General features: G+C 44.0%; 1 protein-coding gene across 3 annotated transcripts; it reads right to left on the bottom strand.

The window, feature by feature from the left end:
* Positions 1 to 52,502: 52,502 nt before the first annotated feature.
* kcnc4 (potassium voltage-gated channel, Shaw-related subfamily, member 4) lies at positions 52,503 to 125,464 on the bottom strand. Of its 3 annotated transcripts, XM_072563961.1 has the most exons (5): positions 124,661 to 125,464; positions 63,001 to 63,925; positions 60,767 to 60,922; positions 55,304 to 55,375; positions 52,503 to 53,518 (listed from the first exon to the last, which is right to left on the bottom strand). In XM_072563961.1, exons 1-5 carry the CDS (start codon positions 125,297 to 125,299, stop codon positions 53,457 to 53,459), a joined length of 1,854 nt encoding a protein of 617 aa, XP_072420062.1. In that variant the 5' UTR covers positions 125,300 to 125,464; the 3' UTR covers positions 52,503 to 53,456. The 3 variants fall into 3 exon arrangements, with proteins under 3 accessions (XP_072420062.1, XP_072420063.1, XP_072420064.1); XM_072563962.1 differs by lacking the exon at positions 55,304 to 55,375; XM_072563963.1 differs by lacking the exons at positions 55,304 to 55,375; positions 60,767 to 60,922.
* Between the last annotated feature and the right edge of the window lie 18,715 nt (positions 125,465 to 144,179).

Raw genomic sequence — 144,179 nt, 5'->3', positions numbered from 1 at the left:
TGAAGCCAATTTTCCTTTTCCGGTCAACATTTGCCCTTAGTTCAACAAGCCTTAGTTTTATGAACCAACCTTTTAGGTGGTAGTTCCACAGCTTGTAACATTCATCATCTTCTCCGTTTCACCAAAATCTCAGTTACTCAGTTAGATTATTCAAGCATGATTTGCCTTTTATAAATCAGCACTGACTCTCCTTAATTAACTCTACAATCAAAATGCTTGTATTTTTTTCTCTCAGATTATGATTTTGACCACAAACTGTCTGATTTTTCTTTCAGGGAATGTCCTTACAGCCTGTCTTAAATCAAGTTGTCAGATTTGCACCTTTCCAATCCTCAGGCTCCTCCTTTGTTCTTTGAGATCATTGGAAGATTATGACAAGACATTCCATGGTCTTCACCCAAACTTCCTTTAGAAATATGAGAGGCAATGACCAGGGGATGTCCATTCCAGCTAAAACCAGCCTTTCTACTCGAATCTCATGATTAATTTTCACTCCAGCTATTGTCCAGTCTAGATGGGTGTCTTCTTATTTTGTCAGTATCCTTTTCTTTACCATGTACCATGTACTCAGAATATGTTCACAAGTTACCCCATTCCTTTAAGTATTTATCTTGATCTTTGTTTATAAAGAAACCTACTCCACTTATTCCTGTCCTTGTTTTATTTACAGTTTTTTTGGATTTTCTTTCATATTAACTGCCATTCTTTCCACATATTCTCACTGTTTTTGTCATAGAGTCATAGAGATGTACAGCACGGAAACAGTCCCTTCGGTCCAACCCGTCCATGCCGACGAGATATCTCAAGCCAATCTAGTCCCACCTACTAGCATCCAGCCCATATCCCTCCAAACCCTTCCTATTCAAATACCCATCCAGATACCCTTTAAATGTTGCAATTGTACCAGCCTCCACCACATCCTCTGGCAGCTCATTCCACACACATACCACTCTCTGCATGAAAAGGTTGCTCCTTAGGTCTCTTTTATATCTTTCCCCTCTCACCCTAAACCTATGCCCTCTAGTTCTGGACTCCCCCACCCCAGGGAAAAGACTTTGTCTATTTATCCTATTCATGCCCCTCATGATTTTATAAACCTCTATAAGATCACCCCCTCATTCTCCAACGCTCCAGGGAAAACAGCCCCAGCCAATTCAACCTCTCCCTTTAGGTCAAATCCTTGTAAATCTTTTCTGAACCCTTTCAAGTTTCACAACATCTTTCCGATAGGAAGGAGGTAAGAATTGCACACAATATTCCCACAGTGGCCTAACCACTGTCCTGTACAGCCGTAACATGACCTCCCAACTCCTGTACTCAATACTCTGACCAATAAAGGAAAGCATACCAAACGCCTTCATCACTATCCTATCTACCTGTGACTCCACTTTCAAGGAGCTATGAACCTGAACTCCAAGGTCTCTTTGTTCAGCAACTCTCCCTCAGTCCTTACCATTAAGTGTATAAGTCCTGCTAAGATTTCCTTTCCCAAAATGCAGCACCTCACATTTATCTGAATTAAACTTCATCTGCCACTTCTCAGCCCATTGGCCCATCTGGTCCAGATCCTGTTGTAATCTGAGGTAACCCTCTTCACTGTCCACTACACCTCCAATTTTGGCGTCATCTGCAAACTTACTAACTGTACCTCTTATGCTCATATCCAAATGACGAAAAGTAGTGGACACAGTACCAATCCTTGTGGCACTCCACTGGTCACAGGCCACCAATTGAAAAACAACCCTCGGCAACCACCCTCTGTCTTCTACCTTTGAGCCAGTTCTGTATCCAAATGTCTAGTTCTCCCCCTATTCCATGAGATCCATGAGCAGTTTTCCAACTGCTTAGAATCAGACAGTACAGAAAGGCCCTTGCACCCATCAATTCTGTACTACTTCTGTTCCCAAAATGTGTCTGATTTAGTTCCAGTATCACATTGGGTCACCTCTTTCTCTGGTATTGCCAGCATGACGAGCAAAATGGTAGGATTCAAAAGGAAGCCTTACCAGCTCCATCAAGCAGCTGTCATTAAGGAGAGATGATCAATGATGCTGTAACAAAAACAGAAATTGCTGGGAAAGCTCAGCAGGTCTTGCAGCGTCTGTGGAGAGGAAACAGTTAACATTTCAGATCTAATGACCTATCCTCAGAACTGATTGTAGATAGAAAAAGGATTGGACCATACCTGGATTACACATTCTCACACCCTGCTTCCTGTAAAGACTCTATACCATTCTCCAAATTTCTCTATCTCCATTGTATCTGTTCTGATAATGCTAGCTTCTTTGGAGGTGTCTCTGAAATGTCTACCTTCTTCCTCATCCAAGGATTTCCCACCACCATGGTTGACAGGATCTTCAACTGTTTCTGATCTATCCCCCGCACTTTGGTCCTCACTCCTTCTCTTCCCTCCCACAACAGTGACAGTGTCCCCTGATCTTCACTTCCCATCCAATCAGCATCCACATCTAAAGGATCATTAGCCGCCATTTCCACCACCTCTAGTGGGATGTCACCACCAGGCACATATTCCACTCCCTTCTCTTTTAGCCTTCCGTAGGGACCATTCCCTCTGAGACATCTTGGTCCACTCCTCTTCCACTCCGAATGCCTCCCCACACGCCAAAGCTCCTTCCCCTGCCATCACAGAAGGTTTAACATCTGCCCATTTACTTCCTCCCTTCTCAGTATCCAAGGCCCAAAACATACTTTCTAGGTGAAGCAGCTCTGTAGCTGTACTTGACTCATTCTAGTCTACTGCATTCACTGCTCACAATGTAGTTACTTCTCCAAGCATGGACTAGGTGACCACTTTGCAGAACCTAACCCTAACTCTAACCTGCATTCTGTAAAATTGACCTTGAGCATCTAGTTGCCTGCCACATCAACACACCACCCTGTTCCCTGGCTAACATCTCTCTCAGGCTTACTGCAGTGCTCCAGTGAAGCTCAGCACAAACTGCAAGAACAGCACCTCATTTTTCGTTTGGGGCTGCTGCAACCTTCAAGATTCAAAATCGAGTTCAATAATGTAAGGGCCTGAGCACCTTCCCCCATGTTCTTAAACCAACCCCAAAAAGCAGGTTGTGTCAACAATGAGCTGCTACCACATCCAGCCTATTGTCAGCTACTCATGGTCCCCATTAACTGCTATTGATTCTCCCAAAATGACCTTTGTTTATTCCTTTGTTAGCCCAATTGCTGTTCTCTTTCTCTCTGGGCTCTGTTTCCATGCACTATTTACTCCCCCCACATACCCCCCCCCCCCAAACCCCCCACACCTTCAGCATATATATATATATATATATATATATATATAGAACAATCTCAGTTATCTGAATGTCATTTATCCAAACAAAATACTCCCTTATTTGGATAATTGAGGTTATATATTGTGATTATAATGAGGTCAGCCAAGTGGACCACATAGAATATGTGTTCCCTGATTTTAACATTAACCTGGTCCAATCAGGGAGCCCTGACTGACAGATAAAAAGTGGAAGGGCAGAGATACTGACATTCAGGAACTTGACATGATGCATGTATGGAATGAGCTGCCAGAGGAAGTGGTGGAGGCTAGTACAATAACAGCATTTAAAAGGCATCTGGATGAGTATATGAATAGGAATGGTTTAGAGATATATTGGCAAAATGCTTGTAAATGGGACTAGATTAGGTTAGGATGTCTTGTCAGCATGGATGAGTTGATCTGAAGGGTCTGTTTCTGGTGCTGTACATCTCTATGACTCTATGACTCTGAGTGAGGCAGTACTAAACACAATGGCTGTTCATGTGTAAATAAAAGGTGACTTGGTAACTTGGATACCAACCTCTGTGCAGTTATTTCAATAAATACCAACCTTTACCTAGCCACAGTTAGTTCCAAAGAAGGGTCACTGGACTGAAATGTTAACTCTGCTTTCCCTCCCAGGTGCTACCAAACCTAAAGAGTTTCTCTAGTAATTTCTGTTTTTGTTTCTTATTTTCAGCATGTGCAGTTTTTGTGTTTTTTTGCAGGTGATTTAAGCTGAGGGTCGCCATAGTTCAGCTGAGGGGAAAGATTGAGAAGGAAGGTTATGCTAACCTCAACCAGTGCAGGAATAGGAACAATATTGTTGGCATCACCCTCCTTTGCAAACTAGCTGTACAGCTAACTGAGCTAACAAATTTTCATCCCTCCTCCTTCCCTCTCACAGTCGGGACTCCATCTCCAAAGATGTATCACTCCCCAGTTCATTAAAATGAAGCCCAGTTTAGGGCATTTCAAGGCTCCATGCTCGTTCTGTGCCTGAAACTAGTCCCAAACTAATCTCTTCTCAAAATATTTGTGTCAATTGTATCTGTTGCTTTATCTCTTCTGTAACTTCTTTTTCAATTTCCCTTAGATTTTCTTGCATGTGTAACACACAGACTGGAATTGAAATTTGTTTAATGGGCTGTTTATCATGAATGGATAAATCCTGACCTGAAATTCCTATCAGCCTGACCCCAGGCTTTCATCATGCTGAACTTGAGCACAGTTAAAGCAAAGCTCTCTATAGCTAAACCCACTGGCTGCAGGGAGATAATGAGCTGCTTAATGGCCTTTACCTCCTGTACTCACTTGTTATTTCTCCATGTCTCGGGGCTGTGTGCTTGCCTGAGATGAAATTCAATCGCAAATGTAGACATTTGGCAATGAGAGAAGATTGGCAACTTAATCCATTCAGTATAACGCAGAACAGAGAATGGTGAGACAATTAAAAGCTAGTATGTTGCAATTCAGGTTATAATTCCTCAGCCAGATTGACATCTTGATTATAAGGCTGTTTCTGGAAACATTGTGCTAATATTAATTTCTGCATCTACTCACCTGAAGAATTAAGAAGAGTACAATCATTAACCCAAAAGCATTCACGAAAAGAATCTGTTGCCACTAATCTGTGTTCACACACAGATACTGGAAGTTATAAAGGCTCCATAGGCCTGGACTCACATTAAAGAGAGAGAGACAACTGGTGGTGCTTTAATCTGAGGGCCACCATACCTCAGGCAAGGGAGAGATTGAGAAAGAATCTTTCATGGTCACCTCAGTGGGTGTGGGAACTGAGTCCATGCTGTTAGCATCTCTCTATATTGCAGACCAACTATACAGCACACGCAATTAATGTTTTCTTTGTGATCCTGAACAAAACTAACACTAGGAATGATAAATAACCACATAAAAGACAAAACACACTGGCAATAATCAAATCTGACAGCTGCATTTAGTATAAGCTGTGCCCTTGCCCAGGAAACTGCAGAATGTCCTGGACAGGGAGTTTAGAGTAAATATGGCTTTTTCAATACTACCCTGCCCAGGCTGTGGGGACCATCCCTAAAAATTATTAAAAATTATAATAGAGGAGGAAAGAACTTGTATCTATAGAAAACAAAAATAGAAAGTGCTGGAGAAACTCAACAACTTTGACAGCTTCTGTGGAGAAAGAAACAGAGTTAATGTTTTGAGTCTGCTGACCCTTCTTCAGAACTAGCTTTGTCTTCACATGATCTAGAGATGCTGAAATAGGACTGGGGTGGACAAGGTCAAAAATCAAATGGCATCAGGTTATTGTCCAACAGGTTTATTTGAGATTGCAAGCTATGAGAGCTCAGCTCCTTCCTCAGGCATGGTATGATATGAGAGGTATAAGACAGTATTTATAAGCAGTAAGTTAACAACTTTAAAACTAGCTGCTCTTGTTGAATCCTTCACTCAGTTTGGAGGTCAACTACTGATTAAAATGCAAAATCCAGATTCTTTTCAAGTCTTTGTCCCTCAATAGTTTGTCTCCACAAATGCTGCTAGACCTGCTGACCTTCTTCAGCATTTTCTTTTGTTTCAGATTTCCAGCATTCTCAATTCTTTGTTTTATTTTTGCATTTATATAGCTTTCATAACTTTGAGCAGTTCCAAAAAACCTGGCAACAAATGAAGTAAATTTGATTTGTAATCACACCTTGAATACGGGAAACATGTGACTTCCCAAATCACTGGCTGTTCAAAATATTGAAGATTTGCAGGAAAATATGGTGATCATTTAAGACACAGCTGTCCTCTTAAGTGAATGTATTTCTTGTGGTGGCTGAGAGATATATGATGGTAAAACTTCTTTCTTATCGGCATCTAGTCCTTTGGACAGTTCCCATCCACATGAAGTTGCCCCAGTTTACCTGCCACTTGGTGATACACCAATGTCCTTGTCAGCCTTTGTATTGAGCTCTTGGAGCCAGACATTGAACTTTCTTAAGCAGTTGGAAGACTAACTGAATGAATTGAACTGATACTTGGTCACCTGTCTTACATTTGATGTCTACAGTAGTCCAATAAGTTTGCACAGTCTGAACTCAATTGCCTATAGATTCACCATGAGGTGGTACCAACAGTAAACAGAATAGTGACAACAGCAGTGTGCATGTTTCATTGATGAAAGCAGTCTGACTTTAGGGTTAAAGGTCATTTTTGAGCTGATAAACACCAACCTTAGCTAGTCATTACAATTTCAACATGTTTTTCATTTTAACGCTAATTTTAACGCTAAGTGGGATTATTTTTGGATAATTAAAACAAATAGACAGCACAGCTTGGATTGGTTGAATAGCCATTTTCTACACTGTCTGGATGAACACTTACTGTTCTCCAACCTGCTCCACAGCATGTCAGGACATGTCATTTATACTCTCTTCCAACCTACATCTCCCACAGTTAACAACAGATATTGGGTCCAAAATCAAAACAGCAACATTTGTTTATCCGTGTTATTGCAGCACTCACTGTTATTGTAATTCAACAACAGTTCTGTATTAGCATTGAGAAGTTAATATAGCAATACCAGACTGTAATTGTTAACTCGGCAACAACAAATGTTGAGAACCATGATACAGTAACGACTAACTTTAAGAGAATTAATATAGCAACACAGGCAGCACTGACAGGGACTAACAGAATAAAAATCAGCAGTGAGAGGGTTAATATGATAGCCCTCGCTCAGTGAGGTGCTGCAGCTGTCTGTGCAGCATCTGGAGTGTGTGGTAAATGAGATCCCTCTGGGAACAGGTGCTGTGTACATTATGAGTTGATCATAATCTCCCCATTGAGGATTGCTTGATGGTGTACAGTGCCCAGGGAGGAGTTACAATGAAGATTTTTTTCCACAGCTTGGTCTGGCAGCCAACAATTCATTCCACTAAGTCCCATAGCCTGACAAAATGGTATTGCGTATGCTACTTGTTTCCTTGACAACAGACAAGATAATTCTATCATTTTTACGCATGCTCAGACAGCAACTCCATTTCAATTTGAAATAATCCAATATACGCTGATTTCGTTTCTCACTTGTTTATCTTCAGGGCTGTGGAAGCTTTAATGATGTCAGAATCAGGTTTACTCTCTGCAGGCAAAATAAGATTAACTTAATCTCCTCCTAAATTCAAAAATCACAAATGTAAGGTTGGAATAAAGATCAAATTAACTTCAGTATTTTGTAGGTTAAGAAACTGGCATTGCATCATTGAATCAAACAGGTTCGTGTGTCAATGATGGCTCTTTGATAGTGCTGTCCAACCTTAATAGAACATGGGAACATAACAGTGCAGTTACAGGCCCTTCGGCCCTCAATGTTGCACCAACCTGTGGAACCACTCTGAAGCCTATCTATCTATTCCATTCTCGTCCATATGTTTATACAATAAACATATGGATGAATTTAAACGCCCTTAAAATTGGCAAGTTTACTACATTTGCAGACAGGCATTCCACTCCTCTAATACTCTCTGAATAAAGAAACTACCTCTGACATCTGTCCTATACCTATCACCTCTCACTTTAAAGATATGTCCCCTCGTGATAGCCATCACCATCTGAGGAAAAAGGCTCTCATTGTCCACCCTATCTAACCCTCTGATTATCTTATATGTCTCAACTAAGTCATCTCTCAACCTTCTTCTGTCTAATGAAACACCCTCAAGTCCGTCAGCCTTTCCTCAAAAGACCTTCCCTCCATACCAGGCAACAACCGAGTAAATCTCCTCAGAACCCTTTTCAAAGCTTCCACATCCTTCCTATAATGCGGTAACTAGAACTGTATCCAGAACTCCAAGTACGGCTGCACCAGAATTTTGTACTGCTGCAAGAAGACCTCGTGGCTTCGAAACTCAATCTTTCTACCAAAAAAAGCTAACACACCGTATGCCTTCTTAACAACTCTATCAACCTGGTGGCAACTTTCAGGGATCTATGTACATGAACACTGAGATCTCTCTGCTCATCCACACTACCAAAAATCTTACCATTAGTACTCTGCATTCTTGTTGCCCCTTCCAGAGTGATTCACCTCACACTTTTCCACATTAAACTGCATTTGCCTCCTCTCAGCCCAGCTCTGCAGCTTATCTATGTCCCTCTGTAACCTGCAACATCATTCTGCACTATCCACAACTCTCCATCATTTCCTGATGAAGGGCTTTTCCTCGAAATGTCGATTTTCCTGCTCCTCGGATGCTGCTGTCCTGCTGTGCTTTTCCAGCACCACCCTAATCTTGACTCTAATCTCCAGCATCTGCAGTACTCAATTCTGCCTACTATCCACAACTCTGCCTACTTTAGTGTCATTTGTAAATTTGCAAACCCATTCTTTTACACCCTTGTCCAGGTCATTTATAAAAATGCCAAACGTCAGTGGCCCCAAAACAGATTATTGCAGTACACCACTAGCAACTGAACTCCAGGATAAACATTTCCCATCAACGACCACCCTCTGTCTTCTTTCAGCTAGCCAATTTCTGATCCAAACCACTAAATCACTCTCAATCCCATGCTACAGTATTTTGTGCAATAACCTACTGTGGGGAACATTATCAAACACTTTACTGAAATCCATATATACACCACATCAACCGCTTTACCCTCAATCACCTGTTTGGTCACCATCTCAAAGAACTCAATAAGGTTTGTGAGGCACGACCTCCTCTTCACAAAATCGTGTTGACTATCCCTAATCATCTTATTCCTTTCTAGATGATTATAAATTCTATCTCTGATAACCCTTTCCAACATTTTACACACAACCGAAGTAAGGCTCACTGGTCTATAATTACCAGGATCATCCCTACTTCCCTTCTTGAACAAGGGGACAACATTTGCTATCCTCCATCATCTGGCACTATTCCTGTAGACAACGACGACATAAAGATCAAAGCCAAAGGCTCGGCAATCTCCTTCCTGGCTTCCCAGAGAATCCTCGGATAAATCTCATCCAGCCCAGGGGTCTTATCTATTTTTTACACTTTCCAGAATTGCTAACACCTTGTGGACCTAAATCCCATCTGGTCTCGTAGCCTATATCTCAGTATTCTCCTCCACAACATTGTCTTTTTCCAGTGTGAGTACTGATGAAAAGTATTTATTTAGCTTTTCCCCATCTCCTCGGACTCCATGCAGACCTTCCCACTACTCTCCTTGATTGGCCCTAATCTCACTTGAGTCATTCTTTTATTCCTGATATACCTATAGAAAAATTTCAGGTTTTCCTTAATCCTATTTGCCAATGAATTCTCATGTCCCCTCCTGGCTCTTCTTAGCCCTTTCTTTAGGTCTTTCCTGGCTAACTTCTAACTCTCAACCCCCCTAACTGAACCTTCACATCTCATCCTAACATAAGCCTCCTTCTTCCTCTTGACAAGAGATTCAACTTCCTTCGTAAATCACGGTTCCCTCACTTGACCACTTCCTCCCTGCCTTGTGGGTATATACTTATCAAGGACCTGCAGTAGCTGTTTGTTGAATAAGCTCCACATTTCAATTGTGCCCATCCCCTGCAGTTTCCTTCCCCATTCTATGCATCCTAAATTTTGCAAGTCAGGTGAATTGGTCATGCTAAATTGCCCATAGTGTCAGGTGCATTAGTCAGGGCTAAATATAGGGTAGGAGAATGGATCTGGGTGGGTTACTCATTGGAACATTGGTGTGGACATGTTGGGCTGAAGGTCCTGTTTCCATACTGTAAGGAATCGAAAAAAGAGGAAACAGTCCCTCCCTACTTGAAGGGGGGTTCAGGATTAGGACTAATCCCCCCCTTCATGATTGATTGAAACCTCACAAAATTTTGACCACCTTTACTAAATCTCCTGTTAACCTCCTGTACCTAAAGGAGAACGGTGTCTCTATATGACTAAGGCCCTCATTACTTCTAGCACTCTTATAAATGTCCTCTCCCACCTTTCCAAAATAATCCTTCATCTAAGGACTCATCAATCCTTGTCTTTTGTATCAAATGTTCCCAGTGGCAATGCAATGTAAGCTCCATACTATCTTATCAGCTTACACTGTTATCTACAAACATTTGTGAATATGCATACATTGGAACTTTCTCTTCCTGTTACTTCTTCCAAAGTCCATCACTTCACAATTATCCACATTAAACTGCATCATCTATGTATCTGCCCATTTCTATTGCTGGTTTCTGTAGTTCCTGCTGTCTGTAGTTTCCACTGCCTGTAGTGCCAACTTCCTGTTGCTCCCACTGCCTGTAGCTCCCATACCCTGTAGCTCCTGCTGCTGCCTGTATCTCCCACTGCCTGCCGTCCCTGTTGCCTGTAGCTCCCACTGCCTGTAGCTCCTGCTGCCTGTAGCTCCCGCTCCCTGTAGCTCCCACTGCTTGTAGATCCTGCTGCCTTTATCTCCTACTGTCTGAAGCTCCTGCTACCTGTAGGTCCCACTACACATGGCTCCCACTGCCTGCAGCTCCTGCTGACTGTATCTCCCACTGCCTGTAGGTCCTATTGCCTTTATCTCCCATTGCCTGTCACTCCCACTGCCTGTAGCTCCTGTGCCCTGTAGCTCCTGCTGCCTGTCACTCCCACTGCCTGTAGCTCCTGCTGCCTCTAGCTCCCACTGCCTGTCACTCCCACTACATATTGCTCCTGCTCTCAGTTGCTCCCTCTGCCTGTAGCTCCTGCTGCCTGTCACTCCCACTCCATGTAGCTCCCACTGCCTGTAACACCTGCTGCCTGTTGCTTCTGCTGCCTGTGGCTCCCACTGCCTGCTGCCACCACTGCCTGTCGCTCCCACTACTTGTCACTCCCACTGCCTATTGCTCCTGCTCCCAGTTGCTCCCTCTGCCCATAGCTCCCACTGCCTGTAGCTCCTGTTATCTGAAGCTCATGCTGCCGGTAGCTCCGGATGCCTGTCACACATGGTCCATGTCGCTCCCACTGTCAGTGGGCCCAGTTGCCTGTAGCTCCCACTGCCTGTAGCACCTGCTGCCTGTAACTCCTGCTTCTTGCAACTCCCACTGCCTGTAGCTCACGCTGCCTGTCCCTCCCACTGGTTATCACTCCTGCTACCTGTCACTCCTGTTGTCTGTAGTCCCTGCTGCCTATAGCTGTTGCTGACGGTAACTCCAGCTGCCTGTAACTCTTGTTGCCTGTCGCTCTCCCTGTCTGTAGCTCTAGCTGCCTATAGTTCCCACTGCCTGTAACTCCTGCTATTTGTCACTCCTGCTACCTGTAGCTTCCATTGCCTGTAACTCCTGCTACCTGTCTCTCCCACTGTCTGTAGCTCCTGCTGCCTATAGCACCTGCTGCCTGTAGCTCATGCTCCCTGTCATTCCTACTGCCCGTAGCGCCTGTTGCCTCTAGCTCCCGCTGCCTGTAGCTTCTTCTGTATGCAGCTCCCACTGCCTCTAGCTCCTGCTGTGTGGAGCTCCCACTGTCTGTCACTCCCACTGCCTGTAGTACCTTCTCCCTGTAGTTTCTGCTGCCTGTAGTTCCCACTGCCTGTAGCTCCAGGTGCATGTCCCTCCTGCTGCGTGTAGCGTCCACTGCCTGTTGGCCTTGCTGCCTGTAGCTCTCACTGCCTGTAGCTCTTGCTGTCTGTAGCTCCTGCTGTGTGGAGCTCCCACTGTCTGTCACTCCCAATGTCTTTAGTTCCTTCTCCCTGTAGCTCCTGCTGCCTGTAGCTCCAGCTGCATGTACCTCCTGCTGCCTGTAGCTTCCACTGCCTGTTGGCCTTGCTGCCTGTTGCTCACACTGCCTGTAGCTCCCACTGCCTCTAGCTCCTGCTCCCTATAGCTCCTTCTGCCTGATGCTCCTGCTGCCAGTAGCTCCTGCTCACTGTTGCTCCCACTGCCTGTCACTCTCACTGCATGTAGCTCCAGCTGCATGTAGCTCCTGTTGCCTGTCGCTCCTGCTGCCTGTAACCCCTGCTACCTGTAGCTCCCACTGCCTGCAGCTCTGGCCTGTAGCTCCTGCTGCTTGTAGTTCCTGCTGCTTGTAGTTCCTGCTGCCTGTAGCCCTGCTGCCGGTAGCTCCTGCTGCCTGTAGCTCACACTGCCTGTAGCTCCTGCTACGTGTCACTCCAGCTGCCTGTATCGCCTGCTGCCATGCTTGTCTGATTTTTATTATTCTCCACATTCAAGTAGTTCATCTGCTTCTGCTTTGTGACATCCACCATTCAACTGTGCGGCACGGTGGCACAGTGGTTAGCACTGCTGCCTCACAGCGCCAGAGACCTGGGTTCAATTCCTGCCTCAGGCGTCTGACTGTGTGGAGTTTGCACATTCTCCCTGTGTCTGCGTGGGTTTCCTCCGGGTGCTCCGGTTTCCTCCCATAGGCCAAAAATGTGCAGGTCAGGTGAATTGGCCATGCTAAATTGCCCGTAGTGTTATGGGTTGGGGAATGGGTCTGGGTTGGTATGGACTTGTTGAGCTGAAGGGCCTGTTTCCACACTGTACAGAATCTAATAGAAAACTACCACCTGGACTGATCCCTCTTACCGCTGTCTCCCTCTTTGTCTTTTAGAAAAGATTAGTGCAGCTTTTCAGGTCAAACAAATAACTGAAATGCTGATCGTTACTAGGTCTTCTTAGTTTTTTAACTGTTATTAAAGTTATTTTTGCTCCTCATTGTCCTATCCTATGTAAACAGAATGGTTAGCAACTGCCTTAGCAGCTACATTTCAAGGGCCTCTCTATTCTTTCACTGATCTTGAATTATTGTCCAGGTTTCTAAAGCAGTGAGGAAAGTGGGTAGAATGTAGCACCTTACTGAATTATCCTCATTAAAGCCTTGAGCTATCTTCTTCATTTCACTAAATTCTGTCCTGAAATCTGTGAGTGACCCATTCAACAGAGTGTACTGTTGGACTGTGCACCTGAGAGGGGAAACAGTATCCCACTTTAATTAGCATTTGGGAATGCCAGCTGTTCCCAAACGCTAGATTACAATTGGAGCTCACTTCCCCTCCTCTAAAACTGTCCTTGCACCAGGGGAGGTGATGACCTCATGGTATTATTGCTCGACCTTTCATCCAGAAGAGCGGGTGAATGCTCTCAGGACCAGGGTTCAATTCCCACCTTTGCAGATGATGGAAATTCAAATCTGGCATTCAGAGTCCAATGGTGACCATGAAGCCATTGTTGATTGTCAGAAAAAAACCATCTGGTTCACTAATATCCTTTAGGGAAGGAAACTGCCATCCTTACCTGGTCTGGCCTACATGTGACTTCAGTTGTACAGCAATGTGGAGTTTGCACATTCTCCCTCTTACTTGGGAAGGATATTAAATGTTGGTCTAGCTGGTGATGCCTCCGTCCTGTGAATGAATAAAAGAAAGCCCTAGATGAGCCTATTTTACTCCACTTTTTCTCTTGGGAATGTTTTGCTTCTTGAATAGTGATCGTTTAATGTTACAGGGAGGTCACTGATTCAGACTCTTGAAGGGGAGGCAGCTGGTTATGGGAGTAAAATTCTCCACAGAAAATTAAATGTTTATTTGACACAGCACATTACAGTCAATGACATCAGGATGGCTTTTAAACCAATTAATCAGTAATGCTGAATGCAAATGGAAGCATTAATAGTATCTCCACCTTCTGGACCAAGGGCCATGAACTACAGCAGCTCTGATGAAGAAATGAGCCGATGGGAACATAAAATAAAAAGATTTTTACAAAGTACTTATAAAACTCAGATTTCCATATGTATAAAAAGTCTATTGATCTAAAATGTGTAAGCTTTACTTCAATGCTGAACTTTACCATCCTGTTTTATTGTTAGTTTAGTTTTGATGGCATCGTGTTAATTCTCTATGTTTATAGTGAGGGTAATTTTGAAAACTGTTTGGGCAACATTGAGCCTAACAGACGATTTTGTTCAAAACCTCAAAACATAGCAAAATATTCAACACATTTCCACCTGCTGCTGTTTACCAACTTGCCATGATAAAAGAATTATGTTAAAACACTTTATTTGTCCTTTCCTTCAATTCTTCCCCCTCAGTTCTTTTGAATGCCATTCACAGAATTAATTAGTAAATTATGGAGAGTTATTAGGAGGTTAAAAGTTGGGCAACACTGCCTGAAAAGTGGGAAAAATAGATTCCATGTTAACTTCCAAAAGTCAAATGAATGAAGAATTGAAGGGAAAATATTTGCAGATCTCTGGCATGGTGGACAAGCTCTTTTATTGAGCAGGTCAGGCCCAAGAGATTGAATAGCCTCACTGACTGTTGTGAGAGTCTCTGATTTTATTTTTGAAGATGGCTTGACTTGCCATTCCTGGAACGTCTGGATTGTCCCATATGCCTCGTGCAATTAGTCCTCTTGCTTCCGTCTGGCAGTGTCTCACACTGTGTTACTCAGGCCCACAGCTGGTCACCATGGGGATACAGAGAATCAGCAGCAGTGAAGCTGAAACACTGACAGAAGAGCAACTCCAGCTGCATTAGAATAAGCTCCACCTGCACATTCTGCGCAGGAAGAAATCTGCAGAGCTACTCTCCCTTTCTGATTAAACCAGGGATGTGCTGGTCACATCTCTGTCACTGTCAATCTGGAATAGGAAGCTTGGCTTCCTCAAAATCACCCTGTTCTCCCTTTCCATCACAAAGTATCCACATCTCTTTATTGGTGCACAGTTTCCATCCACAAGTGATCGTTTAATTTGAACTATTCATGTTAGTCTGTTAGTTCGGGGTAACTGTAATTTTATGCATAACTCTGAACACCCACCCCACAAATCTCTTGATTATTTTCCAGTCTGTAACTCACTCCTGGTTACTTTTTATTCTATATAGAAACCACCAAACCTTCACTTAAATTCCAGTCTGTCACTCAATCTGGGTATCTGTTATTCTATATATAAACTACCGGAACTCCTCAATTAAATTGCATTCTGTAACTAACTCCTAGGAATATTTCATTCTATATATAAACTGCCCTGAATCCCTTGATTAGATTCCAGTCTGTAACTTTCTCCTGGGTATCTGTTATTCTGCGTATAAACCACAGTGAACCCCTTGATTAGGTTCCAGTCTGCAACTCACTCATGGGCATCTGTTACTCTGTATATAATCCACCCTGAAACATTTGATTAGATTCCAGTCTAACTCACTCCTGGGTTTCTATTGTTTGATATATATAAACTATAATAAACTCCTCAATTAGATTCCAGTCAGCAGTTCACCTCTGATTTTGTTATTATATATATAAACCACACAGAACTCCATGATTATGCTCCAAACTATAACTCAGTCTCAGTTATCTGTTACTGCTGAAAATGTGTTGCTGGAAAAGCACAGCAGGTCAGGCAACATCCAAGGAGCAGGAGAATCGACGTTTCAGGCATAAGCCCTTCTTCAGGAATGAGGAAAGTTATCTGTTAATCCATATATAAACCACACTGAAATCCTTGGTTAGATTCCATCTGTAATTTTTTTTAGTCATTTATGAGATGAGGGCATCATTAGTTAAGCCAGTTTTATTGTCCATTTCTAATTGATCAGAGGGCAGTTAAGAGTCAACCACATCACTGTGAATCTGGAGTCACATGTAGACCAGACCAGGCAAGGATGGCAGCTTCCTTCTCTAAAGGCATTATTGAATCAGATGAACTTTTCGAATGGCCATCCTTAGACACTGAATGCCAGATTTCTTTTTAATTTAAATTCCACCATCTGCTATGGATTCAAACCCGGGTCTCCAGAATATTACCTGGGTCTCAGGGTTACCAGAGCAGCAATAATGCTTCTAGGCCGTTACCTCCCCATATTTTGTTACTGATTTAATTCACCTAATTTATATGTAGATTAAAGTCACTCACAGTTACATCTGTATCATTATTTCTTGCATCTCTAATTTCCTGTTTAATGCTTACCTCGGCATTGGCACAACAGTTTTGGGGTGTGCATATAATGATATATTTATCTTTGAACTAGTGACCAGATATCAATGTCATAAGAAGCTGAACAGCTTGAGGTTGTGAACAAGATAGGAGAAGCCTTTAGATTTCTTCCAGCACAGGGAAGCTTTAGCAGGAAAGAACTCAAACAAGAAATTCGGAGGGCTAAAATGGGCCATACATGTCTTTGGCAAACAGGATTGAGGAAAACCTCAAGGTGTTTTATACATAAACAGGAGTTAAGGAGAGGGTAGGTAACTCAACAACAAAGGTGGAAAATTATGCCTGGATCCAGAGGAAGTAAGTGATGCCCTGAACGAATACTATTCAGAAAGGAGAAGGACATAGTGCATGGTGAATCTCAAGAGAGGTCTGTTGATATTGTAGGAAATGTCAATATAGAAAAAGAAGACCTTGGTGTTTTGAAAAGCATTAAGACAAGTCCTCAGCACCTGATGGGATCAATCTCAGAATTCTGAGGATGCACAGTTGAGGAAATTGCTGGGACCTTGTACAAAATTCCTGTATCCTATTAAGTCAAAGCAGAGATGCCAGAGGACTGGAGAACAATCAACATTGTTCCTTTGTTTAAGAAGGGCAACAGGGATAATCCAAGAAGTTACAGGCCGGTGGGCCTTACGCCAGTGGAAGGGAAATTATTGGAGAAGATTCTTAGGGATAGGATTTACACCTATTTGGAAAAATATGGACTTGTTAGTGATAGGCAGCATGGCCTTGTGTGGGGAAGGTCGTGTCTTACAAACTTGACTGAGTTTTCTGAGCAAGTCACAAAGATGATTGATGAGGGCCTGGTGGTAGATGTTGTCTGTATGGATGTTAGCAAGGCCTTTGACAACATCCCCCATGACAGGCTGAGATGGAAGGTGAAGTCACAAGGGTATTTCTGGTGAGCTGGTAAGATGGATGCAGAACTTGCTTAGTCATAGAAGACAGAGAGTAGTGGTGGAAGGATATTTTCTGACTGGAGATCTAAGACCAGCGGTGTTCCACAAGGATCTGTGCTGGACCCTGTTGTTTTTAATATATAAAAATAATTTGGATTAGAATGTAGGTGGCCTGATTAGTAAATGTGCAGATTATACAAAGATTGGGGGAGCTGCAGATAGTGAAGAGGATTGCCAAAGTATACAACAGTTTATGCATCGGCTAAAGACTAGTTCAGAGAAATGGTAGATGGCATTTAATCTGGACAAATGTGAGTTTATGAGGTTTGGGAGATTTAGTGCAGGAGGAAAGTTTACATTAAAGGCCAGGACCCTTAGTAGCATCAATATACAGGGGGATTCATGCATACAAGTCTAAGTTTCTTGAAGTGGCAACACAAGGTGGATAAGGTGGTCAAGAAGGCATATGGCATGTTTACCTTCATCAGTTGAGTGTAGAGTATAAATGTGCAATCCCAGACATCTATTTTGCTACATCTAAACCATACCCTGGAGTGAGTTGAATACATTCCAGTCAGTAACTCACTCCAGGGTATGTGTTATTCCATATATAAACCACCCAAAACCCTCCAATCCGTAATTCATTCCTGGGTATCTTTTATTCTATATCTAATCCAAACCTAATGCCTTGATTAAGTTCTAGTATGTAACTTACTCCTGGGTATCTATTATTCTGTATTTAAACCACACTGAACCACTTGAATAGATTCCAGTCAGTAACTCAGTCTTGGTACCTGGTATTCTGTAGATAAAAACAATGACTGCAGATGCTGGAAACCAGATTCTGGATTAGTGGTGCTGCAAGAGCACAGCAGTTCAGGCAGCATCCAAGTAACTTCGAAATCTGTAGATAAACTACACCAAACTTCTCAATTAGTTTCGAGTCTATAACTCATTCCTGGGTATCTGTTATTCTTTAAATAATTCACAGTGAATCACTTGATTAGATTCTAGTCAGTAACTCATTCCTGGGCATCTGTTATTTTGTATATAATCCACACCAAACTGCTCAATTAGATTTCAGTCTGGAACTCACTCCCTGGTTTCTCTTGCTGTATATATAAAACCACTTTGAACTCCTCAATTGGAATCCAGTATGTAATATACTTTCTGTAATCTGTTAATTTATATTTAACCTTTTAAAAATCCCCAATTACTTTTGTGTATATTATGCACTCCTAAATATTTGTTATTATTCCTGTTGTGGAATGTAAGTAAAATCTTGTTGGTTCAGGGGTTAGGAGTTTACTGAACTCAACAGCAACATGAGGAAGGTTGTTTGTACAAAGGGTCTGGAATGCATTGTCTGAGAATGTGGTGCTGGCAGGTTTGACTGGTTTTTTGATAAGAACTGGATAATTCTCTGAAGAGAAATGTTTGCAGGGCTACAGGAGAAAGACAGGGAGTGCAGTGAGGTTCTTCTGGAAGGATCCAACATAGACAAGATGAGAGGAATGGCTTCCTTCTATGATTTAAGCATTCACTGAATTTTATCATTTTTTAAAGTTATTAGCCAAAGATGTAACAAACAGTAGAACGGATCAAAGTACCTCTCTTAAATCTCCTCTTTTCACTTTCTATTCTATACCAGTATTTCACATCCCCATCCATTAACTGAGAATTCCACTCCTGACATTGATCAATGCAGCTTTACCATACACTTTTTATAGATTTAATATTCTCTGTAACAATCTCAAAATGCAGACACACCTTACTGTAGTTTGTGTTTGTTCATTGTGACTGCTCTAATCTGAAGCTTTAATCTCCCTAACTAATGCAACTCAACAAATTTATCGACTTGGCAAACTCTTATTACGTTTATAATATTTGAAAAATGATGCCATTGCAATAAGTATCGGTTAATAATTTATTTGACAAATGAAAATCACAAATGCATGGTGAAGAGTTTTATGATACAGGACAAATAAAGAAGGAATGGTAAAGGAATAGTGCAAAGTACATTTCATTTTGTTGAACTTCAGTGACCTTTGACTTGCTGTCACTTTGGCAATCTGTGAAGTAGCAGCACTGAGAGTTAATGAGACAAAAAATCTGTTTGTTTGCTCCATTGCTGTTGCATGAGGAAAGAATATTGTGGTGAAATCTATAAGATATGATTAATAGAGTTGTTGGATTAAGTTTAACATCTCCTCCTCAACATGTCACCTCTAACAATGTAGAACTGCATCAGAACTGACCCTTTGACAGTGTAGCTCTTCTTCAATATTGACCTTCCAAATGAGCAACTACCCCTCAAGCTGACCCACCAACAGTGAAGTGTTCCCTCAGTACTGACTTTCTGACATTGCGGCACTCCCTCAATACTGAATCTCCGAAAGTGTGGCACTTTCTCAGTGCTGACCCTCTGACAGTGCTCTACTCCCTCAGTACTTAACCTCTGATGCTGTGGCGCTCCCTCAGTACTGAACTACCGACTGTGCGGCACTCCTTCATTACTGACCCTCCAACAGTGCAGTACTTCGTCAGTACTGACTCTCTGACAATGCTGCACTCCCTCAGTACTGACCTTCTGACAGTGTGGTGCTACCTCTGTAGTGACCCTCTGACAGTGTAGCACTCCCTCCAATGCAGCACTCCCTCGATATTGACCTTTTGACAATGCAGCACTCCCTCAGTACTGACCCTCCAACAATGCGGCATTCCATCAGTCCTTCAGTCTAAGGTCCATGTGGTATAAGAGCAAAAGCGGCCCTTCAGCCCATCAAATGTACTTCATTATTCACCATTCAATGAGATCATTGCTGATCTGATAATCTTCAACTCCACTTACTGCATTTTCCCCATAATCCTTTATTCCTTTACTCATTAAAAATCTGTCTAACTCGACAGATACCCAACCTCAACACACCTCTGCAGTAAAGAATTGCACAGATTCACTACCTTCTGACTGAGGAATTTCCTCCTACTCTTTGTCTTGAATGTGAGGTCCCTTAATCTGAAATTATGCTCCTTGATACTGGACTCTCTCACAAGGTGAAACATTTCTGAATCTACGCCTGTCATGTTCCCTATGGGTCTTACCTGTTTCACTCTTCTGAACTCCAATGAGAACAGATACAATCAACTCAACCTCTCTTCATAAGATAGTCCATCTTTATCTGGGGTCACTCTAATGAACCTTTGCTGGACTGCCTCAAATGCCAATATAACTTTCTGTCAATAAGGAGCCAAGAACTGTTGTCGGTATTCCAGTTGTGGCCTGACATGGGCGTTGTTTAATTTTAGTAAAATCTACCTATTTCTTCTCTCCATTCCCTTTGAAGTAAAGACCAACAGTCAATTTGCCTTGAAAATGTGTTGCTGGAAAAGCGCAGCAGGTCAGGCAGCATCCAAGGAACAGGAGAATCGACGTTTCGGGCATAAGCCTTCCCTATCACCCACTGAATTTAGATGCTAGCTGAAATAACTCCACAGAGACTGGTTTCCAGTTACCAAGTCACCCTTTATCTATACATGAATAGTAGTTGACACTAATCCAGCTCCCTCAGAGCCAGTTCTCACAGTGAACAGAATCTCTGATACTCCTGTTTGTATCTGTCGACCAGGGCTCCCTGATTGGACCAGGTTAACAGCCCCAATCAGAGAACTCATATTTTTTGAGGTCCACCTGGCTGACCTCATTATAATCACTACACTCGCTTTTACTGTTTTGTGCACAAGAACCTCCCAATCCCTCTGTTCTATAGCTTTGTGCAATCTTTCTCCAATTAAATAATATGAATTCCTCTATTCCTGTCAAAGTACATAACATCACATTTCCCCACATTGTATTGCATCTGCCATGTTTTTTTCCCACTCACTTAACCTGGCTGTATCCCATTGAAGATGCTTTATGTCATGTTTACCACTTACCTTCCCACCAATTTTTGCATCATCTGCAAGCCTGTCTATAGTACATTCACTTTCCTCATCCAAAGTCATTAATATATGCTGTAAATAATTGAGACCCCATCACTGATCCCTGGGGCCCTCCAATAGCTGCAGATTGCCATCCTGAAAATGCCCCTCTTATCCCACTGTCTTACTTTTATCAGTTAGCCAATCTTCCATCGACGCTAACTCCCTCCTTGTTAAGCATTAAAGTGTGGTACCTTAACAAATGCCATCTGAAAATCCAAGCCGATGACATTCATTGCGTCCCCTTTATTTCTCCTGCTTGTTATCTCCTCAAACAATTCTAATACATTTGTCAGACATGATTTCTCCTTCATGATGCCATGCTGACTCTACTTGAACATATTATACATTTCTATATGTTCTGCTATTACATCCTTTATAATAGGCTCAAACGTTTTCCCAATAACTGATATTAAGTTAACTGGCCTGTAGTTACCTGTTTTTTGACTCCTTTTTACAATTAATGATATTGTATTGGCAGTTTTTCCATTCTCTGGGCCTTTTTCAAAGTCTAAGGATTCCTAGAGAATTATGACTAATTGCATCCACTGCCTCTGCAATTACTTCCTCTCATATTCTTGGATGTATCCTTGAGGTGCAGGAGACTTATTGGTCTTCAGCCCCATTCATTTTCCAAGCACTTCCCCTTCTCCAGAGATAGCTATGTCATTCATTTCCCCTTCTCCATTTGCACCTTGGTTATTTAGTAACTTTGAAATGCTGTTAGCATCTTCCACTGTGAAGACTGATGCAAAGTATTCACTAATCCTCTGTCCCTTCTTGTTTCTATATTTTTATTTCCCCAGCCTCATTTTCTAATCCATTTTAGCCTCCTCTGTCTTTTGCATTTAAAGGAGGTCTTGCTGTCTGCCTTGATACAACTTACAAGTTTACCCTCAAAGTTTATCTTTTCCCTCTTTATTATTTTTTGGTCATCTTTTGTTGATTTTTGTTGGTCAGTCTAAAGTCTAAAACCCTACTTTGTGTTTAATTGAAATTCAGAATTTTCTGAAAGAAAGCTCACCACCACCATCTCAGGGGCAAAGAGGGACGGGCTGTTTATGTTGGTCCAACCAATGACACTCAGATCCAATGCATAAATAAAAATAAAAGAGAAAGAAAACAAGAGAAAGTATTGGGTCAATCAGATATGAAAGAAACCAAACTTCACACTGTTCAGAAAAGGTAAGGTGATGTTTGCATTGTCGAGAGGAGCTCTGTACAACAGCGTGAAATATCCAGTAAATGCTGAACTCTCAGTGAATGTTCACCCAAGTTACGTCTTTCCTGGTAGGAGCTAATGGCTGCACAGAAATATTCCTCTTTCAAAGACATTCTGAGTGATTAACTGTTCATTTAAATTGTCCATTCTCTGTCTACCACTAATCATTGTTGAGTCTTCACTTATTCACTTCTGTCATAAACAATTTCCCTGACATAGTGCTAATGGATGGGAAGCACTTAATGTAGAATCGTTTCCCTTCAGGAATGGGTTTACAAAGTGTGTGGCTCCACTCTGGAGGAGACACTGATACGATTCCCGTCCTCCATCTGGCTGAGTCATTCTCACTTTGAACAACTTCTCCTGTAACTCCTCCCACTTTCAAAGGTGTGGCTGTGGGCCCCAGTTATGCCTGTCTCTTTGTGGGGAATGTGGAACCTTCCTTGTTTGAGTCCTACTCTGGACCCCAACCACAATCCTGTCGTGGTGCATCGATGACATTACCAGCGCTGCTTCCCTCTCTTCTTTGAAATTGGAAAATTTATCAATTCCTCTTTCATTTTTAGTCTCACCTTCATCTAGTTATATCTGACTTTTCCTGTCCCTTCCTCAACATCTCTGTTTGGGCGGACAGGCTGACCATCAATATCCACTACAAACCAACTGAATCCCACAGTTATCTTGGCAATACATCCTCACACCCTGCTTCCTGTAAAGACTCTTTTCCACTCTCCTAGTTGTTCTGTCTCCATTGCATCTGTTCTGATGATGCCATATTCTGCATGGAGGTGGGCAAGGGAGGAGAATGCTAAGAAATGTCCACCTTTTTTGTCAACCGAGGAATCCCCTTACCATGGTTAACAGGGCCCTGAGCTATGTCCTATCCAATTCCTACACTTTGGCTCTCACCCTTTTCTTCTTTCTCACAACAGTGATGGTGTTCTCCTGGTTCTCACTTCCCATCCCACCAGCATCCACATCCAGAAGATCATTAGCTGCCATTTCCACCACCTCCAGACATATATTCCCGTCCCCTCCCTTTCAGCCTACCACAGGGAATGTTTCTTCCTTGGTCCACTCCTGCTCCACTCCTTACACTTCGTCACATTCCCATGTCACCTTCCTATCAAATCACAGAAGGTGTGGGTCCTGCCTGTTTACTTCCTCGCTACTCACTATTCAAGGCCTCAAACATATCTTTCAGGTGAAGCAGCAATTTATCTGCAATTCACTCAATCTAGTCTAATGTATTCGCTGCTCACAATGTGGTGACTTCTACATGAGGGAGATGAAATGCAGTTGGACTACCACTTTGCAGATATTACCTCCATTCTGTCAGTGAAAAAAAAACCCTGGGCTCCCAGTTGCCTGCTACTTCAATACACCACCCTGTTCCTTGGCCAACATCTCTGTATCATGTTTGCTATAGTGCTCCAGTGACGTTCAGCACAAGCTGGAAGAACAGCACCTCATTTTCTACTTGAAGACCATATAGTCTTCAGGACTCAATATTGAGTTCAAAACGTTTAGATCATGAGCACATGTCTCCCTCAGCGACATCATCTGAAAGCTCAATATTAATGTTCAGTTATACACCTACAATACCCATCTCTACCTCAGCAGGAGCCATTGCAAATCCTACATTGTTGCCAAATTATCACATTGAATCCCTGACATCCAGTGCTGGTCTCCTGTTACCCCTCACTGAGGAGCACACTGGAAATCCTGCCCCATTAATGCTGAGTCATCAGTAAATTTAAAGATTTAAAATGTATGCAAAGTTCCCAATTAACCTGACTTTTAGACCCAGGCTGACGGAAAGCAAGGAGCAAGTTTCTATAATTAATAAAAATTATGGTTAATTACAAATAAATAGAATCCAACTATAGATGAACAATTATGAACCTTTGACATATAGCTTTATGAATTAAAACTCTGACTCCCAACCCCTATAAAACTCTCCTTCTATACACTCACATGTAGATAGATACAGCCAGAAACAACAAAAAAGGTGTTATGGGCAGAGGGAAAGCCTGGGAAGGCAGTGTAGTGCTCTTTGTGCACAGGGTTTGCTGAGATGGCCACTTTGCTGATCAGATGCTTCTTCTCTACCTACTTTCTCTAGGTATTTTCACTTGTTTACAGCAAGCACAGGGTGACTGGCTCACACCTATGATCGTCCCTGACTTTTTCACTGAAAGTCACAGCTGAAAGCAATTGGAAAGAGGAAATAAACTGGCTCTCTCATGTTCGAGATGTTTTTTATTGTGGACCGACAAACAGCTCCTTCTCCTCCAGAGGTTCAATGGTTTTTGCCTGGGACATTCACACCCCAGGGTCGAGAGTGTGTAGTTGGAAAAGCACAGCAGGTCAGGCAGCACCCCAGGAGCAGGAAAATTGACATTTTGGGCCAGAGCCCTTCATCAGGAATGAGGCTTGTGAACTGAGGGCATGGAGGGATAAATGGTAGGAGGAAGGCGGGTGGGACTTGTGGGAAGCTAGCTGAGAATGCAATAGGTGGATAGAGGTGGGGGTAATAGGGATTGGTCGGAGAGCAAGGCGGAGCAGATAGGTGGGAAGGAAAATGGACAGGTAGGAGAGATCATGAGGACAGTGCTGAGTTGGAAGGTTAGAACTGGGATAAGGTGGGGTGAGGGGAAATGAGGAAACTGCTGATGTCCACATTGATGCCTTGTGGTTGGAGGGACCCAAGGTGGAAGATGAGGTATTCTTCCTCCAGGCGTCGGGTAGTTAGGGAGTGGTGATGGAGGAAGCCCAGGACCTGCATGTCCTTGGTGGAGCGGAAGAGGGAATTGAGATGTCAGCCATGGGTGGTGGGGTTGGTGTCACGGAGATTTTCTCTGAAGCACTCTGCAAGTAGGCATCCTGTCTCCCCAGTGTAGAGGAGACCACATCGGGAGCAACGGACACAGTGGATGATGTGTGGAAGTGCAGGTAAAACTCTGATGGATGTGGAAGGCTCCTTTGGGGTCTTGGACGGAGGTAAGTGGGGTGGTGTGAGCATAGGTTTTGCAATTCCAATGGTGGGAGGGGAAGGTACCAGGAAGGGAGGGTGGATTGGTGGGGGGTGTGGACCTGACTAGCAAATCGCGGAGGGAATGGTCTTTACGGAAAGTGGAGAGGGGTGGTGAGGGAAATATATCTCTGGTTGAGCGGTCCGTTTGTAGTGGCGGAAATGACGGAGGAAGATGTGATGTATACGGGGGTTGGTGGGGTGGAAGGTGAGGGGGGCTTCTGTCCTTGTTGTGGTTGAGGTGTGGGTCTCGAGGGTGGAGATGTGGGAAGTGGATGAGATACACTGGAGGGTATCATTGACCATGTGGGAGGAGAAATTGCGATCTATGAAGAAGGAGGCCATCTGGTGTGTTCTGTGGTGGTATTGGTCATCCTTGGAGCAAATGTGACGGAAGCAGAGAAATTGAGAATAAGGGATAGTATTTTTATAGAAAGCAGGATGGGAGGTGGTGTAGTCCAGGTGGCTGTGGGAGTTGGTGGGTTTGTTGAAGATGTCAGTGTTGAGTTGGTCATCCTTGATGGAGCTGGAGAGGTCCAGGAAGGGGAGGGAGGTGACAGGTGTCCGGTGACCATGACGTGGTGTTGGAATGTGCTGGTGAAGTTGATGAACTGTTCAACCTCCTCATGGGAGCACAAAGTGGCGCCGATACAGTCATTGATGTAGCGGAGGAAATGGTGGGGAGTGGTGCCGGTGTAACTGCAGAAGATGGACTGTTCCACGTAACTGACTAGACAGGCATAGCTGGGACCCATGCAGATGCATGTGGCTACCGTTTTCATCTAGAGGAAGTGGAAAGATTCAAAGGAGAAATTATTGAGGGTAAGGACCAGTTTAGCCAAATGAATGAGAGTGTCAGTGGGCATTCACACCCCAAGCCATTCAGCTAACCGGGAGCCAATCATATAGTTGTTGGCAGGCAGGAGGTCTTTCCATTGATCAATGAGTTATGTGGTAAAAACAAGGATTGCAGATGCTGGAAATCAGAATCTAGATTAGAGTGGTGCTGGAAAAGCACAGCAAGTCAGGCAGCATCCGAGAAGCAGGAAAATCAAAGTTTCAGGCAAACGCCCTTCATCAGGAATAGAGGCAGGGAGCATCAGGGGTGGAGAGATAAATGAGTTACGTGGTGCCAGCCAAATCTCCATTCATACCCAGACCCTGGCTCCAATTGCTCCATTGAAGGGTGACCTTAAAGAAGTTTATAAAATTATGAAAGACATGGATAAGGTGAATAGCAAGGTCTTTCCCCCAGGGTAGGGGAGCCCAAAACTAGAGGGCATAGGTTTAAGGTGACAGGAGAAAGACTTAAAAGGGACCAAAGGGGCAACATTTTCATACAGAGGATGGAGCGTGCATGGAATGAGCTGCCAGAGGAAATGGTGGAGACTGGTACAATTACAACATTTAAAAGGCATCTGGATGGGTATATGAATAGGAAGGGTTTAGAGGAATATGGGCCAAATACTGGCAAATGTGAGTAGGTCAGATTAGGATATATGGTCAGTAGGGACAAGTTGGACCTAAGGGTCTGTTTCCACACTATATGACTCTATGATTCTGGGCTTTCCCCATTGCTTGAACCAGCAGTTGTGTAAACAGCACTTAGAGTGAGGGCCAGTAGCCTACTTTATCAAACATAAGCAATTCCTTCAATAATCCTTGTCTTTTAAAGCAGTCCTTTTCTCATTTTAGTTCATAATCAAAAATATAAACAAATGTTTACAGAAATTTACAACACCCCCAATTAACTTTTGAGTAGACTGAAATTATTGTTTTCAGTCCCAGTTGCAAAGTCCATTCCCTAGGACCTTATATCATATCTCACAGACTGAAATTAAACCAGTCAGTTCAGAACTTTGGTGTCACCTGGGCAACTTCCAGTCCATATCATTATCTATCCACACGTCCCAAATGTGAGCCCAGATTTTCTGAGTGCCAGATAATCACTTCTGAAGTGCAGATCAGAGGTGTGCATAAGGATCCTGCAGAATCCCGTCAATGGAGGAGATTGTGAGGAAATATCCTGGGATATTGAAGATTCCTCTGAACAATTCTGCTTGTCTTTCCAAAAGTTTCCTAATAAACTGGAGAATTTAGAGAGTTCTGCTGTAGTTAAACAATCAGGAAAATTGAGACAATTAAAAGCCAAGTCAACCTGCCAGATAACTATTTAACTAACTCCAACTCATCATTTGCCCCCACTAAATGTACCCCAAACTGCAAACAACTTTCCAACCCAAATCCTGATCCTGATACACCCCTCTTACCTCTGCACCTGATCGCCTCCACGCCACCCCAGGATCTAATACCTCTCCCACCCCCAGGGCAGTACACAAGCTCTTCCCTCCAGCGCCCAGTTTAGATTAGAGTGGTGCTGGAAAAGCACAGCAGGTCAGGTAGCATCCGAGGAGCAAGAAAATCGACATTTTGGGCAAAAGCCCTTCATCAGGAATAAAGCCTAGTCCTGGTATCCACTTCTCCCTGCCAGACCCAATACCCATCTTCCTCTCTGACTTAACCTCAATTTTCAATCACTGGGCCACTCTCCATATTTTGCCCTGAGACCTTACTTCTCTGATATCCTGGCAACCTTGGCACCCGGCACAGTATTAACCTTGTACCCTTCCTAACTGGAATTCTACCTCTGTATTTTGAACTTACACACTAAAGTCTTCACAGGAGCTGTCAAAGTGGCTGCCCATGCTGCTGAACATTTCAATCAGAGAATAAAGCAATAATAGCTGTGAAAATAGGAATTATCTCCAGACTGGGCTGCACTACGAGGGCAAATTTGCATTGAGATCATGCTCCAAATTTCTGCAGGATACATGATCAGAATCTCCTCCCAGAAATATGGTGCTCTTTCCATGGAGTACTCTGCCGCTCTGACTACAATTGCCATTCTTTGGAGAACCCAGCCCTACATAACTTCATTCCTGATGAAGAGCTAATGCCGAAACATTGATTTTCTTGCTCCTCGGATGCTGCCTGACCTGCTGTGCTTTTCCAGCACTACATGCTTGACCCTGATCTCCAGCATCTGCAGTCCTCACTTTCTCCAATCTAACTTCATCTCTGACTCGACATATCTGCTGCTCATCTCTGCTTTGACCTCTATATTTAACTATTTCAATGCACTCCCAGTTGATCTCCCACATTCCATCCTCCACAAAATTGAAATCATCCAAATCTCTGCTGTCTGTGTTTTAACTCATAGCAAGTCCCATTCCCCTATCACTGCGTCCTCACTGGCTCGCATTTAGTTGGTAGTGAATGGTGAATTGGAGATAGTTTAATAGTTATCTGGCAGGCTGTGCAGTGTTTGACTGAGACAAGGTGGGGGGAGGGGAAATGAGGAAACTGGAGAAATCCGAGTTCATCCCTTGTGGTTAGAGGGTTCCTAGGCGGAAGGTGAGGCGCTCTTCCTCCAACTGTCGTGTTGCTATGGACTGGTGATGGAGGAGTCCAAGGGCCTGCATGTCCTTGGTGGAGTGGGAGGGGGAGTTGAAGTGTTGAGCCATGGGGTGGTTGGGTTGGTTGGTCCACGTGTCCCAGAGGTGTTCTCTGAAACATTCCGCAAGTAGGCGGCCTGTCTCCCCAATATAGAGGAGGCCACATCGGGTGCAGCGGATGCAGTAAATGATGTGTGTGGAGGTGCAGGTGAATTTGTGGTTTGACTGAGACAAGGTGGGGGGAGGGGAAATGAGGAAACTGGAGAAATCTTTGACTGAGACAAGGTGGGAGAGGGGAAATGAGGAAACTGGATGCCCTCCAACGCATCTCCTCCACTTCCCACTCCTCCGCCCTTGAACCCCACCCCTCCAATCGCCACCAGGACAGAACCCCACTGGTCCTCACCTACCGCCCCACCAACCTCCACATACATCATATCATCCATCGTCATTTCCGCCACCTCCAAACAGACCCCACCACCAGGGATATATTTCCCTCCCCTCCCCTATCAGCGTTCCGAAAAGACCACTCCCTCCGTGACTCCCTCGTGAGGTCCACACCCCCCACCAATCCAACCTCCACTCCCGGCACCTTCCCCTGCAACCGCAAGAAATGCAAAACATGCGCCCACACCTCCCCCCTTACTTCCCTCCAAGGCCCCAAGGGATCCTTCCATATCCGCCACAAATTCACCTGCACCTCCACACACATCATTTACTGCATCCACTGCACCCGATGTGGCCTCCTCTATATTGGGGAGACAGGCCGCCTACTTGCGGAACGTTTCAGAGAACATCTCTGGGACACCCAGACCAACCAACCCAACCACCCCGTGGCTCAACACTTCAACTCCCCCTCCCACTCCACCAAGGACATGCAGGTCCTTGGACTCCTCCATCGCCAGACCATAGCAACACAACGGCTGGAGGAAGAGCACCTCAGCTTCCGCCTAGGAATCCTCCAACCACAAGGGATGACCTCTGATTTCTCCAGTTTCCTCATTTCCCCTCCCCCCACCTTGTCTCAGTCAAATCCCTGGAACTCAGCACCACCTTCCTAACCTGCAATCTTCTTCCTGACCTCTCCGCCCCCACCCCACTCCGGCCTATCACCCTCACCTTGACCTCCTTCCACCTATCGCATTTCCAACGCCCCTCCCCCAAGTCCCTCCCCCCTACCTTTTATCTTAGCCTGCTGGACACATTTTCCTCATTCCTGAAGAAGGGCTCATGCCCGAAATGTTGATTCTCCTGTTCCTTGGATGCTGCCTGACCTGCTTCTTTTCCAGCAACACATTTTCAACTCTAGTTATCTGGCAGGTCAACTTGGCTTTTAATTGTCTCTCTCTTCCTGTGTAACTCACTAATTCTCTGATTTAAATGGAGACTTTGGAAGGATTCCAGGAATAGAAGAATGTTCAGAGATTCCATATCCCAGGAAACTCCCTTTGAGTGTGCTATATTGATGATTCTGCAGGGTTCCTATGCACACTTTGGCTCCTAGTCCAGCAATATATTGATTTTAATGTTCTCATCCTTGTTTTTAAAATCTCTCCTTGGCCTCACTCCTCCCTCACTCTGTAATCACTTTCAGTCCTACAACACAATGAGGTTTGCACTCCTCACACAGTCTGACCTCTTGTCCATTGCCAATTTTAATCATACCACCACTCGCGGCCTTCAGTTGTCTCAGCCCTAAGCCCTGGTATTCCCTTTCTGAGTCTCTCTAGCTCAGATCCCTCCTTTAAGACATTCTGTAAAATTCTGATTAGAGTTTTAGTCTCCCAACTGTAGTAATTGTAAAGAGGTCAGCCAGGTGAATCTCACAGAAAATGAGCTCCCTGATTGAGGCTGTTAACCTTGTTTAATGATGGAGCCTGGCTGACAGATAGAAACAGGAGTGTCAGACATTCTGACACACTGAGAGCTGGCTCTGGGAAAGCCATATCAGTGTCAAGTATTACACACGTGTAAATAAAGGGTGACTTGGTGATGGGATACTGGCCTCCGTGCAGCTATTTCAGTAACGACGAGAGGAAAAAATGCGCTTCTGAAGAAATTTTTTCGCAACAGTCACCTTTGAGTTGGGGTAAGCATTTCTGGCATCATGCCATTATTTAGGAAGCGTGACTCATTAAATCCAGCCATCGAAGACTGGGCCCAGTATGTGGAAGGAATGCACCACTTTTTCCAGGCAAATGATATTGGGGCAGATGAAAGGCAACAAGTAATTCTGCTGACAGCTTGTGGACCTGCAACCTTTTCAGTTGTTAGAAGCCTAACTTTCCCTGAGGCACCAGATACAAAAACCTTTCAAGAGCTAATGGATTTGATTAAGGAATATTATGACCCCAAGACTCCTCCAGTTCTGAGACACTGTTGGTTTTATTTGGCAGTTTGACTACCAGAGGCATTTTTGATGAGGTTAAGGCAACTGACAGAGGTATGTAACTTTGGTTTATCTCTCACTGAGATGCTGAGAGACTGTTTGGTATGTGGGATTAACAATGTAAACGCGCAAAGGTGCCTGCTAGCTGAAGCCCTGGACTAAAACAGGCACTACTACTGGCTTTGTCATTAGAAAATCTGACGAGTATAGCATATGAGTTACAGGGTATTCCAGCGGAAGTGGATACCCTCACCGGTCTGACTGAGCTTAGTGAAAATCACTTAAGTGGAGGCAATTGCAGAGCCTCACTCAGGACATAACCTGAACAGAGGGACTCTATGTCAGCTCACAGCAAAACCCAAAACAAAGCCAAGTCTCAATAAAATAGTTAATTTTTTCTTCAGAATCTGCCAGCAAGCCATTATATTTGCTGGCATGTAGACTTGTGACAGCAAAAGAGTCCCACTAGACCTAAATTGAGTGAGAGAACTCATAGGCAGGTAAACAGGAGAGTGCACACCCTGGAAAACCCATCTACATCTGACTTGGAACAGTTAAATTGCCTGATCTGGGGAGACATCCCTAGACCCGAAACATTAACTCTGACGTTTCTCCACAGATGCTGCCAGACCTGCTGAGCTTTTCTAGCAATTTCAATCAAAGTAAACATCCGGATAAATGATCATCTGGTTGTGATGGAGGTTGATACTGGTGCAGCTGTATCAGATTTCAGAATCTATCGTTAATAAATTTCGCTCTGGATTCCAACCCTAAGTTTGCATAAGACCTTGGCTAGGCAGAGAACCTATACTGGGAACCTTTACAGATTAAGGGTACAACCTCTGTTCAGGTCTTGTCTGAGAAGCAGCTGATTCGGTTCCCACCGACTATAGTGAAAGGCTCAGGCCCAAGTCAGATGGGGCAGAATTGATTGAAAAAGATTCACATTTTGCAATTCGAAAATAGCTCCCTGAATGAAGCCCTACTTAAATACCTAGTAGTTTCTTAGGAAGGTCTAGGCCACCCTGCATGTTGACCAGGAGGCAATTGCATGATTCTGCAAGGCCTGCCCAGTGCCATTTACCTTACCTGCAAAAGCAGAGGTAGAAGGGAGGCTGGAAAGTGAAGGAATCATCAAACCAGTCCAGTTTAGGAATGGGCAGCACCAGTCATACAATTGTGAAGCCCGGCGGGTTGGTGCACCTTTGTGGGAATTTTAAACAAATGGCAAACCTCATTTTACAGCTGAATAAATATCCAATCTCTTACATAGAAGATTTATTCATAAAGCCAGGCTGTCCTTCATGAAGCTGGACATGAGCCATGCGTACTTACGGTTGTGGTTAGATGAGGATTCCCGGAAGTATGTTACAACTAATACCAATAAGGGTTTGTACCAATGTATGAGACTGCTTTTTGGGGTATTATCAGCCTGTTCTATTTTTCAGTGGATGATGGAAAACATATTACAAAGTATACCCAGGTTGCTACTTATCTAGATGACGTGCTAATAATGGGGAAGACCAATAAAGAGCACTTAGAGAACTTGGACATAGTCTTTACACGTTTCTCCCAGGCGGGTGTACACCTGAGAAAGGAAAACTATATGTTCCAGGCAACCTAAGTGAACTACTTGTGCTACAGGGTTGACAAGACTAGGTTATACCCGTTGGATGATAAAGTGGGAAAGATTAAAAGTGCCCTGACTCCCACATCTGTACCAGAACTTAGGTCATTCTTGGATTGGTGAATTTTTATGGAAAGTTTAGATGTAACCTGGCTTCCATCCTGGCACCCTTAGATCTGCTATTGAAGAAAGGTCAGCCTTGGAATTGGTTTTGCAACCAAGATGTTGCCTTTAGAGAAGTGACGAATCAACTATCATCGTCTAAGATATTGGCACACAGTGATCCCAAGCGAGATCTGGTACAGACATGTGAATCCTCCCCGTGTGACATCGGGCTGGTAGTTCACAAATGGCCCAATGGAGAGGAACACCCAATAGCCTTTACATCCTGGACTTTGGCTAATGCAGAGCGTAAATACGCCCAGATAGGGAAGGAAAATTTGGAGGTTATCATTGGTGTGAGAAGGTTCCATTAATATCTTTACAAACACAAATTTGTAGTAGTAACACACCACAAACCCCTGTTAATGCTATTCAAATACGACAAGGCCATGCTGTTCATAGCTTCAGGTCAAATTCAGTAGAGGGCTCTCATGTAAATGTGTACAATTACAAGTTGGAACACTGTTCGGGAGGCCAAGGAGCTAATGCGGAAGCCCTGAGCTGCCTTCCCAGGCAAAGCCACCACTGGGGGCACCTGTCCTGGAAAGTCTGTTCTGGTTTTAAACTTTCTGGGCATCCTTCTAGTCACCATTGACAATATCAGACTGTGGAGGCATAAAGATCCCAGTCCCAGCAAAATTAAAACAGCTGATGGTGATGGGGGAGACAAAGGGCCATCACAAACAAGCTTGAAACATTTCTGGACCTGCTGAGACTGGTGATGATGGCATTTTATAATGGGGGGGTCAGAGTGATTGTGCTGAGTAAAGTTTGCCACCAGATGCTGGCTGAACTCTACCAGGATCATCCAGGGTTTTGAAAAATCAAGATATATCTGGTGGCCAGGGTTGGATGCAGACATAGTCATGTTGCTGGGGCAGTGCCCAGAATGCCAGCAAGGACAAGAAAAACTGCCAGCAGCTGCTCTCCTACATTTGTGGGAATGGCCAGTTTCTTAGATATTGTGGACACTCACTCAAAGTTATTGTACGTGCATAGAGTTCATTCATCAAACACAGGACCAATAGAAAAACTGCAAACATCTTTTGCAATCCACACACTCCCGGAAGTGTTGATCCCAGAATATGGGCCATCATTTACCAGCAGGGGATTTGAATATTTCCTAAAGTCAAATGGCATTCAGCATCTAAGGATAGCTCCATACCATCCTTTGCTCAATGGACTGACGAAAAGAGCAATCCAAACTTTGAAGGCAGGCTTAAAAAGACAGCCTACAGCTTCCCTAGATATCAAACTGTCTCATTTCCTATCTGATTATCAGATTACCCCACCCCCATGCAACTACAGGGATAACTCCAGCAGAATTGCTAATGGGGAGAACACTCCACACCAGGTTAAACCCGTTCTTCCTGGATCTGAGGGGGGGGGGGGGGGGGGGGCGGCGTGGAAGGTGAAATGGCATCAAGAACACCAATGTCAGACACAAGATTCCATTAAGCAAGAGAGACAGTTTACTTCAGGGGATGAAGTTTGGTGTTGAAACTATGGAAACAGCCCTGTATGGGTAAGAGGCATGGTCATCGCAAGATCAAGTGCTATGCCCTTGTAAATAAAGAGTGACAGTGACTGTGGAGTTATTTCACTGACCTAATGCCTCTTTAAGGGGCTTGGTGGCTCATGTGTCCTCAGCGTAAGGGCACTTTACCTAAATGTTTGCATTTGAAGCAAGCTAAATGATGGCACAAATCATTGTGAATGGCCATTACAGAGACATGGTTGCAGGATAGTTACGACTAGGAGATAATATGCAGGGATCAGACTATTCAGAAGGACAGACAGGAAGGAAAAGGAAGTTGTATAGAGCTGATATTTAAGGATGACATCAGGGCAATAGTGAGAGATGATATAGATTCTATGGAGAAAAGGGTTAAATCAATGTGGGTGAAAATTAGAAAAAGTAACAGGTAAACGTCACTGATTGGCATAGTCCATAGACCACCAAATAATAACATCATGGTGCAGTGGGCAATGGGGGATCATGGGGAGTTTTAATCTACATATTGATTGGTCAAAGCTGAAAATGTGTTGCTGGAAAAGTGCAGCAGGTCAGGCAGCATCCAAGGAGCAGGAGAATCGACGTTTCGGGCATGAGCCCATTCCTGAAGAAGGGATCATGCCCGAAATATCGATTCTCCTGCTCCTTGGATGCTGCCTGACCTGCTGCGCTTTTCCAGCAACACATTTTCAGCTCTGATCTCCAGCATCTGCAGTCCTCACTTTCTCCTCCATATTGATTGGTCAAACCAGGTTAGTTTAGGCAGCCTTGAAGTCATAGAATGTATCTGCAATAGTTTTCTTGAACCCTACGTAATGGAAACTATGCAGGAGCAAGCTATCCTTGATCTGGTCCTGTGTAATGAGACAGGAATAATTTGTGATCTCATAGCTAGGATCCTCTTCGAAGGAGCGATCACAGCATGGTCGAATTTGAAATACAGATAGGGGGTTAGAAGGTGAAATCCAATACCAGTATCTTGTGCTTAAACATAGGAGACAGAGGAGTTGGTTAAGGTAGATTGGGAGCAAAGGCTATATGGTGGGACAGTTGAGGAACAGCGGAAGACTTTCAAAGTGATTTTTCACAGCATTCATCAAAATCATATACCAGGGAGGACTATAGGAAAAGGGAAAACTAAGGAAAAATGAAGGAGGCTATCAAATTGAAAGCTAATTGATTGTCGTTGAGGGAGCCGTGGTTTAATAAGGAATTGGAATCCCTTGTTAAAGGGAAGAGGGCAGCCTATGTAAAGATGAGGCTTGAAGGTTCAATTGGGGTAATTGAGAGTTATAAGTGGTTGTTATGGGGGCCTTTAACTTTCCTGATATTGACTGGGAAAGCTATAGCTTGAGTTCGTTAGATGGGTAGGTGTTTGTCCAATGTGTGCAGGAGGGTTTCCTGACACAATATGTAGACAGGCCAACAAGAGGTGAGGCCATACTGGATTTGGTTCTTGGTAACGAACCAGGCCAGGTGTTAGAATTGGAGGTAGGTGAGCATTATGGGGACAGTGACCACAATTCGGTGACTTTTACTCTAGTGATGGAGAGGGATAAGTGTGCATTGCAGGGCAAGAGTTATAGCTGGGGGCATGGAAATTATGATGCGGTGAGGCACGTGCCTTGGAAAAGTAGGCTTCAAGGCAAGGGCGCAATTGATATGTGGAGCTTGTTCAAGGAGCAACAATTGAGTGTCCTTGATAAGTATGTACCTGTCAGGCAGGGAGGAAAGGGTCGTGTGAGGGAGCCGTGGTTTAATAAGGAATTGGAATCCCTTGTTAAAGGGAAGAGAGCGGCCTATGTAAAGATGAGGTGTGAAGGTTCAGTTGGGGTGATTGAGAGTTATAAGGTAGCCAGGAAGGATCTGAAGAGAGAGCTAAGAGCAGCAAGGAGGGGACATGGAAAGTCCTTAGTTGGTAGGATTAGGGAAAACCCAAAGGCTTTCTATAGGTATGTCAGGAATAAAAGAATGACTAGGGTAGGAATAGGTCCAGTCAAGGATAGTAGTGGAAAGTTGTGTGTGGAGGCTGAAGAGATTGGGGAGACACTGAATGAATATTTTTCGTCAGTATTCACTCAGGAACAGGACATTGTTGCCGATGTGAATACTGAGTCACAATTAATTAGAATGGACGGCTTTGAGGTATGTAGGGAAGAGGTGTTGGGAATTCTGGCAAGGGTGAAAATAGATAAGTCCCCTGGGCCTGATGGCATTTATCCTAGGATTCTCTGGGAAGCAAGGGAGGAGATTGCAGAGCCATTGGTCTTGATTTTTATGTCCTCGTTGTCTACAGGAATAGTGCCAGAAGACTGGAGGATAGCAAATGTGGTTCCCTTGTTCAAGAAGGGGAGTAGGGATAACCCTCATAACTATAGGCCAGTGAGCCTCACTTCTGTTGTGGGCAAAGTCTTAGAAAGAATTGTAAGGGATAGGATTTATGAACATCTGGATAGGAATAATGTGATCAAGGATAGTCAGCATGGTTTTGTGAAGGGCAGATCGTGTCTCACAAACTTTATTGAATTCTTTGAGAAGGTGACTAAGGAGGTGGACGAGGGTAAATCCATATGTGGTGTATATGGATTTTAGTAAGGCATTTGATAAGGTTCCCCATGGTAGGCTACTGCAAAAAATACGGAGGTATGGCATTGAGGGTGAGTTGGAGGTTTGGATTAGGAATTGGCTGGCTGGAAGAAGACAGAGGGTAGTATTTGATGGTAAAGGTTCATCTTGGAGTGCAGTTACTAGCAGTGTTCTGCAAGGATCTGTTTTGGGACCATTGCTGTTTGTCATTTTTATAAATGACCTGGAGGAGGGGCTAGGAGGTTGGGTGAGCAAGTTTGCGGATGATACGAAAGTCGGTGGAGTTGTTGACAGTGAGGAAGGATGTGGCAGGTTACAGTGGGATATAGATAAGCTGCAGAGCTGGGCAGAAAGGTGGCAAATGGAGTTCAATGTGGGTAAGTGTGAGGTGATTCACTTTGGTATGAGTAACAAAAAGATGGGGTACTGGGCTAATGGTCGGATACTTGGTAGTGTGGATAAGCAGAGGGATCTTGGTGTCCATGTACACAGATCTCTGAAAGTTGCCACCCAGGTAAATAGTGTGGTGAAGAAGGCAAATGGCATACTGGCTTTTATTGGTAGAGGAATTGAGTTCCGGAGTCCTGAGGTCATGTTGCAGTTGCATAAGACTCTGGTGCGGCCGCATCTGGAGTATTGTGTGCAGTTTTGATCGCCATACTATAGGAAGGATGTGGAGGCACTGGAACGGGTGCAGAGGAAGTTTACCAGGATGTTGCCTGGTATGGTAGGAAGATCCTATGAGGAAAGGCTGAGGCACTTGGGGCTGTTTTCATTGGAGGAAAGAAGGTTTGGGGTGACTTGATAGAGGTGTACAAGATGATTAGGGGTTTAGATAGGGTTGACCATGAGAACCTTTTTCCACGTATGGAGTCAGCTATTACGAGGGGACATAGCTTTAAATTAAGGGGTGGTAGGTATAGGACAGATGTTAGGGGTAGATTCTTCACTCAGCAAGTCGTGAGTTCATGGAATGCCCTGCCAGTAGCAGTGGTGGACTCTCCCTCTTTATGGGCATTTAAGCGGGCATTGGATAGGCATATGGAGGATAGTGGGCTAGCGTAGGTTAGGTGGGCTTGGATCGGCACAACATCGAGGGCCAAAGGACCTGTACTGCGCTGTATTGTTCTATGTTCTAATGCATACAAAGATTAGTAGAAAGCTAGAGGACTGGGAAATCTTTAAATGTCAACAGAAAGCCATGAAAAAAAGCTACAAAGTAAAAAAAATGGATTATGAGAGTAAACTAACTCAGAATATAACAACAGGTATGAAATGTTTCTACAAATATATAAAATGAAGAAGAATGGCTAAGATAAACATTGGTCCTTTAGAAGATGAGAAGGGGGATTTAATAAGGCGAAAACAGGAAATGGCTGAGGCATTGAACAGGTATTTTGTGTCAGTCTTCACAGTGGAAGACACAAATAACCTGACCATAATTGATGACAAGGAGGCTATGGCAGGTGAGGACCTAGAAACTATCATTATCACTAAAGAGGCAATGTTAGGCAAGCTAATGAGACTAACGGTAGATAAGGTCATGACGGAATGCATCCCAGGGTACTAAAAGAGGTGGCGGGGAAAATAACAAATCCACTTGTGGTAATTTACCAATACTCGCTGGACTCTGGGGTAGTTCAGGCAGATTGGAAAATAGCAAATGTGATGCAAATGTGATGTTTAAAAAAGGAGAGAGACAAAAGGTCCATTAGCGTAACCTCTATACTGGAGAAAATGCGTGAATCTAACATTAAGAAAGAAATAGTGAGACATCTGGATATAAATGGTCCCATCAGGAGCATGGGTTCATGAAAGAGGTCATGTTTTACCGATTTACTGGAATTCTTTGAGGACATTACAAGCAAAGAGAACAACAGGGAACTGGCAGATATGGTATATATGGATTTCTGGAGGGCATTTGACAAGGTGCCTCACAAAAGGCTGCTGCATAACATAAAGGTGCCCAGCATTACAGGCATTTTAATTGCAAGGGTAGAAGATTGATTAACTAACAAATGGCAAAGAGTTGGCATAAATGGGTGGTTTTCTGGCTGGTGATCAGTGGTTTATGGTGTGCCTCAGGGATCTGTGTTGGGACCACAATTGTTTACAGTTTACATAGATGATATAGTATTGGGGACCAAGTGTAATATATTAAAGTTCGCAGATGACACTAAAAGTGTGCAGAGAGATGTAATTAGGTTAAGTGAGTGGGCAAGGATCGGACAGATGGAGTACAATGTTAGAAAATGCTCAGCCAACTATTTTGGTCGGAATAACGGAAAAATGGGCTATTATTTAAATGATGAGAAATTGTAGCATGCTGCTGTGCAAACAGACATGGGTGTCCTTGTGCATGAATCACAAAGTTGGTTTGCAGGTGCAGCAGGTAATTAAGAAGGCAAATGGAATATTGTCCTTCATTGCTGGAGGAATGGAGTTTAAAACAGAGAGGTTATGCTACTGTTGCTGTATGACGTGCTGGTAAAGGCACACAGGATGTTCTGTGTATAGTTTTGGTCTCTTTAGTTGAGAAGGGGTATACTGGGTCAGGAGAGGTTCACCAGGTTGATTCCAGAGTTGAGAGGGATGGCTTAAAAGGAGTGATTGAGTGCACTGGGACTATACTCATTGGAATTTCGAACAATCAGGGAGGATCTTACAGAAACATATAAAATTATGAAGGGAATAGATAAGATAGAAGTAAGAGAGGACATTTCTACTGGCAGGTGAAACTAGAACTAGGGTACACTGCCTCAAAATAAAGGGGAGCAGATTTCGGACTGAGATGAGGAGGAACTTCTTCACCCAAAGGGTTGTGAATCTGTGGAATTCCCTGCCCAGTGAAGCAAGTTGAGACTATCTCATTGAATGTTTTTAAGGCAAAGATACGTAGATTTATGAATAGTAAAGGAATTAAGGGTTATGGTCAGCAGAGTTCATGAAAAGATTAGCCGTCATTTTATTGAATGGCGGAGGGATGGCCTACTCCTGCTCCGAGTTCTTATGTTCTTATTTGGTTCCACATTGCTGCAGTAAACTGTCTTAGGTATTTTATGTCAAAGGCACTTTATTAATCTAAATAGCTTTTGTTGTTGTTGAACCTGATGTTGAGTGCTTTCTAATGGTTTAGTTAAGTACCTCTGTTAGTGTATTGTCTTATGATCAATTTAAGGAAGTTGATCCATTTCCTGCTTCCCACTAAGAATCTTGAACTAAAAGCTGAGCATTCATCAATTGTTCAGGAAACAGTCTGAGAAATATCTCACTGAAGGCAGCAAGTGATGATCCAAAGAGTTTTCTGTTCTTTCTGCTGAGTCACACTGAGTTCCAGGTTCCAGTTACAATAACCAGGAGATATCAGTTCTGAAATTGTTCAGATTTTCAGTCAGCTTCTGGTATGTCTACAGTCCATGTCAGGTACTGTTGGACCAAAGCAGTTTAGAAGATGAGTCATACACTTGAAATATTAACTCTGTTTCTCTCATCACAGGTGCTGTTGAGTTTCTCCAGCATTGTTTTTTTATTTCAGATATTCAGCATCTGCAATATTTCGGGTTTTACTATAGATCAATGACCAGGCTAAACCAGCAACTTAATGAAACCAGAAGTGTAATGAATGCTTGGTTATGACAAACTCTTCTGTTGATTGTGGGGGTTTCCTAAGTGATGGGGCAGCATTTCTGACAAGCTAAACTTAGGGCAGAATCAAGCAAGAGAACTCTGGAAAAGCAGGCCATTCAGCCCCCATGCCTAATCCACTATTAAATTATGTGACATATAGATGAGCTGGTCTCTGGCCATAAAGTAAATACTTCAATGTGTCATTCTTGGATCCAAAATTGTTGACTTCGCAATTCCACATTTTGAACACTACCCACTCCTTCTTATTTTTTTCTACTGTATCTCTGAACTGTATCTGTCTGTCTATGCATGTGAGTGGTAGTAACGATCAATGAAGATTAGGTTTAAATCATTTAACTTAATTAAATGATTTGCTGTTTAACTTTGTTCGGCTAAAGTTACAGTATTAATTATAAATTGTCAATTTCTGTTTAAATTATAAAGTTGGTGTTTAATATCTGTCATTCATAAAGTCTGGTTAAGAATTGAATAACTTTAAGGGTCATTGAATATTTTAATTTAACTATGTTGCAAACCTTGTGATATTGAGGCTGATTTAGTTTGGCTTGCTGTCCCTGTATTATCACAGTAATCTCCCATTCCACAAAGCTCCAATAATTCTGAGCTGTCTCTGAGTTCTGAAGTGTCCCTAATTTTAATGACTCCACTATTGGTGACTGTACTTTCAGCTGCTGGGATCTAAGCTCAGCAACTCTCTGCCTGAACATTTGGCTTTTACTCTCTCCCTTGCTTTTTTTAACACACTCTTTAACATTGAGTCTTTGACCAAGCTGACCAATTTCTTTGAGTGGCTAAGAGTCACCCCCACCTCCCTCCCCTCACCCCAGTCTCTAATTCATCTCCCCCCACCATCCCCCAACCTCCACACAACCTAACCCCAACCTCCCCAACCATACTTTGCCATGATGTGCTTCCCTCTGGAGTGCTTTAAGGGGACAGTGCAGAGAGAGCCTTACTCTGTATCTAATCCCATGTTGTCCCTGTCCTGGGAGTGTTTGATGGGCTTAAAAATGTGTTGCTGGAAAAGCGCAACAGGTCAGGCAGCATCAAAGGAACAGGAGAATCGACATTTCGGGCGTAAGCCCTTCTTCAGGAATTCCTGAAGATGCTGCCTGACCTGCTGCGCTTTTCCAGCAACACATATTTAAGCTCTGATCTCCAGCATCTGCATTCCTCACTTTTTCCTAGTGTTTGATGGGGACAGTCATAAGCAAGCCTTACCTTTGGCTTAAAAGAGTAGAGGGAGCTTTACTCTGTCGCTAACTCCATGCTGTTCTTGTCCTAGAAGTTTTGATGGGGAAGCTGTAGAGGAAGTTTTTCTCTGTCTCTAACCCTGTGATGTTTCTGTGCTGGGAATGTTTTCTAGGGACTTTGTTGAGGTGTTGCTTTCTAGACCAGTAAAGCAACAGCCTGACATAGTCATGCTTTCAAGGTGAGAGGTGGAAAGTTTAAGGGGAATACACACGGTAAGTACTTCATACAGATGGTGGTGGGCATTTGGAACGCGTTGCCAGCAGAGGTGGTAGAGGCAGGCATGATAGATTTAGTTAAGATCCATCTGGACAGATGCATGAGTAGGTGGGGAGCAGAGGGATACAGATGCTTAGGAATTGACCGACAGATTTAGTTGGTACATTTGGATCGGCTCAGGCTTGGAAGGCTGAAGGGCCTGTTCTTGGGCTGTAAATTTTCTTTGTTCTTTGTTCTTTAATAGAATCATACATTATAGACAATCTCCCAGACACCATTATCACCATCCATGGATATGTCCTACCTCACCAGCAAGATAGACCCAGTGGAGGTGGTATCACAGTTTTATACAGTCAGGACGGAGTTGCCTCTGAATCCCATGAAGTCTCATGGCTTCAGATTGCCTGGTGAGTCAGTACTCCTCCATGCTGACCAACACTTGGAGGAAGCACTGAGAGTGGCAACATGTCCTCTGGGTGGGGATTTCAATGTCCCATCACCAAGAGTGACTCAGCTGTATCACTACTGATTGAGGTGATCGAGTACTAAAGAATATAGTTGCTAGACTAGGTCTGTGGCAGGTGGTGAAGTAACCAACAAGAGGGAAAAATATACTTGACCTCATCGGTACCAACTGCCCGCTGCAGATGCATCTGTTCAAGACAGTATCAGTAAGGGTGACCACTGCACAGTCCTTGTGGAGACAAAATCCCACCTTCACATTGAGAATTACCTCCATTGTGTTGTGTGACACTATCACTGTGCTAAACGAGACAGACTTCAATTAGATCTAGCAACTCAAGACTGAGCATCCATGAGGCACTGTGGGTCATCAACAGCAGCAGAATCGTACTCCAGCACAATCTGTAACCTCATGGCCTGGCATATCCCCCACTCAACCATTACCATCAAACTAGGGGATCAACCCTGGTTCAATGGTTCAAGAAGGCAGTTCACCACCACCTTCTCAATGGCAACTGGGGATGGGCAATAAATGCTGACCCAAACAGAATCATCCACATCCCATGTGTAAATTCAAAAAAATAGAAGAGGGCACAAAACACTTTGCTTAAAGTTTCTATGGCCTGACTATTCCAGTCCAGAGCTTGCTGAACTGACAGAAATGCCATCTCTTCAATTAAAGGAGATCCTTTCTCAAAATCTTCTTTTTTGATTCCCTTTTTTGACATGTCCCCTGCTCCCACCCACTGTACCCTTGGTTTTCCCTCACTGACATGCTGAAGTCACCGTGTGAGATTGAAGTTGTTCTTAACATTCCACTCGGTAAAAGCAATTTACTGACTGGAAATTTTAACATGTTTGTGGCATGGCTCCAAGACAGCAACAACTGAAAGTCAATGGCTCAGAGATGTTTAGTTTAGATTAGATTCCCTACGGTATGGAAACAGGCCCTTCGGCCCAACAAGTCCACACCAACCCTCCAAAGGATAACCCATGCAGACCCATTCCCCTACCCTATATTTCCCCCTGAATAATGCACTTAACACTATGGGCAATTTAGCACGGCCAATTCACCTGACCGGCACATCTTTGGATGGTGGGAGGAAACCAGAGCACACAGAAAAAAACATACAGACATGGGAGAATGTGCAAACTCCACACAGACAGTTGCCCAAGGACAAATGAAGCACATACAATGTGTTTGCTTTGTAAGCTGTTGGTACATGGGGCAATGTGAGGTTGGTGCAGCATGGTGCCGCACAGCAAGATGGGCTCCACCTGGACCAATGACAGTTGACAACAGTGGCAGGTTGCTTGGCTTTGTACCTGCACTAAAGAGCAAGGAGAGACAGAAAAAACACAAACCTTTAAACTCTGGCTGAGGGAACAGAGTACAAAATGGCAAAGCATGGCAAAGCTGGGCAGAGGTGCTGTGAGCATTGATGTAAGTGCACTGTAAGTGAACACTGAGGGAGTAAACAAAGAATCCTTTGCTAAACGTTGGTCCAGTCCATGAGCTAGGAGCCTGTCCCTGCACACAAAATGTCCTGGCAGCAGCATTGCAATGAGAGGTGTTGGTGTGCTCCAAATGCATCAGTGAGCTGCAGAGCCATTTTGAAAGTGAGTCAAAGATATACTGTGAGGCTGGTATGTGTATGATGCCAATGTCATTGGTTGAGGGATGTGGACGAAGATAGGTGGAGTTGTGGACAGTGAGGAGGGCTGTTGTCGGCTGCAGAGGGACTTAGATATGATGCAGAGCTGGGCTGAGGAGTGGCAGATGGAGTTCAACCCTGCCAAGTGTGAGGTTGTCCATTTTGGAAGAACAAATAAGAATGCGGAATACAGGGTTAATGGTAGGGTTCTTGGTCAGGTGGAGGAACAGAGGGATCTTGGGGTCTATGTACATAGATCTTTGAAAGTTGCCACTCAGGTGGATAGAGTTTGTAAGAAGGCCTATGGAGTATTATCGTTCATTAGCAGAGGGATTGAATTCAAGAGTCGTGAAGTGATGTTGCAGCTGTACAGGACTTTGGTTAGGCCACAGTTGGAGTACTGTGTGCAGTTCTGGTCGCCTCACTTTAGGAAAGATGTGGAAGCTTTGGAGAGGGTGCAGAGAAGATTTACCAGGATGTTGCCTGGAATGGAGAGTAGGTCGTACGAGGATAGGTTGAGAGTTCTCGGCCTTTTCTCGTTGGAACGGCGAAGGATGAGGGGTGACTTGATCGAGGTTTATAAGATGATCAGAGGAATAGATAGAGTAGACAGTCAGAAACTTTTTCCCCGGGTACAAGAGAGTGTTACAAGGGGACATAAATTTAAGGTGAAGGGTGGAAGGTTTCGGGGAGATGTCAGGGGTGGGTTCTTCACCCAGAGAGTGGTGGGGGCATGGAATGCGCTGCCCGTGGGAGTGGTAGAGTCAGAATCATTGGCGACCTTTAAGCGGCATTTGGATAGGTACGTGGATGGGTGCTTAATCTAGGTTAGAAGTTCGGCACAACATCGTGGGCCGAAGGGCCTGTTCTGTGCTGTATTGTTCTATGTTCTATGTTCTATGTTCTATGTTCTATGTTCTATATTGCTGACAGTCGCTGCCCATGGCGTGTATCCTGGGATAATGATGACTGTTGTCCAAGATGGAGAGTCAGAGGAGCAAGTGGTGAGGTGAGCTGAAGCCACCAGGTAACTGTGCTGACTTTCGCTTTGGAAATTCTCACCATCTTGATTTGGTCGGGTGCATGGTAAAATGGGAACCTGCATAGTAACAAGGTGCAATTAACTAATAATGAGATGTTAATGTATGCTGATACATACAAACAGACTTCTCAGTGCTCACGAGTGAGCTTCATGTTTTGCCATTTAACACTCGTTTGGAATATGGGACACAGTGCTCTCAGTGTAGAGAAACTCCTTGCTGCTGCTGATCTCACACAATTTTCCCAGCTTTCTCTCCAGTAGCAACATTGTTTAGAGAACTGAAAAGATTCTACTCAGATTAAAATTATCTTTTTTATTTGTGTTGAGGTATTGGATTTCTGGGCTAATACAGAGTTGAATTAGAAAAGTTCTGTAATGCCCCACAACCTCCAAGCACATTTTCCCTCAACCCCATACTGACTGCTTCTACCTCCTTTCCAAAATCCACAAACAGGACTGTCCAGGCAGATTCATCATTTCTGCTTCTGCCCCACAGAACTTATCTCTTCCTACTTCAACTTAATCTTTTCTCTGCTTGCCCAATCCCTTCCAATTTACATTCATGATTCATCTGATGCTAATGTCAGTTTCAGGCCTTTTTTCCAAGGGGCTGTGGAAAGCCCCAAGACCATCCTTTTGGGGGATTGGCGTGGAAAGGGATTGCACATCCATGGTGAAGAGGAGGTAGCTGCAGCCCACAAACTGGAAATTCTGAAGCTAACATAAACTGAAACCCACCGACTCTCACAGTTATCTCAACTATACATCTCACAACCTGCTTCTTGTAAATACTATTCCATTCTCCCAGTTTCTCAGTTTCTATTGCATATGTTCTGATGATGCCAGCTTCTATAAGGGAACCTCCAAAATGTTCACTTCCTTCCTCATCTGAAGATTCCCAACCACTGTGGTTGACAGTGGTCTCAGCCGTGCCAACCCATCTCCTGCACTTTGGCCCTCACCCTTTCTCTTCCTTCCCCCTATAGTGATAGAGTCCTATGGTCCTCACTTATCACCCTCCCAGCATCCACATCCAAAGGATTATTATCCACCATTTCTGCCACCTCAGTAGGATGTCACCAGCAGACACATATTCCCCTCCTCCGCCTTATCAGACTTCTGCAGGGACCATTCCCTCCAGGACACCTTGGTCTACTCGTTCTCCACTGTCAACACCTCCCCATTGTTCAAAGGCATCTTCCCTTGCAAATGCAGAAGCTAGAACATTTGTCCATTTACTTGCTCTCTCCTCACTATCCAAGGCTGTAGACACACGTTCCAGGTGAAGCAGCAATTTTAGCTGCACTTCCCTCAATGTAGTCAATTGCATTTACTGATCATAATGTGTTCCCTTCTACACTGGGAAAATGAAATGCAGACAGCTTTGCAGAACATCTACATTCTGACATTGCAAACTACACTGTAAATGGAAGAGCCCTGCGGAAAATTGATGCACAGAGAGATGCCTGGGTGTTCAGGTCCATTGTACCCTGAAGGTGGCAACACAGGTCGATAGAGTGGTCAAGGCATAAGGTATGCTTTCCTTCGTCGGATGGGGTATTGAGTACAAGAGTTAGCAGGTTAAGTTACAGTTGTATAGGACTTTGGTTTGGCCACATTTGGAATACTGCATATAGTTCTGGTACATTACCAAAAGGGTGTGGATGCTTTGGAGAGGGTGCAGAGGAGGTTCACCAGGATGTCGCCTGGTATAGAGGGCACTAGCTATGAACAGAGCTTGAGTAGATTAGGATTATTAAAAAGATGGACGTTGAGGGGGACATGACTGAGGTCTACAAAATCATGAGAGGTGTAGACAGGGTGGATAGCAAGAAGCTTTTTCCCAGAGTGGGGGACCCAGTTAGCAGGGGTCACGAGGTCAAGGTGAGAGGTGAAAAGCTTAAGGGAGATATGCATGGAAAGTTCTTTACGCAGAGGGTGGTGGGGGCCTGGAACATATTGCCGCTGGAGGTAGTAGAGGCAGGTGTGATAATGTCATCTAAGATGTATCTAGACAGATACATGAATGGGTAGGGAGCAGAGGAATACAGATTCATGGAAAATAAGTGACAGGTTTAGACAGAGGACCAGAATCGGCATAGGCTTGGAGGGCTGAAGGGCCTTTTCCTGTGCTGCAATTCTCCTTGTTCTTTGTTCTTTGAAAAATATGACCCTGAGCTTCTGGTTGCCTGTCACTTCAACACACCCCATTGTTCCCTGGCCACCACCTCTGTCTCAGGCTTACTGCAGTGTTCCAGTGGAACTCAGTGCTCGCTGGAAGAACAACACCTCATTTTCCGCTTTGGCACCCTGCAGCCTTCAGGACTCAAGATTGAGTTGAATAACTTTAAGGCCCCAACACCTTCTTCTGTTTCAATAGCCCAACCCCAAACACCAGGACGTCGCATCACATGGACTACCACCACAACATATTGTCAGCCACGAATGGTTCCAATTAGCAGCTACTGATTCTCCTAGGTTGATCTTTACCAATTCCTTTTATCTGCCTAGTTGCTGTTTTTGCTCTCTCTCTCTCTGGGTTCCACTTCCACCTATTATTTACTCCTCTCCCCTCCCCATCTTCAGCATACATACCAACCTTTTCCTAGCTACAATTAGTTCTGAAGAAGGGTCACTGGATCTGAAGCATTAACTTTGTTTTGTCTGCACAAAAATGCTGCCAGTCCTGATGAAATTTCCAGCAAGAAATTTTATTTTTGTTTCTGATTTCCAGCATCCATGGTTCTTTGGTTTTGCTCTCTTTTTTTTCAAGGACAGACTACACATGTATCTGACCCATGTCAGGTATTCTTCAAATTGCACCTAAAAGTTTTTGAACTAAATATTTTAAATCTTGCCCATCATGGACTTTGCTAAAGCTAACACCTTAGTGTTTACTCTCTCCTGTAGTAAATCCAAATATAAGCAAATTTCCATCGACACTTCTGGGATTCTTGCAGTCACATGCTCTCGGACACATACTGGTTTTAAACTCCTCCACAAATAAAATCCATATTCCGTTAATTTGCAATTCAAACACTTTTAAATAATATATATAAATAACTTACTTTTGATCAGAGTTGCATTAGTTGGTGCTTGATGCTTGATTTATATTGATTTTAGTTTATTTGTACAGTAAAAGCTTTAAAATTTGAAATTTTGTCTTGCTGTGATTTCCACTGGTCATTCAGGAAATGTACTTACTGTTTTTTTCCTAAATGTTGATAGATCAAGAATGAAACTAATATGCCCCTGCCGTGAAGTCCTTGCAAAGGGAGAAGGTGGTGATCAAGTGTACACTTCAGACCCTTCAAGATCGGGTGCTGGGTCCATTGTTAGCCCACACAAATAAAATGTTTAAATTTGACAAGTTTCTTTAGACATTTTGATTTTCATTATATTGCCACTTGGAATCTATTAAAGTAACTTTGATTGATTTGTTCATTTTAGAGAAACAGTCAAACTGAACCAGGGTGTTATGCTTAAACAAGGGAGACTATAATAAGATGAGGAAGGAGTTGGCTAAATTAGACAAGGGATATGGTGGAACAGTTGAGGAACAGTGGAGGACTTCCAAAGAGATTTTCCACAATGCTCAAGGAAAGTATATTCTGTTCAAAAACACAGCTGGCAAGGGTAGGAAGAGCCAGCCTTGGATAACCAAGGAAATAGAGGAAGGCATCCAATTAAAAGCTCAGACCTACAAAGTAGCCAAGAGTAGTGGGAGACAGGAAGATTGTAAAAACCTTAAAAAGCAACAAAGAACCGTGAATCAAGCAATAAAGAAAGGAAAGATAGATTATGAATGCAAACTAGCACAGAATATAAAAACAGGTAGGAGAAGGTTTTATAAATATACAAAACGGAAAAGGGTGGCTAAAGTGGACGTAGGTCCCTTGCAGGATGAGAAAGGGGAATTAATATTGGGTAATGCTGAAACAGCCGAGGACTTGAATAATTATTTTCTGTCAGTCTTCACAATGAAAGGTGTGTTGAACATGCCAAAGAACGATGTTAAGGATACAATGGGAGGTGAAGACCTCAATTCAATTGTTATCGCTAAAGGAATAAATGTTGAGCAAACTCGGGGGTTCTAAAGGCTCCCTGGTCCTGATGGAATGTATCCCAGGTTGCTAACAGAAATGATAGAAGTTATAGTAGATGTGTTAATGGTAATTTACCAAAATTCACCGGACTCCGGGCAGTGACATGCAAGTATCACACCACTGTTTAAAAAAAGGTGTTGGCAAAAGGCAGAGAACTATAGGTCAGTTAGCTTAATATCTGTGGTCAGGAAAATATTGGAGGCTAAAATTAAAGAAAAAATAATAAAATATCTGGATGGAAAGGGTTCCATTAAGCAGATGCAGCAAGTATTCAGGAAGGGAAGGTCGTGTTTGACAAACTTACTGGAGTTCTTTGAGGATGTAACAAGTGTGGTGGATGCAGGGGAATAGGTGAATGTTGTATACTTGGACTTCCAGAAGGTGTTTGATAAGGGGCCGCATAAAAGACTTATCCATAAGATTAGAATGCACAGAGTTGCGGGAAGTGTACTAGCATGGATAGAGGGCTGGTTAACCACTAGAAAACAGAGAGTTGGAATAAATGGGTGTTTCTCTGGTTGGAGATCCGTGGTGAGTAGAGTGCCATGGGGGACGGTGTTGGGCCGCAACTGTTCCTGATATATATAAATGATTTGGAAGAGATCGAGTGTAACGTATCCAAGTTTGCTGATGACACTAAAATTGAATAGAAAGGCAAACTGTGCAGAGGACGTGGAGGGTTTAGGCAAGGGTCTGGCAGATGGAGTACAATGTTGTCCTGTCTGTCCTCAGTGGAATGAATGGGGGAGTTGAAGTGTTCAGCCACAGGGCGGTGGGGTTAGTTCGTGCAGGTGTCTCGGAGAAGTTCTCTGAAGCACTCTGTGAGTAGGCATCCTGTCTCCCCAATGTAGAGGAGACTGTATCAGGAGCAACGGATGCAGCAAATGACATGTGTGGAAGTACAAGTGAAACTTTGATGGATGTGGAAGGCTCCTTTAGGGCCTTGGATAGAAGTGAGGGAGGAGGTGTGTGTGCAGGTTTTGCAATTCCTGTGGTGGCAGGGGAAGGTGCTGGGAGGGGAGGGTGGTTTGTTGGGAGGTGTGGACCTGACGAGGTGGTTGTGGAAAATGGATAGATGTGGGGAGGGAAATATATCTTTGGTGGTGGGGCCCATTTGTAGGTGGTTGAAATTGCGGAAGGCATGCAGGTCGTGTGGCTCCTCCATCGCCACTGCCTTACCATTCAACACCTGGAGGAAGAATGCTTCATCTACGGTCTCAGGACCCTCCAACCCCAGGGCACCAATGTGGATTTCATTATTTTCCTCATTTCCCCTCCCCCACCTCACCTTCCAGCTCGGCACCGCCCTCATGATCTGTCCCACCTGTTCATCTTCCTTCCACCTATCCGCTCCACCATCCTCTCCAACCTATCACCATCATACCCCACCTCCACCCACCTATTATACTCTCAGCTACCTTCACCCCCAGCCCCACCCCCTCTCATTTATTGCTCCACCCCTGAGTCCTCCCAACCTCATCCCTGATGAAGGGGTTTTGCCCAAAACGTCAATTCTCCTGCTCCTCGGATGCTGCCTGACCTGTTTTGCTTTTCCAGCACCACACTCTCAACTCTGATCTCCAGCATCTGCAGTCCTCACATTTGCCTATGGAATTGTCTGCCCAAGGAAAGGTAGCTTCATGAAATATACCCAAAACACAGTTGAATGGGTTTTTGCATGATAGGGGAATTAACAGTTATGAAGATAATACAGGAAGGAGGAGCTTGGACAATGGATAGATCAGCTATGATCTTAATGAATGGTAGAGCAGGCTCAACGGGCCAAATAGCCTACTCCTGCTTCTATTGCTATTAAACAATGAACATGGCCGATCCTCATGTTTATCATCAAACATTCATGCAGGACTTTGCGATGAGGACGTTTACCATTCTAAAAGGGAAGGCATCTGTTCTGGTAGCACCCAGGCACCAGAGGAAGGCAGGAGGCATGAGGTGAGGGTTAATCTGCCACAAACTAAATGGCTGTGAAGTCAATCAGACACTAGAAATTTTGCGATTATACTTTTGAATGTCAGAACTGCAATTTGTGTAAAAGAGTTAAAGGCAATTCATCTTTGTCTAAAGTAATTAAATTTATTGATAAAGTAAAAGAGAGTGTTGATGATGGTAGCATTTTTGAAATTTCAAAAAGTGTTTGATATCAGAGATGTTTTTTTAGCAAAATAGAAATCCTTGTAAATAAAGGAACAGTGGCAGTTTGTGTACAAATGTGGTTAACAGGTACAAAGAAATTATAGTGTTTTCAGACTAGAGGGAGGTGCAGAGGCTGGATTTCTTAGGAGTCAGTAACTGGATCATTCACTTTTAATGGCTACTAATAATCTAGACTTTGACATCAGGCCTGATTTCAAAGTTTGCACATGTCACAAACAATAAGATTTCAGGGGGATACACTGAAATGGGCAATCTTATGACAGATGAAACTTATTCAAAGAAATATGAAGTGACACATTTTATGAGGACAAATGAGGAAAATGACTTGAACTAAAAATATAATTTTAAAGGGGTGCAGCAACAGAAAGACCTGGGCTCTCGATACAAAATTTCTGAAGGAGGAAGGACAAGTAAGAGAATGCTGTCTGATAGGACAGTGGAAACAGATTCAATTACAAATTTCAAAGGGGAATTAGACAAAACATTTGAAAAGCAAGATTTTGCATAACTGTGAAAAGCAGAGTCAGATTGATTACAGAGGTTTTCACAAGCCAAGTGTAGACATGATGGATCAAATACTGGATTAGTGGTGCTGGAAGAGCACAGCAGTTCAGGCAGCATCCAACGAGCAGCGAAATCGACGTTTCGGGCAAAAGCCCTTCATCAGGAATAAAGGCAGTGAGCCTGAAGTGTGGAGAGATAAGCTAGAGGAGGCCATCAGGAATAAAGGCAGTGAGCCTGAAGCATGGAGATCAAATGGTCTCTTTCTGAACTGCATCATTCTCTGATTCTGAATGCTTGAAACAAGATCCATTTTGAGACATAAAACTTGAAACATTAAAGTTAACTGGAAAAGGATAATTTCTTTATTTCCATCCAAGTACAATGGTACAGCTTCATGCTCAACAACATATAAACATGACATTAAGGTGCAATGTTGTTGATTATTGCCAGAGACACAGAACACAGGACATTACAGCATATTAGAAAGGACACAGAAAGGCGACTTATCAAACTTACCAACATCACAATCCCCCTGATGTAATATTAGAACATTAAGACCACTCTAGAAATACCCAGTAGATCAATCAGCTTTCAAAAGATAGGTTATTGTTTTACGTTTGGGTTGTAGTTTTTAGTTATTCTGTACGCTCTGATACACTGACTATCTCCACCATTTTCTGCATTTACCTCAGATTTACTCCATTGGCAACTTTTCACATTCTTACTGGAATCTTAGTTCTACTGTGAATGGGAGCTTGACTTAGTTCATTGCTAATAAACTTGGAACTCACGAGATGTTGTTTACTTCAAGAACTTCCGAAATGTTAATTCTGTTGATTGGTTACACCTAAAACTAAAATACAACAGACTACATAATAAGTTACTTACAGAGGTAAAATTCATACACCTTTTCTTGAATACAATTTTAGACAGTAGTAGACAAATATAAAATGTGCAACAAGTAATGATAAAATAAAGATCATTTATCTATTGCTGGAATTTCAGAGATCTTTGCACATTATGATCTACATGTTAACAAATGTATATAGTACATATCTAGAAACCTATTTTTATATATATAATAACTATACTTACTTTTTTCCATAATACATATTTTACAGAACCACCGTACAGTCATGCTTTTACAGGATTATGTAGATATATATTACAGCCAATTTAATAGTTATGAGTATTCAATGGTTCCTAGCTTATGATCTTCACCCAGATTGGTGCAGCCAGATTGCTGTGGTCTGGAACTTGCCATTGTTTCACTTTAGACAAAACAAGGATGTTCGCCCTTTGCTCTCCGACCTCCACTATTTATCATTAAGACAGGGTGATTACTTCTGCTTGAGTGTAGTTAACTGTGTGGACATCTTTGCAGTTCTCTGTGTCAAACAAAAATCACAAAATATAACAAAATACAAGAGAGAGAAATTCCCAACTGATACTAGCACTGTACATCATCAAACATGACAGGAGATTACAATAAATTTGAAGTGAAACTGTGCGAGTGTGTGCACAATTGAAAGCAAGTGTGTGAGAAATAGTGTGTGTGAAAGCACATGAATGAGAGTATTTGCTAGTGAGAGTCTGTGTGAGTCAGTATGAGACTGAGTGAATGTGTTAAAATGTCTTAGAGTAAATGAATGTATGTATCCAAGTGACAGTGTATGTGAGAGTCAATAGGTGCAAAAGTAAATTTGAGTGTTAGTGTGCACGTCAAACTGTGTGAAATTCTGAGTGTGTGTGTGTGTGTGTTTGTGTGTACATGCAAGTTTGTGTGTGTGTGCACATGAGTGTGTCTCTGTATGAGTATATGTGACTATGATTACTATTTGTTTGTGATAGAACATAGAACATAGAACATTGCAGTGCAGGCTCTTTGGCCCTAGATGTTGCGCCGACCTGTGAAACCGATATGAAACCCATCTAATTTACTCTATTCCATTATCATCCTTATATTTATCCAATGACCATTTAAATGCCCTTAAAGTTGGCGAGTCTACTAGAGTTGCAGGCAAGGCATTCCACACCCTTACTACTCTCGGAGTAAAGAACCTACCTGACATCTGTCCTATATTTAACACCCCTCAATTTAAAGTTATGCCCTCTCATGCTAGCCATCACGAACCGAGGAAAAAGGCTCTCACTGTCCACCCTATCTATTCCTCTGATCATCTTGTATGTCTCTATTAAGTCACCTCTTAATCTTCTTCTCTAATGAAAACAGCCTCAAGTCTCTCAGCCTTTCCTCATAAGACCTTCCCTCCATATCAGGTAACATCCTGGTAAATGTCCTCTTCACCATTTCCAATGCTTCCACGTCCTTTTTATAATGTGGTGATCTGATCTGTACTCCAAGAGTTTGCACAGTTGCAACCTGACCTCATGGCTCCGAAACTCAATCCCTTTACCAATAGAAGCTAACACACTGTACATTTTCTTAACAACCCTATCAACCTGGGTGGTAACTTTCTGAGATCTATGCACATGGACACTGAGATCTCCCTGCTCATCTACACTACCAAGAATCTTACGATTAGCCCAGTACTCTGCATTCCTGCACCTTCCAAAGTGAATCACGTTGCACTTTTCTGCATTAAACTCCATTTGCCACCTCTCAGCCCAGCTCTGCAGCTTATCTAAGTCCGTTTGTAACCTGCAACATTCTTCCACACTGTCCACAACTCCAACGACTTTAGTATCAGCCGCAAATTTACTAATCCATCCTTTTATGCCCTCATCCAGGTCGTTCATAAAAATGACAAACAACAGTGGCCTCAAAACAAATTCTTGCGGCACACCACTAGCAACTGAACTCCAGGATGAACATTTCCCATCAACCACCACCCTCTGTCTTCTTTCAGCTAACCAATTTCTGATCCAAACCACTAAATCCCCCTCAATCCCATGCCTCCTTATTTTCTGCAATAGCCTATTGTGGGGAACCTTATCAAACACTTTACTGAAATCCATATACACTACATCAACCACTTTACCCTCATCAACTTGTTTGATCACCTTCTCAAAGAACTCAATAAGGTTTGTGAGTCATGACCTACCCTTAACACTATCACTAATCAACTTATTCCTTTCCAGATGATTATAAATCCTATCTCTTTCCAACATTTTACCCACAACCGAAGTAAGACTCACTGGTCTATAATTACCAGAGTTGTCTCTACTCCCCTTCTTGAGCAAAGGAACAACATTTGTTATCCTCCAATCTTCTGGCACTATTCCTGTAAACAATGACAACATAAAAATCAAAGCCAAAAGCTCGGCAATTTCCTCCCTGGCTTCCCAGAGAATCCTAGGATAAATCCCATCCAGCCCAGAGGACTTATGTATTTTCAGACTTTCCAGAATTGCTAACACCTCCCCCTTGTGAACTTCAATCCCCTCTAGTCTAAGAGTCTGTATCTCAGTACTCTCCTTGACAACATTGTCTTTTTCCTGTGTGAATACTGACAAAAAATATTCATTTAACACCTCTCCTGTTTCTTCAGACAACTTCTCACTACTGTCCTTGACAGGCCCTAATCCATCTGTCATCATTCTTTTATTCCTGATATACCTATAGAAAGCTTTAAGGTTTTCCTTGATCCTACCTGCCAAAGACTTCTCATGTCCCCTCTTGGCTCTTCTTAGCCCTGTCTTTAAGTCCTCCCTGGCTAACTTGTAACTCTCAAGCAACCTAACTGAGCAAAGGCTGATGTAGGGCTTTTGTCTGAAACGTCAATTTTCCTGCTCTTTGGATGCTGCCTGACCTGCTGTGCTTTTCCAGCACCACTCTAATCTTGACTGTCACCAAAGTGCTCACCTGTCTCCAAATCTAACACTTGGCCCAGTTCATTATCCAATACCAAATCCAATGTGGCCTCGCCTATTGTTGGCCTGTCTACATACTGAGTCAGGAAACCCTCCTGCACACATTGGACAAAAACAGACCCATCTAAGGTACTCAAACTATCGCATTTCCAGTCAACATTAGAAAAGTTAAAGTCCTCCATAACAACTACCCTGTCTCTCTCACTCCTATCTAGAATCATCTTTGCTATACTATCCTTTACATCTCTGGAACTTTTGGAGGCCTATAGAAAACTCCCAACAGGATGGCCTCTCCTTTCCTGTTTCTAACCTCAGCCCATACTACCTCAGTAGACGAGTCCTCATCAAATGTTCTTTCTGCCACTGTAATACTGTTCTTGACTAACAATGCCACACCTCCCCCTCTTATACCACCTTCCCTGTTCTTTTTGAAACATCTAAATCCTGAAACCTGTAACAACCATTCCTATCCCTGCTGTATCCATATCTCTGAACTGGCCACAACATCGAAATCTCAGGTACCATACCAACCCACGCTGCAGGTTCACCCACCTTATTCCAGATGCTCCTGGTGTTGATGTGGACACACTTCAAACCACTTTCCTGCTTGCCGGTATACTCCTGCGACCTTGAAACCTTATTCATGATCTCACCACTCTCAACTTCCTGTACACTGGAGCTACAATTCCAGTTCCCAGCCCCCTGATGAATTAGTTTAAATCCTCTTGAAGGGCATTAGCAAACCTCCCCAGGATATTGATACCCCTCTGGTTCTGGTGTAGACCATCCTGTTTGTAGAGGTCCGACCTACCACAGAATGACCCCCAATTATCCAAGCATCTGAATCACTCCCTCCTGCACCATCCCTGTAGCCATGTGTTCAACCGCTCTCTCTCCCTATTCCTCACCTCACTAGCATGTGGCACGGATAACAAATCAGTGCTAACAACTCTGTTCTAACTCAAAGCTTCCAACCTAGCTCCTTGAATTTCTGCCTTACATCCCCATCCCTTTTCCTACCGAAGTCGTTGGTGCCTATGTGGACCACAGCTTGGGGCTGCTCCCCCTCCCCCTTTAGGATCCCGATCTGATGATCTGAGACATCATAAACCCTGGCACCTGGGAAGTAACACACTAACAGTGAGTCTCTCTCGTTCCCACAGAACCTCCTATCCGTCCCCCTAACTGTGGAGTCCCCAATAACTAATGCTCTACTCCTCTCCCTCTTTCCCTTCTGAACAACAGGACAGACTCTGTGCCAGAAACCTGTACCTTATGGCTTACCCTTAACAGTATCCAAAACAGTATACTTGTTGTTGAGGAGAACGGCCACAGGGGATCCCAGCACTGTCTGCCCGTTCCCTTTTCATCCCCTGAACTGTAACCCAACTACCTTCTTCCTGTACCTGAGGTGTGACTACCTCCCAGTCACTCCTCTCAATTACCCCCTCCGCCTCCCGAATGATCCGAAGGTTATCCAGCTCCAGCACCAGTTCCTTAATGCAATCTCTGAGGAGATGGAGTTGGGTGCACTTCCTGCTGATGAAGTCAGCTGGGACACTAGTGGTGACCATTGCCTCCCACAATCTACAGAAAGAGCATTCAACTGTCCTAACATCCATTCCAACTGTTCTGAATTCCCAAAGAGACTACTGAAAAAAAACTAGTACCCTTACCAGATTGGCACACATAACTTTTTTTTTGGTTAGAGGAGGAGGATGGGTGGGAGACACTACCTGAGTAGTGTTTCGAGTAAAGCAACCGCCCAAACATATAATCTCACTTACTCAGCTATCCCGTGTTGGCTCCTGCTCTGCATGCACTCCGCCTATTCATGAGGTAAGCCTTTTATATGATTTGTTTACCTTCCCGACAGCCCCCTTGGTCCTTGCTCTCACTGCACCCATTACAAAAATGTGACTGTGAGGGCCTGTGACAGTTCGTGAGTGAGTATATGGATTGAGTGTGAGACAATTAAAGAAATTGATGGAAGTCTTAGCAGAGATAATGTTTCTATTCTAAACAGTTCTGATGAAGGGTCATGGGACATAAAATGCTAACTCTGCTTTCTCTCCAAAGATGCTGCCATACTTGCTGAGTTTCTCCAGCAATTTCTGTTTTTGTCTCTGATTTCCAGCATTTTCAGTTCTTTTTTATTGATGGGAGTGCCGCCCACTTGCTGGAGAACTGCTGGGAGTCCTGTGTTGCCTCTGTCAAAGGGGCCTATTGCATTAAATGCCAATCGTGCACTCAGCTGGGCAGCAGCAGGTCTTCCAGTACAGGCAATTCCCACTCCCACTCCCCAGACAATCAGAATCCTGAGGTTGAGCATTGATCAACAGCACCAGTGCGTATGGTGGCAGCTATGGTAATGCACTTACCTGAAGCCCAGGGGCACTGAGGATCCCAGACCACAATTGAGTGAAGGCAGGAGGGACTTGGATCTCAAAGGGCCACCTATGTCTCCATGCTTTCCATTTTGATTGTGCACTGAGTGCATTTTATTTAAGGAACCCCTCAGGATCCCAGAAGCAAGCTCAACAGGGTTTGTGTTTATGGTTATCACACAGTGAGCCCCCTGCCCACCACTGGTGAATACTGACTGCACGTTAGAAACAAAAACAGAAATTGCTGGAGAAGCTAAACAGGTCTGGCAGCATCTGTGGATAAAAAAAGAGTTAACATTACATGTCCTTCTTCAGAACTGTTCAGAACAGAAAATTATGGGTGTAGGTTTGCTCGCTAAGCTGTAAGTTTGATATCCAGACGTTTCATTACCTGGCGAGGTAACATCATCAGTGGCGACCTCTAAATGAAGCGAAGCTGTTGTCTCCTGCTTTCTATTTATGTGTTTGTCCTGGATGGGGTTCCTGGGGTTTGCGGTGATGTCATTTCCTGTTCGTTTTCTGAGAGGTTGATAGATGGTATCTAGATCTATGTGTTTGTTTATGGCATTGTGGTTGGAGTGCCAGGCCTCTAGGAATTCTCTGGCATGTCTTTGCTTAGCCTGTTCCAGGATAGATGTGTTGTCCCAGTCAAAATGGTGGGCTTTTTTCCTCCGTGTGTAGGTCTACGAGGGAGAGAGGGTCGTGTCTTTTTGTGGCTAACTGGTGTTCGTGTATCCTGGTGGCTAACTTTCTTCCTGTTTGTCCTACGTAGTGTTTGTGGCAGTCCTTGCATGGAATTTTGTAGACGACGTTGGTGTTGTCTATGGGATGTGCTGGGTCTTTTAAGTTTGTTAGTTTTTGTTTGAGAGTGTTGGTGGGTTTGTGTGCTACTAGGATTCCGAGGGGTCTTAGTAGTCTGGCTGTCATTTCTGAAACTTCTTTGATGTATGGTAAGGTGGTTAGGGTTTCTGGCTGTGTTTGGTCTGCTTGTCATGGTTTGTTCCTGAGGAATCTGCGGACTGTATTTTTTGAGTATCCGTTCTCCTTGAATACGTTGTATAGGTGGTTCTCCTCTGTTTTCCAAAGTTTGTCTGTGCTGTAGTGTGTGGTGGCTCGTTGGAATAGTGTTCTAATACAGCTTTGTTTGTGTGTGTTGGGATGGTTGCTGGTGTAGTTAAATATTTGGACAGTGTTTATCGGTTTTCTGTATACGCAGGTTTGTAGTTCTCCGTTGTCCTTTCTTTCGACTGTGATGTCCAGCAATGCGAGTTTGTTGTCAGTTTCTTCCTCCTCGGTGAACTTTATGCCTGTGAGGGTGTTGTTGATGATGTTAAATATCTCTTCTATTTTGTTTTGTTTTGTGATGACAAAGGTGTCATCTACGTAGTGGACCCAGATTTTTGGGTTGATGGTTGGTAGGGCCGTTTGTTCTAGTCTTTGCATTACCCCTTCTGCTATGAATCCTGATAGTGGAGATCCCATGGGTGTGCCGTTGGTTTGTTTGTAGATTATGTTGTTGAAGGTGAAGTGGGTGGTGAGGCACAGGTCCACTAGCTTCATGATGTCCTCGTTGGTAATGTGATTGATGGTGGTTGGGGTGTGTGTGATGGTCTCTTCTAAAAGTGTGGTAAGTGTTTTCTTTGCCAGATCGATGTTGATGGAGGTGAACCACCATTTCGACTGGGACAATATATCTATCCTGGGACAGGCTAAGCAAAGACATGCCAGAGAATTCCTAGAGGCCTGGCACTCCAACCACAATGCCATAAACACATAGATCTAGATACCATCTATCAACCCCTCAGAAAATGAACAGGAAATGACATCACCACAAACCCCAGGAACCCCAAGCAGGACAAACATATAAATAGAGAGCAGGAGACAACAGCTTCGCTTCACTTGGAGGTCGTCACTGATGATGTTACCTAGCTAGGTAATGAAACGTCTGGATATCAAACCTACAGCTCAGCGAGCAAACCTACACCCTAAACCTCAATCTGAGCTACAAACCTTCACAAACCTTGCAAAAAACAGTAACATTATCTTTGCTGATACTCCCATCAACTTTGTTAAACACCTCATACTCATACACATTCTGCCTTAGTCACTATAGTACTCTCACAGACACTCACATTCACACACAAACACGCACTCTCATTCATACTTCTGGTCATTAATTGTTCACATTAAGGGCTCAATTGGGAGTGGTTTGTATAGGCTGTCCATAGGCCTCCCAATCACAAACTTAATCAAGCCAAAAGTATGAAGGTACGTAATTGAGTATCCATTCCACCACCATCTAACTAACTTCAGAGAAAGGCATTAAATTCTATCCTGAGAATAGGACCCAAATTTCACATGTGAAAGCCAAGAGGACAATAAACTGTCGCCCTTTCCTTTGGGTTGTTAACTCACCAGCTGTCAATAAGAAACAGGTTGTCCCTTTCTTGTTTTTGTCCCTCATACTGGAGCATCTGAGCACCTGACTCTCATCGGCAGTCAATGATTGGTTCAGTGCAGCATTTTCCTCATCAGATAGGACCACGTTTGCTTCACCATTCTGTTTTGAGTCTTGGAACAGAGAGAATTTCTGCTGAATATCTTGTAAACGTCACTGCAACATCACTTTTTCTTTGTCCCAGACAAAAAAACGTTTACAAGAAAGGAAGTTGTGAAATGAGAAGACAAGAGATGCATGCATGCACTGCCATGTGTGTCATGATACATGTGTTGTTCATGTTCTGACTTCACAAGAACTATTTCGGCAGTTTTCAAACACAACTTCATTACAATGTCGAAAAATGTGTTGCTGGAAAAGTGCAGCAGGTCAGGTAGCATCCTTCTTCAGGAATCGGGCTTATGCCCGAAACGTTGATTCTCCTGCTCCTTTGATGCTGCCTGACCTGCTGTGCTTTTCCAGCAATACATTTTTCAGCTCTGATCTCCAGCATCTGCAGTCCTCACTTTCTCCTTTCATTACAATGTCCTCAGCTTAGAATCTTAGAGGCATAGGATTCTCCAGCACAGCAGGAAACAGCTGAGACCACCATCTTTGTGCCATTATTTGAAAGCATTCTTCAATTATTCCCAATCTCTATTTCCCATTGTCCTAAAAAAAATTTTCCCGTCTCAATATTTATCCAAATTGCCTTGAAACATTATTCTGGAGTCTGCTTCCACTGTCTTTTCAGGCAGCTTATTGCAGATCACAACAACTCTCCTGACAATATAAATGTTTTCCTCATGTTGGTTGTTCTTGTTGCCTATCAGTTTAAAGCTATATCCTAATGGTTACTAACTCTGCTGCCTAGGGTAACAATTTATTCTTGTTTATTCTCATACAACTCTTTGTAAACGTCATACCTCTTTCAGATCTCTCCATGGTTTCTTTTGCTGTGAGGAGCACAATCCAGCTTCTGAAAACTCCCTACGTAACTGAAATTCCTCATCCTGCAAACCATTCTGGCAATTTTTTTTCTGCTGTTCCATTGAATTTATTTCTTATTTTCCCACTTTTACTGATTTCAATGTCTCTGTTAATTCTCTCTGTTTTGAGAAGATTTGTAGCTCAGGTTGAGGTTCTGGATGTAGGTTTGCTCGCTGAGCTGCAAGGTTCATTTTCAGATGTTTTGTCACCATACTAGGTAACAGTATCAGTGAACCTCCAGATGAAGCACTGGTGGCATGGCCCGCTTTCTATTTATGTGTTTAGGTTTAGATTAGATTACTTACAGTGTGGAAACAGGCCCTTCAGCCCAACAAGTCCACACCGACCCTCCGAGGAGCAGCCCACCCATTCCCCTACATTTACCCCTTCACCCAACACTACAGGCAATTTAGCATGGCCAATTCACCTGACCTGCTCATTTTTGGACTGTGGGAGGAAACCGGAGCACCCAGAGGAAACCCACACAGACACGGGGAGAATATGCAAACTCCACACAGACAGTTGCCTGAGGCGGGAATTGAACCCAGGTCTCTGGCGCTGTGAGGCAACAGTGCTAACCACTGTGCCACCGTGCTGCCCAAGTTTCCTTGGGTTCGTGATGTCATTTCATGTGATGATTTCATTTCTGGTTCTTTTTCTCAGGGTTTGGTAAATGGGATCCAAGTCAATGTGTTTGTTGATAGCATTCCAGTTGGAATGCCATGTTTCTAGGAAATCTAACCACATAAATAGAAAGCGGGCTATTCCACCAGTGTTTCATCCGGAGGCTCACTGATGATGTCACCTAGTATGATGATGAAACATCTGAAAACAAACTTTGCAAATCAGCGAGCAAATCTACATCCATTGCTCTTTCTCTCTCTAATTCTGCTGATTTCCTGCTCTGGTGTTCACTATTTCCTTCTGCATGCTTTTCTTTCACTTCCTTCTTTCTTTTATTGATTAAGGGCATCACTTTCAGGCATTTGTTTTTGCTCTGCTGTTAGCAGCTCTCATCTCCAGCATTCTGCAGCATCAAATCAATAGCATGACATCAAAGGACTCCAGCAATTTGTGGGCCAACAGGAGACTGTGCACAGAGTACCAAACCCTCACAACACCTCAAACTGGAAGTGTAAAGCTCCCAATGGAAGGACACAATAATAAGACAGCAATGGTGCTCACACATAATCTCTGAAATACAACAGGTTTAAACTCCTACCTGAGTTCTTTCTCTCTCTTATCTCCTCAGCAGCAATTTGATTGCTGTCACTCTGTGGGCTGTTGCATGAAGAGTTCAAGTCTGAATTGCAAAGGCCTGTAGTCTTGGCATGCGTCCCACAGGGAAAGTGTTTCCTGCGTTTCTTGGGGAGTTTTTGTTTGGCCATTGCCAGTGAGTAATACATTCCAAAGTTATTGACAATGACTGGCACTGGCATCGCAATGGTAAGCACACCAGCCAGGGCGCATAATGCTCCCACCAGCATACCCGACCAAGTCTGGGGATACATGTCACCATAGCCAAGCGTAGTCATGGTGACTACTGCCCACCAGAAGCCAATGGGGATATTCTTGAAATGAGTGGGGCTCACAGTGTTAGGGTTTTCACCAAGTCTCTCTGCATAGTAGATCATTGTGGCAAAGATTAGGATTCCCAGTGCAAGGAAGATGATGAGCAGGAGGAACTCATTGGTGCTGGCTCTCAAGGTGTGTCCCAACACCCTCAATCCCACAAAATGCCGGGTAAGCTTGAAGATCCGTAGAATCCGAACAAACCTGACAACCCGGAGGAAGCCCAGAACATCCCTTGCTGCCTTGGAGGTCAATCCACGAAGTGCCAGCTCCAGATAGAAGGGCAGAATAGCCACAAAGTCAATGACGTTCAGCATATTCTTAACAAATAGCAGCTTATTGGGGCAGAAGGAAATGCGGACCATAAACTCCAAAGTGAACCACATGACACACACGCCTTCCACATACATGAGGGCGGGCTCTGTCTCTATCTCATACACACTTACTATCTGAGTGCTGTTCCCCACCACTGTATATTCTGTCAAGTTAATGATCTTGTTGAAAGCCTCATGTGTCTCGAGGCAAAAGGCGGTGATTGATAAGAGGATGAAAAAGAGGGATACAAATGCGATAAACTGCAAGAGAAAAAGAATGCAGGTCAAAAATCAACAGTGTTAGAATCAGGTCTACAGAACTACAATAATGAATGTAAAACAATAGAAATGCAGGAATCAGTTGCAGACTGCCAACTAGGGTACTTTAATATAATAAAAAAACCTGTAATGGGGTAAGTATCCATGGACTCTGGGAGAAGTGAGTTTAATAACTTCAAATGTTTCTTCAGACCCCTACTTGTAATCGTCTGATGCTGACCATATCAGTTACAAAAACAAATTGTCCATTGGAATATTGACCAGCTAATCAAGCTCTTTCAATTCATATCAGGGATTTTCTCCCATTTGAGTGGTAAATGGGTAAAATCCAATCACTGAGCATCCACTGTCAGTTCAGTCCAGTCACATAATTGGTTTTCTCATCTGCTTTTCTAATATATCAATTACAAACCTTCTTGAGGACTAAAAGATTGTCAGCTGAGATATTTCAAGCAGTACTTGTTTAAATTCCTCTGGGTATTGACTAGAAATTGATCTGGACTTATCACATAAACACAATTGTTTCAAGAGCAGATCAGAGGCTAAGAATACTGTGGTACATGACTCCCCAAAGCCCATCCATTATCTACAAGGTGTGTGACAGAATACTCCCCATTTTCCTGAACAGGGGCAGCTCCAACAACACTCAAGAAGCTTGACACCATCCAGGGCAAAGCAGCCTACTTGATTGGCACCAAATCCACAAGCGTCCACTCCCTCCACCACCAACACTCAGTAGCAGCAGTGTGTACTATCTACAAGATGCACTACGGTAATTCACCAAAGATCCTTAGACAGCACCTTCCAAACCTATCATCACTTCCATCTAGAAGGACAAGGGCAGCAGATAGATTGGGGCAGCACCACCTCCAAGTTCTCCTCCAAGACTCTCAGCATCCTGAATTGGAAATATATAGCTGTTTTCTCACTGTTGCCTCCTAATGGTGTTTTGGGTCCACCTACAACAAATGGACTGCAGCAGTTCAAGAAGGCAGCTCACCACCCCCTTCTCAAGAACAACTGTGCATATACAATAAATGCTTGTCCATTCAGTGACATCCACGTCCAAGGAGAAAATTTTTAAAATTCTCCTGGATATAGGAGAACATGGTATATAAAAAGAACCATCCCCAGAATCCAAGCATCATGCAACTTTGACTAGCAGTGAGGATGAAGTGGGGCAGTGGTATGGTGGTAATGCCACTGGACCGGTCATCCAAGTGCTCAAGCTAACATTTTACAGACATGGGTTCATGGAATGTAATGCATAGCTGGTGGAATTTCATTTCAAATAATAAATCTGGAACTAAAATTTAGCCTAATGGTGAGTATGTAACAAGTGTTGATTATCATAAAAACTTATCTGATTCACTTTTGTCCTTCAGGGAAGGCAATCGCCCATTCTCTCCCTGGCTTATAAGGTTGATTGTGAATATCCAAGCAAATCACTCAATTGTATCTAACTGTGACAAAATCTAAATAAACAAATAAAATCAGATATTATTAACCATAGCTGGAATGCTTGCGTTGTTGGGTTTTTGTGCAATAATGGAATGCAATTTTGTTGTAAACTAGATTAATTTTTAATATTTAAGTCACTGCCGATCTATCATCATATATTTTAATGTGGTTGTCAATCTACAGGCAATTTTCTTTTCATATCTTCATGGGTTCTGTTGTTTCTGATTGATGAGTTTCTGATTGAACTACATCACTTTCAAACAATGTAAAATTCTATCATTTGGTCACTATTTCTGAAATTATTAATTTACTTCCTTATTGCAGAAACTCAGTCTAAAATCATCTTTTCCTTACATGGTTCCTTAACATACTGCTCCAGAAAGCCATCACATACATTTGAGGGATTAGTATTTCAAAGAATAGGATCAACTGGGTTTACCCAGTTTCTACTGAAATCTCCTATGTTTCCTGTATCTTCATCAGGTGGTTGTGGAGCAGAATCATACGACACAGAATCTATAGCAACAGGATGGCAGTGTCATGGTATATTAGACAAATTTAGCTCAAACAAATTTAGCTCACACAAATTCATCTTTTACAGTGATCACGTGAGTTTTAGTTCCTTTGTATATAAATCCCAGAACGTTGTTAAAGTTACATTCTCAAGATAGATTTTAACAATAGGTGCCATCTCAGCTCAGATAATGCACTGAAGGTGTGAAATTAAAGCCTGTGTCCCAATGTTAGGTCAGACTGATTATATTTCTAAAATGGGATTTACAGAATTTTACATGGATTTATGCAGTTTTTGAGCAAAATAAAATGTAATTCTGCAAATACAAATTCACCCCACAAACTTTTACACACATACACACAAACTGCATAAATCCATGTAAAATTCTGTAAATCCCACTTTAGAATTAGAATCAGTCTGACCTAACATTGGGACAAAGACAGACTTTAACTTCACACCTTCAGTGCATTATCTGGGCTGAGATGGCACCTATTGTTAAAATCTATCTTGAGAATGTAACTTTAACAACATTCCTGGATTTACATACAAAGGAATTGAAACTCGCGTGATCACTGTAAAAGATGGAAGACTCAAGCTAAATTTGTTTAATATTACATTACATGACACTGTAATCCTGTTGCTATAGATTCTGTGTCATATGATTCTGCTCCACATCCACTTGATGAAGAAGCAGTGCTTCGAAAGCTAGTGCCTCCAAATAAACCTGTTGGCACCAATATCCTGGGGGGTAGGTTTGCTAGCACTCTTCGGGGGGGTTTAAACTAATTTGGCAGGGGGATGGGATCCGGACTTGTAGTCCAGCAAGTAAGCTAGCTGTGTGTCAGGATGTCCAAGACTGTAGGGAGGCTGTGGAGAAGGTAGCACTGACAGGGACTACTTGCGGACACAGAGATGGGCTCAAGTGCGTATACTTCAATGCAAGGAGTATCAGAAATAAGGTGGGTGAACTTAAGGCGTGGATCGGTACCTGGGACTACGATGTTGTGGCCATCACGGAAACATGGATAGATGAGGGACAGGAATGGCTGTTGGAGGTTCCTGGTTACAGATGTTTCAGTAAGATTAGGGAGGGTGGTAAAAAAGGAGGGGGGGTGGCATTGCTAATTAGAAATGGTATAACGGCTGCAGAAAGGAAGTTTGAGGGGGATCTGCCTCTGGAGGTAGTATGGGCTGAAGTCAGAAATAGGAAAGGTGCAGTCACCTTGTTGGGTGTTTACTATAGGCCCCCCAATAGCAGCAGAGATGTGGAGAAACAGATTGGGAAACAGATTTTGGAAAGGTGCAGAAGCCACAGGGTCGTAGTCATGGGCGACTTCAACTTCCCAAATATTGATTGGAAGCTCTTTAGATCAAGTAGATTGGATGGGGCGGTGTTTGTGCAGTGTGTCCAGGAAGCTTTTCTAACGCAGTATGTAGATTGTCCAACCAGAGGGGAGGCCATATTGGATTTGGTACTCGGTAATGAACCGGGACAAGTGGTGGGCTTGTTAGTGGGTGAACATTTTGGTGATGGCGACCACAATTCTGTGACTTTCACCTTGGTTATGGAGAGAGATAGGTGCGCACAACAAGGAAGTTTTTACAATTGGGGGAAGGGAAATTACGATGCTGTAAGACAGGATTTGAGGAGCATACGTTGGGAGCATAGGCTGTCAGGGAAGGATGTGGTGGAAATGTGGAACTTTTTCAAGGAGCAGATACGACGTGTCCTTGATATGTATGTACCGATCAGGCAGGAAAGAAATGGTCGTGTGAGGGAGCCTTGGTTGACGAGGGAGGTTGAATGTCTAGTAAAGAGGAAGAAGGAGGCTTACATAAGGTTGAGGAAACAAGGTTCAGACAGAGCAGTGGAGGGATACAGGATAGCCAGAAGGGACCTGAAGAAAGGGATTAGGAGAGCTAAGAGAGGGCATGAAAAGTCCCTGGCGGATAGGATCAAGGATAACCCCAAGGCCTTTTATGCGTATGTGAGAAACCTGAGAATGACGAGAACGAGGGTAGATCCGATCAAGGACAGTGGTGGGAGACTGTGTATTGAGTCGGAAGAGATAGGAGAGGTCTTGAACAAGTACTTCTCTTCAGTATTTACGAACGAGAGGGACCGTATTGTTGAAGAGGAGAGTGTGAAACGGACTGATAAGCTAGAAGAGATACCTGTTAGGAAGGAAGATGTGTTGGACATTTTGAACAACTTGAGGATAGACAAGTCCCCCGGGCCTGACGGGATATATCCTAGGATTATGTGGGAAGCAAGAGAGGAAATTGCAGTACCGTTGGCAATGATCTTCTCGTCTTCACTGGCAACTGGGGTGGTACCAGGGGACTGGAGAGTAGCGAATGTTGTGCCCCTGTTCAAAAAAGGGAATAGGGATAACCCCGGGAATTACAGGCCAGTTAGTCTTACTTCGGTGGTAGGCAAAGTAATGGAAAGGGTACTGAGGGATAGGATTTACGAGTATCTGGAAAGACACTGCTTGATTAGGGACAGCCAGCACGGATTTGTGAAGGGTAGGTCTTGGCTTACAAGTCTTATTGAATTCTTCGAGGAGGTGACCAAGCATGTGGATGAGGGTAGAGCAGTGGATGTAGTGTACATGGATTTTAGTAAGGCATTTGATAAGGTTCCCCATGGTAGGCTTATGCGGAAAGTCAGGAGGCATGGGATAGAGGGAAATTTGGCCAATTGGATAGAAAACTGGCTAACCGGTCGAAGTCAGAGAGTGGTGGTAGATGGTAAATATTCAGCATGGAGTCCAGTTACAAGTGGAGTTCCGCAGGGATCAGTTCTGGGTCCTCTGCTGTTTGTAATTTTTATTAATGACTTAGATGAGGGAGTCGAAGGGTGGGTCAGTAAATTTGCAGATGATACAAAGATAGGTGGAGTTGTGGACAGTGAGGAGGGCTGTTGTCGGCTGCAGAAGGACTTAGATATGATGCAGAGCTGGGCTGAGGAGTGGCAGATGGAGTTCAACCCTGCCAAGTGTGAGGTTGTCCATTTTGGAAGAACAAATAAGAATGCGGAATACAGGGTTAATGGTAGGGTTCTTGGTCAGGTGGAGGAACAGAGGGATCTTGGGGTCTATGTACATAGATCTTTGAAGGTTGCCACTCAGGTGGATAGAGTTTGTAAGAAGGCCTATGGAGTATTATCGTTCATTAGCAGAGGGATTGAATTCAAGAGTCGTGAGGTGATGTTGCAGCTGTACAGGACTTTGGTTAGGCCACATTTGGAGTACTGTGTGCAGTTCTGGTCGCCTCACTTTAGGAAAGATGTGGAAGCTTTGGAGAGGGTGCAGAGAAGATTTACCAGGATGTTGCCTGGAATGGAGAGTAGGTCGTATGAGGATAGGTTGAGAGTTCTCGGCCTTTTCTCGTTGGAACGGCGAAGGATGAGGGGTGACTTGATAGAGGTTTATAAGATGATCAGAGGAATAGATAGAGTAGACAGTCAGAAACTTTTCCCCCGGGTACAAGAGAGTGTTACAAGGGGACATAAATTTAAGGTGAAGGGTGGAAGGTATAGGGGAGATGTCAGGGGTGGGTTCTTTACCCAGAGAGTGGTGGGGGCATGGAATGCGCTGCCCGTGGGAGTGGTAGAGTCAGATTCATTGGCGACCTTTAAGCGGCATTTGGATAGGTACATGGATGGGTGCTTAATCTAGGATAGAAGTTCGGCACAACATCGTGGGCCGAAGGGCCTGTTCTGTGCTGTATTGTTCTATGTTCTATGTTCTATGTTCTATAACCTGGTGTTGCGTGATTTTTAACTTTGTCCATCCCAGTCCAACACCGGCACCACCAAATTATGTTTACTGCATTATCCTCACTATATAAACCTCTAATTTCCTGACTTGTATTTGTATTTACATTATCACTACTATTTGGTGGCGTATAGTCAACTCTCACCAATGTTTCCTACCCCTTTCTCTTTCTTAGCTCCATCCAAACTGCCTCTACATCTTGGAAATTAGAACTAAGGTGATTTCTCTTTGTATGCATTTGCAAGGAATTCATTATTCAGTGATTTTCTGTTTCTCTGGCAGTGGTTTAGCTGTGTATTCTATTGTTCACAGGTTTAAAGCTCTTTTCTCTCTTTTTTGCAGCTTTCTGTCTCACCCCTTGCCAGCTGCCCCTCCCATCCTTGCCCTGAATTACTCCCTTTTCCTTCTCACAGCTTGCCGCTCTAATCCTGTCCCCTGTAGCCTTCCCTCTTGGTGCTTTCTCTCTTCCCCACCAACTGTGCAGCCTCCCCTTCTCCATCCATAACCATTTCAGCCTTTTCTTTTTAAACCCACCTTGCAGTCCTTATAGAATTCCTGATGGAATTCAACAAGGAGCCATGTCTAAGGTGACGACACAAAATAAAAGGCCATGCTGTAGGAGTCAGCATTTTATTATGGATAGATGATTGGTAAGTGAACAGTAAACAAAGATTTGGGATAAATGAGGTCTTTTTCAGGTTTGTAAGGTGCAATGAGTGGAGTACTGTGATATAAGGTGCATGCTTAATATATAGTTTCATGTAATTTATTTTAGAGTTTAGATTTTGAACCAGTGGGATGTTGGTTTGGCACCTGTCTATGAAGGGGATTAATGACGAACTTTTAAATATTTCTGTAACCATAGTAATTTCTTTTCAAACGCAGCAGGAGGCACAGACTTATTGGTGAGTACTGGGAATTTTTTTTTGGGTTAAGTTTATCGAGCGAACAGAGTGAGCTGTTGTACATTAGGGGTCTGCTTGAAGGTTCTGAAATGAAACTTTTTTTGCTGAGGAAAATGATGCATAGCTTGGAAAAAAGCCTGCTGGTTTTAGGTTTACAGAGGTCTTAGCTGAAATTACATGCATAAAGTAGTTGCTTCTAAAGAAGGGAGATAGTTTAGAACTGTTAAGAAATAATCACCTCAGTGTAAGGAGTTAATTTCAACGTTCCAGATCAGAAATTTTCAGTTAAAAACTTGTAGGGCTTATTTGAAGCAGAGACATTCTAAGCTCAATTATATAAAATTTCAAGGTAGAGATGGTCAGATTGGGTCAGGTAGGGAGTGTAAAGGAACTCTGTGACATGGACCAGGTGAATACTCAAAGGCTTTTTATTTCTTTTTTGCGTCATCGTTAGATCTAACAGTTATTAGTTAAGCATTCATATTCCAGTCACAATATATCTGAGTGACTTTAAGGCTGTGTTTCTTTAGGTGGCATAATTCAGACATTAATATATTCCTTAAACAAGATCTCACATCTCTAATCAAAATTATAATTTAGAAAATAAAAATAAATATCAATTTTGGGCATTCACTGTGTTTTGTTTTTATTGTTCAAAGAATGAAAGAGGAATATGGAAGGTCGATTTAAAATTAAATAATTTTAGAAATTGACTCTCCTAATATCCTCAATTTTGTTAATCAACCTATTACCTTGTATTTTATCAAATATTTTACATAAATCCATTTCAGCAACTTTCACCGATACTCCCTTCATCAACCTTCACTGTAACTTTAGTAAAACATTCAGCTACTCAATCTCTGACTGTTACTGTAAAATACAATCATATTCATTCCCATCCCAGGCAGAACATTCAGAATAGTGATACATGACACCTTTGGCTTGAATACTGGGGACAGCTAATCCCAGGCCCCTTCAGTTAAAGGGGTGTGAAACTCATTGTATGTGATTCCGTGGTATTAAGCAGTTTGGAAAGTCAATTGCTGATTTATACCAAGATGACTGGTCTAAGGTAAGGTGATAAGATAGGAACACTTGTTCTTCTTGGCCCTGGATATCAGTGAGAAGATCTATCTTGTCCATCATGCCCCTCAGAGTTCAATAGCCTCACTATTTCCACTTTTGATTTAACAAAAGAAATGGCCAATTGGATGATGTATTGTAGAGTCGAAGAGTGTAGTGCTGGAAAAGCACAGCCAGTCATGCAGCATCTGAGGAACAGGTGAATCGATGTTTCATCAGGGATGAGGGGGCAACTCAAAGGGCTAAGAGATAAATGGGAGGGGTTTGGGGCTGGGGGGAAGGTAGCTGGGAATGCGATAGGTGGACGAAGTAGGGGGTGAAGGTGATCGGTCGGAGAGGAGGGTGGAGTAGATAGACGGGAAGGAAGATGGACAGATAGGACAGGTCATGAGAGCGGTGGTGAGTTGGAAGGTTAGATCTGGGATAAGGAGGGGGAGGGGAAATGAGGGGAGACATGAGGGCGCTCCAGACACCCACCACCCTCTGTGTGAAGTACTTGCAGCATGTATCCCCCTTAAACTTTCCAACTCTCACCTTGAAAGCATGACCTCTCGTTATTGAATCCTTCACCCTGGGAAAAAGCTTGTCTCTATCCACCCTGTCTATACCCTTTGTGATTTTGTAAACCTCAATCAAGTCCCCCCTCAAGCTCCTTTTTTCTAGTGAAAATAAACCTAACCTACTCAACCTCTCTTCATAGCTAGCACCTTCCATACCAGACAACATCCTCGTAAACCTTCTCTGCACCATCTCCAAAGCGTCCACATCCTTTTTGGTAATGTGGTGCCCAGAACTGTACACAGTATTCTAAATGTGGCCAAACCAATGTCTTGTACAATGTTAACATGACTTGCCAGCTCTTATACTCAATACCCCGTCCAATGAAGGCAAGCATACTATATGCCTTCTTGACCACTCTATCCACCTGTGCAGCAATCTTCAGGGTACAATGGACATGCACTCCCAGATCTCTCTGCCCATCAACTTTTCCCAAGGCTCTCCCATTCATTGTATAGTTTGCTCTAGAATTACACTTGCCTAAATGCATCACCTCACAGTTATCTGGATTGAAAGCCAGCTGCCACTTTTCTGCCCAACTCTCTAGTCTATCTACATCCTCCTGTGTTCTCTGACAGTCCCTTATGCTTTCTGCTACTCCACCAAAATTTGTGTTATTTGCAAACTTGCTGATCATACCAACAATGCCCTCTTCCAGATCATTTATGTATATTACAAACAACAGTGGCCCTAGCACTGACCCCTGTGGAACACCACTGGTCACCTTTCTTCATTTCGAGAAACTCCCTTCAACTACTACTCTCTGTCTCCTGTTGCTCAACCAGTTCTTTATCCACCTCGCTAGAACACCCTGCACACCATGTGACTTCACTTTCTCTGTTAGTCTACAATGAGGAACCTTATCAAACGCCTTACTGAAGTCCATGTATATGACAACAACAGCTCTTCCTTCATCTAACAACTTGGTCACTTCCTTGAATAACTCTATCAAGTTGGTAAGACACGATCTCCCCGCACAAAACCATGTTGCCCATCACCGATAAGCTCATTCCTTTCCAAATATAAATACATCCTATCTCTCAGTACCCTCTCCAGCAACTTCCCCACCACCGACTTCAGGCTCACTGATCTGTAGTTACCCGGAATATACCTACTACCCTTCTTGTACAGGGGGACATCATGAGCAACCTTCCAGTCCTCCGGCACCTCACCTATATTTAAGGATGCCACAAAGATATCCGTCAGGGCCCCAGCTATTTCCTCTCTCGCCTCCCTCAGCAACCTGGGATAGATCCCATCCGGGCCTGGGGATTTTTCCACCTTAATAACCTCTAACATACCCAACACATCTTCCCTCCTTATGCCAACGCGATCCAGACTAATCAAATTTCTATCTCTAATCTCAAGATTCATCATGTTCCTCTCCTCAGTGAACACTGATGCAAAGTAATCATTCAGAATCTCATCCATTTTCTCAGATTCGGCACACAGACTCCCTTCATTATCTTCAAGTGGACCAATCCTTTCTTTAGTTACCCGCTTGCTTCTTATATAAGAATAAAATGCTTTGGGATTTTCCTTAATTCTGCTTGCTAAAGCTATTTCATGACCCCTTTTAGCCCGCTTGATTCCTTGTTTAAGACTTGTCCTACTCTTCCGATATTCCTCCAGGGCCCGTTCTGTTCTTAGCTGCCCAGACCTTATGTACGCTTTCCTTTTCCTCTTGGCTAGTCATACAATTTCTCCTGTCATCCACGGTTCATGAATCTTGCCCTTCCTATCCTTTGCCTTCAACGGGACATGCCTATCCTGCACTGCCATTAACCTATCTTTGAAAGCCTCCCACATCTCAAATGTGGACTTCTCTTCAAATAGCTGTGTCCAATCTACATTTCCCAGCTCCTGCCTAATTTTGATATAATTGGCCTTGGCCCAGTTTAGCACTCTTCCCTTAGGACCACTCTCTTCTTTATCTACGAGTATTCTAAAACTTACAGAATTGTGGTCACTATTCCCAAAGAAATCCCCTACCGCAATGTTTACCACCTGTCCTGGCTTGTTGCCCAGTACCAGGTCCAATATGGCCCCTTCCCTCGTCGGACTATTGACATACTGCTCTAGAAAACTCTCCTGGACGCTTCGTACAAATTCTACTCCATCCAGACTTCTGACACTAAGTGTATCCCAGTCAATGTTGGGAAAATTAAAATCTCCCATCACCACTACCCTATTGCCTCTACATCATTCCATGATCTGTTTATCTATTTGTTCTTTTACCTCATGCTCACTATTGGGAGGTCTGTAATACAGCCCCAACAATGTAACTACACCCTTCTTATTTCTCAGCTCCACCCGTAATGCCTCACCAGCCAAGACCTCCATACTGTCCTCCTTTAGCACAGCCGTGATATCATCCCAGACCAGCAATGCAACTCCACCCCCTCTTTTACTTGCCTCCCTGTCCTGTCTGAAGCATCTATATTCTGGAACATTTAGTTGCCAATTATCATGCCCTTCCTTCAACCAAGTCTCTGTGATTGCAATAATGTCATACTCCCAGGCACCAATCCAAGCCCGAAGTTCATCAGCCTTACACATTATACTCCTTGCATTAAAGTAGATGAATTTCAGGCCACCAGTTCTTTTGCGCTCACCTGCTCTCTGCCTACTCTTCCCTTTATTAATGCTATCTTCATAATTCTTACTGTCTCCAGTCTCCACCTCGCTGCCTACTTGTTTTCTCTTCTGGTTCCCAGTCCCCTGCTACATTAGTTTAAAACCTCCCCAGCAGCAGTAGCAAAAACTCCCCCAAAGACATTGGTTCCGGTCTGGTTCAGATGTAGACCGTCCCTTTTGCAATAGTCCCACCTTCCCCAGAACCGGTCCCAATGTCCAATAAATCTGAACCCCTCCCTCCTACACCATCTCTCCAGCCACGTGTTCATCCTGCCTATTTTTTCATTTCTACACTGGCTAGCACATGGTACTGGTAATAATCCTGAGATCACTACCTTTGAGGTCCTCCTCATTGACTTCTCTCCTAGCTCCCTGAATTCTTCTTTCAGGACCTCATCTCATCATCTACTTATATCGTTGGTGCCTATATGCATCAAGACAATTGGCTGTTCACCCTCCCCTTTTAGAATGCTCTGCAGCCGATCAGTGACATCCCTGACCCGAACAACATTATCTTTAACACTGAGTCCCCTAATGAGATTCCAGGTCAAATATGTAGTTTGGGGTTTGGGGTGTGATCTAATTGAGTTAGGTTGAGAGTAATTAGGGTCAGATTGGGGCAGTCATATGGTGGGGGTGCAGTCTGGATTGTGTGGTGGGGAATGGATCCAGTTGGGTTGGGCAGGATGTTTTGGTATGATCAGGTCAGAGGTAGTCCAGTCCAGTGGCAGTAGTTAGGTTGAGCCAGAGGCTGTTGTGTCAGGGGGTAATTGAGCTATATTGAAGAGTCATCCAGACATATTGTGGGGGAGACATGTGGTTGGATTGGGGGCAGTTGGTTCTGTTGGATAAATGGATTTGGGATTCATTAGGTTGGAGGAAGATAGGAGTAGCCAGGACAGGTCAACGATAGTGAGGTTGGGTTGGAACCTGTTGGTCAAGGGGCAATCTGGCCAGGTTGAGGGTGTAGATTGATTTGGGAACTGATGGGGGCAATGGGTATTTGGATTAGAGGTGTGGTCAGGTGAGGGGAGTCTGAGTTGGGAAGGGGTGAAGACTGGTGGATGTCAATTGGGTGCTCAGTTTGGTGACACTGATCACTCAGTTAGATGAGGTATTGGCCAGTGTAACACTTCCAGGATAACTACCTGAGTCAGTCCTGCTTATATAATCCAAATCTCTGCTTTTGAACTCAGTATCTGGGACTTTATGGAGGGTTTCAGGAACCAGAAATTAGCCTAAAGGAAGTTTAAACCTCCAATTACAGGGAACGTGCCTATGTGAGGACTGCAGAGTCCCAATGGCTAACATATACCCAAATCTAGCTGTTGACACTCCAGAACTCTGGAAGGTTGAACCAATAGGATATAAAGCATGATAATGAAGTAAGTTTTACGGTATCTAAAAGACAGGGAGCACTGTTATTTGAGAGCTCAGAAGGTGGTCATTCCCACTCTTCATGAATCTCCTCAGACTCAGGGCCAAAAGCAGGATCAGTTAAAAACAAGGATGGGAATTCTGAAATAGGAACACTGCTCAACCAGGAGCTGAAGAAGAACATTGATGACAAACTTATAGGGACACAAAGTCTTAGGTCACCTCAAGGTTATCAGTACCAGAATACAAGAGGCAAGAATGAATAAGAGTTTGAGTAGGAGATGAATTGAGGGAGAGTTGGGTGAGGCAGAGTTATAGGAGATGGAAAAAGGAGGCTTTTAATAGGGAGTCAAGTTTCTGCCCAAATAATTGTTTAACATAAACCCCAAACCTTTCTAATCTCTTCAGTTATTTCACAATTCCATTCAAAGAAAAATTCTGCAGATGCCATTAATCTGAAATAAAAACAGGGATTTTTGGAGAAACTCAGCAAGTTTGGCAGCAACTATTGAAAGAAAAACAGAGTAAATGTTTTGAGTCTAGCATGACTCTTCTGCAGAATTGATGCATTTCCAAAGAAAGGTTATTGGCCTCTTAATAGGGTTAAAGTCAGGATTTTTGGCAGTGTGGAGGAACAGAGGGATCTTGAGCTCCATGTCCATAGATCCCTGAAAGTTGCCACTCAAGTTGATAGGGTTATTAAAAATGCGTATGGTGTACTGGCTTTCATTAGTAGGGGAATTGAGTTCAAGAGGTGTGAGGTTATGCTGCAGCTCTATAGAACCCTGGTTAGACCACACTTAGAATATTGTGTTCAGTTCTGGTTGCCTCATTGTAAGAAAGATGTGGAAGCTTTAATGAGAGTGCAAAGGAGATTTACTAGGATGCTGCCTGGACTGGAGGGCATGTCTTATGAAGAAAGGTTGAAGGAGCTAGGACTTTGTTCATTGGAATGAAGAAGGATGAGAGGTGACTTGATAGAGGTGTACAAGATGATGAGAAGCATAGATAGCGTGGATAGCCAGACTTTTTCCCATGGCGAAAATGTCTATCACAAGGAGACATAATTTTAATGTAATTGATCGAGGATTCAGGGAAGATGTCAGAAGTAAGTTCTTTACGCAGAGAATAGTGGGTGTGTGGAATGCACTGCCAGCAGTGGTAGTTGAGTCAGATACATAAGGGACATTTAAGCAACTCTTGGATAGGCACATGGAAGTTAGTATAATGAAGTATATGTAAGTTAGTCTGATCTTAGAGTAGGATAAAATGCCGGCACAACATCGAGGGCCAAATGGCCTGTACTATGCTGTACTGTTCTATGTCTATGTTAACATTGACATAGATGCTGTTTGACCTGCTGAGTTTCTCCAGAAATTTGTTTGGCTTTCACATGTGCATTTGATGGCCATATGCTATGATATTTCTCTGACCAACTGCAAATACTGGTAATTGGAGTGCCCAGGAACCAATGTAATCCCTTCATACAGAGAAACATGCAGTGGGGCCATTGTTTCTAACAATGCTGTATTATAGGTGCATCTATAAGTAAGGACAAGGTAACCATCCTCAACAACCAACAGATATTGCCCTGCACTGTTGTTGGAGACCTTCTGAAAGTTCAAATAAAACAAATCCACTGGCGCCCCCTCATCAACTTTACCCTCAAAAAATTCCAGTAGATTTGTCAAGCATGACTTCCCTTTGTAAGTTTTATGGAATAGAATAGAATCTCTACAGTGTGGAAACAGGCCCTTCAACCCAACAAGTCCACACCAACCCTCCAAAGAGTAACCCACTCAGACCCATTCCCCCTACCTTATATTTACTCCTGACTAATACACCTAACCTACAGATCCATGAACACTATGGGCAATTTAGCATGGCCAATTCACCTAACCTGCACATCTTTGGATTATGGGAGGAAATTGGAGCAGCCGGAGGAACCCCACGCAGACACTGGGAGAATGTACAAACTCCACACAGTCGCCCTTGGTTGGAATCAAACTTGGGTCCCTGGTGCTGTGAGGAAGCAGTGCTAACCACTTAGCCACCGTGCCACCCCAAGTCTATGCTGACTTTCTGATTCTGCCACTTTTTCCAAGTGTTCTGCTATTTAATCTGTTATAATGGAATCTAGTATTTTCCCATTGACTGATCTCAGGCTAATTTGGTACTATTTGAAGAACAGGCTTTCCTGATCACCATTTATCCCATAACAACAGCATGTCAGAACTGGCAATTAAGGTCAAGGAAGTTATCTGAATGGCTCTGGGCAGCAGACAGTGCATGTTTCATCTTGATCATGAGGATCAGCTCCGGGTCTGAGTCAGGACAACTCCATATGTAACAAAAACCAACCTTTATATAAGACTGGTCCAAATCAATACCATGAATAATGTGATAGCCTGTTTATTCAGTATTGCAATTCTGAGATCAATAAGAGAATAAACTAGTGTTAAGTATTTGCTTGACCACAGATACAAATTTGAAAATAAACAATTCACTCAGTACATTCAATGTTGAAGGGTTGAACAAAATGTTGGGTCTTTTGTGCACCTGATAGGGTTAGCGTTAGAGTTAGGGTGAGGGTTAGGATTAGGGTTCTCTCGTGTTGTTAAATGAATGCAGACAGGTGTCACTGAGAAACAATGGAGCAATGTCATTCTTGGTCACGTTTAGTTTACAGGGAGTCAATAGTTCTCTCTTATCAGGATATGTCAGAGGTCAACCAGCATGGAAACTGGCCCTTTGGGTCAAACTAGTCCACGCCGACCAAAATGACTGTCTAAGCTAACCCCACGTCCCTGCAATTGGCTCATATCCTTCTAAACATTTTCTATCCATGTATTTGTCCAAATGCCTTTTAAATATTGTTAATACACCCATCCCAACAACTTCTGCCAGCAGCTTATTCCATACATGTACCACCCTCTGTGTAAAAAAGTTGCCCCTCTGTTCCCTTTTGTTCTTTCCCCTATAACCTTAAACTGATGCCCTCTAGTCTGCGATTGCCCAACTCTGGGAAAAAGACTGAGTGCATTCACCCCATCCATGCCTCTCATACACTTCTACAAGATCCCCCCTCAGTCTCCTATACTCAAAAGAAAAAGGTTCGAGCATGTCCAACCTCTCCTGATAACTCAGACAGTTGAGTCATGGCAACATTCTTCTAAATTTCTTCTGCAATCTTTCCAGTTTAGTAACATCCTTCCTGTAGCAATGTAATCAAAACTGAACACAATACTCTAGTGCAGCTTCACCAACATCCTGTACTTACCGCAACATAACTTCCCAATTCCAATGCTCAATGCTCTGACTGATGAAAGCCAATCTGGTTTGAAAATATTCCAGGAGATTTTGTCACTTCACATTCAGTGCAATTTCAAATACTCTTCAGAACATCTTAGAACATTACAGAAATGAAATACTTCCAACTTTTTTCATTGTTGTAATATAGGAAATCTGGTTAGAAATCATACAACACCAGGTTATAGTCCAACAGACTTAAGTGAAATCACAGTGTTATGGACCAGGCCAGAACTCCTCAAAACATTTTCAGAAGGTAGCCCAGACTCTAACATTTTCCTTTTTTAAAGGCAGATTTAAAGTGGTTATTCTGGCAGCTGGTCAAATCACTTTAAGCAAAACTGAACTTGTTTTAACACTACTGTTGAAACATGAAATAAAGAAAACAGAATTTAGAATAACAACTAATTGAAAACCCAATCAACTCGATATCACAACTTAACGAAGGAGTTGTTCCAATTCCCACAACATCCCAAAGACACCCTTTGGCAAAAGATAAATTCAAACACAGGTTCTTACAAGCAGGAGAGATTTCAGAGAGAAGAGTCAGCCCAGAAATGTTTATTGAAGCACAGAACCTGGTTTTCACTGTAGCAGTTTCTCTGCTACCAGCAGCTCCTGACAGCCTGCTGAAACGAACCAAACTAGAAAAAAAACCTGAACTGGGAGAACTGGCCACTCCCCTGCCAATGTTTAAAGTAGCCACTTCCAGACATATTGGCACCTCTGTCTTTACTAAGGACAGCATCATCATATCTCTCCCCTTAAAAAAAGAATGAACCATCAATATGCAAAGATGGCTTCATTTTGAAACCCCCTTAATCTTATCCTGTTAGTAACTACAATACATATATATTAATTATAACCATGCAAACATGCACTACTACATTCTATTTCAGTCTGTTTACTCCTGCTACCAAATGCCTCTGTTTTTTATCCAAATCTTGACAATGCGCCCAATCATGTTTGATCGCCCTGCCACACGCACAATGTTCGAACTGAATGACTGCAATAATAAGGTCCATCTAAACAGTCTGGAATTTTTGTCCATAAATATCTCCAAAAACTTTAATGAGTTTGATCAGTATATATGATTGTCTCAGATACATTGCTGGCAACATAAATATTGAAATGTTGTAATGCCAACACCAAATTCTAAGTCTCCTTCTCAACTGTTGAATATTTCTGTTGATGAATGTTCAATTTCCTGGAAAAACATCCAATAGCCCTTTCTACCTTCTCTTCACTTTCTTGGAAGAGTACAACACCGACACCCACATCACTCACATTGATAGCCACCTTCTATTGCTTTGCACAATTAGGTGTGGCTAATAATGTGGCAGTGGTTAACACAGATTTCAGGCTGTCAAGTGCCGTTTGACAGTCTGCCGTCCACTGAAACTTCCCGCTTTTCTTTCGTAATTCAGTCAGTACGAATTTCCGATAGAACTCACTCAATCCTGGAAATCATAGTACTGCACTCTTTGTCGATGGTATGAAACTTTTGTTTTCACGTCCCGTGGGGCCATCTGTCCATGTCCAATAATATGGCCCAGGAGGGAGACTAGCGCTTTGGCAAATTCACTCTCAGCCAGGTTTGTCACCAAGCTTGCCTCCCAAAGTCGATCAAATAATTCTGATAAAAGCTGCAAATGTTCCTTCCATGTGTGACTAAAGATCGCAAGATCGTTGATATATAGCACACAACTGACTAATCCAGAAATGACTTTATTGCTTAGCCTTTAGAAATGCGGCTGGTGCATTTTTCTTACCAAATAGCGTAACTTTAAATTGATATAGTCCATTCGGTATTATGAAAGCTGAAATTATGCTCACTCTTTCAGATAAAGGTACCTACCAGTATCCTTTCAGTTAGTCCAACTTCAAAGTATAAGTTGCCTCTCTCACGTTTTCAATACAGTCTTCCAAATGTGGAATCAGATATGTATCAGTCTTTGTAACTGCTTTGACTTTGCAATAGTCCACACATAAAGGTTGGGTACCATCTGGTTTTGGCATCATTACCGTGGGTGAGCTCCAGTCACTGCAAATCACTTTGATTATGTTGTCTTGGAGCACTCATTCAATCTCTTTTTGAATCTGTGCCAACGCTAGAGGGTTAGAGACAAAAGCTGCTGGAATCCAAAGTAGACAGGCAGGAGGCTGGAAAAACACAGCAGGCCAGGAAGCATCAGGATGTGGAGAAATTGACATTTCAGCATCACCCTTCTTCAGGTTTGGGGGTGTGTGCTGGGGGAGCTGCAGATAAAGGGAGGGGGGGGGTCAGGGTGGTGAAGTAGGAATACGTGAAGATAGGCAGAGGGTACGACCTGGTTGGTGAATGGGAGAAATAAATCCGGTTGGTGGCAGGCAAGAGGGGAAAGGAGGGGGAGGGGCTGAGAAGGGATCTTCCCATGTGGGGCCCTGTGGGCTCGGCTGCGGTGCTCGGCGAACCTTTCCCTAAGTTTAAGTTCAGTCTCCTTGATGTAGAGAAGACCACATCGGGAGCACCTAATGCAGTAAACTTGGTTGGAAGAGAGGCAGGTGCACCTCAATCTCACCTGGAAGGACTGTTTGGGGCCCTGGATGGAAGTGACGGGCAGGTTTTGCATCTTTTCTGGTTACAGGGGAAGGTACCTGGGAATTCATGGGGGGGTGGAAGTTTGTGGGGATAGTGGTGAAAACCAAAGACTATGGAAGGAATGGTCCTTATGGAAGGCAGAGAGGGGTGGGGAGGGGGAAGATGTTCTTGGTGGTGGGCTCTAGTTGGAGTTGGCGGAAGTGGTTAAAGATGATGCGTTGAATACAGTGACTGGTAGGGTGGTGGGTGAGGACAAAGGAAACTCTGTATTTATTCTGTTGTTGGGGGGAAACAGTTAGGGCAGTGGAATGGGGAATGGAGGTGTTGTAGCAGAGGGCTGTCTGTCATCCAGGATGTTGATTTCTGATGAAGGGCTTTTGCCCAAAACATCGACTCTCCTGCTCCTCGGATGCTGCCTGATCTGCTGTGCTCTCCAGTGCCACATTTTTCAACTCTGACTCTCCAGTCCTCTGCAGTCCTCACTTTCTCTCATGCCCATTAATGTTAACAAATACTGATTCCCACATTTTGTTTTTGGTAGGGGTCCTATACATTCAATTAAAACTCTTGTAAAAGGTTCCTCAAATGCAGGAATGGGTATTAAAGGTACGGGTTTTATTACTGCTTGTAGTTTTCCAATTACCTGACAAATATGACATGCCTGGCAAAATTCAACTACATCCTTGTGCAGTCCAGGCCAGTAAAAACATTTTTGTATTTTAGCTTGAGTTTTTCTTACCCCGAGATGACCTCCTGCTGGGATTTCATGCACCACCCACAACACCTCCTTTCTGTAACCCACTGGTAATACGTTTTAGAGTGACAGGCTCCTACAACACGGAGACAGCCCCTTTGGCCCAAATTGGTCCGTGCAACCAAAAAGCCCATCCACGCTAACCCCATTTTCCTGCACATGGGTCATATCCATCTAATCCTTTCCTATTCATTTATTAATTGCTTCAGTTTTTCATCTTTCTATTATAACTCAGTTAATTTCTCTGAGCTAAAGACATCCACGTGGTCCTCCACCTGTTCTTATTTTGTCTCAATCATTTGATCAAATATCAATCTGATAATTCTATTTCAATTTTCTTATCTGTAGTCTTTGATTTCTCCTCCTGTTTCAGTTGGTGACTTTGTGACCCCATTGCCACACAGTGAGGAAAAATCCCAGGATTCACTATCTGCAATATCTCAGTTGCTTGATTTTCCACTGGCTTTTCAACCACAGTAGGCAACACTCCTACCTGTGAACCAGCTTTTTGTTAGCAACGACAAATTGTATTCCTGGAGCTGAGCATTCTTCTAGTACTCCTACCACCACTTCTCTACTTTTCACTGAATATTCTAACCTCATTCTAAATAATTGAGCACTTCTTGCCTCACCATAAGTTCCACATAATGACAAGGCTGGCACGGTGGCACAGTGGTTAGCACTGCTGCCTCAGAGTGCCAGAGACCTGGGTTCAATTCCTGCCTCAGGCGACTGACTGTGTGGAGTTTGCACATTCTCCCCGTGTCTGCGTGGGTTTCCTCCGGGTGCTCCGGTTTCCTCCCACAGTCCAAAAATGTGTAGGTCAGGTGAATTGACCACGCTAAATTGCCCGTAGTGTTAGTTGCAGGTGTAAATATAGGGGAATGGGTCTGGGTGGGTGCGCTTCGGCGGGTCGGTGTGGACTTGTTGGGCCGAAGGGCCTGTTTCCACACTGGAAGTAATCTAATCTACTTGGACATGTTTTCTGGCAATAGTCCTTCTGAGTTATATATCTCCTCACCTCTCAACATCAAAGATTGACATGATGTGGTATCTCTTAATATGGTAAGTCCTTTACCTGATCTTCCTGGTCTATGCGAGTAAACCTTACCTTTGTAAGTAAATGGTTTAAGAAGATCTCCCACCATGTTGCACATTCTGATGCAGCTTTTTAGCCTCCACTTGTGCTTTCCTTTACCATTCTAACAAAATCCATTGGCTTATCCTGTTTTCCTACATCTGTCCTCCCAGTGCTTTTTCTAATCCACCACCACTGTGATTTCATGTGGCCTACTTTATTGCAGTGAAAACACTGGAGCTTTTTAACTTCTCTTTCCCCTTCATGAGTTTCCTTTTTAAGACCATAAAACATAGAGATGGAAGCAAGCCAATTCGTCCCATCAAGTCCACTCTGCCATTTAATCATGGCTGATGGGTGTTTCAATTTCACTTACCCGCACTCTCCCCGTAGCCCTTAATTCCTTGCGAGATCAAGAATTTATCAACCTCTGCCTTGAAGTCACCCAAAGTCCTGGCTTCCACTGCACTCCGTTGCAATGAATTCAACAGGCCCACCACTCTCTGGCTGAAGAAATGCCTCTTCATTTCCAGACTAAATTGACTCCCTCTAATTTTAAGGCTGTGCCCACGGGTCCTAGTCTCCCTGCCTAATGGAAACAGCTTTCTAAGCCTTTCATTATCTTGTAAGTTTCTATTAGATCTCCCCTGAACCTTCTAAACTCTAATAAATACTATCCCAGGATCCTCAGCCAATCATCATATGTTAGGCCTACCATTCCAGGGATCATCCGTGTGAATCTCCGCTGGACATGCTCCAGTGCCAGTCTGTCCTTCCTGAGGTGTGTGGCCCAAAATTGGACACAGTATTCTAAATGGGGCCTAACTAGAGCTTTATAAAGTCTTAGAAGCACGTCTCTGCTTTTATATTCCAACCCTCTCGAGATAAATGACAACACTACATTTGCTTTCTTAATCATGGACTCAACCTGCAAATCAACCGTTAGAGAATCCTGGACTAGCACTCCCAGGTCCCTTTGTACTTTAGCTTTATGAATTTTCTCACCGTTTTAAAAATAGTCTACGCCTGTATTCTTTTTTCCAAAGTGCACAACCTCGCATTTGCTCAAATTTCATCAGCCATTTCTTGGACCACTCTCCAAAACTGTCTAAATCTTTCTGCAGCCTCCCTACCTCCTCAGTACTACCTGCCTGTCCGCCTAACTTTGTATCATTGGCAAACTCCGCCAGAATGCCCCCCATCCCTTCACCCAGATCATTAATATATAAAGTGAACAGCTGAGGCCCCAACACTGAACCCTGAGGGACCCCATGTATCACCAGCTGCCGTTCCAAAAAAGAGCCTTTTATCCCAACTATGTGCCTTCTGTCAGACAGTCAATCCCCAATCCATGTCAGTAGCTCACCTTGAACCATGGACCCTCACCTTACTCAGCAGCCTCCCATGAGGCATATTATCAAAGATCTTTTGGAAGTCTAGATAGATAACATCCACTGGGTTTCCCTGGTCTAACTTACTTGTTACCTCTTCAAAGAATTCTAACAGGTTTGTCAGGCACGACTTTCCCTTACAAACTCTCTGTACGTTTGACCAGGGTTGCTCCTTAGATTCCTGAAATGCTGTCTGTTGGCTTCTGGCACAAGCTCATATATGAGTTTGCTTCACCACCTCATACTCCTCAGATATTTCCTATGATAGTGATACAAATACCTCACTGTCTCTACCTACTAACTTTGTTTGGATCAACAAAACTCACTTGGTTACCGGCCACTTCACTTGTTTAGCATATCTTCTACATCTTATGTAGATAAGCCAACAAGAGGTGAGGCCATACTGGATTTGGTTCTGGGTAACGAACCAGGCCAGGTATTAGAACTAGAGGTAGGTGAGCACTTTGGGGACAGTGACCACAATTCGGTGATTTTTAGTCTAGTGATGGAGAGGGATAAGTGTGTACTACAGGGCAAGAGTTATAGCTGGGGGCAGGGAAATTATGATGCGTTGAGGCATGACTTAGGATGTGTGGATTGGAAAAGTAGATTCCAAGGCAAAAGCGTAATTGATATGTGGAACTTGTTCAAGGAGCAACTATTGAGTGTCCTTGATAAGTACGTACCTATCAGGCAGGGAGGAAAGGGTCGTGTGAGGGAGCCGTGGTTTAATAAGGAGTTGGAATCCCTTGTTAAATGGAAGAGGGCGGCCTTTTGTAAAGATGAGGCGTGAAGGTTCAATAGGGGCGATTGAGAGTTATAAGGTAGCCCGGAAGGACCTGAAGAGAGAGCTAAGAGCAGCAAGGAGGGGACATGAAAGGTCCTTAGTTGGTAGGATTAGGGAAAACCCTAAGGCTTTCTATAGGTATGTTAGGAATAAAAGAATGACTAGGGAAGGAATAGGTCCAATCAAGGATAGTAATGGGAAATTGCGTGTGGAGGCTGAAGAGATTGGGGAGGCGCTGAATGAATACTTTTCGTCAGTATTCACTCAGGAACAGGACATTGTTGTCGATATGAATACTGAGGCACGAATAAGTAGAATGGATGGCTTTGAGATATGTAGAGAAGAGGTGTTGGAAATTCTGGCAAGGGTGAAAATAGATAAGTCCCCTGGGCCTGATGGCATTTATCCTAGGATTCTCTGGGAAGCAAGGGAGGAGATTGCAGAGCCATTGGCCTTGATTTTTGTGTCCTCTTTGTCGACAGGAGTAGTGCCAGAGGACTGGAGGCTAGCAAATGTGGTTCCCTTGTTCAAGAAGGGGAGTAGGGATAATCCTAGTAACTATAGGCCAGTGAGTCTCACTTCTGTTGTGGGCAAAGTCTTAGAGAGAATTGTAAGGGATAGGATTTATGCACATCTGGATAAGAATGATGTGATTAAGGATAGTCAGCATGGTTTTGTGAAGGGCAGGTCATGCCTCACAAACCTTATTGAATTCTTTGAGAAGGTGACGAAGGAGGTAGATGAGGGGAAAGCGGTAGATGTGGTATATATGGATTTTAGTAAGGCGTTTGATAAGGTCCCCCATGGTAGGCTACTGCAGAAAATACAGAGATATGGCATTGAGGGTGAGTTGGAGGTTTGGATTAGGAATTGGCTCTCTGGAAGAAGACAGAGGGTAGTAGTTGATGGCAAAGGTTCATCTTGGAGTGCCGTCACTAGCGGTGTTCCGCAAGGATCTGTTTTGGGACCATTGCTGTTTGTCATTTTTATAAATGACCTGGAGGAAGGGTTAGAAGGTTGGGTGAGCAAGTTTGCGGATGATACGAAAGTCAGAGGAGTTGTAGACAGTGAGGAAGGATATGGCAGGTTACAGCGGGATATAGAGAAGCTGCAGAGCTGGGCAGAAAGGTGGCAAATGGAGTTCAATGTAGCTAAGTGTGAAGTGATTCACTTTGGTAAGAGTAATAAAAAGATGGATTACTGGGCTAATGGTAGACTACTTGGTAGTGTGGAAGAGCAGAGGGATCTTGGTGTCCATGTACACAGATCTCTGAAAGTTGCCACCCAGGTAAATAGTGCAGTGAAGAAGGCATATGGCGTACTGGCTTTTATTGGTAGAGGAATTGAGTTCCGGAGTCCTGAGGTCATGTTGCAGTTGTATAAGACTCTGGTGCGGCCGCATCTGGAATATTGTGTGCAGTTTTGGTCGCCATACTATAGGAAGGATGTGGAGGCACTGGAACGGGTGCAGAGGAAGTTTACCAGGATGTTGCCTGGTATGGTAGGAAGATCCTATGAGGAAAGGCTGAGGCACTTGGGGTTGTTTTCTTTGGAGAAAAGAAGGTTTAGGGGTGATTTGATAGAGGTGTACAAGGTGATTAGAGGGTTAGATAGGGTTGACAGTGAGAACCTTTTTCCACATATGGAGTCAGCTATTACAAGGGGGCATACCTTTAAATTAAGGGGCGGTAGATATAGGACTGATGTTAGGGGTAGGTTCTTCACTCAGCAAGTCGTAAGTTCATGGAATGCCCTGCCAGTAGCAGTGGTGGACTCTCCCTCTTTATGGGTATTTAAGCGGGCATTGGATAGGTATATGGAGGATAGTGGGTTAGTGTAGGTTAGGTGGGCTTTGATCGGCGCAACATCGAGGGCCGAAGGGCCTGTACTGCGCTGTATTCTTCTATGTTCTATGTTCTATCTTTCTCATCAAATTTAGGCAATGCTTGGATATATTTAAACATATCCCCACCAGGCTTTTGGTTATGATTGGTTTGCTCATCCTCACTTCTTCCGCCGCCTCCGCTTCCGAGCTTACTTTCACAATCAGGACTCCCGCCCACCTTCCGAGGACCCCTTCGCCCACCTCCAACACACTGCATCCACCTGGACACCCCGCGCTGGCCTATTACCCACCCTCGACCTCTTCATTTCCAACTGCTGCAGGGACATTAACCGCCTCAACCTGTCTACCCCCTTCCCGCACTCCACCCTCACAACGCGCAGCCCTCCAATCCCTCTGCTCCAATCTCGACCTCACCATCAAGCCAGCAGATAAAGGGGGCACAGTGGTAGTCTGGCACAATAACCTCTACACCACTGAAGCCAAACGCCAACTCGAGGACACCTCTTCCTACTGCCCCTTTGACCATGACCCCACCCCCCCATCACCAAACCATCAGCTCCCTGACCATACAGAACCTCATCACTTCAGGAGATCTCCCACCCACAGCTTCCAACCTCATAGTCCGGGAACCCCGCACTACCCGGTTCTACCTCCTTCCCAAGATCCACAAGACTGACCACCCTGGCCGACCCATTGTCTCAGCATGCTCCTGCCCCACTGAACTCATCTCCACCTACCTCGACACTGTCCAATCCCCCCTAGTCCAGGAACTCCCCACATACGTTCGAGACATCACCCACGCCCTCCGCCTCCTCCAAGACTTCCGTTTCCCCGGCCCCCAATGCCTCATCTTCACCATGGATATCCAGACCCTCTACACCTCCATCTGCCATGACGAGGACATTCAAACCCTTCATTTCTTCCTTCTTTGTTGGCTACGTAGAACAGTCCATCTTCCGTAATTACACCGGCACCACTCCCCACCTCTTCCTCTGCTACATTGATGACTGCATTGGCGCCACCTCGTGCTCCTGCGAGGATGTTGAGCAATTCATCAACTTCACCAACACATTCTATGCTGACCTTAAATTTACCTGGACCATCTCTGACACCTCCCTCCCCTTCCTGGACCTCTCCATCTCCATTAATGATGACCGACTTGACATCAACATTTTTTTACAAACCCGCCGACTCCCGCAGCTACCTGGATTACACCTCTTCCCACCCTACCTCTTGCAAAAATGCCATCCCGTATTCCCAATTCCTCCGCCTCTGCCGTATCTGCTCCCAGGAGGACCAATTCCACCACAGAACACACCAGATGGCCTCCTTCTTTAGAGACCGCAATTTCCCTTCCCACAGGGTTAAAGATGCCCTCCAACGCATCTCATCCACATCCCGCACCTCTGCCCTCAGACCCCACCCCTCCAACTGTAACAAGGACAGAACGCCCCTGGTGCTCACCTTCCACCCTACCAACCTTTGCATAAACCAAATCATGCGCCGACATTTCCGCCACCTCCAAGCGGACCCCACCACCAGGGATATATTTCCCTCCCCACCCCTTTCCACCTTCCGCAAAGACCATTCCCTCCATGACTACCTGGTCAGGTCCACGCCCCCAAACAACCCACCCTCCAATCCTGGCACTTTCCCCTGCCACCGCAGGAACTGTAAAACCTGCGCCCACACCTCCTCCCTCACCTCTACCCAAGGCCCTAAAAGAGCCTTCCACATCCATCAAAGTTTTACTTGCACATCCACTAATATCATTTATTGTATCCGTTGCTCCCAATGCGGTCTCCTCTACATTGGGAAGACTGGACGCCTCCTAGCAGAGAGCTTTAGGGAACATCTCTGGGACACCCGCACCAATCAACCACACTGCCCTGTGCATTTCAACTCCCCCTCCCACTCAGCCGAGGACATGGAGGTCCTGGGCCTCCTTCACCGCCTGATGCCCGGAGGAAGAATGCCTCATCTTCCACCTCGGAACACTTCAACCGCAGGGCATCAATGTGGACTTCACCAGTTTCCTCATTTCCCCTTCCCCCACGTCACCCCAGTTCCAAACTTCCAGCTCAGCATTGTCCCCATGACCTGTCCTACCTGCCTATCTTATTTTCCACCCTCCTCCCTGACCTATCACTTTCATCCCCTCCCCCATTCACCTATTGTACTCTATGCTACTTTCTCCCCACCCCCACCCTCCTCTCATTTATCTCTCCACCCTTCAGGCACTCTGCCTGTATTCCTGATGAAGGGCTTTTGCCCGAAACATCGATTTTACTGCTCCTCGGATGCAAACTGAACTGCTGTGCTTTTCCAGCACCACTCTAATCCAGACTCTGGTTTCCAGCATCTGCAGTCATTGTTTTTACCTGTCTTTACCTATTCCCACTTCACCACCCTGCTCCCGCCACCCCCTTTATCTGCAGCTTCCCCCGCACCCACCCCCAGTCCTGAAGAAGGGTTACACCCAAAACATTGACTTCTGCTCCTCCTGATACTGCCTGGCTGGCTGTGTTCTTCCAGCCTCCTGCCTGTCTACTTTGGATTCCAGCATCTGCCATTTCCAGCAGTTTTGCCTTGTTCGCATTTTGTGAAACCCCCAAGGTCACTTCTTCCATCCCCAGAAAACTCTTAATGACTGAAAGAACCATTATTACACCAAACATTGCTTAAATCAACCAAATTCAACACCCAAAACAAAAGTCACTAACATCTACCATTTGAGTCCAAAAAACCTCATCTCAAATTGGAACTATTTTAAAGGCAGATGTGAAGTGGCTATTCCAGGAGTGATAGAGCTGGGCAAGTCACTTTAAGCTATAAGCAAACCTGAATTTATTTAAACACTATGAACAAAAGAAAACAGAATTCAGAATAACTTAAATAATTGAAAACCTAATCAACTAGATATTGCAATTTAATGAAGGAGTTGTTCCAATTCCCGCAACATCTCATAAACACCCCTTGGTAAAAGGTAAATTCAAACACAGGTTCTTACAAGCAGGAGAGATTTCAGAGAGAAGAGTCAGCCCAGAAGTGTTTATTGAAGCACAGAACCTGGTTTTCACTGTAGCAGTTTCTCTGCTACCAGCAGCTCCTGACAGCCTGCTGAAACGAACCAAACTAGAAAAAAAACCTGAACTGGGAGAACTGGCCACTCCCCTGCCAATGTTTTTAGGACCCCTCTTGAAAAGTAACCTTGTTAAAAGAGCAGTATTGTCACACAAGCTTTTGGAACGCTATCTGTTTGTCAGGTGAAGTGAAGAAAATGAGGGGACTGTGCTCCAAAAGCTTATGATTTCAAATAAATCTGTTGGACTATAACCTACTGTTGTGTCACTTCTGAATTTGTCCACCCCAGTCCAAACCAACATCTCCACATGTAGAAAACCTGACAGGTAAATTGTGCAAAACAAGATCCCATAGTAGCTCGTGACCAGTGACGTTCATTGAGGAATAAATAGCAGTCAGGTCATTGGGGAGATCTCCCTGTTTTCCTTTGAAAATGACTGGAGAATTGAAGGTGGGGTTTGAGAGAAAGGGGTACAAGGGTTGAGCAATGAGCAAAATAGTGGCAAGAAAGTAAAGGGAGAGAGTGTGGGAACTTGTGAATTAACAGGTGATAGGACAAGGAAGAGGCATTGAATTCCATGCAAAATCCTCCATTGACTTCCAAGTTTGTGAGAAGATTTGTAGCTCGGGTGCTCGTTGTTGTGGTTCTGTTCACCGAGCTGGGAATTTGTGTTGCGGACGTTTTGTCCCCTGTCTAGGTGACATCCTCAGTGCTTGGGAGCCTCCTGTAAAGCACTTCTATGATGTTTCCTCTGGCTTTTATAGTATTTATAGTATAGTACTCCATTGAGTAGCTGTCACAAACTGTTTGCCACTGATTGAGATGACGGTCTCATTTCCCCTCAGATCATGCATCTAACATTGTAGTGATTCTGATCAGTGGGACCATCATTTATTCTAGTGTCTGACTATTGGACAAAGCTCCACAATTATCCAAATAACATTAATGATGAGAGGGTGCAGATCATCTTCCAGTTAAAACTTCACATGATTCAAATCTGCTTAGAATGGCAGTAGTTTGTGTTCCCAGACAAGGCCAAAGACTGTCTCTAGTTTCTGCCCTTTGTCAATCCCTTTCACTCATAGGATTATATTAGGGTTGAAAATTGATGCTTCCAGAAGTTATGCATTAGGCAGGAGACACTGACTGTTTAATTGCTTTTGTAATGTCTTTCATCAACAATTAGCTGCACATTTCCTTCCCTTTTCATTCATAATGAACCAAGAGTTGCTTACTGATAGAAAAATATAGTGGATGCTGGAAATCTGAAATAAAAACAGAAACTGAGCAGCTGAGACAGCAATGAACAGTCAGTCCCCAGGGAAGATCTGTGCACATCACCTGTCTAGGCACGTTTTCATACACTGATAATCTCACCTCCATCCTTCCACACTCATCTTCTTTCAAAGATTTTAAACAGATTTGGTGTTGCTGCAGACAACTGGAAAATGCAAAAGCACGTAAATACTCTGCTAGGGCAGTAGAGCTTTCTGTCACTCTTCCAAATGTTAGTGCGCCACATGAACTAATTAATGTTGGAGCTTATAAGGCCTCAAGACATAGGAGCATAAGCAGGCCATTCAGGCCAACGTCTCTGCTTTACTATTTACTGAGGTCATGGCTAATCTGACAATTTTCAATTCCATTTTCCTGCCTTTTCTCCATGATCCTTAATTCCCGGACTGATCAAAAATCTGTTTCTCTTAGCGTTGAGTACACTTACCAATACAGCCTTAGCAGGCGTTTGTGGTAAAGAATTCCACAGATTCACAAGCAACAAATTCCTCTTTCTCTCTATCTTAAATAGACACCTCCTCATGCCGATTGATCCTAGGCTGCCCCACAAGGGGAAACAACCTCTATGTATCTGCCCTGTCAAACCCCCTAAGGATCATGTATTTTTCAGTAAGGTCACATCTTATTCTATATATTCTAATGAGTAAAGAGACAAACCAAGTGTTTGTAGGGGCTAGTAATAGTGAATCAATGAGTTCATAACAGATTCACATGTCAGATAGACAGATGGAGACTGGTATATTTGTTGCTATGTAACGGGGCTGGTCTGTTTAATTCCTGTCTATATTGCCCGAATATGCTCACTTGGCCTTGTTTTCACCCTCCAGCTAGAGGTCCTTAAACCCTCATCACTGAGGCAAAACTGAATGTTTTAACTTTCTTGGAGTAACTATATTTTGCAATCCCATGCTTCAAAAGCAAAACCTCAGCAGCTAGCCCCCTCCCCACCACCAATAGTGAGCGAGTGGTGAGCGAGTGGTGAAACCTTGCTAAAGACCATTCACAGTGCATCAGGTTTCACCCACAAATCTCAGTTTCTCAAACAAACCCTAGGAAATCAAAAATCTATCTACTGTGATACAAACTATCCTTTTAAAGTGAACTATTGTGCACTATTTTTAGGCATATTTAGATATTCCCATGAAGTAAAATATAAGGGCAAACAAGACAGCAAAAGTAGAAGCAGGAGTAGGCTACTCAGCCCACTTTGTCTGCTCCACTATTCAATAAGATCATGTCTGGTCTATAGTTTTAGTCCTGCTTCTGTGACAGATAGCACAATCCCTGACTCCCTCATATGGAATCTGCCCAACTGTTTAGTATGTTGGATTGAGAGGGCATCAACAGATGGGAATCACAAAATGATACGATACCATTAGTATGCCATCAGTGCTGCGCTGGTGATATCCTCACATTAAGGTCTCAGAGAAGCTGCACAAGATTCAGCCCTCAAATACTGAAGTAGTTCATGTCCAAATGCAACAAGACCTGAACAATATCCAGGTTTAAGCTACCATGTGAAAATTAACAACTGTGCCACACATATGCCAGGCAATGACCATCTCCAATAAGACACAACCTGACCATTACCTTCAGACATTCAATGCCATTACCACTGCTGAGTCTTCCACTATCAACACTTTGAGGGTTACCATTAATTAGAAATTGAATTGGACATTTGATTGGCACCACAATCACTAATGTTCTCTCCCTTCATCACCAAGACTTTGTAGCAGCACCTATAAAAATCAGAAACTCACCAAATATCCTTAGACAGAACCTTTCAAACCCATGACCACCACCATCTAGAAGGACAAGAGCAGCAGATACATGGAAACACCATCAGCTGCAAATTCCCCTCCAAGTCATTCATATCCTGTATTGGAAATATATCACTATTTTCTCAGTGTCGCTTGTTGTTGGGGAAAAGTTAACATTATTTGCCTGGAAGCCATTTTCCTGATTCGGCTGAGAGTTCCATTTTGTGTCTCCAGCCAGAACTTTGCTGGCTATGCATTGCTTATTATGAAGTAATGTGAAAAGTTGTCCTTATCTTCCTTCTCAAGATAGTATCTCCTCCCTTTGCTGAATGATCAACGCAGGCTGTAGAACCAGTCAAGGTGACATAGGCTCTCCAATTAGTCCCCCTTCCTTCTCTAGTTATTGCCTCTTCACGGTCATTCAGCCAATTTGGGATATCTCTGCTTAGTGCTAGCAATCTGTGTAACTAGGGCAGGTGGTGATACCACTTGATCTGTCCACTTGTAGAATGCATAATCGTGCTTTAGTTTTGAACTTAATGACTAACCTCTAATTTTGTACCAACTTGTAAACCTGCCAAACTGTGTAATTAATGATCAGCTCCTATCTGTTTTCTCTATATAATCCTGTAGTATCCTGATGTACTTCTGAATAACACCGAGCCACAGTTAGGATGGTGAATTCCCCATGATATATTGTGTAATAAACTAATCAGTTCGCAAGGTCCAAGTCTGAGAGTTTCTTCAACACTTGTTATGAACCAGGCCAGAACTTCCTCAAAATATTTTAAGAAGGTAGCCCAGACTCTAACTTCGATCTTCTTTTAGGCAGATGTAAAGTGGATATTCCAGGGGTGATGCAGCTGTCAAACCATTCAGCTTTAAAAAAAACAGAATTTATTTAAACATTATGGATGAAACACGAACAAAAGAAAACAGATTTTAGGATAACAACTTTTAATCTAACTGACATGATCCAGTAACTTAACAAAACTGTTCCAATCCTTGCAACATCCCATAAACACATCCCTTGACAAAAAGTAAATTCAAACATGGTCTTACAGGCAAGAGAGGATTCAGAGTGAAAGTTCAGGCAAGAACTCTGTTGAAACATGGAACCTCTCTTCACTGTAGCTGCTTCCCTACTTCCTCAGCAGTTTTTTGACTCCCTGCAAAAAACTGAACTTGGAGAACTAGCCACGCCCCTGCCATTGTTTTCAGGTAAATATTTCTAGACATTTCAGAATCTCTGCCTTTACAACCCCTCTTGAGAAAAACACAAGGAGAGTATAACCTTGTTAAAGGTATTTTCCTATGATGAGAGATTGATTAAAGTGGACATCTACTGCCTGGAGTTTAGAAGAATATGCAAAGATGTCATTTAATCAAAAAAGCTCTATAGGAGTTTGAGAAGGTAGAAACTGAAAAATTGCTGTTCCTGGGTTGGGGAATCTACAACATGGTGCTATGGTCTCAGGATAAGGTCTTAATCATTTCAGGCTGAAATAAAAGGAAATTTCCTGACTAAAGAACTGTGACTGTTTGGAATTCTTGACCCCAGAGGATTGTGAACATGCCAACATTGGATATATTTAAGGTTGGAAGAGGTAGATTTTTAGTCTCTCAGGGAATCAAGGGAAGTGGGAAATGAATGGGAACGTGGAGTTGAAGCTGGAGATCATCCCTGATTGTACTGAATAGTGAAGCAGGCTCAATGGGCCAAATGGTCCATTCCTGCTCTTGTTTCTGATATTCTTATGTCACATTTAAATCTGCTGAGGTATGAAGCATTTCAGCTGACTACTCTATTTGGATGCTGGAGATTGAAGCAGGTACAATAGGGCCAATAACATGTAAACATCCCTGTTTCTCTCTCCAAGAAGCTCACAAGCCCCAAACTGCCATCTTTATTTCCTCTATCAGTTTTAGATATTTTGGTCAACCTGTTCAGAGATGTTATAACACACCTCTGGAGAAGGTGAGACTTGAACTCAAGACCTCTGGCTCAGAAAGAGGGTCATTATCACTCTGCAAAAAGAGGACCCCTGCATCACTTGTAGTTACAGTGAATGACAGCATCACCTGAAACCAGCGCTTAATTTTAATACTGTCTTTCTGTAAATGGTGAGCATTAGGTTAGATTGTTTTGGGCATTAATGTAAAAAACAATAGTGACAGTCAGCTGCCCTTGAGACTCCAGTGCCTGAATTCTTGTCCTTTGCCTCTGAACCACCAGAAATCAATAATTTCACCCTGAGCAAGGAGAGAGAGATCTTCATTACAACAAATCGGCTCATTTATTGACTCAACTCTAAAGTGAAAAGGATAACGAGGAAAAGTACAGCAATCTCAATTGTAGTTCTTAAGGCTAAAGTTTGAAAAAAATCACTTGGTTGTTTATATAAGAAAAGTGAGTGTACTTGATAAGTAAATAACCAACCATTTCTAAGGTAGTTGAGAAGTGCTGAAGTTTTGAAGAAATGTCTTATTGAATACCATGTCATCTTTGGATCTGCTGAGTAGAACTGAAGAAGAAAGCTGGATGTGATCATTGTGGATGCTATGACTGATAGGATTGTCATCTCTACTGCAGTGTTTCTGTGCTGGGAGATGCTGCTATGCTTGTTTACAGATGAAGTGCAGCAACAGACCATTGAAATCACAGCATGGGCTCAACTGGTATGACCTGCTTAGTCAGTGACTTGCTGGTTAATTACTGCAGACATCTAACTGAACATGAGCAGGTGATGGCTTAGTGGCATTACTGGATTGTAGACCCAGATGTGTTCAAATCCTGCCATAGCAGTTGGTAGAATTTGAATTGGGGCCGAACAATGACCATGAATCAATTGTCACGAAAACACACTTGGTTTGCTAACGTCCTTTCAGGAAGGAAACTGCCATCCTTACCTGGTCGGGCCTACATCTGACTCCAGACCCGCAGCAATATGGTTGACTGTTATTTGCCCTATGTGCAAATTAAGGATGGGCAATAAATGCTACCCATGCCCACAGCCTATGAATGAATAAAGTTCACTGCTTAAAAAGTTCTTTTCAACTTTTGTTAGAAAGTCACCTTCACAGAACTGAAAACAAAATCTATTTTTTCTCCAATTTCAAATCCAGGTTTTTCAAATACTAACATTATAGTAAAAATCTACATCCCAATGCCAAAGCAAAACAATAAATGTGGGAGAATGGTTAATATGAATTACATCAAAAATGGGGTACAGTCATGCCTGCTCTTACACATTTATAACTAGGTCTGAGTCTGTATGGTTCTAGTCTGCCTGTCTTCCACACCTGTACAGTGTGCACAGAGCATCCTTAGTTACTGAAGTAAAGACTGACTCTCATCTTTCAACATGGTCTCACTACGCTGTTACAACAAAATACTTTGTGGTTATAATTCACATTAGCCAAAGTTTCTCTGATACTTTATAGTGATGATAAACAGCAGTGATTGTTTGGGGAGAAAGTGAGGATGGTGTGATCACCAGCAGAGTTGATTGCAATGGGCATGGAGCTGGATGACTGTATTGATATTGAACGATGTCATGGAAGGCTATTAGATTAGATTACTTACAGTGTGGAAACAGGCCCTTCAGTCCAACAAGTCCACACCAACCCTCCGAACAGCAATTCACCTCGACCCATTCCACTACATTTACCCCTTCACCTAATACTACGGGAAATTTGGCATGGCTAATTCACCTAATCTGCACATCTTTGGACTGTGGGAGGAAACCAGAGCACACAGAGGAAACCCATGCAGACACGGGGAGAATGTGCAAAGTCTACACAGACAGTTGCCTGAGCCGGGAATTGAACCAGGGTCTCTGGCGCTGTGAGGCAGCAGTGCTAGCCACCGTACCGCCCATTATATCTCCCTTGAAGGTCAGGGTCGGTAATCACAGGGATCCAATCACAGTTCAGTGGTCAGTAATTGTGGAAAGAATACAGATTAACTCAAAGGGATAAGGCAAGAGGATAGCAGAACAAAGGAAGGGGAATCTGGTCAGCAAGACTCAACCACAGACACAGCTTCAGAGAGTCATAGAGATGTACAGCATGGAAACAGACCCTTCGGTCCAACCTGTCCATGCCGACCAGATATCCCAACCCAATCTCGTCCCACCTGCCAGCACCCGGCCCATATCCCTCCAAACCCTTCCTATTCATACACCCATGCCTCTTAAATGTTGCAATTGTACTAGCCTCCACCACTTCCTCTGGCAGCTCATTCCATACATGTACCACCCTCTACGTGAAAAAGTTCCCCCTAGGTCGTTTTTATATCTTTCCTCTCTCACCCTAAACCTATGCCCTCTAGTTCTGGACTCCCTGACCCCAGGGAAAAGGCTTTGCCTATTTATCCTATCCATGCCCCTCATGATTTTATAAACCTCTATAAGGTCATCCCTCAGCCTCTAATACTCCAGGGAAAACAGCCCCAGCCTGTTCAGCTTCTCCCTATAGCTCAAATCCTCCAACCTTGGCAACATCCTTGTAAATCTTTTCTGAACCCTTTCCAGTTTCACAACATCTTTCCGATTGGAAGGAGACCAGAATTGCACGCAATATTCCAACAGTGGCATAACCAATGTCCTGTACAGCCGCAATATGACCTCCCAACTCCTGTACTCAATACTCTGACCAATAAAGGAAAGCATACCAAATGCCTTCTTCACTATCCTATCTACCTGCGACTCCACTTTCAAGGAGCTATGAACCTGCACTCCAAGGTCTCTTTGTTCAGCAACACTCCCTAGGACCTTTCCGTTAAGTGTATGAGTCCTGCTAAGATTTGCTTTCCCAAAATGCATCACCTCGCATTTATCTGAATTAAACTCCATCTGCCACTTCTCAGCCCATTGGCCCATCTGGTCCAGATCCTGTTGTAATCTGAGGTAACCCTTTTCGCTGTCCACAACACCTCCAATTTTGGTGTCATCTGCAAACTTACTAACTGTACCTCTTATGCTCAATTCCAAATCATTTATGTAAATGAGAAAAAGTAGAGGACCCAGCACCGATCCTTGTGGCACTCCACTGGTCACAGGCCTCCAATCTGAAAAACAACCCTCCACCACCAGCCTCTGTCTTCTACCTTTGAGTCAGTTCTGTATCCAAATGGCTAGTTCTCCCTGTATTCTGTGAGATCTAACCTTGCTAATCAGTCTCCCATGGGGAACCTTGTTGAACGCCGTACTGAAGTCCACATAGATCACATCTACTGCTCTGCCCTCATCAATCCTCTTTGTTACTTCTTAAAAAAACTCAATCAAGTTTGTGAGACATGATTTCCCACACACAAAGCCATGTTGACTATCCCTAATCAGTCCTTGCCTTTCCAAATGCATGTACATCTTGTCCCTCAGGATTCCCTCCAACAACTTGCCCTCCACCGAGGTCAGGCTCACCGGTCTATAGTTCCCTGGCTTGTCTTTACCGCTCTTCTTAAACAGTGGCACCACGTTTGCCAACCTCCAGTCTTCCGACACCTCACCTGTGACTATCGATAATACAAATATCTCAGCAAGAGGCCCAGCAATCACTTCTCTAGCTTCCCACAGAGTTCTTGGGTGCACCTGATCAGGTCCTGGGGATTTATCCACCTTTACCCATTTTAAGACATCCAACACTTCCTCCTCTGTAATCTGGACATTTTGCAAGATGTCACCATCTATTTCCCTACAGTCTATATCTTCCATATCACTTTCCACAGTAAATACTGATGCAAAATATTCATTAAGTATCTTCCCCATTTTCTGTAGCTCCACACAAAGGCCGCCTTGCTGACCTTTTAGGGGCCCTACTCTCTCCCTAGTTACCCTTTTGTCCTTAATATATTTGTAAAAACCCTTTGGATTCTCTTTAATTCTATTTGCCAAAGCTATCTCATGTCCCCGTTTTGCCCTCCTGATTTCCCTCTTAAGAATATTCCTACTTCCTTTATACTCTTCTAAGGGTTCACTCGATCTATCCTGTCTATACCTGACATATGCTTCCTTCTTTTTCTTAACCAAACCCTCAATTTCTTTAGTCATACAGCATTCCCTATACCTACCAGTCTTTCCTTTCACCCTGATAGGAATATACTTTCTCTGGATTCTCATTATCTCATTTCTGAAGGCTTCCCATTTTCCAGCCGTCCCTTTACCTGCAAACATCTGCCTCAAATCAGCTTTCGAAAGTTCTTGCCTAATACCGTCAAAATTGGCCTTTCTTCAATTTAGAACTTCAACTTTTAGATCTGGTCTATCCTTTTCCGTCACTATTTTAAAACAAATAGAATTATGGTCGCTGGCCCCAAAGTGCTCCCCCACTGACACCTCAGTCACTTGCCCTGCCTTATTTCCCAAGAGTAGGTCAAGTTTTGCACCTTCTCTCATAGGTACATGCACATACTGTATCAGAAATTCCTCTCCATCTAAACCTTTAACACTGTGGCAGTCCCAGTCAATGTTTGGAAAGTTAAAATCCCCTACCATAACTATCCTATTATTCTTACAGATAGCTGGGATCTCCTTAGAAGTTTGTTTCTCAATTTTCCTCTGACTATTAGGGAGTCTATAATACATTCCCAATAAGGTGATCATCCTTTCTCATTTCTCAGTTCCACCCAAATAACTTCCCTAGACTTATTTCTGGGAATATCTTCCTTCAGCACAGATGCAATGCTATCCATTATCAAAAATGCCACTCCCCCTCCTCTCTTGCCTCCCTTTCTATCCTTCCTGTAGCATTTGTAACCTGGAACATTAAACTGCCAGTCCTGCCCAACCCTGAGCCATGTTTCTGTAATTGCTATGATATCCCAATCCCATGTTCCTAACCATGCCCTGAGTTCATCTGCCTTCCCTGTTAGGCCCCTTGCATTGAAATAAATGCAGTTTAATTTATTTGTCCTACCTTGTCCCTGCCTGCCCTGACTGTTTGGCTCACTTTTGTTCTCAACTGTACCAGTCTCAGATCGATCTCTTTCCTCACTATCTCCCTGGGTCCCACCCCCCCCCTAACCTTACTGATTTAAATCCTCCCAAGCAGTTCTAGCAAATTTCCCTGCCAGTATATTAGTCCCCTTCCAATTTAGGTGCAATCCGTCCATCTTGTACAGGTCACTTCTACCCCAAAAGAGATTCCAATGATCCAAAAATGTGAATCCTTCTGCCATAAACCAGCTCCTCAGCCATGCATTCATCTGCTCAATCCTCCTATTCCTGCCCTCACTAGCTCGTAGCACTGGGAGTAATTCAGATATTACTATCCTTGAGGGCCTCCTTTTTAAGTTTCTGCCTAACTCTCTGTAATCTCCCTTCAGAATCTCAACCTTTTCCCTTCCTATGTCATTGGTTCCAATGTGGACAATGGCCCCTCTCCCCCGTGAGAACATTCTGCACCCTCTCTGAGACATCCTTGATCCTGGCACCAGGGAAACAACACACCATCCTGCTTTTTCTCTGCTGGCCACAGAAACGTCTGTCTGTTCCTTGGCCTACAGAATCCCCTAACACAATTGACCTCTTGGACGCTGACGTACCCCTTGCATTAGAGTCAGTCTCAATACCAGAAACATGGGTGTTTGTGCTACGTTCCCCTGAGAATCCATCACCCCTACATTTTCCAAAACAGCATACCTGTTTGAAATGTGTATATCCACAAAAGACTCCTGCCCTAGGTGCCTACCTCTCTTACCCTTCCTGGAGTTAACCCACATTAAAATAGTTGCTGCATCTTGGAAGTACATTGGCCAGCCAATCTTCAGCTTTCCAAACCCACAACTACTTCCATCTAGAAGGACAAGGGTAGCTGATACATGAGAACACCACCCCCTGCAAACTCCCCCACAAGCCTCTCACCATCCTGATTGAAAATATAATGCCGTACTTTCAGTGTCGCTGGTTCAAAATCCTGGAAATACCTCCCTACGGATACTGTGGGTCTACCTAAAGCACATAGACTGAAGTGGCTCAAGAAGGCAACTCATCACCACGCGCCCGCTCCCCCCCCCTTCTCAAACGCAACTAGAGATAGACAATAAGTGCTGGCCCAGCCAGTGATGCTCACTTAGTCATACAGCATGAAACAGACCCTTCGGTGCAACTTGTCCACAATGACCAGGCATCCCAATCTGACCGGGTCCCATTTGGCAGCATTTCTCTTGGAAAATAAGGCAGGGCAAGAGACTGGAGTGTTAGTGGGTGAGCACTTTGGCACCAGTGATCATAATTCTATTAGTTTTAAGATAGTGAGATGGAAAAGGATCGACTTGTTTATAAGTTAAAGTTCTTAATTGAAGTAAGGCCAATTTTGACGGTATGAGACAGGGACTTTCAAAAGGTGATTGGAGTTGACTGTTCTCAGGGAAAGGGATGTCTGGCAAGGGGGAGGCTTTAAAAAGTGAGGGAACGAGAGTTCAGAGGCATTATGTTCCTGTTAGAGTGAAGGGTAAGGCTGGTAGAAGTAGGGAACAATGGATAAATAAAGATATTGAGGCTCTGATCAAGAATAAGAAGGAGGCATATGTTAGGTTAGATGACTGGTATCAAATGAATCGCTTGAAGAGTATAAGGGGTGTAGGGCATTCTTAAGAGGGAAATCAGGAGGGAAAAATGGAGATAGGAGATATCCTTCATGGGTAAGTTTAAGGATAATCCAAGTACATCAAGAGCAAATGAGCAACTAGAGAGAATAGGGCCTCTTAAAGATCAACGAGATTGTTTATATGTGAAACCACAGGAGATGAGAGAGATCTAGTGGCATTCATTTGTCTCACGGGATCATGGATCTGCGCCTGGGAAGTCTTGCTTCAATCTTTGTTGGTAGAGCAGCTTCTGTTGTGGCTGTAGAAGCTCTCCTCTAGTGTTGTCTTGGTGCTTTGTTTAGGCAGGTGAGCTTTTCTCCAGCAGCAGGCCTCAGCTTTCCTTCTCCCCTTTTTAGACCTCTGCATAATTCCAGCCTTCAGCGAAAGTGATCACTTGCAATGTCCTCCCACCTCTGAACATTCATGTTCAGTGACTTCATGTCTCTCTTGCAGACATCTTTAAAATGAAGATGGGGCCTCCTTTGTGCCCTCTTGCCGGAAGCCAGTTCCCCGTACAGCAGGTCTTTTGGGATCCTCCCATCTGACATGCGGTGTACATGGCCCAATCAGCGGAGACGGTGTTGTTGGAGCAGGGTGAAGAGGCTGGGTATCTGGGTGTGGGCCAGGACTTCATTGTTGGTGACTCGGTCAGTTCACTTGATGTCTAGGACATGTCTCAGGCTGCGAAGGTGGAAGGAGTTGAGATGTCATCTTGTCTGGAGTAGAGTCTCCAGATCTCGCTGCTGGAAAGCAGTGTGCTGAGAGTGCAAGCCCTGTAGACTGCAACCTTGGTGTGTGTCGCTAGCTTTCTGTTGTCCCACACTCTCTTTGTCAGCCTGACAAATGTTGAAGCTGTGTTTCCAATCTTTCTGTTGATCTCAGAGTCTAGAGACAGACTGTCCATGATGGTTGGAACCAAGGTATGTAAACTCGTGGACTACCTCCAGCTCGTTGTTCTTGATGGCAATGGCAGAGGGGTGCTCAACGTCTTGACCCAACATGTTAGTCTCCTTCAGGCTGATGGTCAAGCTGGAGTCCTGGCAGGCTCTTGAGGAGCTGTTCATATGGCGTTAAAGTTGCTCCTCTGAGTGTGTTGCCAGTGCTGTGTCATCTGCAAACAACACTTCACAAACCTTGGTTTTTGCCCTCAGCCGGGACAGACTGAACAACCTCCCGTCCAATCTGGTATGGAGGTAGACACCATCAGTTGATGTTCCAAAGGTGTGCTTCAGCAAGACTGTGAAAAAGAAGCCAAACAGGGTGGGGGCTAGCACACAACCCTGCTTCACACCACTGCGAATGTTGAAGGCCTCTGAAGAGGAGCTGTCAAACTGAACAACATCCTTCATGTCTGTGTGGAATGACTGAACTGTCAGGGGACAACCAATCCTGGCGAGGATTTTGAACAGGCTGCCTCTGCTCACAAGGTCAAAGGACTTTGTGAGGGCAATGAAGGTGACATATGGTGGTTGTCTTTGCTCTATGCATTTCTCTTATAGTTGTCGAAGGGAGAAGATCATCTCGATTGTGGAGTGTTCTGACCTGAAACCACACTGAATCTCGGGATATACCCTTTAGGCGATTTCCTGCAGTCTGTTCAGGGCCACGTGGGTGAAGACCTTCCCAACGATGCTCAGCAAAGAGATTTCCCTATGGTTGTTTCAGCTACTTCTGTCCTCTTTGTTCTTATACAGGGTGACAATGTTGCAGTCTTTCATATTTTGCGGCACTGCTCCTTCTTTCCAGCACCGGCACAGCAGCTTGTGCAGACAGTAGAGCAGGACACCCTTTGCGTACTTGATGGCCTCTGGTGGAATGCCATCCAATCCTGGCATCTTCCCAGTAGGCAGGCTGTTGATTGCTTTACCCAACTCTTCAGCAGTTGGGAGAAAGTGAGGACTGCAGATGCTGGAGATCAGAGCTGAAAAATGTGTTGCTGGAAAAGCGCAGCAGGTCAGGCAGCATCCAAGGAGCAGGAGAATCGACGTTTCAACATAAGCCCTTCTTCAGGAATGAGGAGAGTGTGCCAAGCAGGCTGAGATAAAAGGTAGGGAGGAGGGACTTGGGGAAGGGGCGTTGGGAATGCGATAGGTGGAAGGAGGTTAAGGCGAGAGTGATAGGCCGGAGAGGGGGTGGGGACGAGAGGTTGGGAAGAAGTTTTGCAGGTCAAGAAGGCGGTGCTGAGTCCGAGGGTTGGGACTGAGATAAGGTGGGGGGAGGGGAAATGAGGAAGCTGGAGAAATCTGCATTCATCCCTTGTGGTTGGAGGGTTCCTAGGCGGAAGATGAGGCGCTCTTCCTCCAGGCGTTGTGTTGCTATGGTCTGGCGATGGAGGAGGCCAAGGACCTACATGTCCTTGGCGGAGTGGGAGGGGGAGTTAAAGTGTTCAGCCACGGGGCGGTTGGGTTTGGTGCGGGTGTCCCAGAGGTGTTCTCTGAAACGTTCCGCAAGTAGGCGGCCTGTTTCCCCAATGTAGAGGAGACCACATCGGGTGCAGCGGATGCAGTAAATGATGTGTGTGGAGGTGCAGGTGAATTTGTGACGGACATGGAAGGATCCCTTGGGGCCTTGCAGGGAAGTGAGGGGGGAGGTGTGGGCACAAGTTTTGCATTTCTTGCGATTGCAGGGGAAGGTGCCGGGAGTGGAGGTTGGGTTGGTGGGGGGTGTAGACCTGACGAGGTAGTCGCGGAGGGAGTGATCTTTCTGGAATGCTGATAGCGGGGGGAGGGAAATATATCCCTGGTGGTGGGGTCTGTTTGGAGGTGGCAGAAATGACGAAGGATGATACGATGTATCTGGAGGTTGGTGGGGTGGTAGGTGAGGACCAGTGGAGTTCTGTCCTGGTGGTGATTGGAGGGGCGGGGTTCAAGGGCGGAGCGGGAAGTGGAGGAGATGCGGTGGAGAGCATCGTCAACCACGTCTGAGGGGAAATTGCGGTCTTTGAAGAAGGAGGCCATCTGGGTTGTTCGGTATTGGAATTGGTCCTCCTGGGAGCAGATGCGGAGGAGGCAAAGGAATTGGGAATATGGGATGGCGTTTTTACAGGGGGCAGGAGGGGAGGAGGTAGAAACGGGCGGTGTGGGGTTGCAGGACTATGAGGTTGGAGGTGGTGGATGGGAGATTCCCTGAGGTGATGAGGTTATAGATGGTCTGGGAGATGATGGTTTGGTGGTGGGAAGTGGGGTCATGGTCAAGGGGGCAGTCGGAAGAGGTGTCCACGAGCTGGCATTTAGCCTCAGCAATGTAAAGATCGGTGCGCTAAACTACCACCGCGCCTCCCTTGTCTGCCGGTTTGATTGTGAGGTTGGGCAGTTGGCAATGCATCCAGCTCCTCCATGATAGGCAGGCATTCCACGGTTGTTTATATGTGGAACCACAAGAGATGGGAAAGATACTATATGAATATTTTGCATCAGTATTTATCGTGGAGAAAGACAACGAAGCCAGAGAATTTGGAGAAATAAATATTGATATCTTGATAACTATCCACCTTACAGAAAAGGATTTGCTGAAGGTCTTAAAAAATGATAAAGGTGGATAAATCTCCAGGACCTGAACAAATGCATCCCAGAGATGAGAGAACATGGAACACAGAACAGTACAGCACAGTACAGACCCTTCAGTCCTCGATGTTGTGCCGGCCTTTTATCCTACTCTAAGATCAAACTAACCTAAATACCCTTCATTGTACTATCTTCCATGTGCCTATCCAAGAGTTGCTTAAATGTTCCTAATGTATCTGATTCCATGCACCCACCACTCTCTGCATAAAGAACCAACCTCTGATATCCCCCCTGCACCTTCCTCCAAACACCTTAAAATTATGGGTCCTCGTGGTAGACATTTCTGCCATGGGAAAAAGTTTCTGGCTATCCACTCCATTCATGCCTCTCGACATTTTCTACACCCCTATCAAGTCACCCTTTATCCTTTGTTGATCCAATAAGAAGAGCCCTAGCTTCCTCAATGCGACATGGTGGCATTGCTGCTTCGCAGCGCCAGAGAACTGCTTTGCAGCAGGTTCAATTCCCACCTCAGGCAACTGTCTGTGTGGAGTTTGCATGTTCTCCCCATGTCTGTGTGGGTTTCCTCTGGGTGCTCCGGCTTCTTCCAACAGTCCAAAAATGTGCAGGTTAGGTGAATTGGCTATGCTAAATTGTCCGTAGTATTAGGGAACAGGTCTGGGTGGGTTGCTCTTCGGAGGGTTGGTGTGGACTTTCCTTAGATTAGATTACTTACAGTGTGGAAACAGACCCTTCGGCCCAACAAGTCCACACCGACCCACCGAAACGCAACCCACCCAGACCTATTCCCCTATATTTACCTCTTCACCTAACACTACGGGCAATTTAGCATGGCCAATTCACCTAGCCTGCACATTTTTGGACTGTGTGAGGAAACTCACGCAGACACGGGGAGAATGTGCAAACTCCACACAGTCAGTCGCCTGAGGCGGGACTTGTTGGGCCGAAGGGCCTGTTTCCACACTGTAAGTAATTTAATCTAATAAGACATACCCTCGTGTCCAGGTGATATCCTGGTAAGTCTCCTCTGCAGCTTCTTTCCTATAATGAGGCAACCAGAACTGAACACAATATTCCAAGTGTGGTCTAACCAGGGCTCTATAGAGTTGCAGCATAAACTCGTAGCTCTTAAACACAGTCCCCTGCTAATGAAAGCCAACACACCATATGTCTCCTTAACAACCCTATCAACTTGGGTGGCAACTTTGAGGGATCTATGGACAATGGACCCCAAGAACTCTCTGTTCCTCCACACTGCCAAGAATCCTGCCTTTAACCCTGTATTCTGCATTCAAATTCCACCTTCCAAAGTGAATCACTTCATATTTTCCCAGGTTGAACTCCATCTGCCAGTTATCAACCCATCTCTGCATCCTGTCAATGTCCCGTTGCAAACTACAACAGCTCTCCACACTATCCACTAACCTTTGTGTCATTGGCAAACTTACTAACCCACCCTTCCATTTCCTCATCCAAGTCATTTATAAAAATCTTAAAGAGCAGAGTCCAGAACTGATCCTTGTGGAACTCTGCCGGTGACTAAGCTCCAGGCTGCATACCTTCCATCTACCACCACCCTCTGTCTTCTATGGCCCAGCCAATTCTGTATCCAGACAGTCAAAGTTCCCTGTATACCATGCCTCCTTACTTTCTGAATGAGCCTACCACATCACATCCACCGCTCTACCTTAATCAACATGTTTTGTCACATTCTCAAAGAATTGAATAAGGTTTGGGAGGCATGACCTGACTATCTCTAAACAAACTATGGTTTTCCAAGTAATCATAAATTCTGTCTCCCTGAATCCTCTCCAATACTTTGCCCATCACTGACATAAGGCTGACAGGTCTGTAATTCCCTGAATTATTTCCTATTCTCTTTCTTGAAAAAGGGAATAACATTTGCCACTCTCCAATCATCTGGCATTACTCCAGTGAACAGTGAGGATGCAAAGATCATCGACTAAGGTGCAGCAATCTCTTTCCTTGTTTCCTGTAGTAACCTCAGGTATATCCTGTCAGGCCCTGGGCGCTTATCTATCCTCATGTTTTTCAAACTTTCCAGCACATCCTCCTTCCTAACATCAACATGTTTGAGCATATTAGCCTGTTTTACACGGCCCTCAGAAACATTAAGTTCCCTCTCAGTAGTGAATACCGAAGCAAAGTATTCATTAAGGACCTCCCCTACTTCCTCGGAATCCAGGCACAAGTTCCCGCCACTATCCCTGATTGGCCCTACCTTCACTCTGGCCATCCTCTTGTTTCTCACATATGTATAGAATGCTTTAGGGTTTTCCTTAATCGTACCAGCTAAAACTTTCTCATGCCCCCTTCTAGCTCTCTTAAGTCCATTCTTCAGTTCCTTCCTGGCTACCTTATAACCCTCTAGAGTCCTGTCTGATCTTTGCTTCCTTAACCTTATGAAAGCTTCCTTCTTCCACTTGACTAGATGTTCCACATCCCTTGTCACCAAAGGAAAGTCAGGGAAGAAATTACAGGGCCCTGAGCAAAGGTAGGGGTGAGGTCATAGAGTCATAGAGATGTACAGCATGGAAACAGACCCTTCAGTCCAACCGGCGATGCACTTTGGGAAGAATAACAGGAAGGTAGAGTACTGGGTCGGTGGAAAGATTCTTGGTAGTGTGGACGTGCAGAGGGATCTTGGAGTCCATGTACATAGATCCCTGAAAGTTGCCTCCCAGGTGGATAGTGCTGTTAAGAAGGCATTTGGTGTATTAGGTTTCATTTATAGAGGGATTGAGTTCCGGAGCTGCAATATCATGCTGCAACTATACAAAACATTGGTGCGGCCAGACTTGGAATATTGTGTACAGTTCTGGTCCCCATATTTCGGGAAGGATGTGGAAGCATTGGAAAAGGTGCAGAGGAGATTTGCCAGGATGTTATCAGGATGTTTACCAGATCTGGAGGGAAGGTCTTGTGAGGAAAGGCTGAGGGACTTGGGTCTGTTCTCATTGGCAAGAAGAAGGCTAAAAGGGGATTTGATAGAGACATACAAGATGATCAGAGGATTAAATAGGGTAGACAGTGAAAGTCTTTTTCCTAGGATGATGACATCAGTGTGTACGAGGGGCATAACTACAAATTGAGGGGTGGTAGATTTGAGACAAATGTCAGAGGCAGGTTCTTTCGGCAGAGAATGGTAAGGGCATGGGATGTCCTACCTACTAATGTAGTCAACTCAGCCACATTAGGGAGATTTAAACAATCCTTAGATAAGCACATGGATGATTTTGCGATAGTGTAGGGGGACGAGCTGAGAATAGTTCACAGGTCGGCGCAACGTTGAGGGCCAAAGGGCCTGTTCTGCACTGTAATGTTCTATGTAGATGAGAGTAAACTGGTTGATGTGGTGTATATGGATTTCAGCAAGGCGTTTGATAAGGTTCCCCACAGTAGGCTATTGTACAAAGTGCGGAGGAATGGGATTGTGGGACTTATAGCAGTTTGGATGAGTAATTGGCTTGCTGAAAGAAGATAGAGGGTGGTGGTTGATGGGAAATGTTCATCCTGGAGTCCAGTTACTAGTGGTGTACCGCAAGGGTCGTTGTTGGGTCCGCTGCTGTTCATCATCTTTATAAACGACCTGGATGAGGGCGTAAAAGGGTGGGTTAGTAAATTTTCAGACGACACTAAGGTCGGTGGATAGTGACGAAGGATGCTGTAGGTTATAGAGAAACATAGATATGCTGCAGAGCTGGACTGAGAGGTGGCAAATGGAGTTTAATGCAGACAAGTGTGAGGTGATTCACTTTGGTCAGAGTAACCGGAATGCAAAGTACTGGGCTAATGGTAAGATTCTTGGTAGTGTAGATGAGCAGAGAGATCTCGGTGTCCAGGTACACAGATCCTTGAAAGTTGCCACCCAGGTTGACACGGTTGTTAAGAAGGCATACAGTGTTTTAGCTTTTATTAATAGAGGGATCGAGTTCTGGAACCATGAGGTTATGCTACAGCTGTACAAAACTCTGGTGCAGCCGCACTTGGAGTATTGTGTACAGTTCTGGTCACTGCATTATAAGAAGGATGTGGAAGCTTTGGAAAGGGTGCAGAGGAGATTTACGAGGATGTTGCCTGGTATGGAGGGAAGGTCTTATGTGGAAAGGCTGACGGACTTGAGGCTGTTTTCGTTGGAGAGAAGAAGGTTGAGAGGTGACTTAATAGAGATATATAAGATAATCAGAGGGTTAGATAGGGTGGACAGGACTAACCTTTTTCCAAGTATGGTGACAGCGAGCACGAGGGGGCATAGCTTTAAATTGAGGGGTGATAGATATAGGACAGATGTCAGAGGGAGTTTCTTTACTCAGAGAGTAGTAAGGGTATGGAATGCTTTGCCTGCAAAGGTGGTAGATTTGCCAACTTTAAGTACATTTAAGTCGTCAATGGACAAGCATATGGACGTACATGGAATAGTGTAGGTTAGATGGACTTCAGATTGGTATGACAGGTCGGCGCAACATCGAGGGCTGAAGGGCCTATACTGCGCTGTCATGTTCTTTGTTCTATATCCTATGTTCTATGTATTTGTATCATCTACAGCAACAGGTGAGGTGCCAGAGGACTGGAGGGTGGCTAATGTTGTGCCTTTATTAAAGAAAGACTGTAAGGAGAAGCCTGGGGATGATAGACCTGTGTGTCTATTCTGAGGGATGGGATTTACATGCATTCAGAGAGGTAAGAACTGATTAGGGATAGTCACCGTGGCTTTGTTTGTGGAGAATTGTGTCTCAGAAACTTGATTGAGATTTTTGAGGCTGTGATCAAAAAGGTAGATGAGGGCAGAATGGTAGATGTTCAGTAAAGCTTTTCAAACAGTTCCACATGATAAACTGATTAGCAAAGTTAGATCATGCGGGATTTAGGGAGAGCTAGCCAATTGGATACAAAATTGGCTTGATGGTAGGAGACAGAGGATGGTGGTGGAGGGTTGATTTTCAGACTGGAGGCCTGTGACTGAGATGTTCGGCAGGGTCTAGATCCACTGTCGTTTGTCATTTATATAAACAATATGGATGAGAATTTAGGAGGCACGGTTCATAAGTTTGTGGATGACACCAAAATTGATGGTATAGTGGACCATGAGAACTTTATCTAATATTACAAAGGGATGTTGATCAATTGAGTCAATGGGCTGAGGAATGGCAGATGGAGTTTAATTTCAATAAATATGAAGTATTGCATTTGGTAAGATAAACAAGGATAGGACAATTACAATTCATGGTAGGGCCCTAGGTAGTGTTATAGAATAGAGAAGCCTAGAGACTCTGGTACACAATTCCTCAATGGTTGCATCACAGATAGACAGGGTGGTTAAAATGGCATTTAGCATGCTTGCTGTCACTCAACCCACTCCAAAGATTTCTCTCCACAGATGCTGTCAGACCTGCTGAGCCCTTCTAGCAATTTCTATTTTTGTTTCTGATTTACAGCATCTGCAGTTCTTTTGATTTTCATTGAGGTTGTAAAGGATGTTGGTGAGGCCACTTTTGGGAAATATGTTCAGTTCTGGTCGCCCTGCTATAAGAATGATATTATTAAACTGGAGAGGGTTCAGAAACGAGTTACCAGAATGTTGCCAGGACTGGAGGGTTTGAGTTATTGGGAGAGGCTGGGTAGGCTGGGACTTTTTCACTGGCTCCTAGGAGGTTGAGGGGTGACCTTACAGGGGTTTGTAAAATCTTGAGGAGGAGAGATAAGGTGAATAATCAAGGCCTTTACCTAGGGCAGGGGAGTTCAAAGCTGAAAGGGGCATATTTTGAAGGGGAGTGGAGGAAGGTTTAAAAGGGATCTGAGGGGCAACTTTTTCATACAGAGGGTGGTTCGCATGTGAAATGAACTGCCAGAGGAATGGTAGGTGCATGTACAGTTGCAACATTTAAAAGACATTTGGACAGGTACATGAATAGCATATGGGTCAAATGCAGGCAGTGGGGCTAGTTTGGTTTGGGAAACTTGATCAGCATGGACAAGTTGGACTGAAGAGTCTGTTTCCATGCTGAATGACTCTATGACTCTTTGACACAATAATGCAAATACATGTGCACATATACACACACATACACAAAGCATGCCTGCAAACACACGTGCAAACACAGGCACATTTATGCACGCAATGAGGCAAAAGTGAATGTCCTTGACATCAAGGCTGCATTTCAACTGAGTATGGGATCAAAAGCTCTAGCAACACTGGAATCAATTGGAATCTGGCAGCTGGTTGGAGTCATACCTGGCACATAGGAAGATGGTTGTGATTGTTGGAGTCGTCTCAGCTCCAGAATATCTCTGCAGGAGCTCCTCAGGATAGAGAGCTAGACCCAACCATCTTCAGCTGCTTCAGCAATGACCTTCCCTCTATCATAAGGTCAGCTTGTTCGCCAATGATTGCACAATACTAAGCACTACTTACAACTCCTCAGATACTGAACAGTCTGTGTCCAAATGCACTGAGACATGGACAATATCCAGGCCTGGTCTGACAGGTAGCGAGTTGCACTCATGTCATACAAATGCCAGGTAATGACCATCTCCAACTTGAAAGTCTCTATCACCCTTTGACAATCAATGGCATTATTATCATTGAATCTCCCACTAGCAACAACCTGGAGGTTACCACTGACCATGGACTTTAGCAAGGATCTTGAAAAGGTCCACAGTGGCACATTGGTTCAAAAGATAAGCATCCATGGGATCCTAGGCAAAGTGGCTTATTGGATCAAAAACTGGCTGGGGGGGCAGAAAGCAGAGGTTGATGGTAGAGGAATGATTCTATGACGGGAAGGCTGTGTCTAGTGGGATTCCTTAGAGCTCTGTGCTGGGGCCCTTGCAATACAATGTGTACAATAAAGTTTTGGAGTTAAATGTAGGGAATATGATTGAGAAGTTCATGGATAATACAAAAATTGGTCAGGAATTGAATAGTGGAGGAAGCCATAAACTGCAGCAGGATAGCAACGGACTGCTCAGGTGTGCAAAGCAGTGGCAAATGGAATTAAAATTGGAAAATTGTGTGTCAATGCTCTTGGGAAGGGCTAACAAAGCAAGGAATTGTGCAATGAATGGCAGGACACTGAAAGTTACTGAAGATCAGAAAGACCTTGTTGTGCACAGATCCCTGAAGGTAGCAGGGCAGGTGGATAACATGGTTAAGAAGTCACGTGAAATACTTGCCTTTATTAGTAGAAACGTAGAATATAAGCAGAAGATGGTTATGCTGGAACTGACATTATGCTGCAATTATACAAAACCCTGGTTAGACCCCACTTGGAGTACAATCAGGAGATCTGGGCACCACACCTTAGGGAAGATACTTTGGCTTTGGGAGATGATATCTGGACTTCACATATCTCAGGAAGGAATTTCTGGCCTCAGACCATGTTCAGAGGAGGTTCAGGAGAGTGGTCCCAGGAATGAAAAGCTTAACATATGAGGAATGTTTGAAGACTCTGGGTCTATATTCAATGGAGTTTAGAAGGATGAAAGGGGCATCTAATTGAAACATACAGAATACTGAATGGTCTGGATTGAGAAGATGTTGGGAAGATGTTTCCATTGGTAGGAGAGACTAGGTCTTAAGGACGCAGCCTTGGAGGACAGGAAAGACCTTTTAGAATGAGGACAAGGAGAAACTTCTTCAGCGAGAGAGTGGTGAATCTATGGAATTCATTGACACAGAAGGCTGTGGAGGCCAGGTCATTGTACATATTTAAGACTGAGATACAGAGGTTCTTGAGTATCAAGGGGATCAAGGGTTAAAGGGAGAAAGTGGGAGAATGAGATTGAGAAACTTATCAGCCATGATTGAATGGTCGAGCGGACCCGATGGCTCAACATTTTTCGATTAGAGGCTGACTGAGTGAAGCCCTAATTAAATACCCCGAGGTTTTCAGGAAGGTATAGGGACCTTAAATATTGATTAAGAAGCAATTCCATGATTTTGTGAGAGATGCCCAGTGACATCAGCCTTACAGGCAGAGGTAGAGGCAGAAATCAGAAGGGTGGAAAGCGAAGGAGTCATCAAACCAATCCAGTTTGCAGAATGGGCAGCACTAGCTGTATCAATTGTGAAGCCCAAAGGGTCAGTTCACCTTTAGGGGATTTTAAACAAATGGTAAACTGTTTCTCACAGCTGGCTAAATATCTAATCCTTCACAGAGAAGATTTACATGCAAAGAAAGCTCCTCCATCCTGGTATGTTTGTATCAACTCTCAAAAAAAGGGTCAGCCTTGGAAATGGTCACATAGCCAAGCCATAGCCTGCAGGGGAGTGAAAAAACAGCTATCATCCTCTAAGCTGTTGGCACACTATGATCCCGAGTGAGATCTGGTATTGATATTCGATGCCTCCCTGCATGGCACTGCGGTGGCATTAGCTCATAGATGGTCTATTAGAGAGGACACCCCTGATATCTGTCCTAAATCTATCACCCCCTCAATTTAAAACTGTTTCCCCTCGTGTTAGCCTTCACCATCAAGGAAAAAGGCTCTCACTGTCCACCCTATCTAACCCTCTGATTATCTTTTACGTCTTGATTAAGTCACCTCTCAACCTTCTTCTCTCCAATGAAAACAGCCTCAGTTCCCTCAGCCTTTCCTCGTAACAGCTTCCTTCCATACCAGATAATATCCTAGTAAATCTCCTCTGAACCCTTTCCAAAGCTTCCACATCCTTCCTATAATATAGAACTGCATGTAATACTCCAGGTGTGGCCTTACAAGTGACTTGTACAGCTGAAGCATGACCTTGTGGCTCTGAAACTCAATTCCCCTACCAATAAATGGCAACACATCAAATGTCTTTTAATGAACCCTAACAACCTGGGTGGCAACTTTCAGGGATTTATGCACCTGAACACCAAGATCTCTTTGTTCATCTACATTGCCAAACATTTTACCATTAGCCCAGTATTCTGCATTCCTGTTACTTCTTCTGAAGTGAACTACCTTACACTTTTCCACATTAAACTCCATTTGCCACTTCTCTGCCCAGCTCTACATCTTATCTATGTCCCTCTTTAACCCACAACATCCCTCAGCATTATCCACAACTCTGCCTACTTTAGTGTCATCGACAAATTTACTAACCCATCCTTCTACACCCACCATCCAGATCATTTATAAAAAATGACAAACAGCAGTGGCCCCAAAACAGACCCTTGCGGCATACCACTGGTAACTGAGCTCCAGTATGAACATTTCTCATCAACCACCACCCTCTGTCTTCTTTCAGCTAGCCAATTTTTGATCAAAGCTGCTAAATCACCTTCAATCTCGAAGCTTCGTATTTTGTGCAATAGCCTACCATGTGGAACCTTATTAAACGCTTTACTGAAGTACACATACACCATATCAACCACTTTACCTTCATCCACCTGTTTTGTCAATGTCTTGAAGAACTCAATAAGGTTAGTGAGGCACAACCTACCCTTCACAAAACCATGTTGACTATCCCTAATTAAATGATTCCTTTCCAGATGATTATAAATCATACCTCTTATAACCTTTTCCAACACCGTAACCACAACCGAAGTAAGCCTCACTGGCCTATAATTACCAGGGTTGTCCTGACCTACCTACTTGCTATCCTCCAGTCATCTGGTACTACTCCTGTCAATAATGATGACATAAAGAGCAAAGCCAAAGGCTCTGCAATCTCCTCCCTGGCTTCCCAGAGAATCCGAGGATAAATCCTATCCGGCCCCAGGGTCTTATCTATTTTCAGATTTTCCAAAATTGCTAAAACCTCCTCTTTGTCAACCTCAATCCCTTTAATCTAGTCACCTGCATCTTCATATTCTCACTAACATTGCCCTTTTCCAATGTGAATACTCACAAAAAGTATTCATTAAGCGCTTCCCCTATGTCCTCAGATTCCACACACAACTTTCTGCGACTGTCTTTGATTGGACCTAATCTTACTTTAGTCATTCTTTTCTTCCTGATATACCTATAAAAGGCCTTAGGATTTTCCTTGATCCTATCTGCCAACAACCTCTCATGTCTCCTCCTGGCTCTTCTTAGCCTTCTCTTTAGATCTTTTTTGGCTAACTTATAACTCAAGCCCCCAAACTGAGCCTTCATGCCTCATCCTCACATAAGCCTTCCTCTTCCTGTTGACAACAGCTTCAACTTCTTTAGTAAATTGTGGCTCCCTCTCTCAACAACAATCTCCCTGACTGATAGGTATATACTTATCAAGGACTCACAGTAGCTGTTCCTTGAATAAGCTCCACGTTTCAAGAGTGTCCATCCCCTGCAGTTTCCTTTTCCATCCTATGCTTCCTAAGTCTTGCCCAATTGCATCACAATTGCCTTTCCCCCAGTTATATCTCTTTCCCTGCAGTACATACCTATCCCTACCCATTGCTATTTGTAAACATAACTGAATCATGTACCACTCCAGTCATAGCTGATAATATCAAACACTGGACACAGAAAGAGCCAGTCCTGCCAAAACTGCAATAGCTGGTGCTGATTGGAGAAACCAAAGAGCTGTCCCAATCAGAATTGAAGCCCTTTTGGACCTGGAGAGACCAGATCATAGTAGAGGACAACATGTTATTATGGGAAGCAACAGTGATTGTCCTGAGCAAAGGTCACTATCAGTACTGGCCGAAACTCCACCAGGTTCATCCAATGGTTTCCAAAATGAAGATGTTGGTGAGTCGTTATGTCTGGTGACCAAGATTAGATGCAGATACAGCTGCGTTGGTGGGGAAGTGCCCAGAGCACATCCAAGGACAACAATTACCCCCTGCAGCTCACCACATTCACGGGAATGGTTAGGTAAACCCTGGGTTCAGTTACACATCGACTACGCAGGTCCTTTCATGGGCTCAATGTTCTTGGTCAATGTGGGCACCCACTCAAAATGGCTAGTTGTTCATAGACTTCATTTGTCTAAACCAAAGACAACAATTTAAAAACTCTGCACGTCATTTGCAATACATGGACTCCTGAACTGTAGCTCACAGAACAGGCTGTTGTTTACCAGCAGGGTATATGAGTATTTCCTAAAGTCAAGAGATATCACTCCATACCATCCATCGTTCTATGGTCTGGCAGAAAAAGCAGTCCAAACTGATGAAACCAAGCAGAGACTACGACAACGGTTGAATGGGCACCGCACAACAATCAACAGACAGGAGCGTTCCCTCCCAGTTGGAGAACACTTCAGTGGTCCAGGACATTCAACCTCGGACCTTTGGGTGAACATCCTCCAAGTTTAAAGAAACAGCTGATAGCTTCACTAGATACCAAGCTGTTCCAGTTCCTATTTGATTATAGAACCACCCTTTATGCAACTACAGGGAAAACTCCAGCAGAGTTGTTAATGGACAGAAGATTCTGCACCTAGTTAAATCTGATCTTTCTGGACCTGGGCGTGGAGCATGAAACAGCATCAGGAACACCAATAGCAGACAGAAGACTGTTAAATGAGGGAGACAGTTTACTTCAGGGAATGAAATTTAGTGTAGGAACCACAGGAATGGTTCTTTGTGAATAAGAAGCATGGTCGACATGAGGTCACTTTCAGTGATGTATAAAGTTTGGGTAGGTGAGACAGTCCTGAACAAGCACATGGACCATATGAAAGCTGCAAACTTGCTAATGGTGCAGGAGCAAAATGTGCCCAGCTGCTTGACTGCCTTTCCAATTGTTCCGGAACCCATTTGTTCTCCCTTTTCATCGAGCATTGAAGGTACCTTGGAATCTGAGATGGACATGGCAGATGTGCTGCTTCAACACCTTTGCCACCTGAACAGGAGAATAAATTTCTTCTGAGACACTCTGGGCATAAAAAGGTGACTTACTCTGTATTACACACCACCCATATCAGACGCAGAGTTGGAGTAACTGGATTGATTATGGAAACATCCCAGGAGAAGCTACAACAAAAAGAACTAGCCTGTGCCCTCAGACTTAAAGGAGGAGGTTTGTAGTGATGATAACGAAGTCAGCCAGGTGAATGTCACAGAATATGAGCTCCCTGACTGGAGCTATTAATCTGGTCTAATCAGGGAGGCTTGGCTGACAGATATAAACAGGAATGAGAGAAGTTCTGTTCACTCTGAGAGCTGGCTGTAAGGGAGTTGGATCAGTGTCATGTAAATAAAGGGTAACTCGGTGACAGATACCGGACTCTGTTAAGTTATTTCAGATATGTTGCGATTCTAATATAAATAATGAATTAACAGAATCTTATATGCAGTTTAATGCAGTTTTTGAGCAAAGTACAATGTAACTCTGCAAGTACAAATTCACTCCACAAACATATATGTGTGCGTGTAGGAGTGTCTGTGTGTGTGACATGAACCTAAGGTTCCGGTTGAGGCCTTCCCTCCCCACGCATAATGGTGGTATCCATGTCCACACTCTGACATGTCTTGCAGTGCCTACCGTGACACGGTTGTACGGAGTTGTCCTGAAAGCTGGGCAGTTTGCTACGAACAATGATCTGTTTAAGGTTTGGCGGTTGTTTAAAGGTGAGCAGTGGAGGTGTGGGGGAGGTCTTGGTGAGGTGCTCATCCTCTTTGGTGATGTGTTGCAGGCCGCAAAGAACATGGCATAGTTTTTCAGCTCCTGGGAGGTACTGGAAAGCAAACTTCGTAGCAAACTGCCTGGCTTTCAGGACAACTCCATACAATCCTGTCACAGTAGGTGCTGCAAGACATGTCAGAGTGTGGACATGGATACCACCATTATGCGTGGGCACACCTTCCACTATGTACGTGGCAGATACTCAGGCGACCCAGCCAATGTTGTCTATCTCATACGTTGCAGGTAAGGATTCCCTGAGGCATGGTACATTGGTGAAACCAAGCAGAGGCTATGGCAACTGATGAATGGGCACTGCACAACAATCAACAGACAGGAGCGTTCCCTCCCAGTTGGAGAGCACTTCAGCGGTCCACGACATTCAACCTCGGACCTTTGGGTGACCATCCTCCAAGGCAGACTTCAGGACAGGCAGCAGCGAAAAGTGGCCAAGCAGAAGCTGATAGCTAAGTTCAGTTCATAGGGAGGGCCTCAACCGGGACCTTGGGCTCATGTCACAATAAGGTGACCACCATTGCACTATACACACACACACACACACACGCGCACTCCTATTCACAGACACACACTCAGACACACACTCCCACACTCAGACATGCACCCTCTCACAAACTTAGACCACTTTACATTCACACACACACATAAACCCTCTCTCACAGACACTCACAATCCCCCAGCGCCCCCCCCCCACCCCACCCCACACACACACAAACACACACTTGAAGAGTTATATTGTACTTTGCCCAAAACTGCATAAAGGAGGAGAAAGTGAGGACTGCAGATGCTGGAGATCAGAGGTGCAAGTGTGTTGCTGGAAAAGCATAGCAGGTCAGGCAGCATCCAAGAAGCAGAAGAATCGACGTTTCGGGCATGAACCCTTCTTCAGGAATGAGGAATGAGCCCTGCTTCATTCTTGAAGAAGGGCTCATGCCCGAAACGTCAATTCTCCTGCTCCTTGGATGCTGCCTGACCTGCTGTGCTTTTCCAGCAACACATTTTCAAAACTGCATAAATCCATGTAAGATTCTGTTAGTTCATTATTTAGATTAGAATCAATCTAAACATTATCGCATAAACTGCAGCACAGAGAGAGCTAACACCTTCAACACATTATCTTGGGCTGACACCAATTGTTAAAGTTAACCTGAGAATGTAACTTTTAAAAAGGTTTTGTGATTTACATATGAAAGAAGTGAAGCTATCATGGTCATTCTAGCAGATGAGAGACTTAACAAACAATCAAGGTAATTTTCAATGTATAATTTCAGTTACATCACACTGTAAACTTTTACTATAAGTTCCGTGTTTTACAATTGTATACTCCACAACTACCTGATGAAGGAACAGTGCTCCGAAAGCTAGTGCTTCCAATTAAACCTGTTAGATTATAACCTGGTGTTGTGTGATTTTTAACTTTATAGCCCCAGTCCAACATTGGTGTGCAATGTTTCTCACTGCAGAGAAACAACAACTCTTTCCCTTCCAGAGGTTCAGCAGTTTCCGCTAAGATGTTCACAGCTCCAAGCTGTTTGGCTACAGGGACTCAATCATATAGGTGTTGGCAGGCAAAAAGTCTTTGACATTGATAACTGGTCACGTGTCCACAGAGCAATCAGCTATTTGTTGCCAGCTGAATCTTCACCTGCACACAACACTTGGTTCCTGTTCACCTGCAAACTTCTTAAACAAGCAGCTGTGTAAACAGCACTTACAATGTGTGTCAAGTTACTTCCTTTACAAAAAACAAAGCAATCCTTAAAAAATCCCTGCTTAACGTTTGAAAATAAGAACTAGGAATAGGCTATTCAGTCCTTTTGAACCTGCTCCACCAATTCATATGATCATGGCTGATCTTATCTCGGCATTAACTCCAATTTCCTGCCCATTATTCTTGACTCTTCATCTCATTACTAATTCTGTCTAACTCCCTCACCACACTCTGGGGAATGAATTCCATTGATTCATGCTTTTGAAAGAAATAATATCTTCTCAGCTCCACTTTAAACTGCTACCCTTTTTACTTAAAACTATGACTTCTCATTCTGGATTGCCCTATATGAGGAACTATCTGCTCTTTGCCTACTTTTTTAATCCCCCTTAGCATTTTATATACCTCAGTTAGATCTACTCTCATTCTTCTAATCTTCAGAGAGTATAGACTTAAACTGCTGAATATCTCTTCATAAGACAAATCCCTCATCTCTGGAACCAAGTTAGCAAAACTTCTTTGAACTGCTTCCAATACAATTACAAGCCTCCTCAATTAACAGACCAAAACTATATACAATACTCCACATTTGGTCTCACTAATGCCTTGGAGAGTTGCAGTAATCCTTTCTTACTTTATGCTTGATTCCTTTAGTGATAAATTCTAAACATCCACTTGCCTTCCTTAGTATAGCATAGATTTACAAGAGTACTTTGGGGAGTTGTTATAAGAAAGATTATACACATTAGGGTTGTTTTCTGTACAATTAAGAAGGTTAAGGGGTGATATGATCAAAGTCTTCAAGATATTAGTAGGAAAAGACAGCTTAGACAAAGATAAACTATTTTCAATTATGGGGAATTCTAGAAATAGGGGGCATTGTCTCAGAATCAGGAGAGATGTTAGAAAGCATTTCTACACATAAAGAAGGGTAAAGGTTGGAACTGTCTTTGAAAAATAGCATGGATGCTGGATCAGTTGTTACTTTTAAATCTGAGAGTGAGAATGTTTTGTTAAACAGAGGTATTAAGGGATATGAGCCAGAGTCAGGTATATGGAGTTAGGCCACAGATCAGCCATGATCACATTGAATTGCAGAAAGGCTCAAGGGGCTGAATGGCCTCCTCTTGTTCCTATTACCTGCTATACCTACATACTAGTTCTCTGTGATTCACGTACTAGGACACCCAGATCCCTCTGCACTAAATTTTTTTCCCCCTCAATTTAGATAACAAATTGCTTTTCTATTTCTACACTTCTGACCAAATAGCTCTCTACCCATTTCTGTCTACAACTAAAAATACAAAAAAATCCATTTTTATAATGTCATGAGATTTTATTTTCCTTTGATCTAGGTTCTTATCAAATGATATAACCCTCAGCTCCTTAGCATTTACCATATGTCTTTGAGCAAGTGACAAAGTTGATAGATGAGGGAAGGGCCGCAGATGTCAAATACACTGACTTCAGTAAGACATTTAATAAGGTTCCCATGGTAGGCTGATGAAGAAAGTGAAATCACTTGGGTCCAGGGTGTACTAGTTAGATGGATATAAACTGGCTGGGCAACAGGAGACAGAGTAGTAGTGGAAAGGAGAACTGTGACTACTGGTGTTCCACAGGGATCTGTGCTGGGAACACTATTGTTTTGTGATATATGTAAATGATCTGGAGGAAGATATAGGTGGTCTGATTAGCAAGTTTGCAGATGACACTAAGATTGGTGCAGTAGCAGATAGTGAAGGGGACTGTCAGAGAATGCAGCAGAATATAGGTAGATCAGAGAGATGGGCAGAGAAATGGCAGATACAGTTCAATCCAGGCAAGTGCGATGTGATGCATTTTGGGAGATCCAATTTAAGAGCGAACTATACAGTAAATGGAAAAGCTCTAGGGAAAGTTGATGTACAGAGAGATCTGGATGTTCAGGTCCATTGTACCCTGAAGGTAGCAATGCAGGTCAGTAGAATGGTCAAGAGGCATATGGCATGCTTTACTTCATTGGATGGGGTATTGAGTACAAAAGTTGGCAGTTGCATAGGACTTTGGTTTGGCCACCTTTGGAATACTGCGTGCATTTCTGGTCACCACATTACCAGATGTATGTGGATGGTTTTGAAAGGGTGCAGAGGCGGCTCACCAGGATGTTGCCTGGTATTGAGGGTGCTAGCTATGAAGACAGGTTGAGTAGATTAGGATGATTTTCATTAGAAATACGGAGGTTGAGGGGTGACCTGATTGAGGTCATGAGAGGTCATGAAATCATGAGAGGTATAGACAGGGTGGATAGCAAGAAGCTTTTTCCCAGAGTGGGGGACCCAATTACTAGGGGTCATGAGTTCAAGGTGAGAGGGGAAAAGTTTAAGGGAGATATGCATGAAAAGTTCTTTGTGCAGAGGGTGGTGTTGTCTGCAACATATTGGCAGCGGATGTGGTAGAGTCGGGCATGATAGCATTATTTAAGATGCATCTAGACAGGTGCATGAATGAGCATGGAGCAGAGAGACACAGATCCTTAGAAAATAGGTAGCAGGTTTAGATAGAGGATCTGGATTAGCCCAGGCTTGAAGGGCCGAAGTGCCTGTTCCTGTGCTCTAGTTTTGTTTGTTTTTTTTCTTTGTTCATGTCCCAGACTGTGCATTTCTCACCTCCCCTGCCCTGACATAGCCTTCCTTTTTTGACTCTGACAATGGGTTTAATCCAATCTCCATTTACTATCACTCCAGCTTTTGACAGTCCCTGCCCCAAACCCCAATCCCATCCATACACACCACCTGTCTCCTTCATTCTTTTAAAGAGTTGCTTATTTTGTCTCAATGAGGTGACACTATTGATTGGTGCAGTCCACCTCACACGATAAACTGCATCATTTTATTTACAGAGTCAGAACCGTTATCAATAAAATACCTGCCGATCTTCCCTTATTGTAATGATAAGCATTGAACAGCAAGGTGTCAGTGGGCCAGAGTGGGTCAGATGTCAGCCAAATAAAAACCTAAATAACTGCGGATGTTGTAAATCAGAAACAAAAACAGATTGCTGAAAAAGCTCAGTAGGTCTTGCAGCATCTGTGGAGAGAAATCAGAGTTAACGGTTCAAGTCCAGTGACCCTTCCTCAGAACTGTTATTAATTTTGTTTTGTTTCAGTCATCATCCACCCTGATCCCGGTGATATCAAATTACTGGTGATGACAAGGAATAAAAACACAATCAAAATACCAGTGAGAGTATAGCAAAAACCAACCCGAAGTTTTCTTCCTGGAAACCTTGAGATCTGTAATGAATTGATTAGATTCAAATAAAATCTTAATAGAAGCAGCCCCTCGGGTGTTCCGTTCCTGATTTTTTTGGGGACAGATTTCCATTCCTGCACCTGTTGTTTTCCCTGGGTTATGAACAGTTCCCTGAGTTCAATGCCATTTAATTCTCTAACGGGCTGAATTGTATGTGACTGTGGTCACGGGAAGAGAGAGCCTGTGCCTGGCCTCGAGGACCCGGTTACTCTACTCCCGATAAGAATTTGCACAGAATCCAGCCACCCCCCCCCCCCCCCCCCCCCGTCACCGCTCACAGCCTTATCTTTGTCTCGCCGATTAATGTCGGGTTTGTTTACGTGTGCGGGCTTGTCCATATCTTTGTGCCGATGTCTGAGTGTTTGTCTGTCTGGGTGCGTGTCTAGTGTGTGTCTGTCTGCTTCAGTGTGTGTCTGACTCTGTATCTGTCTGGGTATGTGAGGATCGTGCCTCACCTCCCCCTCAATCAACAGATGCCTCATTGATGGATAAATCCTTCACAAAGCGCGATGGTGGTTGAGGAAGTTAAGGTTTATTGTGCATTGATGGGCAGAGCAGCGTGCCGCTGCCTGGGAGATGGTTTGTTCGGGGGTTTGGTGCTGCATACTGAACATTGAAGTCACTGACTGCTCCTCCCAGAGCCCAACTAATGGCTGGCACTTTGCTGTATTTTATCACACAGCTACAATATGTGTCAAAATGTTCTTTAACTCAAACAGGTTTCTTGTTCGTGGTTTTTTGAATTAACAGGGGTTGATAACCAAGTTTAGTTACACCAACGGTTGGGGGTAGGAGGGGTAATATTAACCCGTTGCTTACCCGTGCTGCTCGGGACGAGTAGGGATCTTCGAATAACGCCCAAATCTGGGGTTGCCACCGGCTCCAGCAGGAGAGAGGGGCCGAGCGGCTGCAACCATATTCCCCCGACCCCCAGCCAGGTGCAGGTCCCGGTCCCGGCTCGGGCACCCCCCCGGGCTCACATATCTCCTCCCCGGGGCCAGCTCCGAGCGGCTGGAAGATGTCGAGTGCCTCCTCGGCTTCCCGGTGCTGTCGGTACGCCATCCAGCAGCAGGGCTCCACATCAGTCTCATCTAGACCCCAGAAAGCTAACTCTTCCTCAAAAAGCGGCCCGCACACATCCGCCGGGCAGTGCAGCTTACCGGTCCGGTAATAATTCAGCACCGACGCGAAGATGCCGGGGTGCCGGTCAAAGAAGAGCTGCCCGCCGCTGGGCTCCGGCTCCGGCTCTGGCTGGGGCTGGGTGAGCCGCGCCAGCCGGGTCCCGGGGAGGGTCTGCAGGGTGCTCCTGTAGGTCTCATGCCGTGTCCCTCCGACATTGATGGTGATCCTGTCGCTGCCCTCTCCCGTGCCCATCTCCTCCTCCGGGCATGCTTTCGGGGGAGCTTTCTTGGCGGACTTGCGCCCTCGATAAGATGACACACACACCGAGCTGATCATACGGACCCTGTGCCAGGTCCCTGCCCCCCAGGGGACAGTCTGGTCTTCCCCCAGCTGCTGCTGCCAGCTCCCGGTAACTCCTCCACCGGACACAGGGCGAGCGCTGCCCGTCTCCAGGGGTGTACCAGCTTGTGCCCAGCGACAGCACAAGGCGCTGATACCAGCTCCGAGAGTCTCAGGGCGAACCTCCTGCCAGGCTCGGCCCCTCCTCTTCACCTTCCTCCCCTCCCCTTCATCACCTCCCCCTCTGCCTTCACCTTCTCTGTTGTCTGTCTCTTCCTTACCAACTCTCACCCCCAGCTCCTTCCTGGGTAGTGAGCTGCCTGCTCATTGCCGGGTAACTGGTGTGGACAGAGAGAGAGACAGAGAGAACCCCCTCCCCCGGGAGCCGGGCTCCCCACTGGGCAGTGAGGTGCTGCCGCTGGCGGGACACAGTGCTGGGAATATTCACCCACTTCTGCCCCGGCAGGTGGAAAACTAGGATTCAGCTCCTCAGAGCCTCTCTGACTGGCATCTCTGTCTACTGGGAATCGCTCTCTGCTGGGGACCTTTATTTGCTGGGGATCACTGTTCTAGATCTCGCTTTTTTTCCTGTAGTCTCTGCTGGAATCTCTCTGTTTGAAATCTCTTTCTGCGGGGATTTCTCTGGAGTGAATCATGGAGTAGAAACATAGAATCCCTACAGTGTGGAAACAGGCCCTTCGGCCCAACAAGTCCACACCGACCCTCTGCAGAGTAGCCCACCCACTCCCCTGTCCTATCCTGACTAATGCACCTAACCTACATACCCCGGAATACTGTGGGCAATTTTGTATAACCAATTCACCTTACCTGCACATCTTTGGATTGCAGTGGGGGATCTCTCTCGCTCTGTCACCCTTTCCCCCCCAGGTTCCCCACAAGAGACACATTTTAAACCGAAAAACAAAGTAGCGGATTCCAGGAAATTTGAAATGAAAGTAATCTGAAATTGGTGGGAATATTTCGTGTGCGAGACAGTCTCTGTGGAGAAAGTTAACGTTTCAGAACGTCAATAGCTGCTCGTGTAAACACTTTCTGCATAAGCCTCGCTCCAGCAGGAGGGTGAAACAACGGAATTAAATTCACCGTCACCTGAGAGAGTGCATTATGGAAAAGCAAAGTGTTTCATCACAAGCAGTTACTAACAAAAAATTCCAATCATTTCTCCCCGTTTTTCTGCACAATGTTAAACATCATAAATGTGGTTGAAGTCTCGAAGAAATTCTTTTATAAAGAATCGACTTTTAGAAATGGTTCCGTTCTGCCGCCAGTAACATCGAGTGAGCTTGTTCTCCGTGAACGGACAGTGACCAGAAAGCGCCCGGATCCACCATCCCGCTGGAGGGGGAATGTTCAAATCTCCATTCTGTCCTCCCCAGGACCTTCAACACTCAATTACCGCCCGTGACATGGTGATTTCAAAATAACATTTCTCCTGTTGTTCTGGAAACTGAAGCCTAAGAGACCATTCTGCGCTGGGAGGCGACACACAGCGCAGTCACAGACAGGGAGAGTGAGCTCCGCGCTGTGAGAGACTGATCGTTGGGCAGAAAGCGAGAAGTGCAACTGAGCAGACAGCGAGAGTAAGCGTGAGAATGAGTGAACACCAGACAGAAAGGGACAGTGAGCTTTGTGCAGTTTCTGAGTCTCCGAAAACTTGCTCTTTCAAATAAACCTGTTGGACTATAACCTGGTGCTGTCTGATTTTTAACTTTGTACACCACCGTCCAACATTGTCACCCCCACATCACAGTTTCTGAGAGTGATCTCCGGACACTATGAGAGTGAATTCAGGACACTAACTCTAACCCTAACCCTATCGCTGGCGGGAACTTAAGCAGCTTTCCGTTCCTTCCACACAGTTGCCTTTTAAAATGAGGCAGCGTTGTCAGAATGTGTCAATTGTAATTTAGAAAACCAACTGCAAATTCACCCTTCAAAGCCCCAATAGCAGTTTGTTTGATGGAGCCAGATTTATCAGACTGTATGTCACTCTCAATTACATGGTGCAAGCCAACCACCAGATGAAAGAGCAGCACTTGGAAAGCTAGTGCCTCCAAACAAACCTGTTGGACTATAATCTGGTGTTGTGTGGTTTCTAACTTTGTCCACCCCAATCCAACAGCGGCTCCTCCAAATCTTGATCTTCTTGGTTGGTGATACTGTCAGTTTCAGCACTGTACATGTCTGAATGCTGGGAGTGAATAAGAGAACCTTAAAATAGGCCTGGAACAGAGAATGCTGCCTGTCCTTTCTGTAAAACCAGAAACAACAAGCCTTCAGAAGCCATATTGAACACCAAGCAATAGCTGTTTCTCTCTCCAGACACTGTAAAATCCACTGAGTTTCTCAAGAACTTTCTATGTTATCTGACTCATGAGGAAATTCAACTTCCTTTATTAAACCTGAAAGAGAGTTCACAGCAAATTTTGGGAATAGAGTTAACAGTCAATGTGCCTTCATGAGAACACAAACACTTTTTTTGTCTCCACAAATGCTGCAAAATTATCATGTTTATATTTCATACTCCCAGTAACTGCAGAATTTTGTGCTTGTTCTGGATGTAAGTTAGCTCGCTGAGCTGGAAGGCTTGTTTTCAGACGTTTCATCACCATACTAGATAACATCATCAGTCAGCCTCTGGTGAAGCACTGGTGTTATAACCCACTTTCTAGTTATATATTTAAGGCTCCTTGGGTTAGAACATAGAACAAAGAACAGGCCCTTCGGCCCACGATGTTGTGCTGAACATTTGTCCTAGCTTAAGCACCCATCCATGTACCTATCCAATTGCCGCTTAAAGGTCGCCAATGATTCTGACACTGCCACTCCCACAGGCAGTGCATTCCATGCCCCCACCACTCTCTGGGTAAAGAACCTACCCCTGACATCCCCCCTATACCTTCCATCCCTCACCTTAAATTTATGTCCCCTTGTAACACTCTGTTGTACCCAGGGAAAAAGTTTCTGACTGTCTACTCTATCTATTCCCCTGATCATCTTATAAACCTCTATCAAGTCACCCCTCACCCTTCGCCGTTCCAATGAGAAAAGGCCGAGAACTCTCAACCTATTCTCCATTCCAGGCAACATCCTGGTAAATCTTCTCTGCACCCTCTCCAAAGCTTCCACATCTTTCCTAAAGTCGGGTGACCAGAACTGCACACAATACTCCAAATGTGGCCTAACCAAGGTCCTGTAGAGCTGCAACATCACTTCACGACTCTTGAATTCAATCCCTCTGCTAATGAACGCTAATACACCATAGGCCTTCTTACAAGCTCTATCCACCTGAGTGGCAACTTTCAAAGATCTATGAACATAGACCCAAAGATCCCTCTGCTCCTCCACCTTACTAAGAACCCTAACGTTAACCCTGTATTCCGCATTCTTATTTGTCCTTCCAAAATGGACAACCTCACACTTGACAGGGTTGAACTCCATCTGCCACTCCTCAGCCCAGCTCTGCACCATATCTAAGTCCCTTTGCAGCCGACAACAGCCCTCCTCACGATCCACAACTCCACCAATCTTCGTATCATCTGCAAAGTTACTGACCCACCCTTCGACTCCCTCTTCTAAGTCATTAATAAAAATTATAAACAGCAGAGGACCAAGAACTGATCCCTGTGGAACTCCACTTGTAACTGGGCTCCAGGCTGAATATTTACCATCTACCACCACTCTCTGACTTCGACCGGTTAGCCAGTTTTCTATCCAACTGGCCAAATTTCCCTCTATCCCATGCCTCCTGACTTTCCGCATAAGCCTACCATGGGGAACCTTATCAAATGCCTTACTAAAATCCATGTACACTACATCCACTGCTCTACCCTCATCCACATGCTTGGTCACCTCCACAAAGAATTCAATAAGACTTGTAAGCCAAGACCTACCCTTCACAAATCCGTGCTGGCTGTCCCTAATCAAGCAGTGTCTTTCCAGATACTCATAAATCCTATCCCTCAGTACCCTTTCCATTACTTTGCCTCCCACCGAAGTAAGACTAACTGGCCTGTAATTCCCGGGGTTATCCCTGTTCCCTTTTTTGAACAGGGGCACAACATTCCCCACTCTCCAGTCCCCTGGTACCACCCCCATTGAAAGTGAAGACGAAAAGATCATTGCCAACGGTTCTGCAATTTCCTCTCTTGCTTCCCACATAATCCTAGGATATATCCTGTCAGGCCCGGGGGACTTGTCTATCCTCAAGTTGTTCAAAATGCCCAACACATCTTCCTTCCTAACAAGTATCTCTTCTAGCATACCAGTCCGTTTCACACTCTACTCTTCAACAATACGGTCCCTCTCGTTTGTAAATACTGAAGAAAAGTACTCATTCAAGACCTCTCCTATCTCTTCCGACTCAATACACAGTCTCCCACTACTGTCCTTGATCGGACCTACCCTCGTACTCGTCATTCTCTTGTTTCTCACATACGCATAAAATGCCTTGGGGTTATCCTTGATCCTATCTGCCAAAGATTTTTCATGCCCTCTCTTAGCTCTCCTAATCCCTTTCTTCAGATCCCTTCTGGCTATCCTGTATCCCTCCACTGCTCTGTCTGAACCTTGTTTCCTCAAACTTATGTAAGCCTCCTTCTTCCTCTTTACAAGACATTCAACCTCTCTCGTCAACCAAGGGTCCCTCACACGACCATTTCTTTCCTGCCTGACAGGTACATACATATCAAGGACATGTCATATCTGTTCCTTGAAAAAGTTTCACATTTCCATGACGTCCTTCCCTGACAGCCTATGCTCCCAACTTATACTCCTCAGATCCTGTCTTACAGCATCATATTTACCCTTCCCCCAACTGTAAAACCTACCCCGGTGCACGCACCTATCTCTCTCCATAACCAAAGTGAAAGTCACAGAATTGTGGTCACCATCCCCAAAATGTTCACCCACTAACAAGCCCACCACTTGTCCCGGTTCATTACCGAGTACCAAATCCAATATGGTCTCCCCTCTGGTCGGACAATCTACGTACTGAGTTAGAAAAGCTTCCTGGACACACTGCACAAACACCGCCCCATCCAATCTACTTGATCTAAAGAGCTTCCAATCAATATTTGGGAAGTTGAAATCGCCCATGACGACTACCCTGTGGCTTCTGCACCTTTCCAAAATCTGTTTCCCAATCTGTTTCTCCACATCTCTGCTGCTATTGGGGGGCTTATAGTAAACACCCAACAGGGTGACTGCTCCTTTCCTATTTCTGACTTCAGCCCATACAACCTCCAAAGGCAGATCCCCCTCGAACTACCTTTCTGCAGCCATTATACCATTTCTAATTAGCAACGCCAACCCCCTCCACTTTTACCACCCTCCCTAATCTTACTGAAACACCTGTAAACAGGAACCTCTAACAACCATTCCTGTCCCTCTTCTATCCAAATTTCCGTGATGGCCACAACATCGTAGTCCCAGGTACCGATCCATGCTTTAAGTTCACCCACCTTATTTCTGATACTCCTTGCGTTGAAGTATACACACTTGAACCCATCTCTGTGTCTGCAAGTATTCCCTGTCAGTGCTACCTTCGCCACAGCCTCCCTATATTCTTGGACATCCTGACGAACAGCTAGCCTACTTGCTGGACTACAAGTCCTGATTCCATCCCCCTGCCAAATTAGTTTAAATCCCTCCGAAGAGTGCTAGCAAACCTACCTCCCAGGATATTAATGCCCTTCTGGTTCAGGTGCAACCTGTCCTGCTTGTACTGGTCCCACCTTCCCCAGAATGCAGTCCAATTGTCCAAATAGCTGAAGCCCTCCCTCCTACACCATCCTTGCAGCCACGTGTTCAAGTGCACTCTCTCCCTATTCCTTGCCTCACTGTCACGTGGCACCGGCAACAACCCAGAGATGACGACTCTGTCCATCCTAGCTTTTAGCTTCCAGCCTAACTCCCTGAGCTCCTGAATGACCTCCCTACCCCTCTTCCTACCTATGTCGTTGGTGCCAACGTGCACCACGACTTCTGGCTGCACACTCTCCCCCTTAAGGATTCTGAAGACACAGTCCGAGACGTCTCGGACCCTGGCACCCGGGAGGCAACAAACCATCCGAGAGTCTCGCCCATGTCCACAGAACCGCCTGTCCGTCCCTCTAACTATAGAGTCTCCTATAACTAGCGATCTCCTCCTCTCCCCCTCTCCCTTCTGAGCCTCAGAGCTGGACCTCGTGCCAGAGACCCGGTCACTGCAGCTTACCCCTGCTAGGCCTTCCCCCCAACAGTATCCAAAGCGGTATACTTATTGTTGAGGGGAATGACCACTGGGGATCCCTGCACTGCCTGCTTCCTCCCCTTCCCACCTCTAACTGTTACCCAGCTACCTCTGCTCTCTGGCGTAACCATGTCCCTGTAGCTTCTATCTATCACCCTCTCAGCCTCTCGAATAATCCTCAGTTCATCCAACTCCAGCTCCAGTTCCCTAACGCGGTCTGTGAGGAGCTGGAGCTGACTGCATTTCCTGCAGGTGAAGTTGGCAGGAGCATCGGTGGTCACCCCTACCTCAAACATCCTGCAGGAGGAACATTCCACTGCCTGTGCTGCCATTACTCTACACTTAGTCTCCAAAACAAGAACACTGAGTAGCTTACCTGTGGACTTTAAAGTTAGGTTAGAGGAAGAGGATGGGAGGGAGGCCCTACTTTGTAGGGCCTGGGGTCTAGAACACACTTACTCAAATATCAATGACTTACCTTCCTGATCAGCTCTGCGCTCCAACTTCACTTCTGCCCAGCTCGCGCCGCTCTCTGCTGGGTTGGTGATGTCATTTCCTATGGTTGATGTCATGTCCTTTTTTTTTCAGATGGTGGTAAATAGAATTCGAGTCAATGTGTTTGTTGATAGAGTTCCAGTTGAATGCCATGCTTCGAGGAATTCTCATGCGTGTCTCTGTTTGGCTTGTCTTAGGATGGATGTGTTGTCCCAGTCAAAGTGGTGTCATAGAGTCATAAGAGATGTACAACATGGAAACAGACCCTTCGGTTCAACCCATCCATGCATGATAGTAATTTTGTGCTTGTATCAGTACAGATGTTCCCTCATTTTCAAAGATCAAAAAAATTAAAGGTAGCCCAACCTTCACAATCACACTGTTCCAACCACCCAGCACAGCTCCCTTTCTCCACCACTAGTCTTAACAACTGTTTCACTGATCAGATATCAATTTATTTCATGGTAACTATTCTGCCATATGTTGTTACTTTCATGAGGTGAATATTTATTGATAGGGAAGAGCTGATGTGAAATTGAGCACCTATATCTTCTGCACATGTCCTCAGAACAATTATAGCACCTGTCCATCATATTGGGCTAATTACCTCTGTACATCCAACAAAAATTATGGTGCCCCAATTGAAAAGGATACTATTAACCTGTAGAACAAAAGAACTGAAATCATAATAAACTTCGATGTGTTCATAATTGTCTGCACTCACTGTCCATCACCCCCTAAACCTCCACCAAACATACATCATTTAGACCATAAGATATAGGAACAGAATGAGGCCATTCAGCCTAGCAAGTTTGCTCTGCCATTTGTTCATGGTTGATATGTTCCTCAACCCGATTCTCCTGCCTTCTCTCCATAACCCTGGATCTCCTTACTAATCAAGAACCTATCATTCTCTGTCTTAAATACACTCAATGACTTGGCCCCCATAGCCTTCTGCAGCAATGAGTTCCATAGAGACTTACCTCTAACTGAAGAATTTCCTCATTTCATTTCTAAATAGGTCCCTTCACTCTGAGGCTGTGCCCTCAGCTCCTAGGCTCTCCTACTAGTGGAAACATCTTTTCCACATCTACTCTATCCAAATCTTTCAGTATTCAGTATTCTGTAAGTTTCAGTCAAATCCCTCTCATCCTTCTAAATTCCATTGAGTATGGACCCAGAATCCTCAACTGCTCCTCATATGGATAATTCTTGTGAACCCTCTCTGGACCCCTTCCAACACCAGCACAATCCTTCCTTAGATACAAAACCCAAACCAGCTCACATTTATTCCAAATGCAGTCTGACCACAGCCTTATACAGCCTCAGCAATACATCCCTGCTCTTGTATTCCAGCCCACTCAAAATGAATGTTAACATTGCATTTACTTTCCTAACTAGCAACTGAACCTACATGTTAACCTTAAGAGGATCCTGAACAAGGACTGACAAGTCCCCTGTGTTTCAGATTTCTGAAGCCTTTCCCCATTTAGACAATAGTCTATCCTATATTCTTCCTATCAAAGTACATAACCTCACACTTATCCACATTGTATTCCAACCACCCCTTCTTTGCCCACTCTCTTAGCCTGCCCAAGTCTATCTGCAGCCTCCCCATTCCCTCAGCACTACCTGTCCCTCCATCTATCTTTGTATCACCTGCAGACTTAGCAACAATGCCCCCAGTTTCTTTGTCCAGACTGATAAAGTATGATGTGAATAGTTGTGGTCCCAACACCAACTCCTGTAGAACTCCACTAGTCACTAGCTGCCATCATGTAAAAGACCCCTTTATCTCCACACTCTGCCTTCTGCCAGTCAGCCAATCCTCTATCTATTCCAGTACCTTGCCCCTAACACCACAGGTTCGTACCTTATTTAGCAGCCCCCTGTGTGGCACCTTTTGGAAATCCAAATAGTTCACATTCTCTGGCTCACCTTTGTCTAACTTACTTGTTACACTCCCAAAAAAATTCTAACAGATTTGTCAGGCATAACCTTCCTTTGATGAAGCCCTGCTGACTCAGCCTTATTTTACTATTCATTTCCAAGTACTCTGCTGTCATGGGGAAGTGCTGGTGTTGGACTGGGTGGACAAAGTCAGAAGTCACACAACATCAGGTTCTCGTCTAACATAAGCTTATAGTCCATTATAAGCTTTTGGAGCACAGTCCCTTTGTCAGGTGAAGTGGACTGCAATCTCATGCTTAATAATGGACACTAAAATCTTACCAAGGACCGAGGTCAGGTTAACCGGCCTATTATTTCCCATTTTTCTGCCTCCTTCTTTCTTAAGCAGGGTATTACATTATCCATTTTCCAGTCCTCTGGTACCCTCCCTGACTTTAGTGATTCCTGAAAGATCACCAGCAATGCTTTGACAATCTCCTCAGCTATCTCCTTCAGTATCCTGGAGGATAGTCCATCATGGTCTGGCTGATTTATCTGCCTTCAGACCTTTAAGCCTCTATTTCTAAAAACACTTTTGCAATCTCCTTTTATTAACTTAACCTCTCAGTACGTCTCTTTTAATCTTCTCTTGTTACAATTTAAAAACATTATTTTTAGCACACAGCTATTAAACTTCATTTAAAGCATAGTTCAGTAGAAAATGAAGGAACCAACTGCAATGTTTTCTTGAGCAAAGGAAAGAGGAATCTTATTACCACTGACACTGAGAAAAATAATAAAACTATTACATCAAACACTTTAAAAAGCGAGAACATCTAGTGACTGTAAGAACCTTCCTGCTTAACTTTAAATTGTTTGAGAGTAAAAGCCCCATGAAGCTTTCTGCAGTAACTCTGTAATCACACTTCCTCAAAAGCATTGCAGAAGATTGTGAAGAAGGACTTGTACTTTATGAGTATGATGTCTGATCTTTAAAGATTCATAAATCAACGCAAGGCATTAAGTGTGCACTGGCTGTCTTCTTGAGTGCCATTCTCCTCCCTCTCCCTCTAATCTTGCACAGTCTTCCCTTTCAGATCACAGTCTAATTCCCTTTTCAATCCTTCAATTGAACCTGCCTCCAGCACACCTTCAGGCAGCGTAATTCAAACGTTAACCACTTGCTGTGCATAAGTTTCCTTTTTATAACTTTATATCACTTATACCATCATTATGCACATTCATGCCTCTTGAATGATGAAGGTTTGGTATCTCACATATCAGAATATAAGGGAAAGTGGAGTTGAGGTAAAAGATCAGGTGTAATCATGTAATGGCAGCGTAGGCTTGAGGGAACATGAGTTACTCAAGCTCATAGTACTTATATTCTTAATAGCCTGGGAGCATAGATGTAAGATAATTGGAAGAATTAGAAGTTGAGCAAAAAATGTTTTCACCAAGAGGATGTGGACCTGGAACCTGTCCCTTGTGGAAGCAGAAACACATCATAATTAAATAATATTTTGGTCTGCATGTCATATGCTGTAACCATAAAGGTTACAGACCAAAGAATGTGCAGTTACACTAGATAGCTCTTTTCTTAGCCCAGACACAATAGGCAAGGGTGAGGTTCCTCCTGCACTACCTTGTCTCCTTAAGAGTAAGGGACACCTAGAGTGACCAAGGTCTCTTGTCCCTGTTAGCTTGCCATTGGTGCTGATCATCAAAGGCTAAAGCAAAGAAATGCAAGCCTGCATGCAGTTCTGGCAGCCATTGAGTATTTTCATGCACCTGGCTCTCCATGGCAGCCAGAATCTCACATGCCAGAGCAAGCACAGTATTGGTAATATTGTCAGACTCTTCCAACCCTTCATCCGGTTTACCAAGTGTCTTACAAAAACCTACACTGACCCAGATGGCTATGTAGATCCACACTCTCACTGTCTGGTGTATTGGCCTCCTTTGGCAGTCCAGAGGAAGGAAGATGGCTCTGCTTGGTAAAAACAATGACTGCAGATGCTGGAAACCAGATTCTGGATTAGTGGTGCTGGAGGAGCACAGCAGTCCAGGCAACATCCAAGGAGCTTCGAAATCGATGTTTCAGGCAAAAGCCCTTCATCAGGAATTGGGCTTTTGCCCGAAACATTGATTTTGAAGCTCCTTGGATGCTGCCTGAACTGCTGTGCTCTTCCAGCACCACTAATCCGAGAAAGATGACTCTGCTGTCTACCACTATGGAACCTCCAGGTCTTCGTTCACCAACTGGGTGCCAACTCACCTTTCTCTGTCATCTAATGTTATGCAAGAATTTTCAAAAGTTGAATGGAATAGACTGTTCACAGATAAGGGAGCAACTGACAAGTGGGAGGCTTTCGTAAGGGAGATAACATGAGTTCAGAGGCAAAATATCTTGTTGGAGTGAAAGTAAGGCTGGTAAGAGTAGGGAACAATAGATGAATAAAATATTCATGAATTAGAAGGACTCGTATTTTGATATAAACAGTTGGGATCAAATTAATCTCTTGAGAGTATGAAGAGTGTAGAGGTATTCTTAAGAGAGAAATCAGACAGGCAAAGAGGGTGTATGAGATAGTTTTGGGAGATAAGGTTATGGATATTCCAAAGAGATTCTACAAGTACATTAAGAGCAAAAGAATAACTAAGGAGAGAAAGGGGCCCCTTAAAGAGCAACAAAGTCATCTGTCAGAATGTCAGGAGATGGAAGAGATATTAGATTAATATTTCATGTCAGTTTTTACAGTGGAGAAAGAAATGGAGGCTGGAGAATTTGGCAAAATAAATATTGATGTTCTGAAAACAATTCACATTACAGAAGAGGGAGTGCTGGAGGTCTTAGAAAACATAGGTCAATAATCAAGTTGTGGGAAGTTAGGGAAGAAATTGCAGAGTTCTAGCAGAAATATTTGTATCATCTATAACCACAGGTAAGGTGCTCGAGGACTGGAAGGTGGCTAATGTTGTTCCTTTATTTAAAAAGGGATGTAAGGAGAAGTCATGTAACCCTGAAATCATTGTTAGTAGGTTGTTGGAGGCGATTCTGAAAGATAGTGTTATGACATGGCAGGAAACCCTTCTGCTAATTAAACCAAACACACAGAAAAGCTCACCTCGCCTCGTAATATGTTAAAGCATGAGTGACAGAGAACTCCCAAATTCCACTATTGAACAAAAAAATCAATTTTATTCTTTAACTCTAAAGTGAACATTAAACAGCAACTATTTCCAACTCCAAGCCTCCTTTCTCTTAAAGGTTTGTTAGCTACCTCCCACTCTATAACAATACATTGATCCAATAAAGCCCCTATTAAATTTACAGCAACTCAATTTTCAAACCCAGACTGCAGCTGTCATCTCCAGTGTTGATCTTCCTCTATTTGTAGAAATCCCTGGGTCATCTTTGGTTTTCTGCTGCACAGAGTTTTCATATGAAAAGGTACATTTGATAAAGAGTGTTTTTGGGCAGTCTGTCTGACAATGGCAGGTGGTGCTCTTTCTGGCTAACTGCCCAAAATGCTTGCTTTTCATACCCCAAACATTGGATTGTCTCATTGGTTTGATGTTGTCAAAACAGTAAAATTCAAATTTGATTGGGTTTTAGTATCTTGGGGCATAATTTAAACTGATTGGTTAAATTCGAACTGGTGTGAAAACAACTGGTACAGTGAACATGTTAATCTTTTAATTTTCCAGCAAATTCTGTGACATGACAGGTGCTTGTCAGCTTTCACTCTCTCTTAAAGGTATAGTACATGCCTTCAACTTCATAACAATAGGATTTACATGCATTTGGAGAGGCAAGGATTGATTAGGGATAGTCAACATGACTTTGTGTGAGGGAAATAGTGATTGAGATTTTTGAGGAAGTAACCAAAAAGTTTAATGAGGGCAGAGCAGTGGACTTTAGTAAAGCCTTTAACAAGGTTCTATATGGTATACTAATTAGTAAAGTTAGATCACATGGGATTCAGGGTGAGCTCGCCAATTGGATACAAAATTAGCTTGACTATAGGAGACAGGGTGGTGGTGGATGGTTGCTTTTTGGAATGGACCCTGTGACCAACGGTGTTCCACAGGGATTAGTACTGGGTCCACTTCTGTTTGTCGTTTGTGTAAACAATTTTGATGTGAATATAGGAGGCATGGTTAGTAAGTTTGCAGATGTCACCAAAATTGACAGTAATAGTGGACATTGAAAAACTTTATCTCAGATTACAAAGAGATCTTGATCAATTGTGTCAATGGGCTGAAGAATGGCAGATGGAATTTAATTTAGATAAATGCAAAGCTTTGCATTTTAGTAAAACAAATAAGAGCAGGACTTATACAATTAATGATGGAATCATGGGTAGTGCTGTAGAACAGAAAGATCTCAGAGTTTGGGTAGATAATTGTATGAAATTTGCATCAGACCAATGAGTATGGGAGTTAGGATGTCATGTTAAAGTTGTACAGGACGTTGGTGAGGCCTCTTCTGGAGTACTGTGTGCAGTTCTGGTCACCCTGCTGTAGGAAGGATATTATTAAATTGGAGAGGGTTCAGAAAAGATTTACCAGATGTTGCTGGAAATGGAGGGTTTGAGTTAAAATAATAGACTGGATAGGTTGGGACTTTTTTCACTGGAGCATAGGAGGTTGAGGCATGACATTATAGAGGTTTATAAAATTATTAGGGATGTAAATAAGGTGAATAGCAAAGGTCTTTTCCCTCGGGTGGGAGAGTTCAAAACTAAAGGTTGTACTTTTAAGGCGAGTTGAGAAAGTTTTCAAAAGGATATGGGGCAACTTTTTTTTAAACAGAGTGTGTGGAATGGACTGACAAAGTGGTAGATACAGGCACAGTTACGACACTTAAAAGACATTTGGATAAGTACATGAATAGGAAAGGTTTGGAGGATATGGGTGAAATGCAGGCATGGTGGCTGAGTGGTTAGCTCTGCTGCCTCATAGCACCAGGGACCCAGGCTTGATTCCAGCCTTGGGTGACTGTCTGTGTGGAGTTTGCACATTCTCCACGTGTCTATGGGTTTCCTCTGGGTGCTCCAGTTTCCTCCCACAGTCCAAAAATGTTCAGGTTAGGTGGGTTGGCCATGCTAAATTGCCCATTGTATCCAGGGATGTGCAGGCTAGGTGGGTTTGCCATGGGAAATGCAGGTTACTCCATTTTGCCAGAGTGAAGCAAGGGCTGCCGGGAAGGGTGAGTTTTCCTGCATAAAAATGCACTGAGGAGAGAAACATGATGAATCTTGAGATTAGAGATAGAAGTTTGATTAGTCTGGATCACGTTGGCATAAGTAGGGAAGATGTGTTGGGTATGCTAGAGGTTATTAAGGTGGACAAATCCCCAGGACCGGATGGAATCTATCCCAGGTTGCTGAGGGAAGCGAGAGAGGAAATAGCTGTGGCCCTGACAGATATCTTTGTGGCATCCTTAAATACAGGTAAGGTGCCAGAGGAGGTTCCTGATGTCCCCCTATACAAAAAGGGTAGTAGGGATATTCCGGGTAAACAGACTAATGAGCCTGACGTCAGTGCTGGAAAGGGTACTGAGAGATAGGGTCTATTTATATTTAGAAAAGAATGAGCTTATCAGTGATAGGCAACATGATTTTGTATGGGGGAGATCGTGCCTTACCAACTTAATAGAATTCTTTGAGGAAGTGACCAAGTTATTAGATGAAGGGCTGTTGATTTCATATACATGGACTTTAATAAGGCGTTTGCTAAGGTTCCCCATTGTAGACTAACAGAGAAAGTGAAGTCACATGGTGTGCAGGATGTTCTAGCTGGTAGATAAAGAACTGGTTGAGTAACAGGAGACAGACAGTAGTAGTTGAAGGGAGTTTCTCGAAATGGAGAAAGGCGACCAGTAGTGTTCCGCAGGGGTCAGTATTGTGAGGCCACTGTTGTTTGTAATATACATAGAATGATCTAGAAGAGGGCACTGTTGGTATGATCAGCAAGTTTGCAGTTGACACAAAGATTGGTGGAGTAGCAGAAAGAATAAGGGACTGTCAGAAGATACATAGACTGGAGAGTTGGGCGGAAAAGTGGCAGATGGCTTTCAATCCAGACAACTGTGAGGTGATGCATTTAGGCAAGTCTAATTCTAGAGCAAACTATACAATGAATGGAAGAGCCTTGGGAAAGGTTGATGGGCAGAGAGATCTGGGAGTGCAGGTCCATTGTACCCTGAAGATTGCTGCACAGGTGGATAGAGTGGTCAAGAAGGCATATAGTATGCTTGCCTTCATTGGACGGGGTATTGAGTATAAGAGCTGGCAAGTCATGTTAACATTGTACAAGACATTGGTTTGGCCGCATTTAGAATACTGTGTCCAGTTCTGGGCGCCACATTACCAAAAGGATGTGGACGCTTTGGAGAGGGTGCAGAGAAGGTTTATGAGGATGTTGCCTGGTATGGAAGGGGCTAGCTATGAAGAGAGGTTGATAGGTTAGGTTTATTTTCACTAGAAAAAAGGAGCTTGAGGGGGGACCTGATTGAGGTTTACAAAATCTTGAAGGGTATAGACAGGGTGGATAGAGACAAGCTTTTTCCCAGGGTGAAGGATTCAATAATGAGAGGTCATGCTTTCAAGGTGAGAGGTGGAAAGTTTAAGGGGGACACACATGGTAAGTACTTCACACAGAGGGTGGTGGGTGTTTGGAACGTGTTGCCAGCAGAGGTGGTAGAGGCAGGCACGGTAGATTCATTTAAGATGCATCTGGAAAGCTGCATGAGTAGGTGGGGAGCAGAGGGATACAGATGCTTAGGAATTGACCGACAGGTTTAGACAGTACATTTGGATCGACTCAGGCTTGGAGAACCGAAGGGCTTGTTCCTGGGCTGTAAACTTTCTTTGTTCTTTATTCTACTGGGTGTTTGGGTGTGTGTTTTGGATGGTTGGTGTGGACACAATGGACTGAATGGTTTGCTTCTACACTGTAAGGATTCTATAATTATATGAAGTGTGACTAGTTTAGTTTGAAAGCATGGCCAGCATGGATTAGTTGGACTAAAGGTCTGTTTCTATGCTGTATGATTTTATGATTCTACCCATTTTAAGATAATGTTTGAATATAAGACTTTGAATGGCAGTTTGCAGCATTTGAGCTGGTGCCCACCTCGGGCTTAAATATGGTGTCCGTGGTGCCAATTCTTGAAGATCGATGCATCAGCAAGCAGTTCTGCCTCTTTGGGCACATGATTACACGAGAAAGACATTGTGGGGCCCGGCTGCCTAACTCGTGAGGTGTGTAACAGAAGGGTACAAGAGAAAAGTCACTATGGTCCCTGGAGAGAAACTCTCCAAGAAACTCCCAAAAATGACACTGCCAAATTACAGGAAGTTTCAGGTCAATGACTTTTAATCAGAACTAAAGAGAGATAGAAACAGAAGAGATTTTATGCCAGTGAAAGAATGGGAACAGGAAGAACAAGAAGGTGTGTAATAAGGTGGAGGTCAGAACAGACTAGATAACAAAGGATCTTATGATGGTTCAGCCAAACAGAGTGGCAAATGATGTGAAACATAGAATATAGAACATCGAAGGTTACAGTACAGTACAGGCCCTTCGGCCTTCGATATTGCGCCGACCTGTGAAATTAATTTGATGCCCATTTAACCTACACCATTCCATAATTACCCACATGTATATCCAATGACCATTTAAATGCTGTTAATGTTAACGAGTCTTTGACTGTTGCAGGCAGGCTGTTTCACGTCTCTACTATTCTCTCAGTAAAGAACCTATCCCTGCTATCTGTCCTAAATCTATCACCCCCTCAATTTAAAGCTATGTCCCCTCATGTTAGTCTTCACCAGTTGAGGAAAAAGGCTCTCACTGTCCAGACTATCTAACCCTCTGATTATCTTATATGTCTCAATTAAGTCACTTCTCAACCTTCTTCTCTCCAATGAAAACAGCCTCAGTTCTCTCAGCCTTTCCTCGTAAGACCTTCCCTCCAGACCAGGCAACATCCTAGTAAATCTCCTCTGAACCCTTTCCAAAGCTTCCACATACTTCCTATAATGTGGTGACCAGAACTGTACTCAATACTCCACGTGCAGCATTACCAGTGTCTTGTATAGCTGAAGCATGACCTCGTGGCTCTGAAACTCAATCTCCCTACCAATAAACGCTAACACACCATATGCCTTCTTAACAATCCTATCAACCTGGTGGCAATTTTCAGGGATTTATGCACTTGGACACCGAGGTCTCTATGTTCATCTACACTGCCAAGCATTTTACCATTAGCTTGCATTCCTGTTATTTCTTCCGAAGTGAACTACCTCACATTTTTTTGTGTTAAACTCCATTTGCCACTTCTCCACCCAGCTCTGCATCTTATCAATGTTCCTGTGTAACCCACAGCATCCTTTGGCACTATCCACAACTCTGCCTATCTTAGTGTCATCTGCAAATTTACTAACCCATCTTTCTACGCCCACATCCAGATCATTTATAAAAATGACAAACAGCAGTGGCCCCAAAACAGATCCTTGTGGCATACCACTAGTAACTGAGCTCCAGGATGAACACTTCCCATCAACCACCACCCTCTGTCTTCATTCAGCTTTTCTAACACTTTACCCACAACCGAAGTAAGCTCACTGGCCTATAATTACCAGGGTTGTCCCAACTGCCCTTCCTAAACAAGGGAACAACATTCACTATCCTTCAGTCTTCTGGCACAACTCCTATCAACAATAATGACATAAAGACCAAAGCCAAAGGCTCTGCAATCTCCTCTCTGGTTTCCCAGAGAATTGGAGGATAAATCCCATCCTGCCTAGGGTTCTTATCTATTTTCAGATCTTCCAAAATTGCTAAAACCTCCTCGTTGTCAACAACAAACACATCTAATCTAGTAGACTGTATCTCCGTATTCCCACTAACATTGCCTTTTTCCAGTGTGAATACTGATGAAAAGTACTCATTCAGCGCTTCCCCTATTTCCTCAGATTCCACACGCAACTTTCCACTATCGTCTTTGATTGGCCCCAATCTTACTCTAGTCGTTCTTTTATTCCTGGTATACCTATAGAAGGCCTTAGGGTTTTCCTTGACCCTATCCACCAACAACTTCTCATGTCCCCTCCTGGCATTTCTTAGCCCTCTCTTTAGATCTTTTCTGGCTAAGTTACAACTCTCAAGCCCCCTAACTGAGCCTTCACGCCTCATCCTCATATAAGCCTTTCTTCTTCCTCTTGAAAAGAGTTTCAACTTCTTTAGTAAACCATGGCTCCCTCTCTCAACAACTATCTCCCTGCCTGATAGTATATACTTATCAAGGTACCGCCGTTGCTGTTCCTTGAATGAGCTCCACATTTCAAGTATGTCCATCCCCTGCAGTTTCCTTTCCCATCCTAAGCATCCCAAATCTTGCTTCATCGCATCATAATTGCCTTTCCCCCAGCTATACCTCTTTCCCGGTGGTATACAGTCATAGAGATGTGCAGAATGGAAACAGACCCTTCAGTCCAACCTGTCCATGCCGACCAGATATCGCAACCCAATCTAGTCCCACCTGCCAGCACCTGGCCCATATCCCTCCAAACCCTTCATATTAATATACCCATCCAAATGCCTCTTAAATGTTGCAATTGTACCAGCCTCCACCAGTTCCTCTGGCAGCTCATTCCATACATGTACCACCCTCTGCGTGAAAAAGTTGCCCCTTAGGTCGTTTTTTACATCTTTCCCCTCTTACCTAAACCTATGCCCTCTAGTTCTGGACTCCCCGTTCCTAGAGAAAAGACTTTGTCTATTTAACCTATCCATGCCCCCCATAATTTTGTAAACTTCTATAAGGTCACCCCTCAGCCTCTGATGCTCCAGGGAAAACAGCCCCAGCCTGTTCAGCCTCTCCCTATAGCTCAAATCCTCCAACCCTGGCAACATCCTTGTAAATCTTTTCTGAACCCTTTCAAGTTTCACAACATCTTTCCAATAGGAAGGAGACCAGAATTGCATGCAATATTCCAACAGTGGCCTAACCAATATACTGTACAGCTGCAACATGACCTCCCAACTCCTGTACTCAATACTCTGACCAATAAGGGAAAGCATACCAAACGCCTTCTTCACTATCCTATCTACCTGCGATTCCACTTTCAAGGAGCTATGAACCTGCACTCCAAGGTCTCTTTGTTCAGCAACACTCCCTCGGACCTTACCATTAAGTGTATTAGTCCTGCAAAGATTTGCTTTCCC

The sequence above is a fragment of the Chiloscyllium punctatum genome, chromosome 45, assembly GCF_047496795.1.
Source record: "Chiloscyllium punctatum isolate Juve2018m chromosome 45, sChiPun1.3, whole genome shotgun sequence".
In the NCBI taxonomy this organism is placed as follows: Eukaryota; Metazoa; Chordata; class Chondrichthyes; order Orectolobiformes; family Hemiscylliidae; genus Chiloscyllium; species Chiloscyllium punctatum.
Note: the sequence above shows the minus strand (reverse complement) of the source record. Positions and strands in the feature narration are given on the sequence as shown.

Bases quoted from the DNA above. Each gene is read 5' to 3' on its own strand.
- kcnc4 (XM_072563961.1), bottom strand. From the start codon at position 125,299: ATGATCAGCTCGGTGTGTGTGTCATCTTATCGAGGGCGCAAGTCCGCC. The intron at 63,926-124,660 runs GTAAGCAACGGG...TTTCTCTTGCAG, and splicing joins ACTCGTCCCGAGCAGCACGG to TTTATCGCATTTGTATCCCT. The intron at 55,376-60,766 runs GTGAGTTAACAA...CATTGTTTACAG, and splicing joins CTGTTTCTTATTGACAGCTG to GAATAGTGCCAGAAGATTGG.